Source organism: Agelaius phoeniceus, chromosome 1 (assembly GCF_051311805.1).
Source record: "Agelaius phoeniceus isolate bAgePho1 chromosome 1, bAgePho1.hap1, whole genome shotgun sequence".
In the NCBI taxonomy this organism is placed as follows: domain Eukaryota; kingdom Metazoa; phylum Chordata; class Aves; order Passeriformes; family Icteridae; genus Agelaius; species Agelaius phoeniceus.
Window position 1 is genome coordinate 15483193 of NC_135265.1, and position 144179 is coordinate 15627371.

Here is a 144179-nt window from a genome sequence, read left to right on the forward strand (position 1 = left end):
AGGAAGCTGTTGCATATTTTCCCTCTTCAGAAATAGCCTGAATCATCTCACACCTACATAAGCTGCTTTCCAGGAGGTGACCTGCTTTCCTGAATCCAACCATTTAATCAAACCGGGCTTTATTTCTGTTTTAGTTCTTTATGTAAAGTTACCCCTGGTTCATGAACACTTTCAGCAGCTGTTCACGGCCTTTTATCATTGCACTGCTCAAATTCCTTGGGACTTTTTACCACTTCATGACTGAGGCATTGTGTCTGCTGGGGCAAAGTGAGTGTTCCTAACTTCACCACCACAGCTTTTAGAAAAGGGGCTCTCTAGCAGGAAACTGCTTACATTTCACTAGATCACACATGACTCTGAAAATGAATATTTACTAAGTCAGACTCCATCCATGCAGCATTCCTGGTACCCAGCTGCCTGATACTGGGCAGGCAGGGTCAGCTCAATGGAGTGGCTGATGGCTCACAGACCCAGCACTGAAGTGCCTGGTAAGTGACACAGGAGTCACCTGCCCAACTCCTCCTGCATGAGCCTGATTCCCTCCAGTGTCCCCCTGCACCAGCAGACTGACATCAAATGGTCAGGAAGATGACTGGAAGGTAACAACTCTGTAGCCTGTCAGTTCAGACATCACCCCCAAATCTCTCCTTAGCTGCAATAACAGTGTTAAAGGGCAAGGCTGCCTCCACCAGCCTAATCACAGCCAGGTCTGATGCTACTTGTGCTGAGGACATTACTGCGGACCCCTGTGCCTTGGGGTCCCTCAGGGAGGGCAGGAAGACATCCTGCACAGCTCTAGGCAGGAATCTGAGGAGTCCTGCTGCAATGGCAAGGGCTTAGGCTAGACATCCAGTGCAGAGCCCTGGGTTATTGAGAAAACTTAAACATCTGTGGATTCCAATGATGGCATTCCTCTCTCCTCACTCTGAAGTGGAGCCATGGGCTCTTTTATTTAGTGGTGTAAGGGGAAAACCTTTTGGATACAATTCACCTGACAATATGCCTGCTGCCTTTTGGATGAGGTGACTCCAGCAGAGTTACTTCAGTAACTCTGAAACAAACAGAGTTAGTTCTGCTGACATTTCATGTGTGATCTGAGCAGAGGTGATTGATTTCCCAGACCTTCCCTTAGCTGCTGTGTGGAGCCATGAGATGGTTCCAGGTGCAAGATGCCCTGCAAGTCTGATGGCTGAAAATGGATAAAAGGAAGAGTGGGCAGGCAGAGCACTGCAGTGGGCACAGTGACAAAGCCATTTATAGCTGCTCCCATGCCCTCCCTTAGCTTGCTCATTCCTGTCCATCTCCTCTTGAGATGGAGGCAGAAGCAAAAGCTGAAGAACAGCTGGGTCTTCAGCCTTAGTAAGTATTGCAAAAAGTAAGGAAGGGGGACTTTGAATGATGTAACTTTCTTGGCCCTTAAATTGTCTGTGCTTACCCAGCACCAGAATGAGGAAAAATAGCCCAGAGGCATCCCAGCTGGTGGGCTGGGAACCAGTGCAGGTCCCCTGATGTCAGTGCAGTGCTGTGCCCAAGCTAACAAACCCAAGGCTTATTAGCTCAGGTGCAATGCCAGGCAAATGTGTCAGTACTGCCATCAGACCCACTGCTACGCCCGTGTGACACCACACTGCACCTTGTGTTGTTACCAACTCTCTGCATGTGGGCAGCCCTTGGCTGCTGCCTGGCTTGGGATGTGCAGGGCTCATAACCACTACCTTGCTTCAGGCTAAATGTGCTGGACTCATCTCCCTCCCCAAGAAAAAGTCATAAAAGTGAAGGAAAGTTCAAGCTTGTTTTGGTCATTCATTTGGATCTATGCTTTGGAAATGAGCAAGGAAATTGTCAACAACCATCTGTCAGAAGTAGTTCACCCTTACTCCATTAGTTCCCATGCCTTGGCAAAATGTCCTTTCCTTCTCACTTGATGTTAGAGACTGCCTGACTCCTCCTAGGTATCCAAACATGTCTTACAGGTTGAAATTTTGTGGTCCCAAAATGCTTTCAAGAGACATGATGTATGCAGGTAACTACCACATGCTGTCACTGTGCAGTGGGGCAAGAAGTCTGCTCTTGGTTAGTCCGTTTAGCCCATCCTAACAGTGTTCCCATCGTAAGGTAAAAAACACTTGAGCATTCAGCACATAAAGTGAGTAAAAATAATAGGGTTTTTTTGTGACAGTGGTGGTGTGAGGATGGGAGAGGTGGTCTCTCTGCAAACTGCTGCACTGTGATCTGGCTGAATATTTCAGCAGCTGAAGAAAAGCCCCCCCTCCAACTCTTCTGCATCCAGGCACCCAAATAAGGGGTGTATGTATTCAGCACAAGCACAGCTCTAAACCCAAGCCCCAGACATGAGCAGGTGCTTCTGCCTCTCTTTTCATCATCTGAGCACAGCTGATGTCTCCTGCCAATTTCAAAGGCAAGTGAATACAATGGGGAAGGGCGTGAAGCAGCTGGGGAGATGGCAGGAAGGGGGCATGGGGGGGCTCTGCTTGGCAAGGTGAGTGGTGACTGCTGGGGTTGGTGGGCAGTCCTGCCAGCTCTCTTTGTGCAGCTCTGTGAGAAAAGGGGGGAAGGAAGAGGCGACAATAAGGGAGCAAGTTCAAAGTGAAGCCACTGAGGCCAGCGAGTCATGGCTGATCTGTGCCAGCTGCAAGCTGCTGCTTCTCTAGTCTGTGCCAGCTATTTTGCTGGAGTAGGGAAGAACCACTAGGAGTGTGTGTGTTTGTGGTTGGTGGAGCTGGAGGAGGAGTGATGTGGATCTTCCTTATGGACACATAGCAACCAAAATTTCCCTAGCACCTGGGACTTGGGATGTGCCTCAGTGCACAGCCACAGCCTGGGTCCTCAGGGAGAAGGAAAGAGCAGCTATGTTTTTCACAATTACGCCAGAGCAAGGAATGCCACAAAACCCTGGGTGTGCCAGGAAGTCATTCCTGGAGCTGCCACATGAAATGGGACCTCAGCACTGGCTTGCTTAGACCAGCTACCAGATAATCAGCTGTCAGGAAAAATGCTTGTCCCTAAAACTGCCCCTGCTGAAGTGCTGGTGACAGCCTGGATTCAGGCCTCTTCCCTCTCCTTTGTGCCCTGTGCCGCGGTCCCCAAAGGGCCACTACAGTTCTCATGGCCAAAATACAGTTTTGCCTTTTCATGTACTTCTGGATGGAGCAACGTGGTTCATGCCAACCACAGCTCTCGTCCCCAGGCTGGGATACACCTGCACAGGGAGAAGGTTTGGTCAGGGTAGCTCTGACACCCCGGGGGAATGTCAGAGGGACAAATGCGGCAGCTAAAGGCTTTTGGTGAGGGGCTCGTGCAGCCATTTCGAGTGCAGTGCCAGGGTCACACGGCGGCCAAAGCCGGGCTGTGGCACTGCTCTGCCACCCCGCCAGCTTGGGGGCGAGCCAGGCACGGAGCCCAGGGCACGAAGCCGTGACCTGGTACGGGAGAAGGACCCTTTGGGAAGGCAGGGGCAGCCGGCAGCCCCTGTTTGCGCCGCTCCCGCGAGCCCCTCCGCAGGGCAGAGCTGTGACCGGGGCTGTCACACCAAGCTCGCACCGGGCCGTGTGGCGATGGCCGGGGCTGGTCACACCAAGCTCTGCCGGAGCCGTGTGGCGATGACCGGGGCTGGTCACACCAAGCTCGGCCGGGGCCGTGTGGCGATGGCCGGGGCTGGTCACACCAAGCTCGGCCGGGACCGTGTGGCGATGGCCGGCGCTGCCGGGCCCGCCGGGCCCCGCCGCGCACAGCGAGGGCAGCCCGGGCCCGCGGGTGGCGGCGCGGCGCCCCCTGCTGCCCGCGGGGCCACATGGCGGCGGCGCCCGGGAGGGAAGGAGGAAAGCGGGAGAAGGGGAGAGCCGCGGCCGGGCGGGGCGGCCCGCGGGGCTTAACGCCGGCGCAGAAGTTGCTTCCAGGGCCTACAGGGCGGCATGAGGGGAAAGGGCAGCCGGTAGCGCCCAGCCCGAGCGATCGGCGCTGAGCCGTGCAACACGGACCCCTCGCTGCGGCGAGAGGCGCTCCGTCCGCCCGGGGGGCGGGCGGCTGCCCGCTCCCGTCCCAGCCTTGCACCGGCGCTTGGAAACCCTTGGCCAGATGGGGGGCAACCGGTGCAGTGCCCCGCGGCAACACAACAACCTGCGTCCAGCTGAGGCTCGGCCGGAGAGGGGTGAGCCCCGCCGGGGATGATGCTCTCACGGCATCAGGCACCCGGCAGCCCCGACGGGCAGAGGTGGGAGCGGGGCAGAGCACAGCGCCCTGCCTGCCTCCCGCGTTACCTGTGCGGCACTGGAGGCACCGTGTGCTCGGGGCGGTGCAGCAGCCGCTCCTCCGCCCAGCCAGGCACCTGCTCTCGCAGGATGCCACGGCTGTGACTCATGTGATGATGCAGCATGAACACGGGTCAAGGACAAGCTCCCATTAAATTCAAACAAGGCTGGCAGCCTTCAGCCACTTCGTAATATAAAATGAAACGACTTTTAATCACTCTGTTCTGGCACTTTTCCGTGCCAATCTAAGAAGGCTCAATCATTATCCCATCTACCAAGACAGTTTCCTCATTAGCATACATCCTCTTAGCAGCTTTTCCTGGACTCTGGCTGCTTTCCCACACATGGCTCAGTCCCTTCTTTGGAAAATGGTGCTTTAAAGGTTTTCTAACTCTTCTTGAAGAAGAATGAAAAAGATGAAGGCTTCAGAAAGAACAAACCTGTAAGAGATCCCTCCATGATGGAGTGGGAAGGCCACATGCACATGTGCTTCCAGAAGCTCCACTTCCACACTTGGTGGTGTTTGATGAGGACTATCTCATTCTAGAGACAGAACATGGAAACAAATCTGCTGCTACCAGGCTTTCACAGACCATTGTCTCTTCTGTGTCATCAGAAATGAGGTAGATGTGGTAAGGTCCTCAAAATACAAAACCACATATTCTTCTAGCACTTGCTCCTATGGTGAATGAACACTGACAAGTGAGGTGTGTTGGGACAGGTGGTATCTTGTTTGTCCAACCAGTATGGGCTGTTTATAAACCTCACCTTATGAAGTCTTTGCATATATTTTAAAGACAAACTGTAGATCTACAGTGACATCTGTCCAAAATGGTACCAGGACTGGCAGTGGTTCCAGAGGATCTCATCTTCACAGGTCATTCTTGAAGGGGTCCAGGTTGTCCCTCTATTGCTCAGACTCAGGATTTTCAAAGTTCATTCATGTTGCTGCCCTGTGTAATTTTAGTTGGATCTTCTACACTTCATGTCACTTCCAGCCTTCAGTCCTGCATCTGTTGCTGCAGAGACTGCCTTGGAAGTCTTTGCTCATCCAGCAACCGTGTCTTGGCAGAATGCATAGCTCTGTTGAAAACAAAAAGCATTGCAAAAGTTAAGTCTGTTTTGCTGGAAATTTTAGTAGTAAACCAGTGGCTTCTGGATGAAGTCAAAACTTCAAACTCTTTCTGGTAGTTTTCCTGTTGTGAAATGTTCAACCTTCCTTAGTATTTATTGCACTGGTGTGGTGCAGTATGGTTCTGCTTCTGGTTTGCAGGCAAATTTTGAAATCTTTTCTGAAATAGAGAATCATATTTCCGAGATCATTAATAAACCACTTGGAAAGAACTGGGGTGGTGGTGGTGGGGTGGGGTGTAGGGGGAGATACACCCCCTACAACTATACAGCAACGTACCAGCAATCATATTCCTCAAATGTGAAAGTTAGAATTGTTTAAAAAAACACCCACATATTTAAATTGTAAAACTTCAGTGAAATGAGGGTAACAGTCAGAGTTGGAAAAAGCAAGAGAACTAGCAGAGATTTTACTTGAAAATGACTTACATAAATGACTTGAGTTCAAAACCAGCTTTCAAAGTGGAATGATAAAATATTGCCTGGGCCCTGTAGATAAACCAAGCCAATCAATTACTTTTCTGTCTATAGGTCATGACCACTTTATGAAGTATAGAGTCAGCAAACAGAGGCACTAATAATAAAGTGTTACCATTTCAACAACATTATTATATACAGCATCTGATTTTGGGAGTAGGAAGCAGGTGCCTTTCTTCACAGGCAGTTGCCATGACCAAGGGTAGTGATTGTATTGAGGTTATATGTTTACTGGCTGCTTAAAGACAATTAATAACCACATGTGCAAACAGTTAACAGTTTATAGAGCACATTTCTAAATTAAAGGAATTAAACATCAGTGTTCTGCTATGAAAAACAAGTGGCTCAGCACTTGCCACTGTAAAATGAATGTGCTGGTTAGCACAGCCTGGAACACACAGGCTGCAGAGGGAGATAGGGGAGTGTAAAATTGAAAGTGAGCAGGTATCAGTTAGTAAAATAGCAAATGGGGTCACTACAGATTGCTTCCTCCTGACTTCCCTTGCTCTTTCAGCAGTGCATGCATACACTCTAAGATTTTTCTCTGGTTCAGTAACTTGGCAATTCTGTGGGCAGGTACCTGCAGAGGAGAGAGCAGAACTTTGGGGTGGTTTAGGTAACATTTGCAGCTGTGGTGCAGGCAGCATCTCAAGGCCTCATCCAGCTTGGCTGGCTTGGTAGAGCCAGAAGTGTAGAAATGCACAACTGCAAGGGTTTGCCAGCACAGGGCCTGGACTGTGTGTGCAGCAGATGGAGCAGAGCCAAGGACCTCAGGTGCACAATCACTACCTTTTACCATGAATCTCTACAACTGACTCTGTCTTCTGTTTGAATACATAAAGGAGAGTTTTATTCACATACCCCAGTTCCTTACTGCAATGAGAAAGCAGAAAATTAATTCTGCTTTTACATAAATATCGTATATTTTAGCAACAGAGTGTAAGAAATTTGCCCAGAGTCTGGTCCTTGCTATGAAAATATATTCTGTGCTAGTCAAGAGGCTACACTGAGCAGGAGTGATTTACAAAGCTTTATAAAAGTGGCACTCTGTTGCCAAGAGGGAACTGTCAGTGACACAGGACTGCATGTGAACATGTTATGATAGTGGCCTGTAGAAACAGGATGGGGACATCTTTGCCCCTTGGGTTGTACATCCTTGTGAAGATCACAAGATTTGACATGAAAATGTGAAGATGCAGTCCCTGCTGCTGATCTCCTGTGCCTGCTGCCTGGGCACTTGGGCACACTGCACCAATTCTCCAAGGAATAAAGGACAGGGAGCACCCAAAGGCAAAGTACCAGCTGCAGAAAACATGGTGGTGTGTGGAGTGTATGGTACTCCCTCTTTTCCACCATTCCTCTGAAATATGCTGCACTTTAGGCAGAACACAAACAGAGATGATGATTTACTTAGCTTCAGCTCTAGAGCATGCAGCATTGTGGGCTGGTTGGGTTTGCTTTGTCAGTGGCTTTCCAGCTCTTGGAATAGTCCCCACATGACTGGCTGCCAGCCCACACTGCTCTCAGTGACCCCAGAGCACAGAGCCACGTGGAAGAGGACTGTCCTACCCATGGGAAAGGGCTGCCAGGCGAATGGCTGGTGAAACCCTGCCATATAGCTGTGCATTTCCCACATCTACCCCTGAGTCTCACAAACTGGAAAATCCCACATGAAACATTCTTAATACAGAGCAGGGCTTGGGGCTGCTAAACAGAGTTTAACATGACCTGTGAGTCACAAAACAAGTGGCTGCATCCCTTTTCTGCTGGGATTGGTTGTACTTACCACTCTGTTATTTGGGGCGTGCCTTTGCCCATGGACAGATTTTGTGCTTGTTCACCTCCAAGATCAGAAATCAGTGCCCAGAAAAATATTGCTAGCAAGAGGCCAGTACAACATACACAGAGCTTAATGTGAAAGAAGAAATATTATTAAATATTTTATTATTATAATAGGACCAGTATCATTGAATTAAGATAGAGGAAAACTAACACTGTGACAGCACCATGCCACAGTCACAAGTTTCAAAAAAACTTCCCCACAGAGCCAGTATGAATGAAGAAACTGCACTGACTCTCTAGGCTGTTCTTTGGGCAGTTTTAGCTACGACCTCACTTTGATAGGAGCAGGCATTACAATTAGCTGTTACTCTCAGATTAGCTGTTCTTCCAGGTTCTCCTCTTAGTCCACCAATCAACTTGCATGAAAACAACACAAATCAGCATTAATCTTACAGGGTATATACATATGAGAGCAGAGGAGAGAAAACAAACCTGGCATTCCAAGCACTGCACCCCAAATCCCTTCATCCCCATCAATTCACTAGTCCAATCTCAGGAAGAAAGCTAAAAGTGTTCATCTACCTGGGGCAGCATCTCAGGCTTGTGTGGTCAGTCCCATGCTGCTGCCCTGTGAGAAGGAAAATGTCCTCAGAGCCAGCACTGCCTGGCTGAGCACAGTCCTTCCTTACCCTGTGCCCAAAAGGGAATTCCCTGCAGCATCAGCTGTTGGCAACCAGCATCATACTGGGAGGGAACTGGAGCCTCAGTAGAAGGCAGGCACTTTGGAGAATATTATTGAGCTATTTCTCCTCATCTACTACTTGATCCAAAAGGGAAACATTGACTGGGAGTTAGAAGCAGAGACTGGTCAAACTGTTCTTCCCCATAGTGCAGCCAAGCAGGGTGGATGCTGAGAGGAGCCTCTCCCACCAGCCCAAACCTCTGTCCCAGCAGGGCTGTGCAAACAGTGGGACTCACAGCAGCAACCTGCCACTGCCCCTTTCCACAAAAGCACCACAGGCTTTCAGAGAAGCTCAGAATCAGTTTTCACCAGTTCTGCACGTGGGTCCACAGCTCCTCCTGAGCTAAGTACCTGTTTGGGAAACTGGTGGGACAGTGGTAGGCAGAAGAAAGTTCTCCCAAATGACTGAAGATTAGTTTTGGTTTTTTCTTCTTTTATCTATCTCCCATTTTCTCTCCTCTTCTGGCTGCCACATACAGGTAGCAGATTTTTCAGACATAATGTTTTATTTGCTGTTTTGACATACTAACGTATTCACCTTTCCAGCCCATTTCACTGCTAACAAATCCTTATGTGAGCAGGAATAACTGTGTAATCAGAGAACAATACTTTTAAGAGCCAGGATGGGACAGTTTAAAACCATAGGAAATAAAATCATGACTCAATGGCTGAAAGCTATGGGATTGACAGAAAACACAGAATACCATGTTCAATGTATTACCTTTTTCATGTGCAGACTTCCTACACCAGAAACTTTGCCTAAACATGGAGTTCTTGGGTGTCTATTAGAAACAAGCAGAGAACACCAGGTAACTCAGGCAAGCAACCAAACTAACCCTGTCCCCCTAGCCATACAGGACATGTTTCAGCTCTATTTCCCATGCAGGGCTCTAAAACCACTTCAAGAATATTTTAGTGGCCCTTTGTAATTTCCAACCATAAATGGCATCCCTTATAGTGGAGAGGGAAGGTAGCAGAAACTTAAAGCATAATCTACACACCTGTCTAAGGCCTTACAGTGATTTGCTTTCTGTTGTCAGTTTCACATTTCAGAAAAGCATTTTGATAAGTAACAAGTATATAATGGATAATTAAGTATTTTCTGCAAAACCTTGAAGTTTTCCTAAGCAATGTTATGAGCAAAGCACCCAGGTAGAAAGTTGGGTTCTGTGTCCTGGTTCATGGAACTGGGCCATTAGATACGAAATAGTGTAAAATTTACAGGAACTCTGAGATCTGACAACAGCAAATTGTTTCAGTACCTGCAGCCCCCTTGCTGGCTCTTCTTGTCTTTCAGCTGAGATTCTAAAGGCTTTAGAGGTGGGTGAATGTTGCCCTTCAGCAGCACTTGAAGGACTGACAATGTTTTCAAGAAACAAAAGCAAATGATACTACCCTGCCAGAGGGAAAAACAAGGTCAATCATGCTATGCAAATCAGCTCTCAGTTGGAGAGAAAAATCAAAACAGAGGAACCTGCTACCCTCATGGTACAGACTGAACATGAATAATCAAAACCTAATTCCTGCTTGATTTTATCACCAGGGAGGGTGAAAGAGGAAAATATATGGGTGCAGAAATGCTTAGATGAATACAGCAGTGACTTTAGAAACCTCTCAGTGCTTGAAAAATAAACTTGTCACTGTAAAGCCCTGCATTTTCAAACTAACAGTGTATCACATGCAGCTGAGGACCTCTGAGGAACTGGCATCTAAACAGCTTTTTGCTGGCATGTATGTAAGAAGCATTCTGGCTCTGAATACTGCTCCTAACATTTTCTTGGGTTATTTCATTTCAGTTCTTGACAGAAGCCCATACATGAAAGGAAATACTCCACTGCTGAAAATTCACCTGTAATATCTCACATCAGGTGAATAGTACTTGCATATTTCCACATTTTTAATGAATTTACTTAAAGGCTTGGTAACAACTCACCAGTCTATCTGTCAAAACAAGATTCACTTTAACGGTGAAGCAATTCTTATTGCAGATCTTGCAGAAATCCACACCTCACACATTCAGAAATCCCACTTCAAGTCTCTTGGCCTAGGAGAATGACAAGAGCAGCAACAGGCACCACCCCAAGAAAAGCTAAAACCTGAGATATCACCACGAGCAGCTCTAAATGGTTGCAGGGCAGAAGGAAAGCTATGCAGACAGTAATGAAAATGTGAACCCCACTCGGATACAGAGGAGAACCACACAGCTTATTATAGAAATGCCAATGCCTGAAAAACATTTCAAACCATAAGCAAATATTTACTCAAAGATTCTATTCAATGTCCTAATTAACTGAGTAAAGAATAGACACAACGCTCATTTTCAATTCAAATTTTACTCCCAATTGCACAAAGGTTGAAAAGATTTTTTCAAATTTTGAAAACCAGCATAATAATTTTGGTTTCATATATAAAACAGGGAAACCCAAAGAATACAGAGTTGTGTGACTGACAGGTTCCAACATTCAGCATTAAAGTTTTGCCCAACTTTATCTCATACATTGATTATTTTCTACATTATCTGCTTCTCAAATTATAACTCTGTACAATACCCACAGACATCAAAGGTTAAAATATTTTGAGAAAATACTATGTTATGGGAGGTTCCAATGCTAGTACAGATTACAGTACAAATTAATGACAAGTCAGAGCATCGCTAAGAGTTTATTCAGAAGCTTTTACTTTCGGTTCTTATATCACAAAAGACATGTTTAATGTTTACAACAAGGATTAGAAATTGAGATGTTTTTATTTCTACTATTATAAAAGTAACATAGGAGACCATTCTAAGCCATCTTCAAAATGCAGACCAATCTTTTTTTTTTGTATATAAACTGTACACAAAAAACAAGGCACTATACATTTTTGGATAATAAAGTATAAAGGTTGATTCGCATAGTTTCTCAAGAAATCCATGCTATAAATACAAATGCTTTGTTCAGTTTAGCACCTGAAGCAGCACTGAGAACAATTCATTAACTATTGCAAAGAGAAACTTTTCAGAATGCAAAGGAGATACATATTGGTGGTATAGCTAATTCAGTACAAGCAACTGCCATCCAGCTACTTTTCTGGAGTTTTGACATGGAAGTCTTGAAAGTGAATACATATTGCATTGTTAAATACATACTTGTTCTATGTGTTTATATAAATATAAATTCTTTGTAATCCACAAACTAACAAAATAACACTTTACAAAGAGAACTTCTTTAAAAACAAAAATGGCAAGTATTGGATATAGCCAAAGGACACCTGCAGCAGTAGCTCAAGAAACTACTGTTTAAGTGCATAGGAGAACGGAGCTTAAAAACATTACCTTTAAGAGTCAAAATTGAATTCCATTTTCAAAGAGTTCTCTTGGCCTTTTATTATAATATTACACACCTCCAGATAGGTAGTCACTAATAACTTCAGATTATTTTTATTTGTTCTGTAAATGTAGGGTACAATTCTTCTAAAGGACATAGAAAGTGAGAGTGGACATCCCTTTAGTGCTCACTTCCATAAACCCAGCTCAGAAAAGTCCTTTTGCCTTCTTCAGGTTAACTTGCTTCCAAGATGGCAGTGCATTGTACTCCTCTCTTGTCATCTCTAATGCAACCTGCATTTAAAATGAAAGGATGTACTATTAGCAAAAACAACTGATGAGTAGCACAACCAGCAAATTACCTTCTTGCATGGTTAGGCATAGATGCACAGAGTAACAGTGCACCTATCCTCTCCTTACCTCAAAGTCCTTATCTGAAAGGTAAATTTCAAGCTTCAGTGGATCAACTCCCTCAGGAAGAGGCCTAGCTAAGAGATCTGCTAATGGATACACTGTTTTACACAGCTTGGCCAGCACGTCCTCTACGAGTATTATCTGATTAGAAACCTCAGCGTCCTGAAAGGAGAAAACAGAGAACAGGATCACAATGCTGAAAGCATCAGCTGTGCCCATGGCCATCTGCAGATAGCATGGGATAACCTGCCCTGCCTGAGCACAAAGCTGTATGTACAGGTGTGCCCACAGGCCAACAGAGCTGCACTACAAAAATTTCACAGCTAAAAACAGGTCTGCACTTAGCAGAAGGAAATCCTGTTCTCCCAGAATCTCAGTTTAAGGCTGAAATCTGTCTTTAGTCATGAAGCCAGCATTTTCTACTAAGGATGTCTGTAGAAAACTTACAAAACAGAAAATGTCATTTGTGTTGAGATGCCCTTTGACTGAAAGATTTAAAGCAGCCACGTGTAATTTGGCTGTGACTCTGAATCCCAGGTGAGGAAGTCAGTAACAAAGCCTTTGGAGACAGCTGATCCTTTGAAAAGTGTTTTGTTCCTGTGCACTTCAAATCTGGGGAACAGACCAGAACTGCACATTGCTGCATGACTGAAGCAGCTATTCTGTTAAGCTCAAACTCCAGCACATCTCTTTCTAAGAGATGATTCAGGTAACACTTTCCTTCGGTTTTTAACAAAAAAAAACAAATATGAGAAGTTACATGAAAAATAAAAAAGCAATGCCTCTGATATACACATTCCCAGTCAGAATTTAGCTGTGGTGTTGGTTTTTTCTTTTCCTATGCAGACTCCTGAACTGTGCTTTCTAAGTTTCTCTTCTGGATCTTGGGGCTTGTGGGTGGAAGCAACCAATGTTACTGACAACACAAGGCACAATTACTAGCAATAGGAAACAGATTATGCAATGAAAATATTTACCATTTCTGTGATCTCTGCGATATCTTCCCTGTGCTCCCAACTTGGGAACATGTTAGTGAATGTCAGAGGCTCTAGGCCAGCATGAATTAAATAGGATTTGGGGGGCTTCTTCACATTTTTTCCTAAAGACAGTCAAAATACAAAAAAAAAAGGAGGGAGAAATTACAAGAGGTACAGTATTTTGCAATCTCACACACTATTCAGATTTACCTCCTAAGGGTATATAATTTTTCCTGAAAAGCTGAAGCAGCTTAAGGCAGAAAGAATAAATTTTCCAGAATTTCTTTTTAATTAATATGGGACCTTTTAACATGTTTTTCAGTATTTTTCACCTGTCTTTTACTGTGTCTGACTGCAAAGATTAAAACATATATGCTGAAAATCCCAACAGCTACTTCTAACCAAATGCCTTTTTTATCTTACAAAAGCAGACTTAGAATAGAGTAAGCAGAGTGTGATGCTCTGAAATAAGCCAAATTCAGGTAAATGTAACCTGGTATGCTCAGCAGAAGTGTCCTGCCAAGAACCAACTAAGCTTAAGCTTGGAGGCTTAAGTGAGAATGTTTAAACTGTTAACTTGTGATTCTGAGGTGTAACACAATAAATAAAGCCTTTCCACTGAGAGCAGAGTCAGTAGAGTATCTTGGCAATTTGGGAACAACGCTGTTCCTAGACAAGTGGTTTGCTAAGAAAGAGTGGGGAATGTATCTTCAAATGAACTGGTGTTTATTGATAAGATTGGGGGAGCACCTTTCAGCTCAGCACAGAAGGCATGGACAGGTGTGACACACAGAGCAGGCACAGCAGTCTGTTACCTTTGCAGTACCGCAGCACCGTCTCCATGGCGCATTTCCTGTCTGTAGCCCACCTGATTCGAGCTGATCCAGTGATTTTGTTCTCCACAGGCCACCAGCCTTGCCACAGGTACACTTCATGGTGATTGTCAACAAGGAAGAGTGCTACACAGTCAGAAAATAGCAAATCCATCATTAGCCACTTACTAGTTTTTGTAATCCCCTGAACAACCCCAGTCTTATGTGCTTGCCAGCATCACAACAGGATCATTTCACATCTTACCAATTCCTTTTTTTTAATTATCCAGCTAAACTTCAGCTGGACTTTGATTCTCTGATATAAATAATGTATTTTTACAGCAAGCTTCTGGCATACATACATACACTTGATTATTTTTCAGCATCTTCATCATGGAAAAATTACTGTTGCTGCTTAGTACTGTATAAGCATCACATGCACACATTTTCCTGTCATATATCAAGTTAGAAGTGCTTACGATTACTAAGACACTGCCCATTGCAGGATACAGTCATCTGTTTTCTTGTTACCTAAGTATTTTAAAGCACATACCTGGCTGTGGGGCAGTGTAAAGATCCTCTTGCAAGAATGGCATGGAATTGATGACAGCAGGGTCTCTTGAAGGGTAAACATACTCAGTGGCTGAGAATTCTCCTGATGAACTACTGAGGCTGAACAGGCGGGGTGTGAAATTAAACTTTCCAGGATCTTTAAAGAACAAAAATTAAGAAGAGTCACAACAAAAAATGTTAAGACTTAATTGTAAAAACTAACAATTCACTTTAAAAATGACTGTAAATTTCCTGGGTTTTGAATAATCAGGAAAGACAACCAGATGTCTTGAGGGACTAGCAACAGCTGTAAAGAAGTCGAGCTGAGGGGCTGGCTGCCATCAGTCTGAATCTGATCCTGGTTAGTTACTATCAGCCATTTCATAACCCGCTGTTCTGCAGCTTAAGTGAAGCAAGCCCATTGCAGAGTTAGCTGACAAATTTTCCACTTGGCAAATCAATTCCCCTGCTACCTTTGTTGGCAGTTTCAAAGCAAAGGCTGGACAGGAATGTGAGGAGAACTGCCTCTTAAATCCCTTCAGAAGAGAAGCAAAATATATTTGTAACAGTGTTAACTATTGCTCTGTGCTGCCTGAATACAGAGGGGCAGCAGAAGCGGGGGAGAACAAAATGAAACATTTGGTTTTTCCAGTACTTTCCTTCTAGAACAGTATTACTTAACTCAGTAAGATTTTTGGAAGCTTTTTTCTGAAGAACTCAACTACTAAAAAATTCTTCAAAAACATTACATTATATCTGACAACACTGCAGACTAGTAGAGTAAAATGTGAGTGCCAAATCCAGGAAGGCAGCTCTACCTTGCAACATGCAGTCATAGGCCTTCCGATCTCTCCTCCCCAAGGCGTCCCAGAATCCCAAGGGCTCTGATCCTTCATCACATTCATGAATCGTCACCTTGCTGCTGCTGTGCAGCCCTGCCTCCAGTGGACACCTGTAAAACACAAAGAGAGAGTGGACTCATATTGCTCCTGCCCCAAACACAGCTAACACACAAACCTGCTGGCCACTCACATTAGTGGACCCCAAAAGTACCTTACAGGCTTGTTGCACACTTCAGGCCAACACAAGCACTTTGAAAAAATATCCAAAAACCAGACAGGGAATTTCAACAGCTATTCTTGTAGCATTTGGATCCCATTCCCAGAGTGAAGGAGATGCTCACAGGAGTTCTCAGTAGGGATTGTCACTGCCTGCTTTTGTAGTGGCTGCTGTCCTCCTTGCATGCTTTCCCAAGTTAATTTCCCCTTCCTTACTCACAAGTCTGGATTCTAATCCTCCTATTGAATGTGCTTTGATTTGCTTTTCAGTTGTTTAGCATCTCACTCCAAATGGAAAACGACTTTGTTTTAACTGTAATTAGTACAGTAGGAAGAATGTAGGTGCCCAATCCCTGGAAGGGTACAAGGCCAGGTTGCATGGGGCTTTGAGCAATCTGATCTAGTGGACGGTATCTCTGCCCATGGCAGGGAGATTGGAGTTAGATGATCTTTAAGGTCCCTTCCAACCATTCTATGAGTTTATTAATAAATGCATTTGACCTCCAGTGAAAGCAATTACAGGATATGAGTTTTCTCCACTCTACCAAACCAACCAGCCTTCACTCCTCCTCCTGACGAAGCATGCACATGCTGCATTTGTACTTAGAGGACAGCTTTATTTATTTCAAATTTTCTTTGAGTAAGACTGCTTCAAGTAAATCAGTAGTCGATATAATCATCTCCAAAATATAGATCAGACACTCACTGTTCTTTTATTTTATTGGCTGCTGTTCTTCCTACATCCTTGGTGTGAGCCTGTGCTTTGCAGCCATGCCACAGGTAGATGAGAGCTTTGTTGATATTGAGGACAATCATGGATGTCCTGGAACGCAGGCTGCTGCAGTGACATGCTACTTCAAGTAAGTTGCCTTCATTGGGAACTTCTCCTCGCACGCAATAAAGCCTCCAATCACCTGGAGCAGACAGGAACAGAGCAGCACTATTATAAAATCACATGGGACTGAAAATTACAAACCTCTGCTCTGGACCAGTTGTTCTCATACTGGATGAATTTCACCTACTGCATGCCTACATTGTGATAGAATGAACTAGCTAAGCACCGGGTTTGGCTAACGTTACTTCAGAAACCCTGTGCAGAAGAGATGCCTTCTAAAACCTTGCTACAAGAGCACAAATATTGAGAGCTGAAGAGCTTAACAGAGCAGAAGAGTCAAGTTCTGCTGTTTCATATGGTGAAGAAGGGAAACAAACACAGTATTCCTCCTATTCAGCTCCTTTTCCCCTCTGCACCTTAGGAACATAAGGTCACAGTCAAGTGAAAACTGGAGCATCTCCAAGCTACACTTCCATTGAAATTCTCCTACCTCAACTACTGCATTCAAGGAATATGTTACAAAAAGCAATGACTGGGTAATAAAAGCTTAGAGCTTTCTTTGGAGCAGAAGAACTGCTCATAAAAACACTCTTCTTCCCCAGACTGTGTAGGACATACTTCAAAGCAAATGGGCACTTGGCTTAAGTAAAATCAAACTAAGAAAATTCTATGTCCATCAATACAATCAAGTCAACATGCTCTAGGGTGCCAAAATCCATTCTCTGCTCAAAGAAGAAAAAGGCTACCTTGAAACAAAGCATTGCAAAGCTGTCTCAAGAGTTTCATGGCATTAATTTTTCTTTTCTACAGAGTAGGGTAGTTGAGGCTGAATACAAAGCTCTCCACAACAGCTAAAAAAGGATTTTGGGGAAGAAACGCTTAACTAACAATAATTTACTTTGTGCATTTTCTTCTTCCTCTTCCCTTCTTCCAGCATGCACAATCATCCCTCCTTGGAAACACTGCAAGAAGCACGGTGGCTCTTTCCCTTGAAGGACTTGTACCTGGAAATTGAAAGCACCACTCTTCATTAAAAAAATAAAAGAAGTATACAGACTCAGGAAAACTGGTCTCTATGGATTATTAAAAATTATATAGTTATGGCCACCCACAAAGATGGCTTTCCTTCTACTTTACAACTGCTGACTGTTGTTTAAATTACCATATATCAGCATGCAATGGGTTCCATATGTGGCCTGCATATTACAAGAAACTCTAGCTGGAATCCAACAATTGAGTTTCAGAGGATAATGGAATACCAAATGAACTTTAATTTAAATTGGTTTAAACTACGCATTTTTTGAATTTTATGAATATTTACAGAACCTGTCCACTTTGACTGATGTTCACTGAAACCATTATGGAGATAACACAGGAATTGAAGTAGGTTCAAAATTTGCTAAAAAACTGGTTTCTATGATAACATGCATGTTCTTTGCTCACTAAACATTGCATAAGGAGTATGAAACTGATATAGCCAATTCCTTAATCAGCTATGTTGCAGAGATTCTCACACTCTTGATCAAGGGCCCTTATATTTCTCCTCTATGAACTCCTGTCTTTCTGGTCATTTCTATGCTGCTGTTAAAAATCTAATTAAAGCAGGACCAAGGCACAGAAAGTAAACCATCCATCTTGTATGCTGGTAACATTGAAGCCACAGGAAAGCCCAAGTCTGCCTAAAGACAAAGCAAATTAGCCTGTCCTCTCAGCTTCACCTTCATTTCCTAAAATCTCTGCAAACAATTCAATTAATATGTAATTACAGAGTAAGCAAATTCAAAATTTCCAATGTATTTTTTTGCCTTGGCCTGCAAAAAGTGCTTCTCCTTAGCACTAGGAAGACAGTCCTGCTATCTGAACATGCACTTGAAAGGATGGCATGAATCTGTGCAATTGTGCTTCACCTATTCCTGCAGAGAAGGGAGAAAAGACCTTCTCCTTCAGCCTTTTTCAGAAATATCCTTAGAAGCAGCATTTGGGAATGACAGTCCATAAAGGAGCTTACGTGTCTCTGGCAATTGGAATAATGTCAAAAGTAATTCTGAGGTCTGTATTTGTAATGGCAAGAACACGTTTACAGAAAGGGAGGAGGCAAAGAAGATAATTCCTGTTTACTGTTCATGGCTATCCAGACAGGCAGATCTTACCAGGTCTGCCATCTAGGAAGCTCACCTGTGCTCCTCTCTCTTCATCAAGTTCCACTGTCATGAGAGCTGATGTTCCTTTCTCACTCACTGTGGAGTGCCTTCCTTGCCAAAAGAAATACACACATTTCTCTTTTCCAACAGCCCGTACTTGTTGCTCTCCTTTTTGTCTGCTTCCAACTGTGAAACAGAGAGCACATGCTGAAGAAAATATTCTGGCTATAGGTTTAAACAGCACATGGTTTCATCTCATTTGCCAGCTCAGCACTATCCCATCCAGAACAGGAAAGAAAAAAATGTGCAATTGGAGGAACATTAAGTCTCCAAGCCAGAGTGTCCCCATGCAGAGCTGGCATTGTCTCCTCAGGTGGATGTAAGCCCACAGGCAGAGATGCCTGTGTTGGCTGGAGAAAGAGATGTAGAAAGACCTGTTACTATCTGGAGAAAAATAACTGACAGCATTTGAGCCAATTTGCATGTGAAATGGCCTGTCCAGTAATGTTAGCAGAAGAGTGCATTATGGCTGATTTTCCACATTACACACTGTTCTTTGGCAGCAGGAGAGGAGCTGCTTTTTTTTTCTCCTTAAGAGTCGGCATTTACTTGTTATGATAAGCAAATGATGTTTACAGCAAGTGAAATTCACAACACAACCACTTACAGAATATTGCAGTCTTTCCAGTGAATAGAGAATAAACAGTTAGAATGAAATCAAAGATTTTAAAAAACCCAAGAGTTTTAAAACAGATTTGAAAAAAAAATGTTAAAACATCTGCCTTGATTCCAGCAGTGCTGAGCAGCATCCAAGTGAAACACTTAAGAGAAAGCATCCTGTTTTTTTCAAGTTGAGAATACTCAAAACACTACTTACTTTAAAATTTATGGGTTTCATTCTTATCTGTACATTCAGCCCATAAAAGTACTGCCTCCTACATAAAAATTTATTCTGTTTTGGAGTGATGGAATATGTTTTCATCCATTTGGATTAGAAGTCTGTTTACAGTTCAGTACTAGTGTTACCCACTTCTCCCAAGACTTACAAGCTTTTGTATTTTTCTTGGATTTACCAGTATCTGATCTCAATGATCCTGACTAAGACCTACCTACATTTTTTTGGCTAAAAGCCTGAAGCTGTATAACTGTTATGTGCTTTCAACTGACTTTAATAAACTCTATTTGGAACAATCAGTTTTAGACTATTTGTTTTTAACTTACCACAAAGACCACCTATTCTTAGTTTAGTGGGAGAGTTCCAGTGGGCTCATTGAACTGACTGGTTCTCAGGCTTTGCCTGCTGCTCTCAGGCTCTTTGTCAGAACACTGCTGAGCCTCAAATCCAGATCAAAGCATTTCCAGCAACAGCAGAAGGGATAGCAAGGGCAATGAGCTGGCAAGGGCTTTTCCTGTCATTGTTATTGATCTCCAAAACCAGCAAAGGTTTTTCTTGTTGCTAAGCCTATCTCTTTTGTGAGACATTCAGACCACTGCCATTAGTCCAGCTGCCTAACTATTTTGGTGTTAAGCTGTGGGCTTAATGAACTGTCCTGTGAACATGTACACCACCAATGGTGGGTAAAAGCAGAGATGGAAGCATTACATCTGGTGTACCAAAAATAACTACAACTTCTTTATTATCTACTGTTTTCTTTTAAATAAAATACAAAACTTTACATTTTATCTGCCTAGAAAGGTGAAATTAGCATCCCTAACCTTTCAAACTGTCTCACATCCATGGAAATCTAGGTCTGGATGTCACCACCAACAGCAGAGTTTTAGCTGCATTTCTGCATGTTTCAGCAGGATGAAATGGAATTGTTCACTAACCTGTAGTGCTCACCATGTACTTCCACTTCACCACGTATGTGTCTCCCTCATGGAACTGCCCTATGCTTTGCTTAGGCAGTCTACTATAATCGAATTCCAGGATATGCCAGACATCCACAGAGGCAGTGATAATTTCAAACTGCCTCCCATCTTCTCCTTCTACCAGTCCATAACCCCGGCCAATATTCATTCCATCCAAGACTGTGCCTACAGTTGTTTGAGGCACAGCTACCATTAGCATGACATCATATGGTTTAGAGTCAGATCTGGATTCTTCCTGTCAGAAAACACAGAGAAGGGATTTCTTTGAACACAGCATTTTTTTCTCCTTGCCCCACAGTTCCAGTCAAACATTTTGACTTCTGCGTATTTCAGTACTTTAGTATCTTGTCATCATTTGAAGCCCTGTCAGAGCCACCTCAGCAGTATTCATTGAGCTGCCTGGCTCATATATTAATAATAATAATAACAATAAATATATTATTATATATAATATATAAACAACACATAAGATATAGTTATATTGTAATCTATAAATAACAATAATATAAAACAACTCTGTGGGTTCACTGTAGGAGGTGATGTTCTGACCCCTAGGTCAAAGCCCACAAGACAAAAAATGTGCTCTTGATCCTTGAGCACAAACTTCCCTGACTGCCATCCCAACTAAGTCATCTAGTTTGAAATACCTAGCATGCTTATTATATGCACCTTCTGGTGAAGGGATTCACTAGAATTCTTCTCATTGAGTTTCTTCAGTTCTGTCCAATCAAGAAATTTTTCTTTGAACAGTATCGTCTCGTTATGTTCTGTGAGTCTGCCAAACACAGCCCAGTCTGGGCGTCCTTGTCCCTTTCTGTGCAAGGGAAGAAAAGATATAGAATCAAATTAAACACTTTGAAAAGAGGGCAAGAAAACTATGTATCTGTAATGAGATTAATTTGAGTTACAATACCTGGGGATGAGGGGATTGCATTCTCCGGGGTCCAGAGGATTGATATCACAATTGGAGTAGTCAAAGGTGCCATTCCACAAGTGTTTTGCCAGCTGGAATGCCACTTTTCTTTGTGCTAAAGTAACTTCTTTTCCATGCCATACATATACTTCACTGCCAAAATCAAACACCAGCACCTAAAATCAAAACCAAACAACAAAAAAATCAACCTACTATTAGGTTAGGTGGTACCCTGATCCTACAGTTTCCTTGTGCTGAACAGAAACTCCTCCAAATATGAGTTTCTGCAGTGACAGTAACAAGGCGCCCTGCAATGCAAGTAAGGACAGGCCAGTGGTCTGCATTGTGATGTCCAGTTTTTGAGGATGACTGGAAGCAAGCAGGGGGAATGCTTTGAGGTGCATTAGGTGGCTGAAGTCACTAGCAGATTAGAGAGCTCTTACTGCTAAAAATCTGGTTCTTTTGTATGACTGATAGCTGTCCAGTTTCAGCAGCTTTCTCTGACATTTAGACCTATGCCTTGTCCTACAGCCAGGGAAGGCTAACAGAACTTACAATATAGGCAAAAAGGCAGTGACTTCAATACTTTTAAGAAAATGCATCATGTCCTTATTTTAGAAACTTGCTCTCATTCTGACTTAGATGGGTGAAATGGTTGTTGGAAGAGGAAAAGTCAGCTAGGGATAGAAATAAAAGCAGGTTTTATTTTGTTTTGTTTTTCCAAAGTGCTACTTGTTTTGTGCTTCATGACTCTGGGGTAAGCCACTGTTGACAAAAAAGATTTACACTTCCTAAAATGGTATTTTACTTTGAAGATAATATGAACTAATTTCTTGAGATCTTGCAGCACACTCTGGACAGCAAAGTGTGCAGAAGCCCTTCAGAAACACAGAGGACCCAGCTTTCAGTGATCCTCTCCATGAGCATTTGCAGTCACTACAAGTCATTACCAGTTGCATGTTCCTGCACTTACCACAGGAGCAGTTAGTGGCACAATACCTCTTTTGGTTGTAGCAGGGTACATTTTGGCACCTTTCCCCAGTAGTCATCCTCAGGAATGAGTTTATCCTCTACGAGGCGGTAAATGCAATTTGTTTCTATTATTGCGGCTTCGTACATTTCATCTTCTTCAGGACTTCCAGCAGCTTAAGGGAAAGATTGTCAAAAATAACAAAAAAAAAATTAACTCCAACTATCTTTACTAAAGAGAACCAACTCTACTATTTTATTGTGGTAGAGCATCAGATACTGTAACTATAACAATGCTTACACTGGTAATTTGTCTGTCCACCAAGGAGTTTCCAGAAGTCTTTGGCTGCGTGGGTATGGGTATTTATTCCTTCTTCTATAGTCTGTATATAAGAAGCTCTACAGCCAAGTTCCCTCTTTGTCTGAATTAAAGTTGCAAGTTCTGAAGCCTAAGAGATTAACAGTTATCTGAACAGGATTGCTTAAGTCTTTGGAATACTTGTGCAATATTCTTGCTCAGTGAGAAGGCAAATGAGATATAATACAGCAAATAGCAGAAGAAATTGTTATTATTTATTGCACTAAATAAACAGACACTAGAAAAAAATTTTACATAAATGCATTCATTCTTTCATTTGCCTTAAAGCAATACTGATCTCAGTGGACATGGGAATGAAAAGGACATCCTGCAATTCAGACTAATTTTTTTTTTTTAGTTTAGTCTGTATCCTGAGGATATCCTTTTTTCTCTTGCAGCTTCACAAACTACACACTAGTTCACAAATGCCAGCTTTCATTCAGTGCATGACCTAAAACACATTTTCAGGAATCCTGCATATCTCCCTGTCACAGACTATCAATTACATGCCACTTTTTGAGAGAATTGGCACTAAGGCTCAATTTTATCAGAGACATATACTGCAAATGTTCTAAAAATAAATAATAAATAAAACCTCACAACAGTACTGACCTTTGCTTTTTCTATGACATTTGCAAACTCTCCTACCCACAAGAAACATAAATGTGGAGTTAACAACAGGAAACAGTCTCCGCTGTTCAGTGATGAGGCTCTTGGTTCAACTAATCTTGTTTGAACATGTCTTCTTCCTAAAGAGAAAACAAAGCTAATTATATTCCTTCAACTACTACTATAAAATGCCACAATCTAATTTGTTTTGAATGAAACACAAACAATCCCAGCATGTTTAGCAAAATATGTGGAAACAGACTGTCTAAGAATAATTAAAAGACTACTACTGTGGAAAAAAAGTTTACTCACAGGAAACAAAATAAATGTTGTCTCCTATCAACTAATATTTCTATTATTTCCTGTTCTTGCTTTAACAACTCTGTGTCCTTCTGGAAAGAAATGAATTAAGTAAATGGCAGACAGCAGCAAAATTCCAGAACCTTTTACATTTGCTTAAGTGAAGTCATAGCACAATTTCTGTAGGCAGTTAGGCAGTAAAAAGTGTTAAGAATTTAGGATTTTAAGAATTTTTCTTTCCAAAACCTAGCTATTTGCAGAATCAGATATGCTACTATGCACTGTAAGGGGAAGTGGAGCAAGAACACTGTCACGTCATTTCCAAATTATATTGAGCACTGGAAGAATAGGACAGTTAAAAATTTCCACAGGGGATAGCCAGAATTTATATTGAAATATTCTGAAATATTCTGTTTTTTCTTTGGGAAACACACACCAGTGGGCCAATGCAAACCTATTTATAAGATTTAACTTTTTTTACACAATTACCACTTATTTTTTTCTGGTTTTGGGATCCTGAAGATTTAGAACAAGCTAAGCATCTAAATGTGGTAGTGACTCCCACATGTTACATTCAGCCTATTACTTATGGAAAGTAAAAGCAGTTCCAGCATACCTTTAATTTGCAGGAGCATTAGCTTCTTGTATGGCACAGCACTGTTGTTAGAGTTTTGCTCTGTTAGATTAACACTCCGCAGGCTAATGTTGCTGAAGTTCTCTTTGCTTGCCAGGCCAGCAAGTGCTACTTCTGAGAAATTTGAATTTGTAGACACTTGTACATAAAAAGAAATTGGAGGAAAGACAGACAGATGAAAAATTAAAAAAAATATAATAAAAAATTGGTTGTTGCATTAAGAAAATAATTTCTGCCCATTATTTCCAGTTTTTCTTCTTCTCCATAGCAACAGGAAAGGCAGATTAACCACTACCCCAAAAGATTTGTAGGTTTAGGATTATCTTAATTTCTAGATATGCAAGAGTACACTGTCAGTGTTGGAATTATGCTATTTGGCATGAATACCAGCTTTGCTAGGAACCATCCTACTCAATGTTTTGTGAAGTACTGTGCAGATCTTCAATGCCTTTTAAGTAATTAATAATAAAAGACAGCACAGAGACAAGGTTAATTAACTGTATTTCCCTTAAAATTTGGCTGAGACAGTGTGTTGCAACATCCATTTACATTTCAAAGTCTTAGCCATGTTTTACTGTAAACTTACAGTCCAGATTCTTGGCTACTTTTGTTTATTGCTCAACCAAAGACAAGACACTTTGAATTTATAACTCAGGGAAATCCTTCTCATGAGATAGCAACAAAGTATTACATATATAGTTAGTGTTTTCATCAATACAATCAATAGTTAAAGATGATCTTTCTTTACTCAAGTGCAGTAAGGAAAACTTGCACCCCAATATGTAAGAGTGGTTGGACAAATCTTTGAATAAATTTTACAATGATGTCTTTGCTGTCTGTCTGGTTGTCAGGAAAAAGCAAATTCACAAGTAAAACACCTTGTAAGCCCTGCCACGAAGCACTGATCCTTTATGGAAATTAATCAGAAGGAGTCAAGAAGACTAATTTCACTTTCTGAGAGAAAATTAGGACCCAAAATTGAGGCCAGTGCCTCTGAACAGAAATTCATTTACTCTTGCCAGCTCTCACCCCAGCATGATGAGGTTGGATCTGCTTTCCTTCATCTCCTGTCCTCACCCTGCACACCCTGCAGCCATTGTGGCTCTCTCTCTCTGCACAAGGTGATTGTGCTAAAAATAAATAATTAAATCTGTGTACAGGAGGTGGCTATAGGTAGCTTTCCCTGAGGGAATCACACATGCCCTTCTCTCCAGGTCTCCTATGCAGTCTACATTTCACCTTATACCTCAATCAATTTATTGCCACTCAGAGAATACATTCCATTCCTTCAGTTCCGTTTTTTGCATTGAGATTTTTTTTCTTTTTTAATTACAAAGGCAAGATGGTGTCTTGTACAAATCATCCTGCTAGCTTACTTTTTTCTACTTTCATTCGCTTTGACTCCATAAAGGCAACATTCAGTCTTTGTTCAGTATATTCATGAAGGATATCTTGTCTTGCTGCAAGCATTTTCAGGGGGTTTCTTGAGGACTGGACTCTGCGTGTGGGCCTAACTGCACGTTTGTGCTCTGCTACAGAAGATGTCAACCTGAAAAACAAGTAGTGTTTATAATCATCAGGTAATTTTTCTAGTGAGAATCATCCAATGACAAGAAATCAGGATCAGTTCCTCAATTCAGGCAGGAGCATGATTTCAGAAGAAATGAACGTGCCCAACAAGGATGACTTAGAGCTGAACATTTTGAACACTGCCCTTGTGTCAGCATTCAAAACAATGGGGGAAAAGTCATTCTTACTTTGGTGCATAAGGATCAAAGATGGCATCGAAGTCCTCATCAAAGTCCAAAGGCACTGAGGAGGAAGGGAAATCCACATGGCGATAAAATTTGGAAAATGTTTCATCATCATCCAGCTTCATCACCTCTTTCACAGATCTTCCTGTAACTGTCAGCACTGTCTCTTGCATCCCAGCAACTGTAAGAAAAAACCACCTCACCCAGTAAATAACCATACTAGAGTTTCTAAGTCTAGAAAAGGTAAACATGGCTTGTTTGTTGTGACCGTGGTCACAGGGGTTCTTGGATGAGGGAAGAGATGAGAATGTTGACTCTATGTTCAGAAGGTTTGATTTATTATTTTATTATATATATATATCTATACTAGAAAGAAAAAGAAGGGAAAAGTTTCTTCTGAAGCTAGCTAAGCTAAGAATAGAAAAGAAGAGAATGATGACATAGGCAGCTCTCTTGGACTCTGTCTGAAACAGCTCGGTCCTTGATTGGCCATTAATTATAAACATCCAAGATGGGCCAGTCACAGGTGGAGCTGTTGCATTCCACAGCAGCAGATAACCATTGTTTACATTCTGTCTCTGAGGCCTCTTAGTTTCTCAGAAGGAAAAATCCTAAAGAAAGGATTTTTAGTGAAAAGATGTCTGTGACATTTGGTAGTTGCCTGGGTAATTTTTTTTTCAGTGTGGTGGTGGTATTTTGATTTTTTTGGGGGTTTTTGTGTGTTAGGTTCTTTAATTGATGGTAGAAAAGTGTGTTGATAAAGAATATTAAAACAGCAAACTGTAACTCATATGCAATAACTATTATACAAAATGGTAGGGAAATAAGGCTAAATGAAAACTTGGACATTATAAATGAGTTGCTATAGTATGATGATGTAAGCATTTTAGGGTTTTGTATATTCCATCTTGCCTCCAACTGTGTAATTCCTGCCTTTGAAAAGATCTAGAATCACAAGGGGAAAAGTCACTACTTCAGACTAGTGAGTGTGGCACAGTCATTATTCTATGCTAGTGCCTCCTGTACTGAAATGTGAATACATTTGTTTATGGTATCTGTTACACTACAAATTACATAAAGATGTAATAAAGATTTTTGTCTTACAAATGGAGGGCAGATGTATGAGATGGAAACACCAGACAACTGTAGAGAGCTTCATAAACAGCCAACAGGCTGTGCAGGGAAGCTGATGAGCTGCTACAGAGAGTCAATTTTCAAAAAAGCAGGAAAGTGAATGAATTGTGCTTGGGAGCAGCTAAGTATCCTATTTTGATTTTAATAGGACTCAACTACATTTAAAGATGTTTCACTGTATATGGCAATATGGTTCAGACTGGCTGTGTGCTCTTAGGAAATTCTGCCCTACAGGAGGATGTGTACATCCCTCTTTCCAGAGAATTAAGAAAGTTATTTAGGCATCTGTGATTTATTCTACTGCGCACTTGTAATACAATTGTGAAAGGCTTTTCTTAAAATTTAGCAAAGACTGAATCACAAAAATAAAATTTTCAGTAACTGCAGTCTGAGCAAAGAAATATTCAGTTTCTGCTACCAGATATTTTAACTAAGGGGCACTTTAATCAATTTACTAAAGTCAGAGAGTGGATATACTGCCACCCTTCGTAACTCTACCAACCTTTGTTATTCAGCCTTCCCAAGAATGACTCCAACTTGTCAAGCTTCATATCTGATTCCAACTGCATGTCAGGCCTGGCTTCAATTTCTAAGCAAACCAGAAAGTAAAACCTGTTAATTGACAGGAAGTAAATAAGCCTGAACATATTTCAGCCATTTTTATTCCTTACCTTCCAAGGGCTTTGTAACTGGAGTGGTAGACTTCTGCCGGAAAGGGGATGCTGCTGGTGTTAGTGCACTTGGAGAAGCCAGGCCTGCACAGGGACACAGAACAGAGGAAATGCAGCCATGAGTCAGCCTGTGCTTCCAACAGTGATGACAGAGAGGCTATTTGGGGAAACCAGATGAGCCTGGCTGCTTCCTACAGGCCAGCACACTTCCCCAGCCATTGTATTAGAGATGGCAGAGGGCCCTGCCTGCTCCTTTAATCAACAGTAGCATCAGAAACCACCCCATTCACAAGAACAAAGCTTCATTTCCGAGTGTCTCTTAGCAAGCTAACACAAGATATAGGCTGTCTCTGGAATATATTAATTTTGCTCCTTTTCAAGGTAGCAGCAGTTTATTTGGTCTACATTTTGGGCTCCAGCTGTACCACAAGCTACATTTTAAAAATATGGAAGTTTTCTGAAAAAAAGGATAAGTTTAGCAGGGAAGTCACCATGATCTTGCTAGGCACCTTCACCTCTACCACCCTCTTACTCCCTTTTTTAAATTTAAGCACATCTCTATTAATACATGATTCATCTGACTTGTGAATGCTGTCCCTGGATTTCACAGTAATTCTTGGGCCCTGTTGGGTTTTTAAGTATACATGAAAATTGAATTAGAAATGGAAGTTAGAATCTCCACCATATCAAGCACTACCCTCTCCTTTTGTTGTACTCTCCTCCATCCTTTTCAGTAACTATCATAAAGCAATTCATTCTGGACCCAGTGGGTAAAATAAGGATGGATTTTTTAGTTTTAGTTTTCATGTGAATCTACACTGCTCTAGTAAGAGAACTGCACTCTATAGGAGTTGTGGGTTTTATTAGGTAGAAAAGCATATTGTGGCAAACAATTGTACCTATTAACTTTTGCTGCCTAGACTTTCAGTAAATGGAGAAACAGACATTTACACTGTTCTCTATTATCTATTTTCCACTTAGCCATAGTTTACTAATTACTGAGCCATGTAAGCTTAAGCCTTTAGTTATTTTGATCAGATTAAACCAATATTGTGCTGGGAGAACATATACTAAACTTGTTTCCTCTATCTTTATGGCAAGTCGTAGTGCAATATAATTGTCATAATTCTTAAATTCAAGTTAAATTACTAGGTTATATTACTAGGTAGCTTTTCCAAAAGCAATTTTTTTTCTCTGTTACCTAAGAGACTCAAAATTCCAGCAGGTTTTAAGTCAGTGGGTTAAGCCTTCCTCAAGACACACTCAAGAGGACATAGCTCTTAAGCAGCTCTACCAGTACATAATCCACAAGACCACACTGAGAACTGCTTAGGAAAGGATCACCTTCCAATTAGGACTGGATAATTTTCAGCCATAAGAAGCAATTAAAATACAGCATCTGTGCACATGCATATAACAAAGATGCTATTTTGCATTGCTTTCTCATAATCTCTTAAATTAAAAACTCATAATGATAATTTATTCTTTGAGGATATAAATCAGTACACATCTAACTAAAATCCCACTTGGGCTACTTTTATTGATTTCATTATCATTGCATTACCTTGCTTCTTCAAAAGAATCATCATAGCACCTAAAGAGATCCTTGCAAGATAATTTTTTTTTTCTTATTAAGAAGAGCAAGTGCTCTTCTTTCCCTTCTTTTCTTTTCCAAAGACCAATCTATTTGCAAAAAAACCCAAAAAAAAAACCAAAACCCAAAACTCAAAGAGCAGGTCTGTGGACAACTAAACAGATTTTTTTAGTGACCCTCCAAAAAGGTTTACTCTTTAAATAGTGACCAACTGTCATTTCTAGCAGCAAAACTATGTAAAATGTAAGCAGCAGCTAAAATATGTTACTAACAGAGGTAATTCCTGATACTGTTTGACTGTTTTTCTGCCAACAGATTGTGGCTTGGATTGCAAGCATTTACTCCTGTTGCAGTATTGCCCTTGCCCTACAGTGAACTTTATTCATGGTTGTAATTTAATTGAAGGTTCATTGTTGTTGTGTTTAATAACCAAGTCCTTGTAACAACCCAAAACCTAGTAGTCATTAAGCACAAAAGATCATTTTAGGTGCCTTCTTCCCAAAGCTATCATCTTCCCAGGCATGCTGTGTGAACAGCTGCATTCCTACCATGTACAGCCTTCAGAGACTCCTGTCCACTTCAGAAGAATGATTAGATCTGGAAACAGTGACTGAATTCAAGAGATCCCAAAAAAGTCAACATTGCTCCCTTGTCATTTCTACTCTGTGGTTTTATGCAGAACCAGGGAATCTTCAGCCAAACATAACACTTCAAGCTGTTGTCCAAGACAGCATCCATAAAGACAATACTTGTTTGCTAAATATTCCCAGTGATCCTAGGAGTGGGGGAAATGCCAGCAACAGAAACAACTCGATTTCACAACTATTCTCAAGACAGTGCAGCTGGGTTTTCAAAGGAAGTAAAAAACAATAATCTAACTATGTCCTGTGGGTTGTATTAGAAGGAAAACCAAAACATATATCCCTGTTCAAGTGGTAGATTTCCACCAGCCAGACAGAACCCAGTGATAAGTGGATGGCAGTGCAACAGTGCAGAATAAAATGGATCAATACCACGCCCATAATGAACTAAAGTGAACAGCCTCATGACACAATTACTCAGTTGAAGATAAACAGTCTTCCTCTTGCTAAATACAGATGCTGTTTCTGCATTGCTTTAGTCTGACTTTATTTTGACTAGACAGATAAGAGGTGTCTTATTTATATTGGGATCATTTCATCACTGACCTTTTTTTACCATTCGGCCAGCCACAGTGAACTGTGTGGAGTCATTGGCTGCTCCTTTCCCCTTGGACTTCCAGGCTTCTTCTCGAGCTGTAATCAGGTGTTTCCTCTCCTCAATGGTCATCTGACTCTCCTGGTTATCTGCCATTCTTTGCTTTTTGGGAGAAAGAAAGAAAAAAAGAAAGAGGGGTTAAAAAAAGCCTGCTGGAGACATAGCTAAAGACTGGTGGAACATTTCAGCTGCCAGATGCAGGGGAAGGGAGCAGGGAACAAGCTACTGCAGTGAAGTCACACGCACTTAGTGACCCTGCAGTGCTTCATTGTCTTGCTGCCCCATTACACTGTGAGCACAAGGTTTTGCTCTGTGCTCTTTGACCTCCTGAGACTACCAGCCAGGTCAGATGGCACTCCTCTACCCAAAGCCAAATATTCACTCTATGTAAGAAATAATTTTCCAGGCCTTGTTCTTTTGAACCATGACTTGCTACACAGGTGACATCACTACTGACTGTGAGCAGATGTTTCCAGGTGTGCAAATCTGCAGGTGGCACAGGGAAAAACAGAGAAGTGGTGTAACTTCAGTGGGTGATTCCTAATCAGTCTTTACAGTAACTCAGCTCCCCAGGCAGGATTAGCAGTGTCTCCAGAGGCTGCTCGTTTTAGTTCTTAAGTCAGCTTGCTCTACTAAATATTTTTCCAAGGACTGGTCATCTCTACCACTCCCTCTTTTTTTTTTTTTTTTTCTCTAGGTCACCCTTAGCTTTCCTTTCCTGCTTTGGAGGTTGGCAGCCGACAGCTGGAGTGATTAGAAGCAGAAGGTGCCCTATCTCAGTGCTCTTCTCACACAGACAGATTGATGATGGTACTTCAGGTAGGGAAGAAACTGAATTTACATACTCTGCTGTAGCTAGGTCAGGCCAAAGGACTGTTACTTTAATATAGTTATCTTTAAAAACTATCAACATTTCAGGGATTACATTGCATAGAAGTCAAACATAGAAGTATTTTTAGTGCATGGGACTGTCAACTCTAGAATTACTTCCAAGTTGATACTATTCATCATTTTTCTTCACAACCTAGCTGCTAGAATTGAAAAAAACAAATTAAAATCTCAAGCTTTAATACCACTCTAGATCAGAGAACCACAGAAAGAAAATGCGAAAGTATGTACCAGCTTGTGAACATAAACATTCTTCTCCTTTCAAGATGCAAAGAAGATATTGTTATTTTTTATTTTCTTAAAAATCAATCAGACTAAATAAATAAGTCATTTTATATAAAAACTATTGTGACTGCAGGGGACACTCTAATATAGAGACTTTGTAGCTTTCAGCATTTACCAGGATCAGCAGACATCAGCCAGAAGAAAAAAGACAAGCCAAGAAAAATTTGTACAAGGACTAGGGCCATGAGAGCCCCCTACTACTTCCCTCTAGTTCCATCTATTTCTGCAGCCTTCTGCAGTAACACTTCCTCTCCATTTATCAGGAAAAAGAGCTGGACAGCCAGACAACAGGACTGCAAGCCATGATAATCAAGATTAAATACTCTGATTTTTCCCTAGAACTCCAAAATATTCAATAGAAATAACAACATATAAGTCTATTCAGTATCATTTCCTCATCTGTCAAAGCCTTTGAATGCTTTAAAGAAAAACACTGAAGAAGTTTCTTTCAGTTCTTCCAGTCTCTACCCATTGTCAGCACAGCCACCTCTGGGATGAAAAGTTGGTAGAAAATACCACAACAACATATTAAGGGAGACCTGGGCAGGAAATTAATAAATACCTAATGAAGCCACAAGTAAAATTTGATACACAAAACAAAGATTACAAACTATATAAATTTGATACACAAAACAAATATATTACAAACTTAGTAAGGATGCTGACTTCCATTACAATGTGAGGGAAGTGAGGGAGGGGCAGAAAGAAATAAAGTAATGTGGATTTGGGTTTGGGTTTTTAACCTTAGAGGAATCTTAATTTTGGATTTTGTCTCCAGCAAACACCTGGATCTTCAGAGTCTACAGAGCTACTGAAAATTCTGAAGATGCAGACCTAGAAAGTATGTGTGTTAATCACTACACACATGAATTGCCAGAAAGATTGTCAGTCATTCTGGAGCTGTTTCAAAGGATAAAAGAAAACAGCTGTCAGACAGGAGAAACAGACTTTTTTTCTTTCTTTCTTTTTCTTTTTTTTTTTTTTTTAATGGAAGAATTCAAGCTGTTCCATTGGGCAAAACATCTTTAGAGTTCCTAACCAAAAAAAAAATAATATCAGACTGGGTACATATGTTACACAATTTGGAGAAATTCCATACTAGATCTCTTCCTAATGCATGAAGACTCCTACCTTAATCTATCAATGAACAAATGAACTTAAAAATATAAACTAAATAGACACCCAGAAATTCTCAATCAACTTAATTTGCCTTAAATGTTTGGCTGAAAACCAGAAGTATATGCCATAATTAAATGAATAATAATTTTATATAGCTAGAAAGCTAATATGAGCTTTGCAATATGCAACTGTCAAAGGAAATTTCAGAAAAACTCCACCTGCTAGTTGGGACAAGTTTAGAAAGCTTTCAGAATTGCCACATGGAGCATTTGTAGAGGAATTCACTGGTCAAAACTCATTCTAATTGGGAGAACATATGTTAAGAAAGCTAAAACTCAAGAAGCTTCTAAGTCCAAATTTTATTTCTAAGTTTAAAAACCCAAATTATGATATGAAAGAAGAACCTCAAATTTGCAACTGTAAAAAAGTAAAATCAAAAATTAGTATATCAAGAATAAATAAAAATAACATATAAAAACTTAGGAATAAAATAGCTCCAATGCAATTTTTTTTCATTAAAAAAGTGGTTACTTTCATGAAATATTCTAATTTATTGTGTAAAATAGATGGATGTGTTCATTGATACCTTAGACAAAAAAACTGGAAAAGGAGATGCCCCAAAACACAAGAACAAATTAAAAAAAAAAAAAAGCCTTTGAAAATGGGAAAATAATTAGGATAAAAGCTCAGATATGGACAGTATTTAGAAGTAAAACTAAAGCATGTAGATTAGGTCACACAAGCTCTTGGTTCTTCCAGACACTCATGGAAAGGCTGCTGCAGAGACAATCAATGAAGAATCAAATCACCAGCATGTAATTAATGCCATTCCACATGGCATTATGGAAAACAGGTTTAATCAAAAGGGTAGGTTTGATGAGCTCAAGTGTGATTAAATGTATTAACACTGTTACCTCTGATTTCTTTAATATATTTGAGTTAATCACAGATGACATTCTGGGCCAGGTTTTTCTGAGCAATATAAAAATACCAGAGCAGCTTACAGGCTGTAAACTGGTTACCTGACCAAACAGGGAAGAGCCATGCAGTGATCTGATTCATCCCAAATTTGATCAAAATGTTTTCATGAACATGGAAAACAAAGGATGCAGTCTCAAGCCCTGAGAAGACCCTCATGATGACACCAACATAGAGAAGAATGATGAAGATAAAGAAGAGATAATCACATAGATGGTTGAAAAAAAAAAGGATATTAGAAAAGTCTGGTAAACCAGGTTTTTAAGAGAAATGTTAATTAAAAAAAAAAAAAAAAAAACAAACAAAAAACCCAACCCTGCCAATTAGGAAGACAGAAAAAGAAGAGAGACAGAAACTCTCATGGAAGTTTTTGTAACTCTTGCTGTGTTAAATGCAAGAATTTTTAACAACTTTCTCATGGAAAGTTTGGAACAGATAATCTGTACTGGAATAGCTCATCCATTTCCAGACTCCATGCTTCTACCCTGGGTGCTGACAATTTTGAAAGGTTTGAAATATTTTTTTGTAATTAACATTATATTATATCAGATAAGTATGTATTTTCTCTGAAGAAAGGGTTAAGAGTTACATTTAACACAGCAAGAATAACAACATATGAAGAATTACTTATTATTGCCAAGAATTTTCTGTAGGCTGACAGTTTAGAATTAAGACTGAATGTTTTTCTAAAAGATCCTGTTTTTAGTCTGGGAAGGATTTACAGACTCAATGCAAGAACAGTTAGAAACAGGGATTACTTTCTCCCACAGCTTGGCTAGGCTAGATGATGATATTGGTCTTTTCTAGCACATTTCTTGAGGGTATGGCAGGCACTCCCTGTTTATGCTAAGGAAGGGGCCACATCTAGGCAATGCTACAATTTTGCAGTCCAAGCAAGGTCCCCTTTAGGTCACAAGAACTGAGAAAGAGTGGTCTGTTAGCATGCTGGTGTGCTGTTCAGTTTTGTTGTTTTTGTTGGTTGTTTTTTAATATAAGAAATAAGATAATTCATGTTTTTCTATGTAGAAGATCAAGGCTGTCCCTACCTGGGGGAGTCCAAACCAAGAATGACCACAAAAAACCATCTGTTTTTCAAAAGGGGGTTCTATTAAAATAAATACTATAAAATACATAAAAGAAGGATTAGAAAAGTATCTATTTGTTTTTTAATACAAGTAACTTCTCTAGTGTAAGCTCCAAAGACAAAAAAGCATAAGGAGATTCCAACAGTTGTACAAGTATGGCAAAAAGTGTTGTTTTGCTCTGCAACTTTGTAAGGGCCTTCATGTAAGACAACATGGAGGGAAAACTCCAGTGCAAATTTATGCCTTTCTGTTCAGAGCTCCTGTGAGGAAAACAGAACACACTCAACCCATGTTTGGTGCAAATAACAAAGTGATTAACTGTGCCAGAAAAAAAACCCCAAACAAATCTGCATGTACCTTGACACTGTGCTAGAATGAAGCAGCTTGCTGAGAGAGAAGGATGTAGCTCACCAGAGTCAATGGAAAGATGAACACTATTTTTGCTGTTTTCCTTTTAAGGCAGGTGGAATGAACAGCTCCTTAAAAGGCCTCCTGTCATTACTGGAGGGTTATTATTAAGTTAGAATATATTGTTCACTTCTAGATACATAAAGCTGGTGAACTCTGTCACAACCAAAGTAAATAAGCTATATTAAATCCACAGCTTATAGGAAAGAGGTAGCACTAACAAATTTCAAAATAATCTAAAATTTAATGTCTAATTAAAAAAACTCACAGTAAAAGATCATATTCAAAACCAGCTATGAAAGTGAATGTGGAAATGGTAAATATCAGTCGCCTAAGTGTTTGTAATATATCCAGTAGCCTCTTCTGTATTCATCATCTCAGCCCAGCAGTAACTTCTCTTTAATTCACTGCCATAACCCATGCTGGTCAGAAAGCTCCCTGCATGCAGCACAGACTGTGGGAATGAAGAACCCAATGGATTCCTTGTAGCACAGGAACCACAAGCACGAGCTGGGAGCAAGGGAGAAGGAAGTCTAATATAGCAGAATATGATTTACATAGATCTATTGAGACCTTCCAGTGACCTCTCCTTTTTTTCTTGTGGTTTTTTGCAGCTTGTTTCTTTGCCCATTTCTGCTTTGCATTTTTTACCTCTGATCACATGAACCAGGTATATTTGCTCAGATCAAGGTCTAGTACTCTACTGCTCAAAGAGAACTTTGTTATGTTGCTCTGGGTGTAGGAAGTTTACATTTTCATTATCTATTAATTCTTCAAATTGTCTGTTATGGAATTGCAGAGATACAGACATGGTGTTGAAGAACACTTCACAAGGAAGCTTCTTTAATATTTACTGGAGCAGCAGCAGAACTCTGTTCCCAGGCAAACACAAATTAGGAATGTGCATCATCAATCCAAGCGTAATTTTCTGTCTCACTCCTCCCTCCAAAATGAAACATAAATTTTATATAGCATTTCACCTTCCATCTCCAAGGGTGACGGTCATCAGAAATCAGAGAGCTTGATTCTTTCAAACTAGTACTACAGACCTTAAAGGAAGAAAGAGAGAGAAGCAGGAAGATGGGATAGTCAGAGAATAGAAGCAGGATGTGCCAAGACAAAAATCCTTTACACAGGGACTAGGGAAAAGCACTATGGGAAAGTCACCTCTCAACAAAACAGTTTTTTTACAGTCAGTAAGTTAGATGGTGTTATGTCTCACATTGGACATGCACATTACTTACAGGGAGATCAGGGTACACAGCAAAATTCTACAATAAATGCTGTGTAGTTCCATACTACTCCTTTTATACAAGTTTTTTAGCAACTTACAAGTTTTCAGTATTATAATGAATGCAATAATGTTTTCTTCCTTTACTTTCTCACCAATACAGTCTTAAAACAGATACAGAACTTTCAGAAAAGCAACCATAACAGAAATAGTAGCACAATGTATATTGGAGAAGAGTACACAGGATAGTGGCATAACATTATGTTCCTTTAAAGCTACATTTACTGAGCTGGTTAATCAGTTAAGAGGATTATTAATTTTGTATGTTAAAAAACACTGGTAAAATGTCCTTACTTGAAATTCTTGAGCATTTGAATTGTGCAGACTTTTGCTCACCTGATTAATAGGTAGAAAAGGATGAAATTTATGGAGAGCAGGTATAACAGGAGAGTAAGTAGAAGCATATACAGGTTCCTATGACAAGGACAGAAGCAGAGCAAAGGAATTAGAAAAGAACTGGACTACCAGAAATGGAAATGGGGGAGAAGTAACTCCTCTTTCCCTTATTTCTTACTAAGTTTTTGATCTAGAAATGTTTTCACTGTTGGAAAGCAGAGATCAAAAATGCTGTCATAATGCAACAGCATGCTTACCAAAGCCATTTCATGCAGGAATTATCCAAGTTAGTAACAATATCACTACAACCCAACACAGAACAAAACAGCACAGCTGGAAGACACACTTTTTGAATGCTGATAATTTTTATATGTCTCTGTTTTCATGCACCATTAAATTGATGAACCATGTCAACCACAATGTGAATAATTCTGCTGCAAGTTTAATCAGACCCCGCTAAACAGCAAATCATCTATTCTCTGGATGAAAGGAAAGAATTCTTGCTGAAACTGGGAGACTCAAAAGCCATCTGGAAGGATTTGCTAAGCCCAGGGTACTCAGTGAAGGTGAGTTCACCATTCCAAACACAGCCTACAAATAAACCCTGCCCCAGAACTGGGCTTACCCAAAGCTGATTAGACATGGCTTTATCAGCTTTAATTCTTCTCCCTTTCTGTAGGTTAAAGCAAATGGGGAACATGGCACAGTGGATGGATAAATGCAGCTTATTAGAGTGGCTCAAAATGCAGCCTAATAATGAGTTTCAGCTTTGATGAGAATGTGATACAAGCACTTGGTGGATGCCATATATGAACTGGATAAAACTCTTACCACAGCAAAAACCTAATATTTTAGTGTCTAAAAGTCACTTTTCAAGGGCTTACCCTCTCTAAGATTTTTACACACTTCATCTCTGAGTAATTTTGAAATGACTGCTCAGCCCTAGCCTTTAACACCAGTGCTGAGCTGCAATTTAAACATAATGTAAGAATTAAGTGTTTCAAATGTCAGTCACTGCTTAAATGCAACTGCAATGCAGCTGGTAATCAAATTAATCAGGGACTCAGTTAAAAATGGTTCACTATAAACCAGAAATTGTTATTCCAGTAAATCTTCCTATTTTGATATTATGGAAAGATTTTGAAATTAATTAATTTTTCTACTCATGAAGAAATCCAACAAACTGCAAGTGTTCCATCCAGCCTAAGATGATGAAAACAAAGATACTAAATCCAAAATATTTTTCCTAAATAAAAGAGATTTTTTTCCAGTAAGACATTCATCCAGCAAGACAGTTGTTTCCCTGATGTTAGAGCTATTCTTTGAATTGTCCAAATATGTTTTACCATATATGTAAATAATTTAAGAAGTCTCACAGCTTCCAAAAATTTTTCCTCCTGTGTGCAGCAATCATCAAAACAGATGCTGGACCTCCAAGTAAATCTCAGCTTCCCCCCTCATCTGTATCTGCTTGTGTCAATTCCTTAGTCTCTCTTTTTCTTTCCTGTTTAAGGTTGCTCTGTCAGCTTTTCCATGAATTTTATGGTGTTTTTCTACAGTTTAGTCTACACACAAATGACTGTAACACATTTGGATAAATATTTCACCATGTAGACACCACAAAGAAGCATTCTGACTAGAAGTGATCGAACAGCACTATTTAATGTAGCTATTTTGTTAAGAGTATGAATCTTTCCACTTTTGTTTGTATGAAATCTAAATGTACTCTAATAACTTCTAATTTCTGCAGCTATGCTTCAATAATCAAATCTCCAGAATAATTTAGGTAACCTTTTAAAAGAGAGACACACAAAAAAAACCCTAAAAAGGTGCCTGACTACATTAATAGGAGCACCATACTGCAACTGAAAACATCAGGCATTGTTTTGAAGCAGCAGGGCATGACAGAAGTTTACACACCCTTGCTGGTTATACCATGGTGTTGATGACTGACATCTTGTTGATGACTGCCATGTGTGGAAATTGTCTAACTAGCTCAAAGTTCAATTATCACTACAATTCCTGCATTTTTACTGTAATCCAGCAACAGAAAACACTTAAGATTCTCAAGTACAGCAGAGTCTCAAAATTCTACAAATAGACTTCAATAGCGCAGTGCTTCATGGTCCTCAAAGGATAACAGCCACCACACTGATTGCTTATCAAAACCAGTACTTCTAGATTTAAGGGCAGCTGACATGGTGTCTTGTAAGTAGAGTACCCTCAGTAAGAGTTTACGTATTTTTCATGTATCACATGAGAATCAGCATCCCAAACATCACTATAGTTCATGGAATTGTGTATCTTACACACCCAAGTTTTCATCCATAGGCAGACATGAAAATCCTTTGATTTAGGCTCTAAATAGCCAAGAGCTAACATGAACTATCAGAGTGGGTGACCCAGTGTCACAGAAACTTCCCCTGCTAGCACTGTCACTTCAAAGCTTGTATCCCTCCAGCACTTCATGCTCCCTTACTTGCTTTAAAAGCCTGACTGTGCTTGCTGCACATGGTAACACAGCAGGGAGGGTATGGGTGCTGAGAGGTGAGGAGAGAGAACAAAGGGTTTGTCTCTGCCTAAATCTTGGCAGCTGTTTAAAGCTTTTTCTCAACCCCACTGTCTTTAGCTGGAGTACATTTGTTATCTGATCTCAACAGTTGTAATTTTGGAGACTAGCCTGTTAAAAATGTGACCACAATTTTGCTTTCCTCCCTGGAATTATTTTTGCTTTAGGACGTCTTTCAAACTAGCAGCTGGATTTTTGAACAAGTCCACAGGGCAAAACCAAAACAAACCCCATAAACCAAACTTCCAAAATCAGCTTTATTCTTTTCTGTCCAGTTAACATGACTGATGACTTACATGTTCAGGCACAGATTTATCCTCAATAATGATAAACTGTGTCCTTACTTGTAATGCACTGATGGAACAGGAGACTTTTTGTTACTGTTTGCTTATACTATTTAGTAGAAGTAAACAACTAAATAATTGGATCCAAAGATTACCATCCCCACTAGCAAATTTTGAAACACAAATTTTATTTTCACCTGTCCTCTGTGAAGTACTCCAACAGAAATTAAAGGCTTTTGAGACAGCCTATTTCATCTGACTGAGAAGGGAAACAAGTCTCCATTGGTCCTGTACTTTGAGCCAGGGGACAGTCCATTTTGAAGCAAATCTCCCAGTCATCCTCACTTTCTGCACTTTGGCTCACACTGCAGACTGCACAGACTTTTGCATGAAACCAAGCCCTGAAGTGCACTCCAAGATCCCCTTGTAGCACTACTGCTGCTAAAGACAGTCAGGACACACGTCCAACCTAAATTTAGTCTGAAACAAAATTTCACTGAACAAAAACAAGCAAGTATGGCACAGGTAGCACATCCTCAGAGGTAATTATTATTACCTCTGTATTGAGGTAATTTTATATATATATATATAGATATAAGATCTGCTCTTGCTAGGCAACCTAATTTACTCATGTATAGACATAATCAGAGTGTGCTAACAATATGGATCTCCCTTTCCTCCACACCTTTCTACCCATCTCCCCCTCCATTCACTACCTGTTGTAAGACAGATAAAATCTTGGTCCTGCCACTTCTGGCTATTCACAAAGATCATGCAAGATAACCAAAAGCCAAATGGCTCATGAATCTCTAGTACCTGCATTACCTCAGTAGCTCTAGGATCCAAAATTACCAGTTAAAAACCCAGTGTATGCACTGAGATAACACAGTGTTAAGAATGTGACATTTTTACAAACTCACTCATACATAAGAAAACATCAGAACTAAGTATTAAGGCAATTTCAATGTGGGGGCGTGGAAGGGGAGAGGGAAGAGGGGCAGGAGAAAGGGCTTAAATCATTATACCTGTATATGCTGCAGAAGCCTTACAGACCCACTTACTAGTTCATTATCTTCTGATGTGAAGACACTGTAAGCACTATTACACATCCCAGGACAGTGGAGACCTCCTCATCAAATAATCCCTCACACTGGGAGAATTGGTTTTTAAACAAGCCTGACAACAAGAGGAGCAGCAGGAGCTAGCAGCTAATATTAGGCATGCCTGTCTACTTGGATGCATCTTCAAAAAGCAGAAGCATTTCAAGCAAGATGTTTTTCCCAAATAGGGACAGAGTTACCTTCTTCAACAGCTGCTCAACCTCTTGCATCTGCGCACTGCGATCAGCGACGGCCACTTTTGCATACTCCTGCTTTTTGCTGAGCCTGCTCTTCCAATCTTCTTCACCACTCTTCTTCAGCAATGCCAACCTACAAGGAAAAGCATGCCAACAGGCAGCTTTAAACACTGTCCTTCCCATTATCCTCAAAAGATAACCTCATTGTTTCACTAATGCTGCAGTCAAGATAATCTGAAATTAGGTTTTCTAGTATTAACTAAGTTATTTACATTTTATACACATATACAAAGCTCACAAACAAACACCAAGCCTTATACTGTACATGTTGAATGGCAATCATCTGTCAAAACACAGACATCCAGACCTGACACAGAAACTCCAGTTAATTTATATCATCAGTGGAAATTGCCAATACAGTCCAGGGAGACCAAGGTACAACACAGATCCTCCTAAAGTAGGTGTATGAAAAGGTCAGATTAATAACTGCTATTTTCCCTCCACTCTGTCACTAAGGCACAGCAAGTGAGTAGCTTGGCTATGGATACTTATCCTGTAGATGTCCAAAGTTAAGAATACGTATCCTACCTTTGGTCTTCATTGTACTCATTAAAAAATACTCTTAAAATTATTTTCTTTAAACCCCAAGAAGAAAGAGGTCTGTTCAGCAGGCACACACCAATTAGGTCTCATCAGGTACATCAAAGGACAACTCTGCAGTTCCTGCTTTCACTCCAACTCCAGGGGCTGAGGTTACTTGTCAGACTCCCTGGGACCACTTTGTATTCCCTTGCTTAGCCCAGGCATTGCTGTGACACAAATCAGCAGCACCAATGCACTAATAACCTGGTGCTAACTACCCTGCAGCTGTGAAATCTATCAGCAACATTCAACTTGTTTAAAGGAGGTCTTATATTTAAAATGTGGATTACCATTGATCTCAGTAAGTGGGATCTTTTCACAGTGCTGTTTCCTAACCTTGAGCAAAATTCTGAATATAGTACAAAGTGCTGACTGGCTGCAGTGGGGACAACATGTAGATTAGTTTTGCTAGAATTCTATTTGTCCATACAAACCCTGAGGTTACTACTTTTGGGGACAGGGGAAGTCAGTAAGGAATATGAGGTCTATACAGGCATGATGATCTTCAGTTTACCTTCCTCGGAAATCAACATTTATATGAGTCTTCTACCCTTCAGAAATCATTCTTAGTAATCCATAAAATGTGTATCTGCAGCACTTTTGCAAACAGTTGCATTGATCTACTAAATATTTTTTTAGTTTAATTAAGTCTTATGACATACTGCTCTCAAATCTACAGCATTTCAGTAAGAATTATACAAAAGCCTTAACCCTATTAATGTTTGAACAGGTTGAGTAGTTAAAACCTATTCTGACCACAAAGTATGAAAATTCTTTTTCAGAGATGTGATTACTGTTATCCTCACAGCAAATGTCTTCTGGAAACTCTGAGGAGAAGGAAAGGGTAGAACCAAAGAGGTCTAGAAGCCAGAAGTCAAGTTTCAGGCAGCTGCCTCCTGCAAAAATCCAGGGGGTTCAGCCATGCTACTGACCTATTTGGGGATGATCAATTGGGCCTAAGACAGTCACTTGAGAAAAACTAAGAATGCAGAAAACAGTAAATCTACAGAAAACAATGGCAGTAAGAATGTTAGTATTCAAGAAAGCAGTTATTTCCTCTCTTCCTGCCCAGGCAGGCAGTGCTGGCAGGCTTCACAGTGTCTGGTTGCTTCATACCTCACAGCACAGGATGAGTAGGGGTGAGAAGGACTCACAATAAGGAGCTGAGGTCATGGTCATGGTTTGCAGAAAGGACACAAGATTTCACTGCCCAGAACTAATCTTCTGGAGTGCATCCATGCATGTGTAAAACTGTGGAGGAGACCAAGATGGGACTGAATTGCCACCATGCAATGAGTTATCTTCAGTAGCTATGTTCTCTCAAGTCAGTTTTGCTTAGAAATGATCTGTGATAATTGAAGCTGGAAGGCATATTGGTCAGCTTTGGTCTAAGCTGGGTTTGTTTTTAAAAATGTTTTTAAAAATCTACTCAGCATAGCAGGCAGGGGAAAAAAAGTGGGTTTTTTTGTTTCTTGGTTTTTGGGCTTTTTTAAGCTAACATTATCACAGGGTATTTACTCTAGACCTTTGACCCAAGCAGCCTGCTTGATCAGGGAGAGAAAAAATCTGTAATTCTAAGAATACTTCTGTGTCTTCGGAGACTTTGTTTTCTTCTCTGCCATGAGGATGGTTTCATAGCAGCCCTCCATGCTTCACTGTATATGTAATGAAAGAACTGACTCCTACAAGTGAGAACACACATTTGCCTGTTTTGAGCAATGAAATCACCACTTAGAAGAAACATGTATGCTCTGTATGCCAATAAAACCTTCACTGCTGTGTAAAACCTAAAGCCACGCATTTCTTTTGAACAATGGAAGTGGCAGTAAAGTCAGAGTGCCCTGACTCAGCAACAGCTGAATGGAGGACACCCTTTTGGATGAATAAAGATGCAAGAACTACTGAATTGGCTCCTAAAAGTAAGCCCACAAGCTCAGCAGTACAGAAAAGCTGATTCTTTGGAAAGTCTTAGAAAATAAAGCAAATATTAGGTCTAACCCTTAGATTTGTTTAAGGCCTGCTGCTTACTAGTTTCATTGAATACCTCTAGTTTTCCAGTTTTTATAAATAATGAATAATCATTAATTAGTCACTTTCACAGTGTAGACACACTACTTTTTCCTCCAAAAGTTCCTTTTCCAATATGAAGCAAATAAGTTCTACTCTTTTTTTGAAAGAAAAAGCTTTTAGTGTGTCTGCCCATCTTTGACAGCTTGCTCTGCATCCTTCTTTCACCTGCTACTGAGATAGACTGTGTGACATCAAGACAGAATGATCCTCATCCCAGAGGTGTCAGGGTGGCCTGAAGGCAAAAGCTTTCAGAGCTGAAGGCAAAATGCTGTATAGTGAATACTGAAGGAAAACAGAAATGAGATCTGAACAATGGTTTTGCCTAAACAAAGAGAGTTGCATGAAAGGCCTTGGCAAAAATCCTGGCAAAAAATGTCCAAAATGACACATCTTTCTTCTGTGGCAATATTTTAGTATCTTAGTTGCTAGTTGTCTCCTTGAGCTAGAATAAACTGGACATAGGCTTGGTTTTCACATCTTCTCCCTTGGCTGAACTTGACCAGCTCTTTTTGGATAAATCATAAATCCTGGAGAGCAATATGAGATATATAACTACAGAAAGGAAGTTGACTGTTAAAAGAGTGCATAAATTCAGTATAGTGGGAACCAGACTATGTAAGAAAGTATTGCTCAGGCTTCCATACATCAAAAAAGGTTGAAAACTAAGTTTAGGCTAGATTTTTCCTGAGAAAGTGAGAATGTTGGTAAGAGGTTCACCAGAAATTAATCAGATGTGGCTTTCTAAAATGGTGATCATGGCATGCAGCTGACTTCTACAGTGGAGCTGACAGGATGGCCTTTGGTCTCAATAAATGCACAGAGACAGGAGAAGAGAGTATAGGTGTCTTTCCTCCTTAAAAAATAATGATTTTCATTCTTCTATATAATATAGGCAATTCTGAAAATGCCAGCCATACATTCACTCTAGGAGGATAGTATTAGTTTAGTGAAGCAAGTCTTTGTGGAAAATCACTTTCATCCAGACCAGCATTCATGCAGCCTGCCCAAATACTATTTCATGTGTGGAAAAGTTGTTCTTCCATAAGGTGAAAGAATGTCTGACACAGCCAGAAAAATACACTGGATGGGAAGATGAAGTTAGTGAATGTAAAAGGAAAAAGAAATCCAAGTGTAATAGTCAATCTTTAGCAGAAATGTTCTTTGATGTTTATGAATACTTGGCATGAACTGCAGCCAAGCAAAAGAAACTTAGTGGTTGTAGTCTTTTAATTCTGGGACAAGAAGTAGACTACTGTGGTATTTTGGAAGGCTGAAACATTTTGATAGGAGCTCAGTCATTTACAGATGTTTGTGGAATCAGGGTATACAAAATCCTGACAAGACAGCAGGTATTTCCTTTTGGCAGCTCTGGGACCGAGTACACAGTCTTGGAGTCCTAACAAAAGTGGTTCCTGATTGTGTGACTGACAGGCTTCAGTTCCTCAAGAGATCAACTCAGCTGAGGCATTGAAGTTAGGACTGGAACAGCTACTAAAACTTGGATCTTCCCTCCAACCTCTTTCTCTCCACCAGGATCAGGGATGGTAGATCATTTACCACCTATAAACCAGAAGTTATTCATCTTAAACCTCATCTGCCAAGACAATTGACATATTTACATGAGGGGATAGGGAAGGGGGATGAAAGTTGCTTTAAACAAAACAACAGTAAACTGAAAATGTAAGTACAGCCTTCAGAAAGGGCACTAAGAGTGCACAGCTGCTATAGCTGCCTCTGCACCCCCTTGTGTAAAGGGGTTGACAGGGAGTGGGGATGCTTGTAAATGAAAATGACTCACATACCTCCTAGAAACACATGAATTTGAGAAACAAACTTTGGAATTACATTTAAAAGAAAAAAAAAAGGTTCAGAATGCCTAATATCACACTCCCCTCATTAAGTTGAGGGAATACTTTTACACAGTGAACGTTTAATCAGGCAGTTATTTTCATTAACTGGTTCTGCTTTCATGCAGAAAAACTGAGGCTAAGATAGGCTAAATAGTCATAATTCACTCACTGGGCTGCTACCAATTTGTGACTGAGTTTATACTCTTAAAGTTTTAACTAAGTTAGGAAAACTTTTACAAGTACTACAGCAGCTATTGGCACTTCAATCCTGAACTCCCACTCTCTGCACAAGTGCTGGACTTCACATTTTGTTTCAGATCAGAATGAACTTGGGTTGGAAAAAGTATTTCTAGTACTCCTATAAACCTGTCCAACTTACTATCCTTTTAAAATCCCTACAGTAAGTTCCTAGAAGTCAAAATGGCTACCAGGTACTTCTGGAGTAGTGGGGCAATATCAGAGTCTATCTGTGATTCCCTCTAATCACCTTATTTAAGGGACTCCTGCAGACCAAGAAGAAATGGTTATTAAAATAAACCAGGATCACATTATACCTGTTGTATAACTGAAAGCAGAACCTGGAGAAGTATATTGAGTATATAAGTGTAATTAGAACATGTATATTTTACAACTTTAATTTTCTGAAATACTCATTGATTATTCAGGTGGCTCTTTCAAAATCAGGTTATTATGTTCTCTTGAATGGTAATTCTCATTCACCATCATCTGCTTTATAAGCATGTCAGGCAGATTAGCTGCATGTTTCTGCTGTTAGTAATAATAAAGCCTAGTAATCACTACTTAGCTTTTTTAGAAACAGTTTTAAAGCTTTCTATACCATCATCAATATAATAACTATATTTATAGGGATCATTAAAAAAGAAAGAGAAATTTAAGTACCTTTCCTTAATTGACATAGTTTTGCTGGCATTATCGAGGACATCCTCAGCTGTTTGTGCTTTGCTCTCTCCCATGGAAAACATCTCACAGGAATTCTTATAAAATTTGCCTTCCAATTGTTCAGAGAGCTCCTGCAGTCTACAGGATGCTGCAGCTGCTGTTTGTGAAACTGTCCTCATGGCTGATGTGCTGGTGAGTTCAGAAGAAGCTTCAGCGTGGTCTGCCCATTCAAAAGAGAAGAGCTGAATTAGTTCTATTTTTAAAGACACTTTACATTACTAACACTGAAGAAGCAAATCTGTATTTTAAACATTCACATCACATACTATTCTAACAGGGAGAAACTTCTGGCTGAGCCAGAGCACAAAGATTAATTGTGCAGCATTACTTGCTGCCATTTGTGACTGATGCTCACAAGAAGCCACAGAACATCCTGTGCAATACACAATTCTGAACTTCACATGGGTGAGGCACAAACTGCTGCTCCCCTCATCACACCAACAGGAAAAGGAACAGATGAAAGTGACAGGGAACAAAGAGCAGGGGAAGAGAAGAAGACAAAATTGAAACAAGAAAATTAACTATTTGGTAAAGCAGTTTAATGCTTGAGTAGCATACTAGGACATTTAATAGCTTAATAGAGGTATTATTTTCTAGGAGGGTGTTGGGGGCTCATTTGGGTCTGTTTTTTCAAGCAGCAATTAAACCACAGGAAAAAACTGCCTTAAAGAAAGATAAATGCACTATTACAGTTATCCTTAAAGAAATATAAGTGATCTTCATTTTTCTTTTTGAAACGTTACAAGCACAACACCCCTCTGATATCTGGCTGCTCCTATTATATCCCAGCCTCCATCTCCCCTGCAGTCATCAAAGGCTAATTGGACAGAATGGATACTGCTTTAGAGGAATACAGGCAGAACTGTACCTTCCTCTCTATGCCTGTGTGAAGACCATTAAATTCAAAATACATTAACTTCACAGGATGAACACAAAAATGCTTTTAGTGCTACAGGATAGTGTGATGCTGTCAACTATCACAATAAAACAGAAAAGGAACACAACATCCTTCTAAATTCAGCAGAATAGAAGGACTTATGAAATGACCAAATTCACAGTTTATTTCCTAAGTACTTTATTTAAAGATAGGGAAGTTTATTTTTTAAGTTTAAATTATGTTGTGCACATAAAAATGTAATTGCTCTGAGAATTTCCTGGTTTGTATTTCATCACCACATCAAAGAGAAAATAATACTAGTTTTGCAAAATTAATTATCTTAAAATTATCCACTCCTAGTTATGTATGCATTATGTAGGTAATTCATAACTCTATATGCACAGTAAGGCAAAAATTAAGGGCAGATAATTGACTCAAAGCAGCAAGTTTAGTTTGTTCTGAATTTTGGAGGGCAGGAGAAAGTGCAAAACCAGAAAGAATAAATCTTAGCTTCAGCATATAATACCACTTCTTTCAAAGTAAATAAATCTGAATAAAACTGAGCCATCTTTAAAGATTGAAAAAAGGAAAAAAAACCAAAAACAAACCCCTCTATTTATAAAACTTAACACTTCACAGATATTTCTGTACTTCTAAGCAGTGTTAGAAAAAGGAAACATAACCAGCCTTGATAAAGCTTGAAACACCATTTGCTGAATGAGACCACACCAACAGCAAGTAATTACCACACCTCTTTGCCAAGTCTTGCTTTTCATAACACTTTCCAAATCTACCTTTTCTTCAAAGGACTGGCCTTTTGTGTCTTCCCATTTACCTTGAATGCCAGTATCGATTTCCTTCTGTTCCAAAGGCTGAAAAAGTGCTTGTGAACCAAACAGTTCCAAGCTGCCCTTCCTCAGGAAGCTGTATGTTGTCTCTTTATGGTGGTCTCCTGTTTTTTCAGGAACAGGATGTGCGGTCTCATCCTCAAAGGAGCTGTACTTTTTAATTTCATTAGCTTCATGCGCTAGAAACCTCTTTCTTTCTTCTTCATGTTTCTTTGATGCTTTTCTGCTTTCTAGTGCTTCCATGGAGGGCTGCCACTGCTCTGACTTGTGTGTGTGCTTTCCTGATGAGTCCAAGTTTTCTGCTGCAGGGTGGAACCTGGTGGCAGCGCTCCCTCTGCCATCGGTGCCTGGCTTCCCAGGCAGGTCCCCAAACAAGGGAGCCAGGGCAGAGGCCATGGCTGAAATTGATGTTGCAACTGCAGATGACAGCGGAGCAATCTTTCCACTTTCACTCTGGACCTATGAAGGGGAAAAAAAAAACAAACAAAAAATCCAAAAAAGCCAAATAGGACTTACAAGCTCTGAAATTATCAATTCTAAAAAGCAGCCTTATCACATCAGTTCATCCAAAGTATGTTTTCATGTAAATATTGTACTCTATCAGTACAGACTAGAACAGGTAAGGAAAGCAACAATGCCCCTGTAATTTGTCTGCAGATGGGTTATTCCACTCAAGGTAAAAACAACTTCATGTGAGCAGCAACATCTTTAGTAACAAGGGGTGTGTGTGGAACATGCAACCTGACATTGTGTCGGGGCTCAGGACGTGCAGCAGTGCAGGAAAGAATTAGCTCAGGTTCCAGATGCCAGCTAACATGCCATGTGCCCAGGCTAATCACCTCTGCATCTCAGCAGGACTCATTAGCTTTGGCACAGCTCTGCTCTTACACAGCTCTGAAGCTCCCAGCTCTGGTGACCACTGAGTGCCAGGGAGGGACTGTTCCGTGCTGTCCTAACCCAGGGCAAACATTCCTGATGCTCCCTCCACATAAATCACCTTCATGCAGGACTTTTTCAAATATAAACATTGGCTGTCATGAGCAAAGTATTTGAGCCTAAGAAGCACATTAAAAACACTTCCAAACTTATTCTGCCAGCCCCCATGGTGGAACAATTATCTTTTCTACTCTTCTAACATAATAATTTTGTAAAATTTTCCTAGATGCAGTTAAGATGCATTTTTTTTCCCCAACATGCAGAGCTTTATCTTCTCCAAAGGAGAAGCTATGAAAGCTATGAAAGAGAGTTACAAACATGCCTCATACACATCTGGAGGGTTTTTTTTTGTTTTTTTCTTAAACTGCAGAGTTAGTGAACAGTGTGCAAAAGGACAGACAAGATCACACCAGTAAGAGAAATCAGCTCAGAATCTAAAAAGTGCATGCAGATTCCATAAAACACAGACAACAGTCATTCACTAAGAAAACTGGGAAGCAGAGCAAAGACTATGTTAGCTCAAAGATTCCAAAACAAGATTAAGAAAATAGTTACCAGTTTATTTTTTTTCCATTGCATCTATCAGAATTAGAAATTTAGAGGAGATCAGAAAATTGAATTCAGTATTAGTTACAAGACATTTACATTTTCAAATATGCACTTTGGGAATATAACCTCTAGTTATCTATTTTGAGAGCTCTCTTTTGCTTCTTCCTAGAAAAACCATACTGGCATCTCAAAACCCCCCAACACTCCAATGAACAGTTCACTGTAGAAAGTCTTTTTGAAAATACATTCCCATTGAGCTTGCTTTAGAGTCAACTCTGATTTCATTTGCTAGGTTCAGAAAGATGACACAACATGTTTCCTCTGATTTTCCTTGCTTGAAAAGCATGTTTGCTCTGTAAGGCTGACAAAGTGATGTGACTGTCACTTCTTCCCCATCTGCTTCAGCCCTGTTCCATTTACCACCGTCCTGGCCCCAAACAAGTTGGTGACACAACCATAAAAGAGGACATGCTGTGACAGTAATTGGCATGTGGAGAGTGAATGGAAAAAGGACTATGTAAGGTATGGAAACCTTGCTTAAATAAATCTGTAAAGCATTTATTACTACTTCATGTGCAAGTGAAGTAGGCATAAAGTACAATTATAATCTGTACAGCCTTGCACCAATATGTTTAGAGAAATCCTGCTTTCTCACTATCCTGTTATTATAAAATATAGAAAATGTATAATCATGAATGAAGCATATAGAAAGAAAAGGGTAGGAACTTTCTAACACTCAGATTTATCCAAATACATAGAAATATGACAAGCACAGGAGTTGTGCTTGACTGTTAAAGTGATTTCTTTCAGAGCTGTAGTGCAAAGGGACTGCTGTTTCTGCTATTGTGAAGAGATCTAAGAGATCATTTCTGGGCCACCTTATGCTGAGGCTTTACTAAAAAGGCATTCCTTTGCAGTTCCAATTAGATGAAGTATTCCAGAACAGGAAGCCAAATTTCACTGCACATTAAATAATTTCTCTTTGACTTCCTGAATTTCAAAAGTATTCTGCTTTTAGGGAAAAAAAATACAGATAAAAATCAATGCCTCCTCTCAGAGGAAAATGACAGACTATGTCCTTACTAATAACAGAAATATATTGTGCTTTCAGGAAAGAGCCTGAAAACTGCACATGACAAAGCTCCAAAATGCTCTGAAATTACAACTAAAGCAAAATGATGTGTGTCTCAGTTTTTTACACCTTTGATCAAGAATTTACTTTTAGACAACATGTAATACTCTAGTGGAAGTGACACACACTGTGAAAGGTACAACTTGCACTGGGCAGGAAGTCGATATAGTCTCAAATTACCTTAAAAAAGAAGAAAACCATACCAAAAAATTTGAACACTTCAGGGAATGTTCAATGTCAGAAGGCAGCTTCCTGACAAACTTTTTCCTCTGGGTGTAGTTCAGAGCAAAGGAAAGGCCAGCCTTTATGGTATCTTACACTGAAGCTGTTTTCTCCAATAAAAAGAAATGCAAAGGAGCTGTGATGGCACTTACCTGCTCAACCTCTCCCAGGGTGACTGGCTGAGTCTGGTAACGAGCATTCATCCTCCTGTGCCTCAGATCTCCCCGATTCCTTGTGGAGATGGCCCTGGATACTGGCTGAGACAGTTTGTTAAACAAAGCCATCTTTTCTGCCAAGCTTAAGGTGGAAGAATCTGGTTCCTCAGACTGATCTTGCCCCATCGCCTCTTTGGCTGCTCTTATCTCCTCTTTAGCTAAAATTTTTTGGTGTGCTGATGCCTGCAAGCTGAAGAAGCAGAACTGGAAATTAGTTTTGAAGAAGCCCTTGTGCAGCTTTAAAATCTCAACCTGATAGAAGCAGAAGATCTGCACGTGAAGCACAATAGCCAATGTAATGTAGCAGCCTAAGTGGGTATGCAGTGGTTCAACATTGGCATGATGAATTCTAATTCAACAGCTGAAGATTTTAAAAAAAGTTACATTTTCATTAATGAATTCATTTGATGAGGACACAACATTTTTTACGAGGGAACTCAAGATCGAAGAGAGATTTTCCAGACAATCTCTTTATACAGAGCACAGAGATATGGAGAGACATTTAAGATGCCTTTAAGGTCCTACAGTACAATTTATATAAAGTTCAATTTTATTGAAAGCAATTTGTGGACCATATATGATAAAAACATTTAAAAGACAGACTTAAACTCCAAGTTTGTGCTGCTTTTAAGTTAGAATAAATTGCAATGACTCTTCTAATCTGAAGTGCAACAGATTTCAGACTGTCTTTTGTTTTGAATTATCTGGGATAAATCAACAAGAAAAATTGGTTTTGAAACAGAGTCCTTTGATTTTGAAAATTGACCAATGCTGAAGGCAGACATATTGATTCATAAAAGCTGTAACTGCATTTGTCTCTACAATAATGTATTTTATTCATGTTTACTATAAAATATTTTATTGTTCAACTTCTTTCACATTTATGGAATTAGTAGTATTCTCTAACTATTTTTTTTCTGTCATGGTCTCTGCTAAAATTCTCTCATTCAGAACAGTATTCTGCAACTTTACCTATAGGTGGTGCAATTTCTTATATTTCCTTTAATTTTGCAAGCTAAAAAAATACATGTAGAGACAGACAAAGGACATGTACTGCCTGTGAAATCAAGCACTCAGCTGTGCTATTTTCATCTTAGGATGATATTACCATACAAAAAATTACAAAAGCAAAGAGGGTTCTGCTATGTTTGCTCACATGCAAATTAATTTCTTTCAGAAGAAGAATAAGCTTCTACAACAGGTTAAGTGTGGTTAGAAGGGTCCTGAAAACAGACGCTTGACAAAAAAAAGCTGCATTGCTTTATCATGCAAACATAAATGGAGTTGACGAATGTTTTAAATATTCTTGAAACAAGTATTCACTTGACACATTGAAAAGGCATTCAAGACTTTAAAGATGCATCTGCTATTGAGGAATCTTGTGCTCCATGTAACATGCATGTTTACCCCCCCAGTACCTGGTAGGTTGTACAGTGCTCTTAACTACAGTGGGACTAGGTACTCTTGTCACTACTGTGTGGGTATTCACAGAACGTGAAGCAGGGGCAGTTTCACTTTAAAGAATTGCCAAGGAGGGAAAATTCACAGGGAGAGAGAAGAAAAAGCATTAAGAAAAGCAATACATTAAGTGTTAACTACAGAAAAGACCAAACCAAAACAAAACAGAAAAAAACCAAACAGCAATCATTTTTAATTAACTGAGTTATCTGCTGTGACATTTGCAAAGTAATTACAAGTATCTTGAAAGAACTAAAGACCTAGAGGAGCAAACAGGCTGTCTCTTGAAGTTATTCTTAACCCATGAAGTAAGTTAACCTAATCTGACCATTAGGTGAACATCCATTCAATTCACCATTGTTTAATTTCCCCCCCAAAATGATTTTCCCCTTTTCAGGAAAATGTCATCATATACGAGTATAGTGCAAGAAAAGCATTTCCAAAAAGTACCTCTGAGATTTCAGGGTGTAAAAAGTTTTCCCCAATACATATACATTCCATAAGAAATTGTGCAGATTTCCCTCAGCACAAACTATCTTATTCATTTGGGTTATGAAACAATGCTATGATTAATCTCGTTTACCTAATCCACAGGTTCCTAAACTTCCTGCCAAATTACAGTTCATACAAGTTATGCTTTACTAGTCCCTCTACATTTAAAAAGGAATTTCAGTATAGTTTCCCCTGTGGCTCTCAAGGCCCTTAGCAATATATCCATATAAATGTTTTCCTGGCTACAAAGTTATAAGCACCACAGATATGGAGCTTATTCCCAGGTTTGAAAGCAGGAGCTGGGGTAGAGCCAACAGCAGACTTACGTGGCTGCAATGACCACCTCCTCACTGGTGATGGGCTGGGTGTGAGACCTGTCCTGCAAGCGCCGCAGCCTCCGCTCCACTGCCGAGCTTCTGCTAGGTGGTTTGGGAATATTTTTCATTTCAAATGATTTTTCCATTTCCTAACAGGACGTATGTCATAATTAAAACCATGGAAGAAAAGTTCTGAAACAATACTTTATCCTTAGGTTTCTTGCATGCACAGCAGTGAAGTTCCCAAATGCCCATCTCTGAATTAGAAGCAAGATGCAACCGCACAGTATGCACCATGGAGTTAAAACTAACTACACACTTCTCCCTAAATGACACTCTTAAAGCAGGCAACAGGTCTGTGTAGGTAGGGAATGAAGTAAAAAACAAAAGTTATGTATCTTGAACTTGGTTAACTGCATTATACTTCATTCTAATGCACTTTGGGTTCCTTCAGCATCTTCTATTTGAAATGTTTAATTCAATGCAATACTCACTCTAAAAAGGAGTCTCTTTGCAGCTACACTTAATTTAGCTCGGTCATCCAATTTTTCTTCATCTACACAAAGAGAAAAAAAAGGAGGCTGAACATAATCAATCAATCTCATATTAAGAGCAATATTTTTAATATGAATAATTACAAACCAGCAAATAAGCTGGCTGTTTCTCACATTTAACAAAAAACTTATTGTGAACACAGCTGTGTAAACTTCACCTGTTTTTACACGTATTGCATCAAATGAGCAATACAGTCTGACATGTAGTCTAACACGATTTGCAAAAAAAAGACTTGTCTTCAGGACAGTTCAAGTCCTTTCAAACTATCTAAACAACATTTGATGAATAACCAAACTTATTGCATCAGCCTATGAAAACACATGGACAAAGAAAATAAAGACTGCCTTAAGGGTGAGTGAAGAGAACTGAACATCTATCTTCTACTAGCTGCCCATTCTGATCACCCCCTTGTGTCCACATTTCTCAGAGGCTAAATTGGTATCCTCAGGAGCTGAAATCAGCATCCTCCAGATCCAAGAGCCAGCATCTCAGAGCTGCAAGGAATATCAGCTTTCAAATAGCATAAGGCATTAAATCTAAATATAGCTACTCATGAGATTACCTACTTAATTTGTGCCAGACTTGCCAAGGGTGACAAGAGGGAAAGAGAGCAAGATGGCAGACTGAATTCTGTAATTTAATAACCTGCATTTTGCAACTTCCTTAGCCAAAAAACAAGTAAGCAACATCAGTTTCACAATATACTACAGGCTTTCTTTAAATTATAAGTCCTAGACCAGTAATTAAAACTGACCAATGATTAATTTTTTTTCCCAACTAGCTTATTTATTGTCCAAATTAGGATAAAATCCAACCCCAACTATATAGAAAAGTTTCAAGCCATTCTCTGCTTGACTTCCATTTGAAGTTTGGTATCCACAGACAGACTTTTGGACTGAAAATGAGATTGAAATGTAGTCTGTCATAGGTAAAGATATTTTCAAGTGGATTTTGTTTTTATTATCAAACAGTTCTTTAGTTAAAACAAAATAAAACACATCAAAGCCCATTTCTTCCTTGGAAAACAGTACAGCAACATACCGTCAGCAGTTGGTATTTCTGCATACAAAATTGACCTAGTGAAAAATTATCAAACAGAAAAAAGTTAGCTGGAAACAAGACATCAAAAATGAAATTCAAATTCAATCTGAAGTAGCAGGAGAATTTATCTGTTTTTCAAGTTTCAGCAGTGTCCACTTGGGAACATCCTTTAATAAAGCATAAATGCAAGCAATTGCAGCCAAACTTAAATATAGTCAAGGAAAATTATTTCTAGTTCACCTTGCAGAAAATAAATGTCTGTGATTTGCTACCAGCTTTTTAACATAAAAAGGTACCTTTGGTGGTTTACAAAGAGAGTAAATGATACAGCAGATAGATGGAAAGGAAACCCTTTATGTGAAACCAAAAGCATTTAACATTCGAACCAAACACCTACTTTATGATGATTCACTGTTCACTATTTCAAATGAGAGGAATTTGCAACAAAATTGGTTTTGTTGGGGGGAGGGGTTTAGATTTCATCTTGTAAGAAGCTACAATAAATTGTTTTTTAAAGACAAACAATAACCTTGAAAATGTTTATTCTAATACATGGACAAATCTTGTCCCAGCCTTGTTAATATCCACTTGCTCCAGAATGCTACACAGAGCTACGTACGTGCCTACCTATCTGTCTCCTTTCGTTCTGCTGATGTTATAGGTTGAGTTTTAAATCTCTCAGAAGTCTTTCTATTTTCACCAGGAGTAAAATAGCGCCTCGCCTTTCGTGGCCCACGGTCCCCATTGGCAGACACAGTACTACCTGCTGCCGACATCTCAAACCGAGACTCACTTTCAAATCGCACGACAGAGAGCGCATAGGAAAGAAAAGAGGAGAGAGAAGTAAAACATAGATGTAAGCATCTCAAAACTCCCCAGAGACCACTCTGCATGCTCCTCCGGGTCCATGCAGACGAACACATTCCAGCTACCCCATATCACAACTCGCACTAGCAAGCAGAAGCACAAAAGCAGGGTTCAAACCATCTCAGCCTCCAGTACACTCTGGTGAGAGCTAAGCTGTGTGCTTTAAGTGCCGAACAACAACTGCTGTTGAGTGGGTGTAATTTTGCCAAGGACGTGCAAGTTTCACACGAAAATACGAGTGAAATGTCACCTACAGTTCCGTTTTCTTGTTGGCATTAGCAGACTCCAGAAAGACATTACGGAGCTGGGCAACAGAGACTTTTGTGTCAACCATGCCAATCTCACCATTTGGTGGATTTGCTTCCATGCTCTCCTTACTTTTAAAAGGTTCTAGCTTAGTAGTCACAGTATAGTCAGACATGGAGCGAGTCAGGACCTTATGCTTTGTTGACACTTTCCAAACAGGAGCCTTTGCCTTGTCAGGCTGCAGCACAGATCCGCTCTGTATGTACATAACAGCTTCACTCCTTTCTACGTTCTCAGGGGTCTTATACTGCTGCTCTGGGGCCTGCCTCTTATTGCATTCCAACTCCCTCTGAACTTCTGAGTTAACTTTCGGCTTGCTTGCAAAGGAGGAGCTCCCTACAGGGGTCTCCAACTCTCCTCCGCCAAAGAGGCCTTCGTGGTTCTTCCCTTGCTTGCGAATCTCAGATGGCAGAATGGGCCTTCTGCCTTTGGAAGCCTGTTCCTCCTCCAAGGAATCTTCTCCAGCAGGTTTTGCTCCGTAACCGGGTGCTTCCTTCTTTTCGCTCTCCGAGGCAGTGGCAGCTGAGGGCTTTGTGTCTGAGGGGAGGAGGCTGCCAGCAGGGCTGTTTGCTGGTTCTTCTGCTGCCATCAGCTGAGCTGTGTGAGCAATGCCAGCAGGCTGGATATAGCCATGGATTGGCTGGCGGACGGAACTGACGGGCTGATTTTGAACCCTATCAAAGGCAGACGTTTCTGTCTGAAGAGGCATGTAGTGGGCTGGCACTGGATGGGATTTTCTCTGAGATACTGTGTCTGTGACAAGTTCAGGGCTTCCACGAGCACTTTCCTCTTTCACCAATTTCTCTCTAACTTTTACTCTTTAAGAAAGAAAAAGGATTAAAGCTGTGAACAGCAATACCCAATCTGGAAAGGAACACAGACACCTACTGTGGGTACAGACAGCAACATTGTAGTAAAATAAAAAACAATGCATTAAAATAAAGCAATCTTATGATGCAACCCCTTCCTTCCCCCAAGTCTTAGCAGTAATACTGCCCAAAAACAGTCAAGTGATTCAGGGGCCATGGCCATGCATGACTCCTGAGAAGGTAACTGTGCAAGCTCTGGGAACATACAGCATGTTCTCATGAGATCACAAGTGCATTTGCCAAACAGCACATACCCATAGTCTCAAACAAACAAGATGATCAAAACTGCTTTTTATATTATCAGTGTTGGGTTCAGCCTGAAATTGCAAATTCTACTGGCAGTTGTGTATGCAGTCAGATGTCTGAAGATGTCTAAACACTGGGAAGCTTGCATCACACCAAGACGTTGTTGCATTGGGGAAAGGGGTGAAAAAAACATGTTATCTCCACCTAGCCCTTCAGATATTTTGCCAGAGACTGGTTTACTTGTGTTTTTGTGTATCATTTAAGACATCTGAAAAATCACATGTAGTGTAACCTGTTTCAGTAAGTGAATAAAAACATTGAAAGGGCAAGTCCTAAACCCAAAAGCAAAACTATGGCATGGCTGTTGCTTTTCAGAGAGCTTGCAGGGAAAAAGGCATTTAAAAACTGAAACAGACATTCTGTTTTAAAATGTTTCATTACATTCTAACATGCAAAACTTGCAACAAAAACACTTGTTCCCAAAAGTTACCTTGCTTCAGTGAGTTTTCTAGAAACACCTCTGGACTTGTGCAACATCCATGCAAGCCAGAGTTTTATTTAACCTTTCTAAATGGAATACAGCAGCACAGTGGAAGGCAAGCACGTGCAGCCAGGGGCAGCCTTTGCTCTGGGGCTACTGCTGCAGGTAAAGCTCTCCAGCACTTTCACAGCCTCACCAAGGCTCAGACACCTCACAGGGTGAGTGTCTGCAGATAAAACACGCAGTACTAAAAATGAAAGCCCTGTACTTCCTCCCCTCCCAATTGGGTATGAAAAAAATAATTTTAGTTTTCAGGAAAGAGAGAGAGTCAAGCTAGGAAACTACTGTTTGAAAGTAAGTAATCCAGCTCAAAGTATGTGCAATTCCAGGCTTGCTACCAACAGACTTTTTGGAGTTTACATCATTAAGAAAAAAGAAAAAAGTAAGACTTAGGGGGGAAAAAAGGCAAATTATCTAAGAGAATAATTCAGGATATCCAAAGTTATTTGAAACACCACTCTTTCTAACATTTTGGTGCTTCTTACCTCTCAAGATTGATGCACTTGTCAGGGAAAGTTACTTAAGCACATAAAGTGTATTAAATCTGAAGAAATATGCTTTGAACTACATGTACCAAGCATTCTCCAGAGCATCCACACCAATGTTAGTACTGGGTTATAGGTATTACTTTAACCAGGAACATAAAAACAGTCTTCCTGCAATGCTTTTCATGGTGGGCTTACTGTACATGTTACCAAACCAGGAGAAAGCAGCTGCCTGTAGCTTTGGTCATGATTTTGTTTTACTTTTCCATGTAATTTTTTTCTTACTTCTCTTGTACCATCTCCTTTGGAATTTAAGGATTTACTTGTAGGGAATGCTAAGATGGAAGGGTGTACAGTAAAAAATATGCTGGTTTGCAGAGCACAAAATGAAATAAGAAGTTATAAAATCTAGTGGAAACCAGAATGATAGTAGCTGTGGAAGAAGCTTGGGGAATTTTTACTTTTCACCAAAATACCAATTGGTTCTAAGTTAGAATAAAAGCAGATGCTTCAGAAAAGTTTCACAGGCTTTTTATTCACAAAAACCTCACTTTCTTACTTGCTGCTGTTAAAGGAAAATTAAGGGCAAGTGTTAAATGTAGATAGTAAAAGGAAAGAAGGGAGGGTTTGCAGTCTGATTGTTAGCCACACAGCTATGCTTTATGATACCTGGAGGGCCAGCTGATAAGTGAAGGTGTGTCCCCTTCCGAATCTTTCTGAAGAAACCATTCAGGTTTTGCTTTCCCTGCACTACTACAGAAAACAGAACTTCAGGTAATTTCTGAGATCTCAATACATGCTCCCATTATTTCTCCCCATCTCCCTTCCCCACTGCTTCTTAATTTTGATTATTCAGTTGCAGAGGACAGTTCTAGAAAACAAAAGCAATGCACACTAGTCCAATTCAAAGGTAATAAACTGGGAAAGAAATTATTATATAATCCCACAAACATATACAAAGTATGCTAAGTGGTAAAGATTCTGCAGAGGTAACTTTACCAAGTCCACATTGCCCAAAAATTGAGAAGTAAAAGCAACTACACAACCTTATATTTGCATTTGCCATTGTGGATCAGTTTGTGTAAGGACATTTGTAAAAGCTGTTAAAACCATTCCTTTAATTTGTGATTTAAAGTGGTAAAGACTGCTGCAACCAAAACAAAGGAGCAATAGGAATTTAATGAAGTGAAAATTTCATAATGCTACATCATATTTCCTAAGAAATTCTCAGGAGTATCTGAAATCCCTCTGTCCTCTTGTAACCCTGTATCACAGAGCTTCAGAAATGCCCACCTGGTTAGCACAAGTCAAAGTCACTGTGCTACTGGGTGACTTGGCAAAGGAAAAACAAAGAAAAAAGTGACCCCTAATTTAATCTTGCCTTGACTTTACTCTGTTCACATTTTACAGTTGAAAGCATAAAAAGAAAGAAGAGCTTTTTAAAGCTCTGCAGCAGTGCAAGAAAGGCTGTTTGCAGGCTTCCTACATAAAGTTTCTCAAAAACTTTCCTAATGTTCACCTTCGCCTACAATCCCCCAGCAACAGTAGAACACATCAAGTACTTTTAACCTTGCAAGCACAGCCTGTCCTGCCACATTAATATTTACAAACTCACTCCCCAGAGGTGACAAGCATCCAGGATGCTTTCCACTACTTATGAAAGAACTTTTCCATTGGAGAAGAGCCATTTGGGATAACACCCCCAAATTAAGCTCCAGGTCATATACTTCAATTTTTCTTAACTACTCTTTTATGAAAAATAGTTGGAAAAGGTTAAATCAACAACTGTTCTGGAGATAACAGTGTATTTGATGCAAGTAAGTTTAAATTTGAGAACTCACCTACAGTTGTCATTGAATCCAAATCTATCTTAGAACAGCAAACACCAACTGTTGAAACACCTTCTGTTTTCCAATGTTTTTGAATCCCTAACAGAATTGACCAAAGAGGAGGGAAAACCTTTTCACAGAAGCTGACTAGAAGCAGCTAGCTGGAATTGTTTTGAAGCACAGGAACTTCCTTCTCTTTTAATGTGTACTTTGGCACAATTTTATAGTGGGCACAGCCCAAGCAGTAATTATTTGTACTTGATCATTCATCCTTTGAAGAGTGCAATCAGAAGAACGCAAGCCATATTTTGAATTTAATCAGCCATTTCAGGAGCCAAATGCAGACAATGTCAAATGATACCTTCTCATGATGGGTAACTGGATTAATTATTAAATCTTAGTACTGAAGGCACAAAAGCTTTCATATATATTCCAAAGTGAGCTGCATTTATTTTCCAATTTGAACTCAGGAAATTTAAATTTAACGAAACTGATTTTATAGCCTGTATATAATGTGGAACTGACTTCAGAACAGCAGTCACCTGAACAACTGGAGTGAGCCTTTTTTTCTCTTGTGCAAATAGCTTTATAGGGACCACCACAAAGTAACTTTAAATGGACTGCATGGACACAATGACTTTTTTACCACTCAGAATCAGGGACAAGAGTTTCAGAGAGGTTATTCTCACATCTCTGAATATCATACCAGGGAGCACACACTGGGACTGAAAGTGTCAGGGATATTAAAGAATGGGCTCTTGGCAACATGGCCTTTAAAATACCAGCTACTGCCTACATGTGTATCCAAACAAGAGACCAAATCCCACATTTAAGCTCTTGGCTGCTTTAAGTACTACACCACATCTTGGTGGGTGCAAATGGTTTCCTTCAAAAGATAGACAGCAATTAGGGGAAATTTGTTTTATTCAAATACTACCCAAGCTTCATCCAGAAAAAAATCTGAAATTAGAGATAATGCAGTCAGCAATTTGTATTATATTATTACTCACAGAATAGTTTGAGTTGGATGGGACCTTTAAAAGTCATTTAGTCCAATCTCTCTGCAATGAGTGGGGACACTTCAACTAGACCAGGCTGCTCAGAGTCCCATTCAACATCACCCTGAATGCTTCCAGGGATGGGGCATCTACCTTCTCTCTGGACAACCTGTGCCAGTGTTTTACCATCCTTCTTGTAAAAAATGTCTTCCTTATATCTAGCATCAATCTACCCCTCTTTTAGTGCAAAACCATTGCTCCTTCTCCTATCAGAAAAGAGGAATGTCCATGTTAAAAAGTCTGTCCCAATCTTATAATCATCTCCTGCAGCACTGAAAGGCTGAAACCAGATCTCCCTGGAGCCTTTTCTTCTCCAAGCTAAACAACCTCAACTCCCTCAGCCTTTCCTCATAGGAAACGTACCCCATTGCTCTGATTATTTTTGTGGCTCTCTTCTGGACTTGGTCCAACACTCCATGTCTTTCCTGTGCTGAGGATTACAGATACAGTAATCCAGGTGAGATCTCAAGAGAGTGATGTGGGGGGGCAGAATCACCTCTCTCAACCTGCAGACCATGATCCTTTTGATGTGGCCCAGGACCCATGCAGCTTTCTGGGCTGCAGGTGCACATTGCCAGCTCGTGTGCAGCCCCTCACACACCAGTTCCCTGAAGTTCTTGGCAGAGCTGCTCTCAATCCCTTCAACCCCCAGCCCGTACTGGTACTACTGGGGCTTGCCCCAGCCCAGGTGCAGGACTTTGCACTTGGCCTTACCAAAGCCCTCAGGAGTCTCTGATGAGCCCACTTCTCAAGCTTGTCCATGTCCCTCTGGGTGATTATCCCATCCTTCAGGAGTGTCAACCACACCACTTATCTTGGTGTCATCTGCAAAATTGCTGAGGGTGCACTCAACCCCCTTATATCATTGAGGAAGACATTAAATAACCCTGGTCCCCACTGAGACCCTTAAGGGACACCACTTGTCACTGATGTCCATCAGGACTCTGAGTTGTTGAACACTACTCCCTGGATGCAGCTGTCCAACCAATTCCTCATCTACTGAACAATCCACAGCTCTTCAATTTAGAGAGAAGCATGCTGGTGGGGACTGTGTGCTCTTGCAGGAGCACAGACAGAGACATCTGTAGCCTTTCCCTCGTCCCCTAATGTAGTCACACAACCATAGAAGGCCACAAGATGGGTCAGGCAGGACTTGCCTTGAAGAAGCTGTGCTGGCTGTCTCGAATCACCTCCCTGTCCTCCATGTACCTTAGCATAGTTTCTGAGAGGATCTGTTCCATGATCTTCCCAGGCTCAGAGGTGAGGCTGACAGGGCAGCAGTTTCCAGTATCCTCCTTTCTACCCTTTTTAAAGATGCGTGCAATGTTTCCCTTTTTCCAGTCACTTGGGACTTCACCTGACTGCTCAGATATCATGGAGATATATCAGCCAATTCCCTCAAGACTCCAGGATAATTTAATTGGGTCCTGTAGCCTTATTACTGTTCAGTTTCCTCAGGCAGTCAGGAACATGATTTTGTTCTTATAGTGGAAGAGACTTTGCTTCCCCAGTCACTACCCTGCTGTCCACCCACTCATGAGGTGTGGAAAGAGAAGTTGCTATTGAAGGCTGAGGCAAACAACTAGTTGAGCCTTCTCCTCATCATTGTTACCAGTTTTGCTTTCACCTTCCATATCCAGCTAACATACCTGTAGAAGTCCTTGCTATGCTTTGCATCCCTTGCCAAATTCAGTTCCAGCTTCACCTTGCCCCTCCTAACCTCATCTCTACACAACTGGGCAGTGCCCCTGTACTCTTCCCAAAACACCTGTCTCTGCCCACTACTGTGCATTCACTTCTTTAATCCATGTTGGTGTCTTTCCTTTTTTTTCCTGATTTCTCACAACTGGGAATGGAAAAGCTCTTGTGCTCTATGGAAAGCATAAATGGTTGAGCTAATACCAGCTACCTCAGTTTCTTAAAAATAGTCAACACTGTTCAGCATTATGCACATATGTATAAAATTAAGTTCTCATTGACATAATTTTTAGTTGCAACATTTTAAGTTAAGGTTTTCAAGTTATTATTTTCTATCTATCCACATACCAAGAAATTAAAGACTCACACTTAGAGAAAATCATACTTTAAAATAATTCTTAGTCATGCATTATTTTCAGTCAGCATAAGAATTTGACAGTATTTCTATACCATACTGAGAAATTGTAATGTAAAATCAGTGGAAACTAATTTTTTTTCCTTCTGGAAGAATCTGGTTACCCTATACCAGAGTAAATTTGTCAAGTCTAAAGCAATTCAGCACAGAATTTTAACTCTCCCCTCTGCCCCTTCATGCACATATAATGCCTGATATTATCTGAAAAATTGACTACCACAGTTCAAAAGTGTTTTTACACTTTCACATCAGGAAAACAAATCAACTATTATTTCAACTGACCCAAGACAACTCTTCAGCTTTTAAGTTTGCAAACTGTTTTATTTTGGCAGAAGTCATCATAAAGATAGTCAAATCTTCACTGAGAAGCAGCTTGCCTCTACTTGGAAGCTCCCAGCCAACAATTACAAGGTATAGAAGAAAGAAAGTTAAAGACTTGCTCTAACAGGTTATTAAAAAACCAAAAAACAAAACCCAAGGGGATTTAGAACCATAACTCCTTCAATTTCTAGTTTATGTCCTCTCCACAAAGGGCCTAATTTTAGCAAAAATTCTATAAATATAAAGTGAAACCAAGGACACAGCTAATTAGAAAAATACATAGCCACTTCCTTGTATCAGACACACACTGTGATACAATAAACCCAACTAATCCAGCCTGAGACATCCAAAGCAAATAAATACATTCTTCAAGGGTAATAAATACATTCTCATTAATACTGTAGACACTGATGCAGAAGCTGATTAAGATAAAGGAATCTACAGAAAAAAAAACCAAAACAGAAATCATACCTACCTTTGTCTGCTGTTACTGTGCAAGGGCTGGTCATTCTGCAAGTGGGTGGGTGAGGCTGCCCGCTTGGGTGAGGAGAGGGACTCTCGGGGGCCTTGCTTTGGTGGCATTGGCACTTCGTTATAGCAGGAAGAGTCTCGTCCAGAAAGGGAAAGGGGGACAGAGCTATCCAAGGTTGCTGAAGGCTCAGAAGCCTGTCTAATGGCACTGTCATCTGCTTTTCTAACACCCTTTTCATTTGAGAGGTCATCTTTATCTTCACGGCTGGAGTACTCTTTGGAATCAGAAATCACACTCTTTGATGACTTTGTCTCAGTCCTGGAAAAATAGAGGTTGCCATAGTCCTTGTTTTCATCATCTTGCCTTTCACTTTTCACTCCCTTTCTTTCCGCGCTGTCAGGATCTTTCCTTGCCCGTGTATATCTGGATGAGTAGTCAGAATCCAAATCAGACTCAAGGGCTAATCCATACTTTTCTGCCAGCTGGCGTCGCCTCTCTGCCTTGTACCTAGCTATTCTCTCTGCTTTTGACTCTAGTTCCTGGATATCCATGTTTGCTGTACTGTACAAGGGCTCTGTATTACCTCCCGTGGTTTCTGATCGGTATCTGGATGATCTGGGGTGTTTCTCTACTGAAGAATCTGAAGTTTCCTCCTCCTCATTTGATCTTCCTGTCAAAAGTGCAACATATATGAGCAAGTCATTCCCAAAACTCCAGGTACCCCACCCACCAAACTGATTGAACTAAAAGCTTTCCATTTTCTTACAAATCAAAGTGACTGCACAGACACATTATATTTTTACACTTTTGTCTCCAAAAAGAGACATGAACAATTAAGAAATGTGTATTAGGAATAATTCTTTAATAAATAATAGTTCTCAATTCAAACAGTTATTTTAAAGCAATAAGAACAATCAACATTTTTCAAGTAAGACAACTGGAGATTTGAAAGGCAAATTAAAAACCCCAACCAACCTGACAGAGCTCTTCTGTAGAAGAGCTTCTAGGCTGATAGTGTAGCATACATGGAGTAATTCAGCATTGCAATATGGCCTGCCATGTGCTACTTACCTAGGTGGGGGCTGTATGGGTCAGTTGCTCGCATATATCTTGGTGTATCTTCCTCTAGCAAACGGTGTGTGACTGATCCTGGGCAGTTTTGTAGGAGCATAGGCTGTGTATCATTCTCAATTCCCTCTAAGCGCCTAGCTATTCTTTCTTTTCTGAAAAATATGTGAAAAATGTGAAAACAGGCATCTTGAAGATTCGAGGGCAGAGTTTCTACGAGGAGGTAACAAAACAAGCTGTGTGTTTTGTTTTATGGGCCAAACACTTTTTTTCCTTTACCTTTTCATTTCCAAAAAATCTTGGTTGTTTGGTTCAAAGAGTTTTCTTAATTCTGAAACTGAGACAACAAAACATTATGTAGCTTATAAAACAGTAAGTTTCAGAAACTTGCTAAAATGCTTTAGAATAAGAAGGAACAGTCAAAAAAAGTTCAGTGGTTTGAAATATCTTCTGTGAGGAAATGAGCATTTTCCTCTTGTTTTCCTAGTTTATTAAGGTTGTGCTGTCAAAAGTGCATTAAGCACATAGGTGTGACCATCAAGTACTCCTCCCCTCCACATACTTCCAGGCTAATCCCAAATCTGCCATGCCCATCCCTGCAGGTTTCAAGATCTACTGGACAAGTTGTATTTTGATTAGCTAAAGTCAAACTTATGTGTCCTAGTAACCCATTTCAAAACCAGGTATTATGGAAAGTCTGCTTACCCTGCCTATTCAAAGGTCAGGGACTGACCATATTTAAAGAGAAACAGTAAGGACCTCTTCCTTACTTTCCTCCACACCCTTATATTGATCAAATCCCAAGAATCCCAGTGACTCATTGCTGAAGTGAAAATTACCATGCACCATCATGGTACTCTTGCAGGGTTAATCACTTGCTACTTTGCTAACTTTCCCTTGTAGTTTTGACTGCACATACTTTCCTTCTCTTCCCCTGAACCCTTTGCTGGTGTTAAGTGCCAGCAGACAGCTGCCACAGTCCACAAAAGTGTAGTGAACCAAGGGGAGGCACGGTAGATGAGGTAATCCCTATATATACCCACATCTGTGCATGTGCAGACCACACTGCAGCAGTGAGTGCTACACAGATAAGTGCAGTGTGGCTTCTTACCACCAGGAAGAGAAACTGCCCAGGCTGTCCGGGGAAGCAGGGCACTGGGGTGGGGTGTGCCTAACACACAGCATGCACATCCACACATTGTGGCCTTGGCAAACGTGGTGCTGAAAGCTGTGTGCACTTATTCTTGAGCCAATGCACATCTGGGGCTCTAACCCTGTTGACCCAGGGATCAAAAGTTAAAGCAAGTGAAAGTCTATGCCTGCTAAATTGGCAGAGATTGCCATCAGAAACACCTGATGAGTCATGAGTGTCTAGATGACATTGTTCCACTGCAGAGGTAAAGCTATCAGCTTAATTTTCTTGCTACCAGATCTCATTGCTCTAGATACTTAGAAGATAAATATTACTGAAACACCGCCCTTTTAAAGGTCAGATGCACCTTTTCTGCCTTCCTGCTACTGCAAGAACTTAACATGCATGGCTTGGTCAGGGTTCCAGCTGAGCTGACTCATCCAGGAAGTTTGCTGTACTAAACACCAGTGCTCACACCTCACAGATACTGTTGACATTGACTGTCACATCAACCTTACATGCTGAAAAGCCTGAAAGTAGGACTACAGATAAAATGTGCAGGATCAGCAAGAATTAACACATTCTGTTCCTGAACCAACACTAAAGTAAAGATGAGCCCTTATGTTGTGTTTTCACAGACTTTTCAATGCATGAGCAGTTTCCACTGTTGCCCTGTCTACTCAAGTTGTGCTGGCAACAGAATCAGCCATTTGAAACCAGCCTTCATTTCAGATCCACACCAAAGGAAATGACTTCTCATAAAGACTTTGCTCTCACCTCCCCAAATCTACTGTTTCATTATGTTCCACTAGTTATTAGAGTTTTTCTGTTCCATCTTTTCTGTTCCATCTGTTGGCTATATACACACAACATTGTCAAAGCAAAACCTGTAATTGTCTGTCTTCAGACAAGTCAAAGGCCACCAGAGCTCAGAGTTACTCAAATCACATTCCATCCAAATCCTGATCCTTTTTTTCCCCTAGTCACCAATTTGTGCAGTCACCAAAACCATCATCAGAGAACAGGTCTTTTACAAGCTTTACTGAATCTCTAAAGCACAGCTTCATTTATTAGTGAAAGTCTTCTCTCCCCCCACCCCCAGAAAAGGAAACTTGACTATAAGTTGTCCACATACAAGAAATGTGGAACATCCAAAGAACTCCTAAAGCATTAACTCAACACTCTCTTGCTACATGCTAGCTGAAGTTCCAGAGATTCTACTACCACTTTGCAGTCCTAAAAAGAGCACTGGTCTCATGAAAAATGTCTCCAAACACCTCCCCAAACAACATGGGACAAAAATAGCATGGGACTACTCCATGCTGCCTTACACTTTTTCCAAGGCTGAGATTACAGAAGTAATTTCAGCTAGGTTGGACATAACATCTGCAGAATTTTTTCTGGGGAAAGCAGTTCCAGCAATATTCTTGTTTTGGTAAGGAGGGAAAAAGAAGCACAAAAAAAAGCAAAACCAAAAGAAGACAAAATGAAGAAAATCTTCTAGTCTAGTGGTTTCTTTTTGATGAATAAAATATTTTACTTCAAAACATAAAAACCAGTTGGAAACATTTCACTCCCAAGGACACTGGTTGGCCCTTGCAAATTTAGGTGACCAGGTTTCTCCTTTTTAGTTTACAATTTGAGTATGTTGGTGCCAACTCCCATCTCATCTGTTCATGGGATGTTTTCCCATGTGAGCATCACAAGCAACACCATGGGAGCGCTAAAGAACAGCAACACTTCTACCTAAAAAGTAGCACAAAAATCTGATTCAGCACACAAGAAAAGACTAAGAAGCTTGAAATAATTAATTTCACAGTAAAAGCTTCTTATCTAGATTACTTCATGGCAATACACTTTGTAAGCACCATTGGTTAGTTAAGGGCAAGAAGAAGAACAGCCACAGCTCAGAAACAGCTCTGAACTTGAGGCTTTATTTTAGGATGTTGAGCAGGATGCTGTGGTAGGACACCCTTTGAGGTAAACTGTCAAGAGGCATCTTAACTTTGGCAACTGTAATCCTTCAAAACAAAATTTACTTTGGAATATGTTTATTTAGGAAAAACAGTATTGTCCCATATGTTGACCCAGAATGAAAAACAAAAAGCACATTTGGAGGGCATCTTATATTTTAAAAACTCCTTAAATTAAGGTGGAATATTTCTTATAGTAATATATATTCACAGAAATCTTTCAGAAACCTGCTACAGAATATGAACATGTTTATGCTGAAAGCCCTTTTTGACAGCTGCAGAGGGGACATATGAATAAAGCTGCAGCCATGTGACAGCAGTCTTCTTTTTACAATAGAAGCTGTAAAAACTCAATTAAGCCTTCCAAAAGTTCATAGTAGAGGGGGAACATGTACACTTGTGAAGCCTGGGTAGACATGGATCAAAAGGTAACCTGTCAGAGGATTAATTTCTCAGAGATAGTAAATAACCATTGCAACACAGGTACCACACATTTTCATTTTGAGGAAAATTTAACAGAATAGCAAAGCCTACCAGCCTCACTCCTACTTCCTCCTCTCCACAACAGGAAAGGTGATGGTCTTAAAACTAGACTGGAAAAGCATTTATCTTCTGTTTATGCCAGCAAAGGTGTATTGACATGTTCAATGCCCAACTGCAGGCCTCAGTTCAGTCTGTATCAGTTAAAAAGTAAACATATCCTTTCCATTTCTCAGCATATGCAAACCTGGATCACAATTAGGCTCTAGAAAATAACCTGGATTTTCAAAAAGCCCTGGCCTTTAAGTAGTCCCCTCAGAATGCAACCGAAAGCTCCCAACGCTGTTTCTTAAGTCTGGTACACACCAAATAGGATGCCTTCATTATGAGAATATTTTTTTGAAAAATAGAAACATCTTGGAAAAGAAATTAGTTCACTGTGAAGCAACTTACAGATAAGGTTTCTCAAGTGAAGGCTCAGTTAAGTTGCTGGCCATATGACTGTAAGGCTAAGTGTAAGGAATAATGAGGGACTATGGATTATTATTGTCTGGTGCTGTCAGAAGTCTGTATTGCATAAATGCACCTCACTCTATTCCATCCAACATTTTGCCAACAATGTTTCTATCTGAATATCTGTAATGATCATATTTAAAAGCAAGAATGTCACTTATATAGCACTTAAATATTATGCTGGAAGAATGCTCCTTTCCAGAGGAACTCTGCAGCAAATGACATTAAAAGAGCAAGCCAGTTCCTTTATGTTGGAATTAGTGCATTTAGCCTTGTCTGAAAAGAGTAAATACCACCAGAACATACACACACATAATTTTAATCCAAGTTCTGATGTCCATAACATCTTTGAATGTAAGGAACATCTTTGTGCCAGTTGCACATAGTTCTTCAGTTAAATATCACCCTTTGGCGGTCAATTCAAGAGAATTAATTCTTGCCTCTGCCTCAACTGTATCAAATGATAAAGATGGAACTGCTGTTTTCTTCAGAAATTACTCAGACTAAGATAGAAGTTTGGAAAATACAAAATATCCCCCAGACTAAACTCCATATGTACTGCAGGCCTTCTAGCATGCAAGACAGAAATTCAAGTGCAGTCAATTGGTCGTGCAAGCACAGTGAGTGCACCGACCACCAAAGGGGCCTGGAAAGAGCTGTGACTCTTAACAACTCAAGTTAATACTTTTGAACTCAGGATTAATCTATCTGTAAAAATAAACTCTGTGAGGTTTTGGATTGCAACTACTAACCTACTGAAACAGGTAAACAAAGCTGAACTTTATGCAGCAGGGATGCAGGAAGGTCTCGTAAAAGAGCATTGTGGTTCATCCCCTGTTTCACCCTTCATGCACACTTCACAGGGAAAACTCATTTACAAAACATCTGTGCCAAAGTGATTTTAACTGTGCCTTGTACTTGCATAGATGAAACTTCACATGCTGTTAAATTACCACTTGTGTTCACAGTATGTCTCCCTTACCTACCTTTGGGAAGTACTGCTAAGAGATTAGCATCAATATCCTTTGTGCTGTTCACAAGTTCTTCTTTATCTTCAAGGGAGAACTCCTTCTGAAAACTGAAAGCAACATCTGGTTTACAGAACTGTGGGTGTCTCTGCTGCAAATCAAATAAACCCAAGACATAACCAATTTACTGCTAGATAGTCTAACAGAGATACCAAAGAAAATATTTTCCCTAAGAATGAGCTAAGACATAACCCAAAGAAACTCAGAAAGCCAAACCTAACATAATTTGAAACTTGTTTGGAACTGACTGTGACACATTTTTGCATTAGATTACTGACTGACTTCAAAATGCTCTACTAAGCAAGTACATTTAATATAATCTATATTGAATGGTTCTTCATAAGTATTAAAACATGCCACCAAAGGCAGTACTGCATGTACACTCCACCTAGAAACCTTCTGCACGACTGCTCTGTTGTTGTTACTGCACTGTTCTCTGGATCTTACACAGTTTATAATCTGCTAATAGGAGTACCAGATCATTTAAATTTATACCACACCTTTTCAAAACAGGAAAACTGCCCATTTAGATGAAACAAAATATTTCTTTAAATATCTTAAATATGCAAATTTTATCTGTAAAATGTAGTGTCATAATGGTCTAAAGTAGGTCCCAACTGTCTCCAGAGACTTTTTTAGAGGAAGTGTTCCTCCTTGTAAGCAAGATTTTTTTTTCTCCAATCAATAAAAATAGAGAACAAATTATTGTATTCAGCCATTGTGACTATGCCAGCTGGGCATAAGAAATCTTATAATGGTCTTAAAGCCTTTAGTAAACTGTGTAGACAGGTGTAACAGATATAAATCCTCACAGTGATCCCAGGTTCTTCATTTTGTCACAGCAGTGGTGTGCTGTATGATTTAATGTCATTCTGATAAGAAAAGCTGCACAATCTTACTGTTGGAAAATCCTTCCTGAGGACAGATTTTAAATGGCTGCTTTTTTTTTTCAAGGTTATGAATTCTGTTCTCACTATTTCCAAAGAATAATTTTAATTGAAAAGAATTTTAACATATATTGACTAATATGTTTCATAATTATTCCTGTTTATAAATATATTGTTTATAAATAACATCTCTTTTTAAGATATTGAGGGGAGAATAAAACCCTTGAAATGACAATGAAGAAACTGGGCTGTGTCACAACCAGGCACCATGCCACCTGCTGCAAATTGTCTCCAACAACTGCACTTAGAGAAATTATTCCAGGTACTGCCAAGAAAAGCAATGTTAGCCACTACAGAAAATAGCAAATAGAAGATGGAGAGCTGCAATAAGCTGTCCATTAGAGAGAACTGTGTGTCCTTACACAGCAAACACATGGTAATTGAACTAAACAAAAATCAAAACACAATGAAAAAATAGCAGCCACAAGCAGATGGATCCATGTGTCATCTGAGACTGGGCAGAGACTCAGACAGTTAACTGGATGTTTTTCTACGCCTGACCCCACACTGCCAACACTTGTAATTCTTACTAGTCTCACAATATATGCTTTCCTTACAGACACACTCCAGGAAAACGCTTGGAGAGATAGCCAGTTCCCATTTGAAAGCAGACTTTAGCTGAGGATGAGTTTGAAAAATGCAAATAATATTGGCCTAAGGCTATAAACCAACCCCAAATTTATTCAGCCAAATAAACTTAATTACTTAGACAAAAGTGCTGAAGGATCCAGCTCATTTGAATGAGCTTCAAAGTCATTCAGACTTGAATACCTGGGCTTTATTTAGCAGTATCTCCACTTGCTTTCATAATGCCTATGACAATGCAGCACCTTAAGCTTCCCTAAACAAGGGGCTTTGTACAGAAAAGCATTCACTGAACAGCAAAATCCTTGTTTAAATGAACTGTGTGTGAACACCCACCACTATGCCTAATTCCCACGTGAATTTTCAAGGGTAAAATCATGGAATCAGGATTGGCACTAGCCTGATTGTTCCATAAACAACCATATTATTGGATTGTTTGTAAACTACTTACATTCCCCCTGCTCCTCCCCTCCAGGGAGCTCTAGCAACTTTGAAGGCAGAGCTCTTTTAAACCCTGTTTAAATGTCTGTCACTGGGTTTCCATCCATTTGTTCTTGTACCAGTGTTGTCCGGTACCTTGCTTATTTTTCTTAATAGAGATTATCTCCATGTACTCAGATTTCTCAGGACACGCTCTCCGTCTCATTGATTATCTGTTACAATGTCCTCTACTTATTCCAGCCTTAAGTAATCTTTTTTTGTATATGGTGACCAGAATTGGGTAGTCTTGATTTCAGACTTGGGTCTCAGCAGTATCTTATGAAAATATGATTTTTTTAATAGTGAAAGCATTATTATATACCTAGATGAATGCTGGGATCTACAACACATTTGCTTTTTTACATACACACTCTATTGGTTCCTCAATCCTGCATGAGAAACTAATATTCAAAGGCTTTGCTTTCATCAGTTGCAAGTGACAGAAAAATTTATCAGCCCCCAATGCACAACTGTGCACTTAGTATTATTACATTACATCCTTTTTCTATTACTCCTCAAGGTCATCCAGTTCTTCCTGTATGGGAGCTCCCTCCTCCTTTATACAGAGGGTGGCTTGCAGCCTTTGCTCACTGGCAGATTTCATTAAAATTCCTTAAATAACCACAAACTTCCTAAGCTTAACCCTCGCTGCACTAGACAGCATCACAGGTTATCTGCTTTGTGAAAGTCCCAGTTTCCCTTATTCCCTCATTTTCCACTTCCTTCTGGACAGACTGTCAACCATTAATGTCTATTTTTTAAAGATTAACAATTATCAACATTTTTAACAAAATCATACACTATTTTGTCCACAATTTAGGAGTTTTATCTCTTCAGACACTTTCTTTTTTTTTGCTCTCTCTTGCTAAGCTGCAGGTGGAACTGCTTGTTTTAAATGTTTGCACATGAGAAAACCCAAATGTTTTAATCCAATGCATAATTACATTGCTTTCCCATGCACAGAGGATTCAGAGACAGCACTACTCTGAAGATGACAGAGTCAAGCCAAACAATTGAGTATTTATAGACACATACATCAAATTAGTTCTAAAAATGAAAGTAGGCATATTTAGGACATGTCACAGTGTTCAATAAGAACATTCATTAGGAATCTAAATTGAGTTGGAATGATGTTAAGGCAATTCCAAATAGAAAAAAAAAAATTAGAGGAGGCTACTCATCACCATTTATAAGTGTTTTAAAAAACAAACTCATAAGTAATTCCTTAAAAAGATTTCCCTTTTTACTCAAAGAGATCTTTCCAGACCTCTCCCTGCTTTATTATTTTCTCTGCTGGAGGAGCAGTCACAGCATCAATTCAGCTTAAGCAGAGTCAGACAGTCAGACTTGGATTGGCAAATCTATTGTACCTTCAAACTCATCCAAAACCCTCTTCTAGAAATACCACAAGTACATCTAGTCATGATGTAAATTTAGGTGCAGATTCTAAGCAGCAGCACTATGAATTTTTGCACTTAATAGCTAGGCTATGCACATTTATTATTAAAATAATTAGGGAATACATGGGTTTCTCTAAATAAAATGGAATTAACCAGACATTTGAAAGAATTCTATCTTGAAGGCCCTGATAAATCTGGATATTGAAAGAGGAACTTATTGTCCTTTCCTTGCTTGAAATACAGCTTTTGCTCATGATTGCATTCAGGAAATGCAATCAACATGAGGTTCCACCAGTTTGTTTCACACAGGATTTGTGTGTGGCTTGGCCTCAGGTCCCCAACAAACTCATTATACTCTCCATTGTTCAGGAATTCAGATGATTCCTGTTAAAACACAGGCAACAATATTTCACAATCTCAATAGTTTTTCTTTAAAAACAATGTGTAATGCAGGATTAGTAGAGTGCTTGACAGTCTCAGTAGTTGTACTGTTCTGGCACCTTCCAAAGTAAGTGTGAGCTGCATGCTGTACATCAGGGATTCCAGGCTGAAACCCTCATCTGCTGCTGCAGCAGCAGCATATGGTTTCTAAATAGCTGTCCCACTAACCTAGTTACATCCTCAAAAGCAACCAGAACTTTGATCCAAATGCCACTGGTAACACTGACCTGCCATCCCAATTAAAGCTATGGCATATATTGAGATTTTATGATTGAAGTACAAAACCCACTTGTACACCTGCCAGCCAGGTGCTGCTGCTCACTTTTCTTCTCTTTCTCTACTTCCAGGAGAACTTCCTTCCCTGGACTCTGACGTAAAAGGTCCATTTTACAGTCATGTCCTTCTCTCCTGCTTTCATAGCACAGTGTGTCCGGCACACCATTCCCTCCATCCCTCTGCAGGACCTTAGAAACAACATGGCAGGGAACCAGATGTGCTCCAGGTGTGTGCACTGACTGAAAAGAAGCTCACAAAGATGTGCCTGTGCACCTGTGGCAGGTGGGTTCCTGTGCAGCTGAGCCAATCAAACAGCTGGTTCCTGGGACAAGGGTCCATTCCCAACTCCTGACCTCCTCTCTGTGCCATTGTGGATGAGTCCAGAAACCACAAATGTGGACACCTAAGGCAGCTTGGATGGGAAGAGAGAGGGAATGTGACCTGCCTTCTTGCTTAACTGTTAATTGTATCCCCTTACTCAGCCTTGTGCAGGTGCCCTAAGAACACAGAGCACAGCCACAGCCCTGCATGGAAGCAACACCACCAGTCCACTCATCTGTGAGTGGATTTCTTCTCTCTCCCCCAGACTGCTCCCTGCAGGATGTATAATTAATTCACCCACTTCAGCCACCTGATTTACAGGCAGGTAAGTGTTCCAGGCTGGTTCACACTGGATGTCTGTACTCTGTCCATGCCATGCAAGGAAAAACAGGCATGCCATTAAAATGGGCATTGCAATGGCAGGAAGCTCAGTGCACAGTGGGACTTTCCCTTTAGCAATGTCAGCTAGAAAATTTAACATTACTTTAGAGGCAGTTGGTGCTTTCAATGCTTGATCAAAGCATCTGCTCTGTACAAAAGTTTGGTCCTGCGAGAGGACCATTAATCACTTTTCCTGACAAAGGATAAATGTAGATGCAAGCAATGAAAGTTACTGCAACCAGCCATCTTCACTGGGCTAGAAAAACTCAACCTTACCTTAATGCTCTCTTCCTTAGGAGTAGTCGTGAAGGCTTAAATCTGATTGAGTTTCCTTTGGCAAAATCTGTGAAATAGGAAAAAAAAATCACATCAATTTGAAGATTCTGCAATAAATGGGGAACTTCTGGTACACTGGGTTTCCAAGCATAACCTTTTTCCCCTGCAAAAGACTCTGCAGAGGCCTTCTCTCCAAGCAAAGGAGCACCAGCTGGCATGCCCAAGATGGTGAAAAACCAAAGCTTTGCAAAAATGAGTTCAGACAGTAGACACATCAAAAGCATCAACACTTCATGGAGCTGCCATGTTCTATTCCTAATAGTTGTGGTGTAGCAATACAGCCTGAGGTGGTCATTTAAACTCACTGTTTCCCAGCTTATAATGTGGGCAATGGACATGTTTATGAAGCACTCTGCACACCAGAAATGCTGCAAGCAGCAAGAGCCTTTTTGGCTGCAGCCTGGCAATACTATAAAAGCTGCATATTCACCGAAGAAGCCAAGAGACATCCAGCTGAGCATCTGTTGCAACAGTATTACACCATCCATGACAGAAATGTTTCTGAAGATTGTCTACTGTTTGGAAGCTCCTTTTTTTTTTTTTCTGAATAGCCTTACAACATGCATTTCACAGAAGAACTCACGTTTACACTGAGAGCAAAATTGCAGTCTTATGTTAAAGAGGCATGTAATACAAAGCCTCTGGGTTCCCAAAACTGTGTGAACCATAACAAGCAATGGACAATCTCCCCACCCTCTCCTAGATTAAACTTTTTAATTTCTGCACTCAAGTGCATCACCAGAGGGTCTAAATGATGACCAGTGGCAAGAGGGAACAGTGCTCCAAGCACCCTCTCCCTCCATTCAGGGAGGATGCAACCAAGACACCCCAGAGCTCTGCCAGCCAGGGAGCAGGTCCTGGTCTGGGACTGCTGTGCAAAACCACATGGAGCTACTGACAACTTACTCCCAATGAAAAATTGCCTTCCATCCCCATCTGTATTAAATCTACTACCCAAGACCCTACATTAATAAACAGTTGGTCACTGACACAGCAATCATTTTATTTTTCAAAACCAGACCCAGACTTTAGAACACAGTCCAGACTTTACAACAATTCAGTTGCAGCTACACTCCTATTACTCTACCTCAGAGCTGAGATTTAACTATTTCAAGGAAGACCTAACTGTAAAAACAAATTTTTTTGCTTATGCACAGTATTTTAAATCTGGGTAGAATGTCTCTTATTGTTGCAGAAAGGGTTTAATGAAACTTATTATAGCTGACAATATGGGTCTTAGTTTAGAGAAGGTACATTTTGTCTGAGCATTTCAAAACTTCTTATCCTCTTCCATTCCCTTCTGCCATCTCTACAGGTATAAAAATTGAAAAAAAACTTTAAAAAAGTAACAGAAGAAAATATGATTTTAACAACTTGATAAAGAAGTTAAAAATGTGCAAAAAGGCATTTTCTAGGCATCTGCTACAAGTCAGTGCAGATTTCAAGCAGCTATGATAATAGCAGTCTTCAACTTTAATAGGCAACTTTTCCTGTTTTTGTTAACATTCATTTTCTCTTTCCATTAAGTGGAGAATAAAGCACATAGATTACACAAAAACATCTTGTAAGATCAAAACAGAATATTGTAAGAAAAACAGTGTGAATGGTATATAAATTATTATATTTTACACTACAGAATTAAAAAGAATACTCTGAGCCATATGGATCCTCTAAAAAGGCGAGATTTACATTACTTTGAGAGGACTGTGCACTAACTTCCAAAGCCCAGCTCAGCATCAGCTTAGCTAATCAGAACCAGGCATATCTTAAATTTATGGCTGTTCTAACAGGATGCAAACCATCCTAGAATTATTGGCACTGGAACAGCTGTCCACCATGAAAACCACAAGCAGACCACAGAGAAATTCTGCCTAGCCCAGCCAAAACTGGGGAGGGAATATGAGAAGGGAAGAAAGGAGCCTGCATTGCTTCCCTGGGAGCAGAGAGGGAGAAGGGCTGCTAGGAGGGGCACATCAGCCAGTTTGGCTCTTGCACCCCTTAAACACATTCAGCAACATTCATACACACCACATCTTTAATGCCTCAAAATCATCTTAAAACTCTGCTGTGCTTCACAGGGGTGAGTCCCAATCTTCCCCCATATCCCAAACACAGAAAAACTTAGCAGACAATAAAATTCCATTACAGAGTTTTGATATTTTATGTATTTCCTCCTGTTCAAATTAAACACCATGTGGGGGGGATTAAAGTCCAATAAAACTTACTTACCACAATATGGAAGTCTTAAATACAAACACAGGAGGAAAAGTAAACAACTCTGAATCAAAAGACAATAAATATGCCCACAAAAGAAACATCAGTTTAGCAGAGTCTTAGTCAATGGTTAATTTAAAGATAAAAAAACCCACCCTCACGGTACTCTATAGACAGAAAAAAAACATTTACAACAGCATTTTGTTCTGCTTTTTACTGAAGAATTCTAAACATGGTTATAATCATATTATAGCAATTTAAAATATTTTTATTCAAAAATAAGAGTATCTTTACTGAAGTGTAAATCAGACTTGCTCACAAGTTTAACCATTTGTTCAGTCGAGTTCCCTCTCTCTTAGGCACAAACTACCCGATAAAACCACTATCTATAATTTAATATGTAGGAAATTTAAAATGAACAAGCTAAAAAGAAAAAGTAGCTATAACCTTCCAGCATTACTCAGTATATTTAAAGGCCCTAAGTCGGTGGCATGCTAAGCTAATTAAAAGATCCATCTAATCGGATCTTTCAAAAGTGTCCTTTAGGAAATAACAAAATAGCCTGGGTGACTAACTGCATACTGATTGCTAAAGTACCTAATGCAGCTGCAGGAGAGCCAGTCAAACAACATTTACACATGCAGACATACATATGAGAGATTAAACACACACAAACTGCATTTTCTCTTATCTGCTTGGAAGTCTTACCTTGCTCCTCAGAGTATTTAACATTTCCCAAATAGCTGGAGATCCAAGGATTTCTGAACATGGTTGCACAAACAAAGGATTCGGCAAAGAGAAACTACAATAGCAGCTAATTCTGAAGCAGGCACAGCCCTTAGGCCTGTCTTAGCAATATCGTGTAGAGATTTTTCATAGCACAGGACTGGAGCTGTCAGGCTCTGCGTCCCAGGGAGTACAGTAAATGCATAGCAATAGGCTGCAAGCCGGAGCAGCTCAAGCCAGTAATCAGATTACGAACAGAAATTAGGCACATGAATGCTAAAACAGATTGGGCAGTGGTGATTGGGAGATTTATAATATTACCACTTCAAAGATCCAGCCAAATTGCACATTATATTCCTGCAAAACGAATGCAGAACCCCTGAATTCTCATATTAAGAAACCAACCAAACAAAAAAACCCCCAACAACAACAGAAAAAATGTCGAGAAGAGGAATAATTCCTTCATATCTCTAATCAGGATAAACTGCAGTGCTTATTTAAGAGAAACAGCACCCAGGCTGCCAAAAAATGGACTCTGATAATCACAGCATTATGCTTAAATGTTTTGCCTAACTATTAGTTGGAACATTTAAAATAGTCAAGATTTATGGATAACATATGAGCAAAATTACTGGTGGGGGTAGGGATTTAAGAACAGACACCACAGCTCCAAATATTTTAATTCGAGACAGAAGGTGAAAAATTGCACTAAAGTACTGTCTAGCTACCTTTTTTTTTTATTAAACAGATTTGATGGATTTTGGATTGAAGAGCTGGAATCCTTTTAGCTAATTTTGAGAGTCTGGAAATATTTGTTTGCAATGGTGCAATAACCCTGGCTTAGTTGCTCACACTGAACTACCTGATGGTCTAACACAGACACAAAGAAGCATTAAATGTGTGATTGAAACAGGTCCATGCACTTAACCCCATCCTAACAGATAGAGAAGTCTATCAGCTTCCCTCCAACAGACTTCTTCTCTTCCAAAAGATTTTAGCTACTATCAGTATCAGGCTAAGAGAGATGGGGTGGTCCAGCATGGAAGAGGCTCCAGAGAGACCTTAGTGCACCTTCCAGTACTTAAAGGTGGCCACAAGAGAGCAGGAAAGGGACTTTACAAGGACCTGTAGATAGGACAAGGTGTAATGGCTTTAAGCTGAAGAGGGGTAAGTTTGGATATGAGGAAGAAATTCTTTATTGTGGGGGTGGTGAGGCCCCTGGAACAGGTTGTCCAGAGAAGCTGTGAATTGCCCCATCCCTGGAAGTGCTGAAGGCCATGCTGGATGGGGCTTTGAGCAACCTGATCTGGTGAAAAGTGTCCCTGGCAGGGGGGCTGGAATGAGATGATCTTAAAGGTCCCTTCCATTCCAAACCATTCTATGATTCTATGTGTAGAAAACTCTCCACAGGATTGGGGTTGTCAGGACCATGAAAAGGCAGATTAGAAACACAAGTTTTTGACTATTGAAGTTCTTGACTATTCTTACCTGTTTTTTTGATGCCTGGTACAACAGAACCCTGATCTATGCTGGGAAAGGTACAGACAAGATATGAACAATGATGCTGTGAAAGACTGCAAAGCCACAAGTGAAAAACACACTCTATCAAAAACCTATTAATGGCTGTTGGCTCATCATGAAGTTGTATTTAGCCTATCTAGGTCATCAAAACACTGCTCTTTATGCTAACAAGTTACTGCAATGGATAGAAGAACATGCATTCCATCTTGTCTAATGCACCTGATATTTGTATTAATATATTTATTTTTAAAAACATAAATCATGTTGGAGTCAACCTAATCAAAGCACCCTTTCTTAGCTGATCTTTCAACAGTCCAGAGCTCCCTGGAACAACAGTCACCCAACACAAGGAATAAGGCCTTGAAGCCTCTGACTCATGAAGTAACCTTCTCTGTTCAGAAATATTTGATGGTACATCCCATGTTTCTTTTCTTTTCCTGTAACCTTGCCACCTCTCATGTTTAATTCTAACCACTCCCAGCACTACCAACAGAATACAAACCAACACTGCTGTGCACTCCTGACCAGCTGTGAAGTCCTCCATGTACTTGAGTCTAATATATACAAAAAATGTAATCTGTTGGCACTAGTCCAAACTTGCAATTAACATGAAAATCTGGTGCTTTATGGCCTAGCATAAGTGCAGGTGTGCTTAAAACACAAAAATAAGGTGAGGCAGAACTTACTAAGGAGCTGCTGGTAATACTTCATGGGGAAATTCTGGACCAGGATATGCGTTGGTATAGCAACAAGACACACCCTGCCCCCCAAAAAATAACCTTATTTCTCAACCTTGCCTGTCTGAAGACTGTTTACCTGATCTTGTGAATAGAGGAATTATTACATGGAGCATTTTTAACCACCTGTAACTCATCTGGTCCACAGTAAGGGAAATTTCTGATAAAGCTCAGGTAAACACCACTTGTTTGATAAATATTGTGTCTGCAATCTTTAGCAAGGTTGAAGGAGAAGTTAAACTTGACAGCTGAGCTGATGCAATAGCTCAAGGCTGCCAATAAAGACAGCCCAAGCCATCGTTCCTCCTGCTGCAGCACCTCTGCTAGCTCCTGCTCCCCTAGTGACCCAGCCTGACAGCTACAGTGGTGATAAATATTCCCCTTCATTTTTGCTGGGCGTGCTTTTCAGGAGGTGCCAGAACAAAGAAAAAGGCACAAGATCTTATGATCAGTAAAAGGGATCAACTCTTCTGGCTAACAAAGGAGGTGAGCTCAGCTCAAATGTCACCCCCCTGTTTGGCAATGTCCCCTACAACAAAAGGAGGGGTACAGTTGTTTTTGTGGAGGGCAGGGTCAGGCTCCCCCATTGCTCTGCTATACATCATCCTCAACATTTTGTCCTGGTGAATGAGGTGCAGAAGGGAAAGCACAGAGAGCTGCAGAAAGACAGGAAAACTCTGGAATGCCTTTCACAATTGTGTAGTTTTTTAAACAGGCTCTTGCTTGTGCTGTTCAGATCTGCCTGCAGCACACAGTAAGAAGCCAGTCTCTCCAAGTGGTCTGGCTACCACCTGGGAAGAAATATCTGTGATAGGCTTTGGTGCAAATAGCACTCCTTTCCTACTGTATACAGCTGGCAGGTCAAGAATCCAGGGAATTCATGGGTCCAAAGAAAGGTATTATAGGGGAAAGTAAAATGTTCAATGGAAAAAAGAATCTCTGTCAAGCTCTTCACAAAAGTACCTAGAGTTTGGCTTCAAGATCTCTTCATGTTTGGTTGGAAGGTGATCATCAGCCATTGCTCCATGCACAGGACCTATGATTTAACTTTCCTGGCACTGCTGTTGATACTGAAACTGTGCTGCTGTGCAGAATCTGCAATCCCAGAGTTCATTCAGTGTTGATTGAAGATGAGGGGTATGTGTCAACACTGCTTCCAATATTAAAACTCTTGAGATGTTGGAGTCTTTGGGTATTACAACAATGCTATGCACTTCACACAGATCATTTGGAATATTGAACTGTAGGTAAGTGACCACTTCTGTCCCTCTTTCCCACCAAAAAGGGATCACCTGTCACAAGAGGAGTCTCTGTGCTGGCCCTTAACCAGCTTTGGAAGTGGAGAAAAACAGGGTGCAAAACCAGTAAGTCAGTAGAGTCAACCAAGAGTATCAAGAAGTCTTGGATTTAGCATTTTGCTGCTTGTTTGAAAACATCAGGTTTAAGAGCAAATCTTTCCCAGAGGAAAAGAAGTTAATCTCCAAATACTCAATGAAGAAAGGGGGAAGAGCAGTTTGTCCTTCAAAAATGACCCAGTCTCCAGGACCTACAAGTGTGCTCAGCCAAACTGTGTTATCAAGGCTGTGCTACAAATCGGTAGTAATGTTCTTGTCCCCCTCTGCCATCATTAATTCTTCAGCATTAGCAGCTTCCAACATAAGCAAACACAGAGAGAACAACAGTCCAGCCTTCAGAAAGGGGGGCAGCCCAGCGGGAAGCTAAGTTTGCAGTCATCTGGGCTTAGAGCTCGAGGTTAAGCATGTATACATTTCAAATCTGAGACTGCTCATGAAAGACCAGCTGGCAGTTAAATATTGTTCTGAAGCTTCCCACAGGAAGAGAAGGAAAATATCTTCCTTTTGTCTGGCAAAACTAATAGCTCTAATCAAAGCTGGAGTTTAAACGACTTGAAAAACACTTCTCAACTTCCAGGCCTGCCAGCCCCAAAGCACTGAGGAGTTATGAACCAGGTCCCACCAGATCAGGCCTTTTTTCCTCTCGAATTTTGATCACTTATGAATTTATATTTAGAAGTGTTTAGAAGTGATAAAGAGAGGTAGATACTTTGTTGTGACTTGCAGTTATCATAAAAGCAAAAATCAAAGAAGCCCATGACAGTTGTTTGAAGAGAAGCTAAAAATAATATAAAATTTTAAAGAAATCAACAACGCAGAGGAAAGAAAACCCACAGTGACTGCATGAAACTTTCTGCAAATATGCTAGTTAGGGAAACAGGAATCTGAGCCACACAGAAAACTGAGATGTATAAACGATGATCTTGTATAAATGTAATGATGAAGTCATGTTTTCATCCACTCTTCAAGGGTAGAGATCTAAAGGAGCTCATGAATTTTATTCAACTGCTCTTCTGGCCAAGGTGAGCATCCTTGGATTAGCTAGTCAAAATGAGCTGTGCCAAGATCTGAGATGCTGTGGATGATTGCAGGAATGAAGGTCAGAACACTGGGCTAAATCAGACCACTCTTTTCCATCAGTCCACCTGGCCTCCCCTCCCAGGCTCCAGGCTTCTTGCCCACCCCACGCCACCCTGTTGATTTTTGGTATTCAGGCATATCTTTCCAAAGGAATATGGCAAGGCACTCCCTTTTCTTATTTCCCCTTCCTCCCAGCCTCAGCAATCTCAGCCAAGTTGTTCAAGAAGTCAGCCCAAAGCTGAAGGACAGGTCAAAAATCTCCCAGAAGATAATTTCAGTAGTACAATCACTTAAAAGCTCAAGTCATGTCCCAGCAGCCCACCTTGCAATCACAGTACATATTCTGGGTTGGCAATGCCAGTCAGGTTTGTCTTCTCCATGCAAACCCCATGTATGTGGGGAAGTAGTATCTTCTCATTTCTTAAATTGAGGCCATTTTTATTAACTTTAAAAATAGGATAAAGTTTCCTGACATGGTGTCATCACTCCAGCAGAAAGCAAATATAATCCTCTCCAAATAATCATCCTGGCAAAATTATTTATGTTTGGCCAGTGATTGTGTTTTGGACAAGTCTTCAGTTTAACTTCAGCACTGCATTCCTTATGTAGTGTACTTCAAAACAGGTCATATGCAAAGAGATGAAAAAAACTGATCAGAAAGATCACCTTTATAAAGGGGACTGAGGTTTGTAGTACAAAATGTGTTAAAAGAACATGAATGGTCTTTTTGTACTGGCTATTTAGTAATGTGCTCTGGGAAAAGGAAGAACAACAGGTATTTTTGTACCTGCACTAGAAATTCCCATCTCCAGGTTACTATTTCAGATTTCACTCCACTCATTAATATTGGCAATTAATTACCCCTAAAAGGAGATTTTGGTATCTTTCAGTTTTGGAGCACATTTCAGAATAAGGAACATCCCTACCTCTCATATCACTGTTCACAAAACTGCATGACAAGACTGTAGCATAATTAAAAGCTGTCCAAGGTTTTCCTCTTCAGGAGTAGGATCAGACTAGAGGAGCTCCTTCAAGGAAGTCCAAAGGCCAGATGCCCTTTTCTCATGTGGTAATCAGATATATCAGTGGGGCACATTATCTGAATTCAGTCACACCTATCTGTCTCTGGGCCCAAAGCAGAAGATGTCAGGTGTGAACACAACCATTTCTGCACTGAACAAATGGCTGGAAAGGAGGATAAGGCAGGAACTCCTCTCCCAGCAATACAGACAAACTCAATTTTAACAGCTCAAGGACTTTGAGGAGACATGGCATTTTACCCAGCAAAAGAGCACTGGAGAGCATTGCACAGCACAGCTGTCTGTGGAGCAGCTGCAGCTCAGACTCTGAAGGCACAGGGTTAGTCACAGCTTGTGGACATTCTTCAGTGGAATCATGAAGCCTCAGCTTCTTCTTTGCTGTTGCAGTGAACAAGAGCTTTGCTGCTGAGATGGCCCCAGGCTTAAACTGCTGCTGGGAGACTGTTAAACTTGTGTCCCTCAAAAACAAGCAGCCAAGGTTTCTAGGACAGGTTTCCCCATCTTCTGACACTTCCAGTGTCTGCAACCAGTAAGAGGTTGTCTCCTTGCCTGGAGCAGCAAGTGGGCCCATGCAGTTAGGTGCCACAAAAAGCCCTGCCACACTACTGAGTTTTCTCCTGGCTGCACTTGAACACCTCTGCACGTGTGTAAAAGCACTATAAGGGAGCAGAGAGAGGCATGCATACCCTAAGTTATAACAAAGTTCTTTGGCTCTTTGTGATAGTCATCTAAGGAAAACACCAATTATGTTTACCACTGTGATGTGACATTTCACAGGCCACATCCTATCCCTGCATACTTACCCTGAAATATAATTTTTCAAGCCTCAGGCAGACAGCATCCTATCCTTGCAGACAAGAAATACATGACCCCAGCTCCCATCCTGTTTATGGCATGTTGCAATGCTTTCTCAGAAAATTAAATATTTATTAAAAGAAATAAAGAAAAATGTATGCTTTATTCAAGAGCTGATGGTCAAGGTAGGACAGCTCAACTGCCAGTACTGTCACTGCACTATGAAAAAGGCACATGTACCAGACTTAATTTGCAACCAGCATGGCTAAGCAAAAATTAAAGAGGAAAAATAGCTAACCCAGTGATGCTGCAGTTCTGGAGGCTGTTCTCTAGAGAGCAGGTTTCAATTCATGGCAGCTATGGCGTTTTTCTCTTTATTGCCCTCATTCACTCCCAAGGCCCCTGCAAAAATCACCAACATTCCTGGTGCTCAGGGGGGTACCAAGAAGTTAATCACAAGTCAGATCTGAAGAGCCTTCCCAGAGCTGCCTGGGAAAGTTTGCACAGCATCTGCTTGTCTAAATCTATGGAGATTGCACTAAAGGAAAAACGAAAATACTTTTTTAAAGGCTTCTTCCATGTGAAAGTCAGATTTTATGAGGTGGGTATGAAGCAGCCTAGCTTAGTCCTGGTCTGTACACAGACCGTGGGTGCCAATATACCCTTTCTTCTGGGGGCAAGATAATTGTTTTAGCCAGTAAAAATCAGTTTTCCAATAAAGGGCATAAAACTGCATAATAAGAGAGGAGAAACAAGTCCCAAAGTCATTAAAAAAATAAATAAATAGTTCCTCTTAGTCCAGTACTCCTCTGAAAGCAGGCAGTGCCAGGAATGAAGACACCCTTCCCAGCAAAGGCCGACAAGGTGTTTCAGTATATGGAATGACAGCATGAACTGCCTTACTAAGGTTATAAAAACGTGCTAGGAACAGAACTACAGCCACTACCATTTGCACAAAAGGATTTCACTTTTGAAAGCCGCCTCTGGCACTGCTGTTGCCGCTTGCAGGCAGGGAGCAGCGGCAGTGGCAGGCTCAGGCACAGCACTCGCTGCCAGCGCCGCGCTTCTGGGCCGCATCTCCCGGGGTCTGCGCCGGATCCGTTCTGGGCTGCGCGGCTCACCCAGCCTGCTCCGTCCCCAGACGGGCTCTGCGGCTTGCCTAATAAGGCCAGGCGTGAGTTGACTGGCTGCCTTAGAGGTCACCCAGTGTTTACCTTGCGAGCCAGCGGCAGCTGGAGCCTCGCAGGCCTCCTCTGCTCCATCCCCGCGCTGGCAGGGCCGCGGCAGCCGGGGCACATCGGCACTGCCGCTGCAGCTGAGGGGGGCACGCTGTGGATTCACCACACAGCATCGAACCGCACGGAGTGCAGGCACAGTTTCCACCACAGCACGCTGCAGGACCACTAGACTGAAAAAATAATCAGGTTTCTCACTGCATGAATTGCTCGAAAGTAGGGCAGCGGTGTAGGTATGAAGAGCCACCTTCACAGCTCCAAGGCAGCAGACAGGTACTTGTCAAACACCAGAACCAAGGGAACTAGATGAAAGCAAGGCAGAGATACTCATTTGAGCACTGCTATTTAATTATGTATTACTCTTGATCAGTTATGGTGAGACTCACTGCAATTCAGACAGATGGCTTCAAAAGTAATAATTTACCCTCCACAAAAATAGCTATCAAGCCAAATAAAAAAATCTCTTCTTCTGCTGCTTCCCTTGTGATTCAGTCTCTTTTCTCCTTTACACCACTTCTAAGGCAACATCAAGATGCCACATTTGGGCACTGTCCCACCCTCTTTCCCAGCACAGTGTGGGAAAGCCAGGAGACAGCTCTGTGGTTAGGGCTGGCAGGCAGAGGAGAGCAGCACAGGTCACCTCCTACCACGGCACTGCCACGAGACCCCTGCGAGGGGACACACACAGGGGCTTCTCCCTTCAGGTCAGTACAGACAATGCATTTCCATCCTTCATCAAAACCACCTTGTAAGGTTCAAATACCTATGCAGTACTATCAGATAGAATGATGTATTTATCATGTGATTCAGCTAGAAAATTGACTTGAGCACAGGGAGTTAAACCAAGCTATGATTATCACCCTACTGAAGTAACCAAACTATCACAGTTATGTCCTGCTCCTCCTATGAACCTGAGGTTCACACTATTATAATTAAAAGAGATAAAATATATGGCCCATTCACTCTTAAAAGAGTAAATTAAAAAAAAACAGCTGATAGTTTGTAAGCTTAGCCATTATCATTTTGGGCTGAGGCTGTGCCCAGGTGCACACACAGATCTTGGCTCAGAATTGCTGACTTTTGCCTCAGTCTGTTCTCACCCAAAATATGCTTCAGTTATACAAAGAAATGGGGCACACACATTCAAAAAGGGGCCAGTCAGACATGATTACACAAAGGTAAGTCCTAAAATAAGCCAACTCACTTTGTGTCCAATTTGCTTAGATCAGCAGCACAATATGCTCTTATGAATATCAATAATGAATGCTGGAGGGAACTAAACAACACACAAGGAATGAGAAGAACTGCTGTGTGAGCATTAGACCTGTTAAGAGTTTTAGGAAGAAGTCAAGATAGCTCTGAACTATGAAAATCAGTCACATTTCACAGACTTTCAGGCTGGGATGAGAGAAAAGCTAGAGGAAACTGCTTTGCTAGAGGAAATGGGTTCACCTATTCATTTCAAGTCTCTCTGAATAGACACTGACAAATGCAAAGTACCAGGGGAGCACTACTTCTGCTCTTGGTTAAAAAGGAGAATCTCAATAAACTTCGGCACATCTGGAAGGGAACACTCTGACACCCTCACAGGTGATTGCTTATTTGTCACCAGTTAATTTAGGTTGTGTAACTGCACGTGAGCAAAGGCCTTCCAATGCTTTTATGCTTTCACTGTTTTAATTTTAAATTGGAGATAATGTTACACGTGATTTTTCTCCATTTTAACACTCCCATTTTTCATCTTCGCTCACAGACAATATGATTTCCAAGGCAGGCTTCAGGAAGGAATTCTGGAAATGCAGCATTAGCTCCTCCCTTGTGCTAGAGATGGGGGAAAAGGTAGAATTAACATTTTTTAAAATCTGTATTCTGAATATTTTAAATGCAAAAGGTGGTAGGGAAGTGGTAGGGAAGTCACCCACATGAAGAAACCTGGCTTTTTCACTGCTCAGCACAATGCACAGTTACTGCAGCCAGTTAAACCTGACTGGTTCAGAGCTGGAGAGTAAAATTCTCATTGAACTTTTCAAGAACAGGCTAGAAAAAGCAATTTCAGCAAAATCTGTACATGCATAGCAAAGGTGATGCTGAAAGAGCAGAATAACGGCTCACATAAGACCTCTGCTTAAATCAAGGCTGAAGAATACTTTCCACACTCAGTCCCCCAAAAAGGCCACCTCCTCCAGTGACCTTACAAGAATCAGCTGCCACCCCAGCCCTCGGTCACAGGAGAGGAAACACATCCACCATGTAATCACCAGCTATGTGCTGCAGGCACACTTCACTGAGAAGACAGATGGGGTTTCAGTGAGGTAATGGGGCAGTGTTCTTCCCCTGCTCTACAGATGGTCACTTCAAGCTCCAAAGTAAAACATGACGACTTTGTTGAAATGACAAGTGAGCAGAGAGAACAGCCTACAAATGAAAGAACAAGGGCAGTTCCTTGGGGAGCCAAGAGGTTTGTTACAGTCCAGGTTCTCATGAGGAGACAGGGAACAGCCCCCAGGGCTGGTGCAATATTGATGCCTGTGTGATGGCTGAAGAGAAGTGCTCAGTCCCACCCCAGCTTTTACTGACACGTGGAGGAGCTCAGCTGCATTTGCTCCAAATTTCCTCTTCCCAAGACTAGAGCCACCATTCCCAGCTCTACTCCTTTTAGTCTCCCAGCTCTCATCTTTGTCAATCCCTCACTTCTTATTTTATTTCTCCTGCCTTCTGTATACTTCCACCTTCTTCCTGTAACCCATTCTATGGGTAATTCCCCTGCATTTCATTCTTCAGTGTTTCCAAATGTACTTCCACTTCTCCCCTGGCTCTTCTGCTCTCACTGCAGATTCTCCCATTAGAGACCCAGTCTCCTCAGTGGCCCTCTTAACCCACTTCATTTCATCTTCTGCATAAACCCAGCCATCTTTTTGAGAAGGGTTTTGTTTTCCTTCTCCAGGAGATTTCAGTAAAGGTCTGTCCAACCTAGCACACTTTATTAGGAGAGAACTGATCACAGGAAGCTAAGGAGCTGTTTTAGTGAGAGCTGAACCAACTGCACTGCACAAAGCTTAACTTCAGCAGCACACTGTGGAGCAGCCAGTAACCAGAAGGTCACAGTGTAAACATGCTGATACTCTTGGACATTTTTTTCTTGCAGGTAGATTCCCTTCATCAGTCAACTTGTTTGTCCCATGAATAGCATCAAAGGAATGCTGCACTGTTTCAAGAGAGGCACTAAGCATGTGTAATGGAAAGAGACATCCCTTAAAAAAGAGAAAAGACAGGCAGCTTGAACAAATTAAGAGCTGGAAAGAAAGGACTCCCTTGATGTCTTAATGGCCATTGGTTGTTACAGTAATACACCAACAACCAGTTACAGAAAGGGTGCTGGACTAGAGCCTTGTGAGACAAAGAAAAAATACCTTGCCTTGCAAGGTATTTGTCTAAAAGTGAGGCAAAATCCCTGCTGAGCAACAGTGTATAATCATCAAAATCACAGACAAGCAGAGTACAATGTCTCCTAGCACAGTGGGACACAGCCCTGTGCCAGGGGATGCTAAAGAATGCCCAGTCCCTAGGACCTCAGCAGGGGCTGCAAACCCCAGCAGGGAAATGGGGTCTCTTCTGCAATAAGACTTCTCTCTGTCACACCACACTGTCTCCAAACCCAGGACCTTGCAGCTCTCAGGGGAAATGAGACATTGCAAGCTTTGGGGAATTTTGGGTACAGGGACCCTAGAAAGCTCCATTGTTAAATGCCCCATCATCCTCACATGCACCATAAAGGGCCCAGAGTTCGTGATTCAAGCAAGGAAAGGCAGCTGTTCATGAGCCTCAGTACCTTCACAGAGCTTGTACTGGACAGACACACATGAAATTCATGCACTGAGTTTATTGTCAGCACAGAGTTCTGCCCACAGAGTCTACAGAAAGGCATTCTTATGGCATGAAGACAGTCCTTCCTACACCAGGGAGCCTCTGGGAGCCATTTGGGAACTTCACTTCAGCCCAGCAGCACTACTGGCATATTCAATATGAAGTTCTATATCTACATTCCATACAAAGGATGTTGAAGTCCAAGCAAGATGCTCGTTTTCCTCACTGCCTTTCTATACCTGGCCTGACTTGTAAGTGCTAATGGAAAAACTGAATAAAATACAGCAGTAGAAGAGTTAAGTAATCCAGCAGCTTCTGTAAATGATTTAACAATTTGTAGTGCAGTTGAGCATACACATAGACTGCTTTGACTTAAAAAAAATCATGTTCATAAATAGTCAAGTAAACAATAAAAAAAAAGGCTCAGTGAAGGCTACATTTTAGGACATGCAGACTATCTTGTAAAGATACTGTTTGCCAGTGGCTGTAAGTCAAACAGCAGCAGTATTTCAGACTGCCATGGAAAGTATGCCTGCATTAAAACCCAGCACAAGAAACTTTAAATCCCTGACAGCATGTGGCCATGCATGAGATCACTGTGAAAAGCTGCAACATTTTCTTGAGCTCTTTATTTTTGTTTCCTGAGAAGCCATAATCAGCAGTTTATACCCAAAGTCTAGATGTAAAGTCAGCACAGGCTGGACTAAGTCCAGGAGTTGCATTAGTTCACAATATACAGGAAAAGAACAAAATCCTATCCAAGGAGACCCAGAGCACTAGAATGCTATTTAATGAAGGCTGAACAAAACTAGAGCACTGCTCTAGTGAGGGCACTATATAGGGATTTCACTGGGATACCATAATTTCATTTTTATAGTCAAATTCTCACTTTCTGCCCTCAAGGGTATGTGTGCATATGTGTGAAAGTATCCTATTAAACAATTTGGCTATATGTAAGTTCTCAACTGGTTCCTTTTTTGGGAGCTTTTTTTTGGCTAAGTAGTAATATCATTATTACTTGCAAGTCATTATGAAGAACAGTGTGTGAGCATCCAGTTTCTAGTATTTCAAGGGTCTGTGGGTGCATAAAACACACCTGCATAGAAACTATGTTTTATAGGAAGAAATGTTTTGTTGGGCTTTTTTAGATTTCTTTTTTTCATCTATTGACTATTAGAACATTTTATGTGAGAATAAACATGCAACTTACCTATCCTGCCATTTTGTCTTGTAATCAGAATGCAAAGAACAGCAGAAGTCAGGTAACTTGGTAAATAATCTCAAAAAATTACTCCCGAAAACAGAAGGGCCGGGAGGAGAAAAAGGAGTAAGCTGAGGGATGCCAAGGTGAATGAGCTCTAGGAATGCCAGAAATCTACATTTAGTGTGGACTGCTCTCATGTTTTGTTTCAAAAGTTGTTTCTCTCTGGAAGTCATACTGTTAGTTATGTTTCTTTTTCGAATCAGTGAAGCAAACAACTGAATGTGTTCCAGGACCACTACTTTGTGGAAAATTCCTTAATGGTAACATCCAACAGCAAACATTGTTAAATATTGTAACAAATTTATCCCTCGCTACAAAAATGTAAAACTAACATGGTATTTCTATTTTCTTATCTACAGGGCTTAAGTGCTTCTGTTCATTGATTTTTTTTTCCTCTTTAATATCCTCTATAATGGGAAAAACAAACAAACGTGGGCTCTGTACAGAATTTTTCAGTTTTTAAAATTGGAGACTGCAGCAGTCTCCAATTGGAGACTTTTGCTTCCTTTCAGTTATCCTCATAAAGAGATAGGAGTTGGAAAAATATCTCAGAACAGATTTGGGCTCCAATTGAGTTGGAAGAACCTACAGCTAACCCATTTCTATTGACTGAAATTGCTTTAATTAACTTTTTTCCCCTTCCCATTTTTAATCCCATCAAGTGTTATGCCAGCTAAATCTCTCTCTTTCCAAGCACAAGTATTATTAATTTATCAGGATGGAGTCCTATAAATACTCATATTTCAACTTCATAGAGCATTCTGGCTACTTCTGCCATAAATAAAAGCTACTTACACAACATGCAGCCAATATCTGTTAGAACTGAGCCATCACACTCCATTAAGCTGCAGTCAGTGTACAGCTTTTCTGTAACTTGTTCCACACCACATATCAGTCTAATACTGCTACTCCTTTTTGGTCCAGTATTAAAACAATATATTCATTTTAGCTTCTAATAGTTCCTTCCCTATGTACTTGCTACAGAGAGGCCATACTCAGTACCACCAACCCTGGAGTCTAAGGGTGATCTGCTGTCCAGTGTGGGTGTTCAGGACATTTCCTGAGACTCATAAAACAGGTTACTAAAGCACTGGCAATGCTGCTCAAGTGGTAGTGGCTAATTACAGCTGGTAAATTCTTGACAAATTTGAGAGCAAACCACAAAAACCTTAGCTCCAATGCTAGCCATGTGATCAAAGAGTTCTGTGACTCCAGTACCCCATGGAAGGGATATTTTAACATACTTTGATCTTTTAAAGTTTCCATAAAACTACCTTCAAGTAAGCCAAGGCTATGCCATATCCTACAACATCAAGGATCATGGAAGATGCTGCAGTCTCTCCCACTTGCTGTGTAACTGCTCCCAATACCTGACAACATTTTTCAAATTGTTGGTTCAGCAGGTTGGAGGAAGCTGCCTTCTGGCAGAGAAAGACAAATGCTATTACAGCTATACCCTTTCCTGGCAAGTAATTTATCTGGATTAGATTAAGCTTTTCTGACCTCCTCCACCTACCCAGGGCTTGGGTTAAATTCCAGGGTTACCTATCCAGCCCTGCTGTACAAATGGGACCCAGCTGAGTAAACAGCTCTGCCCTCCTAACACACAGCAGTGGGACCCAGAAAAATGAACAGCCTGGTTCCTGGGACTCCTGACACCACTACAACACCATCAATCGTTTTGACCATCATAACTGATACTGAAAGTCAGTCTGGCATGATAAAGGCAGATACTGTAACTTTAAAATACACACAGAGGTTAATTTAGAGAGCATTTGTACAGACAGCCCATTAAACATAACTAAGAAGTCAGATGAGCAAGAGAGAAGATTGTGACTTCTACTTTAACATATTTAATCTGTCATTGCTTTAAATATAATATTTATCAATTTAGGATGCAGCACTACAGAAAAATATTGAAAAGCTTTTTTAAAAGTAGTTCTCCTCTGCTCTCCACAGTGTACAGTCCAATACATACTGACAGTGAGTGCATCATCAGATCTGTACTGAAACCACATTAATAACATAACCTAGTTCAAATCTTAGAAACAGCACATTGCCAACTCTGATAGCAGCACAAATAAAGCATCTGATATTCTACAAAGCCTTGAAACCTATTTTTTAAACATTTCAACTCTGAATTTGGCTTCTGCTTGAGTAAAAGAAAAGGTTTTTAAAAAGCCCACTAGCATTCAGGACTTTTTGTTAGAATAGATTAGATCAGATTTTAGAAGCAAATACTTTGTGCTTAAAAACCCCAATAAACAATAGAGGTTTAGTTGTTGGGTTTTTTTCTTTAAGCTCTTACCTCTACAAATATGAACTTGGTGTTAAGTAACTTCTTAAGTCAGCAGTGTAGGCTAAGGATGGCAACCAATTGACAAAGAACCCCTGAAACTAGTTTTGTCTTATAAAGTTCCTTTAGGTAAAACCAACTATTTGTCTACAAATGACTGATGTGGCAATCATGATTCTCAAAAATCCCACAAAACCAAAACCTTACAAAGAGAGGTCAAAGAACTAAAATTTCTTATCCCCAAGATACTAAGAACAGTCCTGAGCTCATCAGGTACTGGTTTTATAGCCTCCCCCTGTTTAACAGGCTGTGAAGTCCTTATCTCTTTCTACAGTATAACAATCATCTTCCCACCCTCCCTCCTCCCCTGAAGGAATATCATACCAGCCAGCTCCTCTTTGGCAGTTCAATGCATGTCTGATTAAACAGGGCAGTTTTTCATAACTTCTGTTTAACCTTGAAATCTGCTGCTTCTATTTCAGACCTGATGAAGTGCTCGTGTGCCTGCAAGCTTGGCTCATTTTTTCCCCCTATACCAGCTGGTCTAATAAATTACCTCTTCCTAACAACCTCATGTTGGCTATGTCCTTAGATCATACACAGCTAAACACTATTATGCCACTCCAAACTTGTGTTAAACCATGATAAAAAGTACTGCTGGCTTAAGAAATAATAAAAAAACCAAAATCACTCAAACTACTGCCTTGCATTACAGGTAGCCATTCACCTTGCCCACTCCTCACACAGATGAGGAAAGGATCACTTTTAAATTGTTGCCAGGAACATGAGCATTTTCTGTTTAAGCTGCTCTAAATATATAACAAAATATATAGACTGGACATTTTAGTAAGCTCGAGGTGACTCCAGGTCTGATGGTTCCCTGTCTGCCAGAGAGAATGAGTTTAAAACATGCAGTTTGCATGATTTGAATTTTAAAGCAACTTTTTTACCGAATTTGAGAAAGGGAAGGGGGTGAGGAAGGAGCATTTTGTTGCAGAAAAATCACCTCTTTTCAATCCATGGGTAAAAAGTCCTTTCTTTAAGGTCGGGCAGTTGGAGGCTTAACTCTTGTTTCAGACATGCCTTTATTTGGAAACAATGCAGGAGCAGGCAAGGCAGGGCTTTTGCAGAGATGCTGCCTGGCCACAGGCAGGCTAACAACAACTTGGCAAAGTGACAGGCAGCTCTGCACAATCAATACAGCCATGTGCTCCTTGAACAAAAAAAACAAAACAAGCTTGGAGTTTACAGTTTGAAAAAGCAAGCAAACAAAAAACCCCCTTTGTAATTGCTTATTAATCATTAAAGGAGAGAGGCCCTGCCAGAGCTCCATAGAAATCCCACAAGGATGAGGCTCACCCAGCTGCACTCTAGGGACACTGGAGCACAGGGCTGCCTCCAGGAGTGCAGGGTACCTGCTCTGCAGCACAAGCAGCAGCTCCACAGCAGCTCCACAGCCCTGCAAGGCACAGCCAGAGCTGGCCAGGAAGTGCTGACAAAGGACTCGATGTAAAATTCCAACTGTAAAACATCATCAATGTACCAAAATGCAGGAATTCAGGGCAGCTCCACACTGGTGTTGGCACTTGGCTGCTCCCAGCAATACCTGCAAGATGGCTCCTTGAGATCACATCCCCCTTCTTCCCACACACAGAGAAGAGACTATTTTTACACAGCTGCTGACCACTTAGACAAAAATAAATGGAAGGAAAACTTGAGGCCAGTCATCTTCTTGATACTCCTCTCTCCCAGGGATCTCAGGAACATTAGAGGCAGAGGAGACCAAGGGAGAAAAGAAGACCCCAAGAATTTGAAGAAATAACCTGGCCTCAAGTGAAAGATCACAATCTGCATTTTCTTTCTCAACCCTGCTTTCTCTCACACCAAGAAAAAATTCAGCTAGAAAAGCTGACATATATTCAGAAATTTTTCTTTTTTCTTTTGGAAAAAGAGACTCCATCAAGCTCCATTCAGGTTTTCTTCACTACCTTCTTCCTCCCTAGTGTTGCCAAGGTCAGATACAGGAGGTAACGTACATTACCTTTTCATACAAAAGGGTATGAAAGCAAAACAGAAAGAGGAGGTATCTATTTAAAGGTACTTTCATCCTCTTCAGAAAAAAACCTTTTTATTCCAGAAGTTAAAGTTCACACTCTGCACAATGTTTAGCTTGTGGTTTTCCCTACACTCCTGAAGCATTGGCTCAGTGCTGTTGAACTGAGGAAAAAATATCCACTTCACTGCTGATCCCAGCACTGGGCCTGGGTGGACCACCACCACCACCACCACCACCACTCAGCCAGCCTCTCACTTCCAGCCTCTCTAGACCACAGAGACATCTGGCTTCTATGACAGGAACCACTCAGATCCATCCTCTGATGGATGGTCATGAGAAAGAAGGGGAAATACTTATTGAAATATTATTTTGCTAAGGAAAAGCCCAGCTTTCCAGCTAACATGGTTTTTCTTTGAAGTGAACAGATTTGTGATAAGGGTTTGGCATCTGTTCAGTTCTTCCTCTGTGACAAGTAACTTTCCTGTCTCCTGCATGGATGCACTCAGCACAGCTTTGGCTGCCAGCATGTGACATCCAAAAGCCTTTCATGCACAACAGTCTTGAACTTTGTTTTCCATCATGAAATACATCTTGCAGATGTTTGTTTTCTTTCCACCTGATCTCATGTGTAGAGGCCACATTGTTAAAGCATCCTTAGTAAGCAGGAAGAAGGTGAGCAGGACCCAGTTTCTGTGGCACAAATCCCTCTTGAAGGAAAGGGACTCAAGACTGAGCAGTGTGGAAGACCTCATGCTTACTTAATCATGCAAACTGCAGGATCAGGCAAGTGATAAATATGCTTTCCTCTCAGAGCACTCTGAGGGCTCTGTCAAAAAGGCAGCCTGTGTTTCACATCCAAAAGCAGACACTGCCTCTTTAGTCACCCTACAACAAGGGCTGCTGAAAGCTGAGGTTAAGAAATGATTTACCTTCTCTCAAGATTGCATCACATCTCACTAGACATTACCAATTTCCTGTTGCACTCCCAGAACTGATGAGAGTTCTTAGAACTATTATTTCTGATAAAATGCATTTCAAAATGCAAGACTTTATTCATATTCGTGGTCACAAAGCATCTCTATTAGACTTACTGACTGCTGAGTAGAAGAAAGATTTCAATTTCAAAGCAAGTTGGAATGATTTTCTAAATTAGCCTACACTTTCAGAATCAATTTAACCTGTTTTGAGGTTCACAGTTGCTTTCAGGCCTTTTGCTTGGATTTAAGGACTGCTTCATCAATGTTTACAGTGTTTTTTTCAGGTGTTTCTGCACCAAACCAAATTAACGAGTTTGGTTTAGATTTTAATTTTATACAACATCTAAAAAAAAAAATAATTCCAAGAATTATTTTCTTCCTCTTCCTTCTATGGCTTGTGCTATTAAAAGTGTCCTGTGGTATAAATTTTGAGTTGAGAAACACAGTAATGTGTTCTTCCTTTTCACCCTTTCTATTTAAGAATGGAAATATTATTAGAAATGGAATGGTAACATTAATTTCAGTAAGATCTCACAATTTAGAGCTTTAACCTCCTGATTCCAGGGTAGCTATAATTATGTTCAGTAGTTTTGCCCATTGCACTACGACAAAGCCCAAATAAATGGAAAAGCCACAGAATATTCTGAGTTGCAAACAATGCACAAGGATCATTGAGTCCAACTCTGAATGGCCCACATGGGGTATGAATCCACAACCATGGCTATTATCTCTAACCAAGTGAGATAAGAAATATGAGGGATTGGCATTTTTCCTAGAGTTTTAATCAATGCTGTCAAAAAATGCAGTAGCAACTGATTGCTGCCTTGAGTAAGTAAAGGTAGTGAAGTATTAGTATTCCCTGTAATAAGGCTCATGAACACTAAAGATTGCATATAAGAATTGGCAATTTTCAAGAGAGCCACCACAGCAGAGCAGCCCAACCCTGCAGGGCAATTTATGACAAGTGAATGAGCCAGAAACTAAAATCAATTCAGTGACAAAAGTAAGTTCAAAAGACAAACAGCAACTCAACCACTAGAAACTGATTTATTTCCACAGTAGCTGGATGTAAATACTTTCTCTTCGCTGCACTGCTAGACTTTCAGTTCAAGGAATATTTTAAGAGATTGAGAACTTACATCCAACACTGTGGCTCCCTCTGATTGTTGTATTGTGTTAAAACTATTGTGAGAGTATGTTCAGCCTAGTTAGCCAAGAACTTTACCACCTCTGTAATTAACTCTGGAATCTGACATCATCATCCCCTCAGGGTTCTCTTAAAATTTTAATAGCCTGGTTTATCAATATTCATTTGCCAGCATTACACTTCCAGGGATTTATGAAAACCCAATGGCATGTCAGTGCTCAAAGAGGTTCTATTCCTTCTGCTTCTTCCTTAGCACATTTATTACAAGTCAGAAAGTGCATCAGGGCTGCAGTTGATCCAACCATCTGGGTCAATTCATAGACATGAAGTGGCACAGCAGACACCTAGTGCTGCTGCTCAGGGTCCCATAAACCCCTCCAGTGGACATGATGCTTCTTCACAGGCCTCATCAGTTCTAGGCTATGAAAACTGTTTCTCCCTTATCTCCTCCTGTTTCTCTCCTCCTACATGCCACTGCAATTACAAGCCAAGCCCACAACAGCCAGCCCTTCAAAGGCTGCTCCTATGTAAGAGAACAGTTGTCCAAACCACAGAGTTTATCAGATGTGTACAGGGAATTACTCCCCATAGTCAGCTTGTTTCAGCAAGTGCTACAGCACAGATGGGATTGGCACACTGCAACAGCTAAATAAAGTTTGTGACACTTTGGTCCATTACCAAGAGGCATAAGCATTTCTTTTGTATCACAGGCTGTAATTTGTTTGACAGTTTTTTGTGTTTTCCAAACTGTGACAGTGCTGAAGTTTTAGGCCACTGGCCTGGACATTACTGTATGTCACAGACATGGGAACCAACCATCCCCAGATGTGAAGCATCTCCAGTTCTAAGAGGAGAGCTCAATAAAAGTTCACAATGAAGGTAGATCAAAAGCTCTTATGAATCTAAATAGCACAACAAATATTTAGAGCATAGCTTGTAAGGAATGTGAGATTCAAGGCTACATTTAATGCATTGAGCCAGGTGTTTATTAAGCCCTAGGCTTCCTCCCAATAGTTATGCAAATTGTAAAGCATAACTAGAAAGCCAAATAGTGTCATTTCTCCTACATATTCCTTAGCTATATTTCTCCTTTGTCAGCAAAGAGGCAGCTCAGCAAAGCTCAGAACTACTTTTGTCATTTCCTGACAAAACAAATTTAGTTAGAACTTTCTGAAGTTATTGTCAAGCCTTACCTTACAACAATTTATGCAATTATGTGATTTTCCCCTCAGCATTACTGCTTCAGAAAAAACAAGGTAAGAGGTTTGATCTGTCATAAATGAACATTCCAAGCTTCTGATTTCTGCTTCTGCTCGAAATATTTACAGAAAAATGAAAAGCTCTAAATTTGGAAGAGTAACTTCCAACAGCACCATTTGGCAAATGCAATATTTAAAGGCACCTCCAAAGAGAACCTCTAGACTATTCAGCAGGAAAAAAAGAGAAGAGAAATATGAATAAAGAATAACAAGTAATAAAAAGAATATAACCTCTGAAGGGAAAGGAAGGAGAAATTAGAGATCAGCAACTGAAACAGTGAAAAAAAAAGGTCAGAAGTCCTGAAGGATGTAATCATGATCCTATTTTAAAAAGGGAAAGGCTAAAATTGTGACTGATACAATGGCCTATGGGGCAATCCAGAAAGCCTGAAGTACCATAAATAAAATGGCTTTGTAGAACATCATCACTTGATGCTTCCTGTAGCTCCCAGGTCACAGCTCTGGCCAGAGGCTGGTGTTTGGGAAGGCTACTGAGAATTCCCACCAGAGCCTGGGGGAAAGCTCTGCACTGCAGGCAGCCCTGGACACTGGGCAGGCACAGCAAGCACACATCACTGTGGCTGGATTACACCATTTCTGCTTGGCTTCTGGAGAGAAACCAGCTTATTTGGACTTGTTTTTCAGCTTCCTAGCCTTCTTTGGGGAGAGAATAATTTATGCTATGTCTTCAGAACACAAAGACCAATTGACCAAGTCACAAGATGCCTGCTTGCCCTAACCAGGAGAGATTCTTTGTGGTGCAGGGGGAAGGGCAACCTTTCACTTTTATGGGATCTCCCTTAGAAGCAGAATGGGGTTTTTTTAAATATTATGATTATTTTAAAAAGCAACAGAAGTTTAAAATCATTTACTTCAAGAATCTGACCCAAAAGCTTGATTGTTGCTTTGCTAAGAGCTCCAAAAGTAGGTGAAAAAAATCCAAACTGAGTCCGGCCTGCAAAACTCTTACAGCACCATCAAGCCCCTTTATTTATTTATTTTCAGTAGTTTGCCAGTTAAATCTCAAGCCTGCAATCAAATCAGGTTTGGGTAGCTGTCAACCCTTAAAGCTGAACAGCTACAACACTTTGCAGGTGGTTTTAAGAAAGACTTTTGGCTATAAAGAAAAACATGATGGGCTGGATAAAGCTGAATGCCCAATTTTTTTGGCACTCAATACTCTTGTAGGATAGACAGCCATGTTGGCCAGCTTCAGGGTCCTGAATTGTGTACATATTTCCAAACATTTTGAGCCTGTCTGCCTTGCTGGACCACCCACAGGGAGTACAGCTTGATGGCCATGGGAACAGTACCACCAACTACATTGCTTTTTACTGAACTCTACTGAATACACTTAACCTCCAGTGAGCTGACAAAGTTACTCCTGTGTGGAGGAAGATCCACACATGTCTGCACAGCAGGAGATGCAGTGAGGCATCTTGTTGCAGGCAGAAGGGCACATCTCAGCTCCATAGGCTTTCATGGCTCGGTTTTGCCCACCAGGTTAGCAACATGCAAGGGACACACTTGTGCTTTGCTCCCCAGGTAACAGTGAAAGTGCTTGACACAAAAATCCGTGCTTGTGGAAGCAACATAGACACCAGAAAACATCATGGTAATTCAACTAATTGTTACATGTCACAAGAGAGAAGCAATTCAGAATTGTTAATCAGCCTAAAGCTCATTTGAACTCAAACCATTCTTTAGATTCTGCAGTTGAGCAGCAGGTTGTGTTTCACAGACTGAGTCAAAGATATGAATAAGGAGTAAACACCCCCAGGACCTGATGAGGCATTGCCAGAGTCCAGGTCATGTAAGTGAAGCCATGTTGAGAACCAGTAATTTACACCTCCTGGGGTGTAATCCCATGGTGCAATATTTAGATTAAATCTCAGGCCATTATCCCAGCATATCAACCCTGTCTGCTCCCAGCAGAGGTGCCTGAAGATCCTGTTTAAACTAGCTCATTTATCCAATCAAGACAGGAGAAACAAAAACATGAGAGAGCTCCTCTTGTGTCTCCTGGGGATGGTGCTGGGCAGGGCCAGGAGTTGGACTCGATGATCCTTGTAGGACCCTCCTAAGTCATCTTATTCTGATTCTTTAAGTGCTTCCCTTGAAGACACCTCTACCTTTCCATCTCGGTGCCTGGTCCCTAATCCTTGATCTCTCTCAACTCCTGCTTCTCTCCTCTCTGCCTTGCTGAAGTCTTGCTCAGGGAGCAAGTGGCCTGCTGTGGAAGGCCACCATGACACCAGGAAGTACAAGAGAGTGAGCCAAACAATTATTGATTTATCTGAAGCATTTGCTGAGAGGATTATGTGTGGAGTCACTTCTTTCCTGACCATTGACTTCCATGGAGCTGTGCTGTCATGACATTTCATTGTCTGCATTCAGTCCCTCACAGGCACTTGAAGTCACTTATAAAATTCTACTCAATTACTGGGCCCTAGGTTTCAATCAAAAATATTTGAACATTTAATATTTCACTACAAATGTGCTACTTCTGTGCTGGCTTCAATTAAGCTTTAAAGTACTTGTGATATCAAATATAATTCTTTCATAGTTGCAATTCAAAATTATGCCCCAATTTTACTTATATCTATTTTTACCTAAGTCCAAACAAGCCAGCACAGGCAGTATATGAGCTTTGGTCATTCAAGAAAAGAGTTTTCATATATCTCAAATCAAAGGTGCAGAACTAAGTAATTTCAAGTAGAAGACTGTTCAAACTTATGTCCTCATGACACTCTTCCAGAAGCACTACACAGAGGCAAGTAGATTGTGGGCAGTTTTAATATTGGGCTAGAAGACACAGCAGTAGACTTGGTCCAAGAATCAATACAGTGTCTTAAAATAAAGCAGAAGTTCTCCAACATTTGCTTAAGTCTCTCTAAATCAAGCAAACAGGCTGTCATGAGCACAGTATGACAGACCTCACACCACAAACATTTAAATCCCACCTGATGAGGTGAAAGCAAAGCACTGAGGAACCTCACAGAGCTCACAGGCTTTTATCTCATCTCTTGCCATCTAACCCAAGCCAACACAGTGCTCCCTCCTCACCTGTCCTACACCCTCACTCCCACACTGAGCACCTCTTTCCAAAGCCTGATCTTCCTCTGCTGCTAATTCAGCACCCACATTGACTCAGCCATGGTGAGCAGGTCTGAGCAACCCAGAGGACCTGAGAGAAGTGGAAAAAACTTCTGACAGAGCAGTTCCCTGATCTGTGTGGCCATGTATTCAACTGATACTACTGGAGAGAGTGGTTCCAGAGCAAACTGGGAATGGAAAGGCAAGTGGGAAGGATTCCTAAATTGGTATTTTAAAGCAAGATTGCCATTTCCACTATTCCTATCTGCCAATCCAAATCATCAGCTGCCTAAAGTAGTCAGAAGAACAAAATTGGTAACCCTGGCCTTAAACAAAAATTGAGGAGATCTCATTTTGAAACTTACCCACCTGAAGCCTCAATCCACTTCAAGACAGCCCTAAGCACCAGTCTACAAGCAAATAAATAGCAAGGCCACTCCTGGCCTCTCTGGTTTAAAGCAGGGCAGCTACAAAGAACACAAAGTCTCATGGATGATTTTATGCTTTCTTTCCTGCAATTAGTAATTGCTATGAATCCTAACTAACAGGTCTGGAACACATTACTTACTCAGAGAACAAAATGTTGGACAGAACTGTTGATGCTATGTTTTCTCCTTTGACTTAACACTTACAAATCCTTATAGCCAGCAAATATACACAGTCCAAATAGCCAGAAACACAATTAACACCAGAAAATCTAGGCCTCTATGACTCAGTCTGAGTAAGTGCCAGGATGGATCATTTTCCTTTGCCCACCTAAACATAGCTCTTACATATAAAGGGTTGTGACTTCATCTAATGGTTGAACAGCAAAGGCTGCCAGCCTCTGATCGGAAGAGAAATGCCAAACATTTGCATATACAGGAGCTTTTTTTTAACTTCACAGCTCTTTCAGTTCCTTTCAGAGTTCTCTGATCTGAACATTTATCTCTTATCTGGCACACTATCTTGTAAATGAGCATGCAATCATCAAACCTGTGCTTTTGAGCTTTGATATACTTCAAGACAACCATTGCTTGGCTACTTTTTAAAACAACTTAACCTAGCCAGGTTTTCTACATCTTAAACATGCCATCCCCACCACTGCAAGATCTCCATCTGGACAGGTCACTCTTCAGATTGACACAACAATCAGGAGCCCTGATGAAGGCTTGGTATAGATTCCTGCACTCCAACCCTGCTGGCACCAGCTCTGCCTGGCCTCCACTGCTGCTCAGGGCAGCAACATGTTTGTGTCTGTTTGCCCTTTACAGATGTGTACACGCACCTATCTACCTGCCTGATCCCACCCCTCCAAAATCCCTGGCAGATATCAAGGGTAGATTCACATGTTATTTCATAAAATTCATTTTGTCAGCATATGTGGTCAGTTCAGTTGGTCCTTATTGATCCAAATAGGCCAGAAGACCCTTATCCTTTCTAGAAATGTCAACAAGAAGGGAAAGAAAAAATAAAAGTTGTCCACACATCAAATACAAACAATTTTTGCCAACAGATGTTTCTTCCACAAGTGTTTGGGTACAAAACGACTGTAGTCAGTTGAAACACAATTCTAGATGATTGCTACGTAAGCAGAATTGACCACAAGAAAACTTCTAATGGTTTTGTTCATTCTCAGAACAGTTGGTTGACTGAAAATGCAATGTTGATTTTTTTGCAGAGGTACAGTTTCCAATAATTCCAATATAAACTCACAATGCATTTTGACAATGTCAAATCTGTCACAATTACATTTGCAGCATACCTTTATATATCTGTGTACTGATAAGCAGAGTATTTTAGTATGCAGAGCTCTATAACCAAAACATATCCTGTGCTATTTTTCAAAGTTTGGTTTAAGGGATGGAATTTAAAGAAATATGGGAAACTTCACGCTGAGAATTTGGTTTTTAAATCTGAAATGCAGCCTTTAAAGACCTGAGTTAATTTTACAGGGATGAAATGAAGTTTCCCATTCTAAAACTCAACCTTCATCTATAAATGTGAAGTTTCCTTACTTGCCAAGCCAATCCTTACAATCCAATCAGAATGAAAGGATGGGGGCTGAGCTGTGTTTTCAGTGTACACCTGTGTACAACTCACACAGCAACTCAGGGAGCTAGCACATCTCTTTTGTTTGAAACAGGTTAGTGAAAACTAACTCTAGGGCATGCAGTAAGCTTCATTTGCTTCAGCTTCAAGTTGCTTAGAATTACCAACACTAAAGCCTTGAGCCTGCTTTTCAGATGAATTATATGCTCTGGATGTTTGACTACAATAAGAAATATATCATTCAAGGTTAGCTTTACTCACCACAAAAAAAAAAATAGCTGCTTCTCTTCACAATGAAGAGGTAAAAAGTGAAGTCCAGTGCTGCTGGAGCAACAACTGTGCTGGTTGTTCAGCTCCAGTTGCCTGTGCTAGAACATCTGGCAGGGCTTTTTTATTGGAACTGAAGGCAGGCAGGTGTTATAATTATTGACACCAAAGCCAAGTGAGCCCAGGTCTCAACTCCCAGACCTAACTTGTGGCTGCAGGGTGAGCCTTACCCAACCCTAGGCACTGCTGGAATGCCAACAGCTGCCTGAAATGCTGCTTTCAGTAGGATTTCCCCTCAATTTCAGGGCCAGTTGCCACTTAATGGAAAATGACATAGACATACTGTCCATTTTTCACTGTAATATAAACAGATGGGGCAATTATTTTCTAAGAGTTAAAGAGTTATTCTAGCTGTCTCAGAGGCTTAACAGGGCTTCTTGTCAGAAAGGGCAAGATTGAAAAAGTCACATGTGAAGCACATATGACTTGCATATTCTCTAGATCATTTGGTGCAATTGTTTTGAAACAGTGATCCACAGTCCTTCATCCTTCCACAGAGAGCTGATGGGAGACAGTGCTACCTTTGTTTCATTTTAGGGAATAGACAGTAATTTTGTCTAAATCTAAGGCTGATATAACAGAGCAAGAATGAAATCCTGCACATCTTTGCTGCCTGCCAAGAGTTTTACAGGTATAAGCCCCAGGAGCACATTTGGCAGTCATTAACTCCACAGAAATATCATCTACTTCTCACAGCACTTTGGCACACAATCTCTGGACTAACACCTGAATGCAGTCCCTTTGTAACAGACACTGGTAACAGCATGGCATTTTTTGGTGTCAAACAGCTCAGTTCTGTCAGGAAATTGCACACTTCCTTCATAATGGTCTGATGGAGGCTCAAGTTGCTTTAGAAATGTATATGGCCCTAAATATTATGACACATGAAGCTTGATGTCCAAGTTCCTTGTGATGATTTTTTTTTGTGTACACAAAGAGAGACATGGAAAGCCAAATAATTTTAATGTGGGTCTTTGAAAACTAACTTCACTTTTTTTTTTTAAACTCTGAAACCTGGCATCATTAGAGCAAAGAGAGACCCTTCCATCAACTAAATCCAAATAAATCATCAAAGAGTTAATGCATAATTGCTGTACCCTCTGTACTGAAAGACTCCCTTCAACACACCCCCACATGAATCAGTGACATCAGAAGCATTTTTACCACCAGTTACCCAATGCATTCTTATCTGCTTAAGGCAGACTCCAAGTAGGACATGTTTTGCTCATTAAAAATCACGACCTTCCAATGTGTCCATTAACTCTCATGTGTCCAGTTGGGACTAGAGCAAAAGCAGGGAATTAACAAGGTGAGACCATGGTGCACACTAATTCCTTTGCAAGCTCACTGTTCCCCTGCAGTACCCAAATGGAGGCTTCTCCATGCAGAAACAGAAGACAGAAGCTTTTGCTTTCAGCAAGAAAAACACTCTGCAGATTGCAAGGCCTCTGCATAGTCAATAATCTCAGCCATCCTGCTCCTGCAGACTATTCCACAGCTTTTGCCTCCTGAAAATTACAGTGAAATTTCCATTCAATACAGCCAACACATTGGGAAGCAAACATGAACTCAAACAATGGCAATTTAAACTAAATAAGCTTGTGCAATTTTCTCCTCTGTTCATTATATTAAAGGTTTCACAGACACCTGACCTTGTGAACACGTTCTAAGAAAATAAAAATTACAATATTACATTTAAAAACCCCAAAACCACAAACCACAAATTCCACGCATTCTTAGTCACCTTTTGCATAAACAAATGTACTAAACTACATACAGCTTTCAAACCACTTCATCAACATAGAGACAAGAGAAACCTCAGCTCATACTGTGTTGTATTGTGTAAGACAGACACTTTCCAAACAGAAAACTGGCAAAAGATTCCAGTGACCTGCCTGAATGCCTTGGTCACAAATGGCCCACCTCCACCACCTCTGAGCCTACCTGGACTCACTGAGAAGGAGCAATGTGCACTACCCTTTTCATTTTCCTCTACTAGACACTTCTGGGGAGTTCCAAGTACAGTTACAGTGCAATCTTTCTTCTCTGCATAAAAAGGTAAACATGGCATAGTTAGAGACAGATTAAAACTGCTTTATGCCCCCCCTACCTTCATCCCATAAAAAGTATCAAATACAAAGAATTTAGTGAAGAAATGTTAAGTGCACAGCTATAGTCCTGCTGAATAAAGCTCAGAGAAAATCTGAAATCCTCCTTCCTACTGGAAATTTTTGCCAGAAATGTCATTTAGCAATGCAATCAAGACAAAACAACATAGGAGAGGCAGAATTAACCTTTAAATTGAGATAGGGAAGAAAATTTACCTGTTCTAACAAGTTTAAACCTTTGCTGCACAAAGAGAAGCTGATATTGTTACTTTCCATCAATCAAACTCTTTCCTTCATTTCACCCTTAGTGCACTCAAGTCTTAAATTCAAGTTAAGAGCTACTGCACACTCTGTGGTGTCTAACTTCCATATCTGAAGTCTCTGTGGTCTGTTTTAAGACTTTAAGGCATTGACACCTTCTAGCAGGTTTACAGGAACACAATGGGCATTTTAAAATGGTGGAGCAATTTACAGCAACTTGCTTTTTAAAATATAATTAGGAAAGGAAAAGAAAATCAGATCATACAAAAAAGGATGCTTATCAAAAATACTCATTTTAGTGGAAGCAATGTAAAAACACTTAAAACTCAGTACCAGACTGAAGCACACATCTGTTATACAATACAAAAATTAAGATGTCTGAAGGAGTATTTTTATCAGGCAGTTTCTTCCTAACTCTCACTGCTTTTGCAGGTAGAAGGAGTCAATCTCCAATAAAATATGCAGACACAGGTGATTATTTAAATATATATCTAACAAAGTTTGTGGGAGAAAGAGTCACTATATGGGGGAGTTTATTCCAATACAATATTCCTATCACTAAACTCAAAGTGCTTTTAAAATAGTAATGCTCCAGACATGTTCTGTCTTCTGGTATTCTCCAGGCTAAAACAAAGGTTTATATATTCAGAATAAAAATTCTAGATCCATTTGAGAGAAATACAGATTTATAATCCTAATAAAATGGAAGGTGGCCTTAAATTGCTAGTTCCTGAAAGGCAAATTGAGAAGCAGAAATTTTTTTTTTTTTTTTTTTTTTTGGTCAAGGACATTATTCTTGTGTTTCTGGTGATTAAAATACAACACCTGGAATATCCCTGAAGCAAGGAAACTCACCTTTCAACCCCCCTGTCTTTTATGCTCCCCCCATTTAAGCAGGCTGGAATAAACCCACTCACATTTCAACCTGACAATGCTGCAAGTTTTCTGAAACAAATGAACTGTGAGCAAAGATATTCCTGCTGGGGAAGAAGGTAAAACAGTGCCAGTAACTTCTACCTCTTCTACCTGCAGTGTCCTGGTAATGATTAAAATTAAGAGAATGGAAAGTTGGAGCAAGTCTTCCTCAGAATGCTCCGAGTCTCAAAATAGAGCACAGGCATCCAATGCAACAGTACTCCCATGTATTTATAGAACTTCTTAAACACAAGAGAAAAATACCACTGAAAGTTTTGTTATTATAGAAGTGTTCTTATAGCCATTTGCAGTACTATGGCTAAGGTTAACATAATAAAACCTAAAAAAAAAAGAGAAACACATCACACAAACCAACCAGCAACAGGACTTTCCATTCATAGCAGAATGAACTCATCTTCTAAGCAAAACCACGAGAATAAAAAGACAAAATGCCTTAAGGAAGGCTGAAGGACTGGCATGCACAGGCTGGAATAAACCCACTTGCATTTGAACCTGACAGTGCTGTGAATATTCACAAACAACTGGCTGGAGCAACAGGGTGCAAGCTGCCCGAGTGAGGTGCTACTTACTTCAGAATCCTGTAAAAAATCCACTTGTCTGTCTTTACACAAAGAGGACAGAAAGAAGGTACAGATGCAGCAAAAGGGGTCAAAGTCTTCTCAAAATAGTTACTGATAACGCCTGTAGGTCTCTCTGGCCAAGTACTTCATTATTCTTGTTTTAAAGAAGTTTCTCGCGTCAGCTAAGATTCTTTTCCCAAGAACCTAACACTCACCCACTTAGAAAACAGAAAAGTGACTTCACAAAAGTTACCAAATATCAACATGCATGGCTGGCAAGTACATGTGCAGTCAAGATGATTCAGATAAGTCAGATAAATTTAGAACAGCGCTTTCCTAAAAGCATGCGTTCACCAAATGCAGTAAATATGCAGGAGCTATATCCAAGTGCTGATTCCAAACATCAGAGCAAAAAATTTATTAGTGAAAATCTCCTTTTAAGAGTTCGCTGCCATCTGAAGTCCTCAACAGTGTTATTCCTTGATCTGCCTTTAGTATTTCCATCCATCACTGGATTTATCCACATAAAAAGCTATAGGCTCTCCAACCTCTGAGGACTAAGCCAAATGCAGTGTGGCAACTTCACATAGGACCAGCCTTTTATGGTTGGAACAGTAGAGCTTTGATACAGCTAATCTACCATAAATAGCTCTTGAAACTCAGAAGGATCAAATCAGCTGTTGCAACAGTCCCAGCCTGTAGCTGCTTCAAATCCAATTATACTGTCAACCCTGTCTTGCAGCTCTCCCTTTTATTCCCCCCGTCCAAAACATTTTCAGTCCTCCTCCTGGCAGAAATTAGAAGCTGCTAAGGCAAACACAGCAGAATCAAACCCTGAATTAAACAGATTCTGAAACAGATACACAAGTATTCTTACAACTACCTTAAGGAAGAAAGTTCTGTTCTCTTAAAAAACAGCTTAAGTATTTGATGCTCATAAAAAATAAGTTATCAGCCCTGACTTATAAAGCAAACTCATAATTCGAAATAAGCAAACAGTTCCAAGAGCAGCAAGCACAGCTTTAAAAGGTGGATGAAACTAAGCAGATAAACTTCATGGAGCACTATCCATGTCCCAGATTAAGGCATAAGGCACTGAATTGCTTGCATATTTTTTCTGTAACCTAAATACACTTGAGAAGTACTAGGATACCCTGTTATAAATCCTTGAATTACAATGTTTCCTTTCAGGTAGTTAGAACCATTTCCCCACAAAGAAGTTGAGAACTATAATTTAAGAATTCTCGCAGCATTAAAAGCTTCCAAAATATATATTTACTAACCATATAAGTTGGTATAACTGAAAATTACCACCAGGACTAGAAGAGCATAGTAATTACTGAGAAACCAGTGCAGTGACATTGTTCTGAGAAAAAAAAGCAGGTTTGGATCCAACAAAACATAGGTGAGCAGTATTATGTTCATGGTTCACCTCACAGTGCAAAGAAACAGTGCACAATGCAAGCATGTAGGTATATGCAAATAAAAGGTATTTTTTCAAACATCTATTATTAACATCCCACCAGTCTTTCCAAAACATTACATCCCAAAACATTACATCCCAAAACATCAATTACTCCACTGCAGTGCAGGAACTCTGGTACTTCAAAGGGCAAGAAGTGTCTTGTGGGCAAAGTCTGTATCTCTACCTCCCACAAGCACGTAAATTCTGAACATTGCCAGGGCATCCTCCCAAAATACTGGGCAGGACATCTACATCTAGGCATCCACCCTTCTTATTCAAGCAAGGGTAGAAGAGGATTGCCAATTCCTGCTTTGCAAACTGCTTTAAGGGCCTCTAAAAACTGCTCTAATGGAAGGGCTAAAATAAAAATCATCAGCTTGCACTTAATGGAAAATTGTCAGCCATACACCATCTTATTCATCTTCACACTTGTGTTAAATTTTATCATCTCTGTTAAAGGGCCTGTGTTTTAACTGATTTGCAAAGCATGTAACATACCTTGAACACAAAAAGAATCACTAGTTGCCTACAAAGACAATAACAAAACAACTTCAATTAAGTGTGGGTGGGTGAAATGCACTGGTTTGCTGTCTCCTTTAAATTGTGCATGAATAACCCAGCTGGGTCACCTTCTGGAAGTCTCAGTAAAGTCAAAGAGCTATACAAAGGCACAGCCATTTTTCTCTTTAGGACCTAGAAAATGCCCAACTGAATCAATTCAGATACATGAGCATTTCATTAGCATGGAGTAAACTCAGCATGTTACAAGAAGATAAAACAGACCAGCAAGATCAGCCTAAGTTTATAATTTTGAATAGAGCTTGTAGAATATTACAGTAGTCACATTATACTTCTGCATTGTGGTGAAAAAAAAGTAGCTGAACCAACTGCTGACAAAAGTTCAACAGAGCTCTTAAAAATGCAGCAGGCATGCTTGCAGCTGGTATGGAGAAAGAGCAGCCGAGAGCATGCTGCCACAGCACAATCACTGCTGCTTTATGCCCTATCCATAGCCATTAAAATCCAAGGTCTTTTATTACTGTGGAATTTGAAGGATGCAAGTTATGACATGGAAACACACCCCCCTCTCTAGAAGCAAGACAGGGATTGCTTGTTTCTTTTATAGAAACCACTCTACATTCATTCTCCATATCACACAAGAAACTATGAAGATTTAGTGTTTGTACCTAATTTAAAAAAATAAATAAAAATCCTGCATGTGCTTTTTCATAGAAAATAGGCTTCCTTCACTACAAGCACATAAAACAGAGCTGCCTACCACAGAAATACAGCAGTTTCTGCCTCTTCCTCCCCAATACAAAATTTCTGTAAACACAGAGCAGAGGAAGCCACAGACAATACATTAGTTAATCACTGTCCCTTTACAACAAGCCTAACATCTAGAATGTATCTTCCAGACACTATCAGCTCTATCATCAAAGAGAGGGAGACATCAAGCACTTCTCAGGCCACAGGTTCTGTCCCAATGAAGACAGAAGTAAAAATTAACAGACACACTTTTGATTCTGAGGTCAGGCTTTGCAGGAGAGGATATGTGCTTCAGTGAGTAAGAGCCAAGAAATAACACCAAGAAATAACAGACACTGAAGTGCACACAGTGTGCAAAGTCTGGGTTCAGCATTCCCTTATTTAACAATTCAGCTTCCCAGTTTACAGATAGCTTCTTTTCAGCTGGTGGGGGGGGGAGCAGGGGAGGGGAAGGAGAGACTTCCCAGGAAAAAAACCCCAGACAAATTTAATAAAAAGCGACTTACCAGCATCCATTGTTAGAATCATGACCCCACTTGTGTGTCCCAGGAAGCAGGAAGCCTTACCCATCCAGTGTATGAGAATGACTCAGAAGGACAGCATGGCTTTGTTTCAGCTTATATCTTCTGGCTCATTCACCCCTCCTCCCTTTAGTGGGATAAAAGTGTTGCCTGTGCCTGGCCATCCCCATTGGCTCAGCTAGGGGAACCTACCCATTTAGCACATTCAAGTTTCTGTGAGAGCCTAAAATGACTCACAGAGGAGTTTTTATTTATCTTAAAAAAAAAAACACCAAACACCAACAATGTTAAAAAAACAAAACCAAACCCAACACAAACACTTTCTTTCTGGGAGAATAAATCCTTTATTCTTTCACTATCAGACACAAATTACAGTGATGTTATTGCCATGGGGAGGAACAATTCCCTGCACTCTGAATTGAGGAGAAGGTGGCAACTTAGGGAGGACAGTCCCACAGTCTTCAGTAATCCCCAGTTCTGTTGCATTGTCTGTCCATGGGAATAAAGCCACACATTTTGTGTCAAAGCTTATGCCCCCTAACCCAGCTTATCTTCAATGCAAACTGTATATAATCCCAAAATTGAATACCTCCTGGTTTGCCAGGGAGGATTTGCTCTTCCATTTTATTTTTAAGTAGGTAGAACAGTTAAAGATTATTATCTTACTGAAGACACACACCCAGACTCTACAGGTTTAACTCTGCAGTGAGGAAAATTAGGTGATATTTTCTTAATCTCCAGGATTCTCTAGGTGTAATAATAGGTACAATCTAGGCTCTGCCTGAAGAATTTGGAAAGCTGTTACAATCTGTTTGTGAGCATCCTCTCTAGTGAGATAATAGTGTTTAAATAAGAAAAATCTATCTGATCAAGAGATATCATAGCCCATTGTTAACTCTGATCAAACCACAGCACAGCTTAAAAAGTGCATTTGGGTGAGCAGCTGGAGGGGGAAAGGAATTTGTTTCTTTCTATACTGCAAAATCCTTAAGAACTTGCAGTCAGACCCCGAGAGGGAAGTGCTGTGTCTTGGCACCATAAACTGTCAGCAGATTTGATATTTGTCCTCAGGGGTTCAGCAAGCACAGAGAGGGGAACACGGGTGCTCCTTGCCTCTGGTAAGAGCCACCTTTTCTAAATAAAGCATGGACACATTGGGCTCCTGTCTCACCACATTACTCACCACCAGATAACCTAAGATTCATAACTCTGCGATACAACCACAAGTGTATTTTGGAAGTGTTGCTTGTGGTTGTTGAAATAAACAGAGTACTCTGTCTCTCCTGCCTCCTTCTGTTTTTAGAAAAGGTATCAGTTGCAAGTCACAAACACCAAGGTTTGTAGACGCTACTGATGAAGTCAGAATCCACAATTCAAAGAAATCAGCAAAAGCAGCACAATTGAATCATCCCTCCTCAGATTTCCTGACCCTCTCTCGCTTTGCAGTGTGGCTTCACAGCAACACACCTGAGTCATTACACTTTCAGGGGGAAACTCATTCCTAAAGCTGACAATTTCTGCAATAAAAGCTTTGGGAAGATGTATGAGTAATCCAAATCCCAGAAACAAATAAGAAATCTTTCAGTGAATGGAAATCAGGGACAAATGACCCAGATGGACAGGCTGCTCCTCAAAAGCCGTACTACAGAAAGAAGTGAACTGAACTGAATGGCTTCATCCAAAGTTTACAATTCTCAAATAGTCAGGACACTGTCTTGTCCATAAAAAATAGCTAAGGACATTTGGCAACAGCCATGCAGAGGCCATGTGCAGAGATACATGTTAACTTGTGGGACTGATATCAGGCAGAGCTTCTTTTTTACCAATAATTATTAGTCTGAAGAAAAATGCAGCAGTAAGGCACTTTTGCACTCTTCCTATTCCACTCTTTTTCACCTGACATCTTCATTAAAAATTTCCAATTATCTGAATAAAATTCATGACAACAAAAATCAGTTTTGAGGATGCTTTCAAGAAATGCAATCCCAAAGACTGGGAGGAACTTATGGAGAAAATAGTGTAACACTTATCCTTACCAACAAGGTAGAAGGGGAAGAGCTTTAAGGACAATTAAAGATAACTGCCAAAGAATACCAGGCACTACAGATCTTATGCCAAACAAATACATTTTAAGAGAAGCATTATCATATGCTGTGTAAGAACAAACCACTTTTGACAGGATGACATTTCCTGTAAGCTCAGCTTTTGCAAGAAGTCCAGCACCATTGTCCTGGAACAGTAAAATGCAGAAGTTCAAGTAAACTGTTCCCAAAACAGCCAAAAAAAAATCCCCAACTGCTGAGTCAGCAATGGATTGTGAGGTACTGCATGCACTATTTTTAAAAATGGTGCAAGCATTAATAATTCAGCTTACAAAGCATTTGGAAAATGAAAACCATGAAAACTGAAACTATAATAGAGAGGAACAATCTTACTGATATCCTAGAAAAAAGGGAAATACATCTATTTGCCTTTATTTTCAGAAGGGAGAGGATGAAGTTTCCAGTCAGGGCAGCAAGAACATTAACCTGAAAGGGACTGCTGCACGACACAGGATTTACAAGAGCTGGGCATCTCCAATGTTCCAGTTCTATTCTAGAAGGCAGAAATAAACCCACTCACTGTTTTTCAAACTATATTAGCCAGCAAAGGTTGGCTGTAATTTATGTAATTAAAAATACACCAGTATTAGAAGGAACACTGTATGTTTTTTCACATATAAGCAAGGCTGCTAAAGTCTCCAGCAAGACAGCACATGAACTTGCACATGAAGCCTTGGCTTTGTTGACATTGTGGAAGCTATGAAATACAGACAGCACATGATAAATGGTAGCAAAGTTAGCATACTATAAATTAAAACAACAAATACCTGTCCATAAACTGTTTCTATGGTAATGTTATGAAAAGAGGGTATAAGTGATTCATGTGACTGTGCACACTTCCCTAAAGCCTCTAACGTCAACTGGCCAGTCCTATATGCAGCTCCAGCAATGAAGCAGAAAGCTGGTCATGACCTCCAGAAATCACCAATTTTTTCCCATAATTTTTCAGTCAGATAATCTGAAGTCCATGTAATTGCTTAATGAAAATATATTATAAGGCAGTAACAGGTGCAGTAAATACTGCACAGAATTCCAAGATGCTGTGGAAAAAACATGAACACATTCATCTGAAGACTATATCCAAACAGCCCATGGCTTAGTTATCTGACATGGTCCAGCTATGTCACATCAAGGGTGTCAATTGCATACTGTTAACAAACTCTAGTTCTGTAAATTCTCTACTAAAATAAACCTTTTTTTGTTGCTGTTTTTTTAAAAAATACAGCAGAATAGTCATTCACACGTCTAATAGCATCATCTTCTGAAGCTTACAACCATTTTATGATGGTATATACTAATATATTAGTATGTTAGTATAATATAATAATATAATATACCATACTAATATACTAATATACCATCAATATTGACTTGAATCTTTGTTGAAAGAAGTCCATATTACCCTTAAAAACTAAATTCCCATGACTGTTCACATAATTTGAAGTACCTGCATTAGTCTTGCAAGAGCACCCTACTTCTGCTCACTTTCATTAAATTATTCTCTGCATAGAAAGCATGCAGCTAATAACTGTGATCTGCTTGCTCTAACATTTTTGGAGGAAGCTTTATTAATATGCTTTAATCCTGAATTGTCAAGATTCAGTTCATGTTTTCCATGATCATGCTCCAAGCTCAAATCTTCAGCAATCAAGGTTAGGTTTTGCTTTTCTGCTGCAAGGCCTTACAACTTTTCAGGCTTTCTAGCACATGCAAGAGTAATCACTGTTCCCAGTCCCTCACTTGCCTTCTTTTTAAGTAAGATGTTAAAACCAGCAGAAGATGATTTCATTCAAGCGTCCACTCTTTCCACAGTGTTTTCCCAGACTTCAGAAGCTATGACAAGTTGCAAGGAAAACAGCTCTTGCATAATTCTGGAGCAACAGCTGAAATGGTGCCTTCCATACCCCTGAGAGAAAACTTAGGCTACATATGGCAAAAGAACTAACAGCATGACAGCTCTTGCCTGGCAGTATAACCAGAATTAGACATCAATTCTCTTTATGGAATGTTAAAAGATAGATCATCTATATACTAATTTTGCTGATTCAAAACCACTGAGACATTCCTGATCACATCCAAGAAATCACATCTCTCCAGTAACCAAAATTACACAATTCTCCAAAAGCAAGATTAATCCCACACTTTGCAGAAATTTTGCAAGCTCTGCCATAGTGGGACCAACAGAACTTGCTATGCACTTCCACACACAAAAAGGTCCCTTTTGTTCTGGGTTTGTGTTCACATAGGGAAATGCTTTTCCATAGCTAAGAGCTGGAAAAAATCCTGAACCAAATATAAACTGCAAATATTTAATCAAAAGTCTGCAACATGAGGAGTGGGAAACATGAAAGTACAGATGTGTAATTAATTAAAATACTACATTTGAAGGATTGTACATGATCTAGAAAGGTTGAAGCTACTCTGCTATACAATATTTGGAAGAAGGAATAATAGAAAGGCTGGAACAGGAGGTCCATCTTAGCTGCCTGCTGCCTCCCAGTGAATTCTCAGAAGTTTCAGAAACTCTTATTGCTACTTCCTCATTCAATAACATTCATCTCCTAGGTTTTTAAATACCAATCAACTTTTCTGAAGGTCCTATGGGCTACTCTGGAATCTTAACTATAATATCACTGCATTTCATACGTATGCACTTGAAGGCACACCCAGATTCTTCCTGAAATGTTTGATACTAACACCTCCAAAAAAAAAAAAAAAAGGAAAAAAGAAAAACCAACCAAACAACAACCCACAACCCACAGTTCTTGGTTCAAATCTGTAAGTATTTTTCAGCAAAGGTTTACCTTAAATCCCAGCCATCCAGGCCTGACCCTGTAGGTACAAGTGCATCACCTTGTCCAGGTGTCTCACAGTCCAAGGCAGTCCTCCTACAAGAAACAAACACAACAAAGCATGGGTAAGAACCACAATGCACCCCAGGCTATGGCAAACCTTTCAGAAGCAGCAGGCAGATGCACAAAGGGGATGAACTGATTGACTGCAAGGGCTGAGGCAGCTTGGAGCTGCTACCTTGTCCATTCACACAGACAAGAACTGAACTTCCCCTTAGCCCTTATTATTATATATTAGGCCTTTATTATTATATGTTCACAGGTAGCCTTTATTATTATATATTCAGTCTTTCTATAAGGTCCAGCAGCACTGGAGATAGTAACAAAACCAGAAGCATCCACCAAAATACTATTACCCTCAAAATCCTATATTTTAAACATCACTGGATGCAACTGAAATAGGCAATGCTCTTTGTAGAACAACAGCAATCAGGAGACAGACCCAAGACTTCTCCTAGTGCAGAGCACTTGACCTATCAAGCAGTTCTGCAAACAACACTGCCACAAGGCCTGATTTCTGATCCCCACACCTTGAACCACAACTGGTTTTATTTTATTCTTTGGCAAATACAAAACACCTCTGGCTGTGCCTGTAATATTATTTGCTGGGTGATTCAGCCCATGTGGATACTCATGTTAATTAAGGGTTCAAGTTAGATTGTTTCAAACTAGCTGAATTATCCCAGCACCACACTGTCCTTAAAGATGCCAATCCCTTGAACATATAAGAACTTAAAATATCCACCTGCTCTGGGCTTCTTACTCTATTCTGTACCATCTGCAGTTGCTTCTTTCCACAGAGAGTGAAGAGTTCTCCAGTGCAGACCTGAACCACCTGAAGCAGTCTGTGCTGTTGCACTAATTATTGTCTCCCTCCTCTTTCAGCAGCTAAGTAAAATAATATTTTCACTCTTGCTCAGCTCAGGCTCAGCTCACCTGCATATGTTTAGGTGCCAAATATACTGTTTTCACTTTCACAAGTGCTATTCAACTTTTTTTTTTTTTTTTTAATCTATTAGGAGGTACAAAATGAAGTCATGCTATCCTATGTGACTGGAGCAACAGCTTTCAAGAGCAGTCAGGTCACTGCTCTGCTTCCTGCAGCTGCTGAACATGTCAGACTCTAATAACAGCATCTAGAGAAGAGGTCAAAACAAAAATAATTCATTGAAAAGACAGATAAGACAGAAATTTTGCCTGAGTTGGGAAAAAATTCTGATTTTGGAAGACAAGCAGACCCCCCCAAACACAGACTACCTTAGAATGCATAGGGACAGGTAAGGCAGCAAATCAGTCTTGTCCCTAATGTTATGTAACTGCTCATAACAAGTGAACTAAGGTAGTTTTTAAGATCTATCCACATTTATCTCTGTATTTCAGGGAGGAAACTCACTTAAAATTCCAAGAATATGGTAAACCACATGCTATTGTTTTTGCATTTCCAGCCTCCAATTCCTTCAAATGAGCACTCCTGCACTTTAGAAGGGTAAATGAGTGGGCACTTCAGTGTGGTAGGAAAGGTGAAGAAAATGATGGTAAACAATGGATAGCTGGAAGAAAGATAAACTAAAGTTTTTCCACCATCACATAATTCTTGGTTCCAAATTCCTTCTTGCTTCTTAACCATAGGGTTTCCTGATTACTTCTGCTATTCCTTCTGCTGCTTCCTCTTTAAGTATCAGTATTTAAAAAAAAAAGAAAAAAAGAAAAAAAAAAGAAACATAAAATAAAGGATTTGAAATCCAGCTATCATTTTGGTCAACTATTTCAGAGACTTCCTGGAAGCAACTGTGAGGTGGGAAGAGGGAACATTTATAATGCACAGCACACATTAAACCTGGTGCACACTGCCACTGCCTCACTACTATGTTTTATTAATTCCTCCCTTTTTTTTTGGAAAATTCCTCCCTTTTTTGGCAAATGCTACGTTTGTATATTGGAACAAGAGAGAAGACCAGGGTGCTGCAGTTTTGAAGGCCTGCAGCTTTGAAGTCCTTTTAAAGGAACCTTGAATAACTGGTGGGAGTGGAAATACCTTGACAGAGTGGTTTGGGGTTTTTTATATATTCATATATTTGCCTATGCCACTATGTGCTACAGATCTTTGATAGTGCCAGGAGTCTTATGAGAAGTTTTGGCAGGACCACAATACAAACAGAAGACCTAACAAATACAGAGCACCTATCAGGAAACATTTGAGATTGAAATCAAAATGTGAGGACTGGCAATTGAATTCTAATCTTTTCAAGACTGACCTTGGCTGCAACTTTTTGTGCTCTCTCTGCAGTTCATCTGAGAGATTCCTGGCAAGCCACTTGAGCTGTACATCTGATAACCCCTGCAGTTTGAGAGTTTAGAACAAAAGCAGGAAAAGACACTCCAAATACTAATTCTTGCCATTTTCACAGACTCTTTATTACACAACAGACAGATTCCAGAGTTAGTCAGTACATCATGAAGGAAAGAGACATGAAAATATCATCTGGATACTTCCTATCATCAACTAGAAAGAGGGGCTAGTGGGTAATCATCTCTGTTTAGCCACAGAGATCCATCATTTTTTGATCCAAGAGAATAATCAAACTTACATTTCTTCTAGACAAATTTTCTTCTAGGTACAGAGAGCATCAACACTTGGACTGATTTAACACCTGACAGCTGAACCAAGAATGTCACCATGTGCAACAGACAGATAGCTGCTCTGCAAGAATCTGCAGTGATCCATCAGGTTCTTCACTGGGTTGGCTACAGGACACCTACACCAGCTTCTTTTCTTCAAGATCAGCCTCCTAGCTCCTGAGCTCCTACATGCAGAACAGACTCTGCATGAGTCTGTGAGTTTCAGTTCCACTGAAACAAATTAAGGCATTGCATGCCTCCAAGCAGAAAAGGATAGGAAAAGGAAAGCAATTTTTAGGATGCTTTACTTCTTGCTTGGTGACATATATCATATCAGTTTTTCAAAGTCACCACCTTTTCAGGCTCTTGCCCAACCAAATGAAGCCTAACACCACAGAGATGTTTTGATAAAGCCACATTTTGCAAAACCTTGGTACATTTTCATTTCTCACAGGAAGGAAAAATGCAGCCTGGAAAAGCTTAGGAAAGAGGTAGAAGAGTGCAATATCTTTCCTTTGAAGCCAAGAATCCTCACAGAGAGTTCAATTAAAGCAGAGTCCAGCAGCTCCCTCAGGTGTTATCCTTCTTCACGCTCCAGAGGCATGTAACACTACATACTGGGCAGCAGCCAGGTGCAAAGGAGATTTTCAGACTGCTGGTTTTGCTTTTAATATGTCTCCTTCCACTCCCACCTCACCAAAAAGAAAGGCCACAAAGATGTTCATCAGTCCAAGTCCCTTGAACACTCAGAATATCACTTAAAACCAGCAAAATTCAGCTCTGTGCCTGCACTTACACTCTACACTGGTGCAAGCCTGTAAACTCTTAACATCCCATGTTATTTTATTTTTCTAATGCATTTTGGAAGAACTCTACACAAGAGCAACAGGACACAGACACTTCTGTCTGTAGTCAGTTCTCACAGAAAACATCCAAGAGCTCAAATCCACCCTAGTGGGGTATTTCCACCACCTTACTTCAATTGTCATTTGTGATGCAGCCTGCCCCAGGCAGCAGGGCTCTCCTTCAGTGCATTTCCCTCCCATTTCACATCACACAGCACTGCTGCAGTTCTGCTCTGCTGCCCCTGCCCAATGCTGTCTGCAGGAACAAACTGCTTTTGCACATTCCAGATGTTTAAAGAAATTACTTATCCGGAGAACTGAAGAAGAGCTGCTGAGGAAAGAATCTCTGCAAGCACCACGACAGAATCACACTTGACTGTGCTTCCCTCAACCCCCAAAAGTGAAGCCACCCACCTGGAAGTGACCGGCTCAGTGTTCAGGAGGCTGACACCTACTCTAACAATAATAGATGCATGTGCAATTCTCCTGCCGTGCCCTTCAGAGGTACAGTGCACAAAGTAAGGATGATTCCTGTAAATACCCTGGCATACAGAATTATGAACCAAAAAGTCATGGCATTGCAGTGAAAGATGAATGTTTGAGGTGCACACTGGAGCCCCTGACTGTGCACATTCCTGCTGACACCACATCAAAGTACTCTTACTGCTATTTGCCTTATATTTGCTAGGCAAGGAAAGTTAAAAGTAGGAAGCTCAAAAAAGTCCTTTAGCCAAGAAAGTCACAAGACACTTCAATGTGAAGTTTTTTCCATAGTAACAGGCTACAGTTTCTCTTAGAATCTGGTTTCAAAGTTGATGAAATAGGATTCTGCAAGAAACTCTATACCACAGCACAGAAGCTCCCATCATACACTGACCTCTAGTGTAATAAAGACTCAAAACATCAGAAGTCTCTTTGAAGACTTAGAAAAATTATCATTTTTTTTCCCAGCACTCAGAAGAATATTTTCATGCAATAAAACAGATTGAAGTCAGAAGGGCCTCCCTGGAATACTCTCAATTGTTTAAGAAAACTGGAGCATGGGTTAAAGAAGCTACAGAACTTAAATTGTTCAACGGATGTGAAGATCCTGCTGTGTTTACATAAAGTAATTTACATCAAAGCTGCATTTAACTTCTTTGAACCCAGCTGAATTTAACACCTACGCATTCTGAATGTGCAGAATTGTTTCCTAACTACATTTTTACAAAGCTAAATTAAAAAACATTTAAAGTTGAAACACTCAGCTTGGGCAAGTCCTCTATCAGCCAGATCACAATTAGACCACCCCAGATTCTGCACAACTCTCCAAGTGCCTCTGGACAGGGTGGCTGACTCAGATGTGCTTCCTGTAGCCAGCACTGAATTCATGGAGGCTGCTGGAAATGCAACATAGGAATCTGCATGAGTCCTCACTCCCTGAAGACACAGGGCTCACAGAGCTATGTGGACATGGCCCTAAGCCCAGGCAGTCTGGGGTGAGAGAGGAGATGCTTGGTTTGGGTTAGCAGTTTTTAAGAAGGTAAAAACACAACCTACCAACACAAACAAAAAAATTAAGTTAGTTTCAAAAACTGTTTCAAACAAAAATGTTTTCCCCACAATTTTTAAGATTAAAGAATCAGCATTTTTTTATGAGCTAAATAGTTTTATGACATGAACTACTTAATTAGAGCATAGCCAATGCTAAGAGAGCAGAACAATTGAAATGGACACCCAAACTATTCAGGCATGTATGCCACTTCTCCCACTCCCTATGCACCTGCCTCTGGACAACAAATCCCAGAGATGCTTCCTTTATTTCAGACCATTTCTCAAACCTCCTCAAAAAACAAGGAATCATGCAGAGGCTGTTTGTGATAGTGAAGTGATATTTTCAACATGAGCAAGCTTTCCCAAGTCTGGCATATGCATCTCTGTTGGAACAAGAGCTCTCACCTGCACTCCAGAGAAGGAGCTCTAATAAACCATCTTTTGAACAAGATTTTAAAAGCCTCAGAAATATTAAATTCAGAAAGAGTTAAGCACAGCATGAAAGCAGCCATCATAATGTATGAATGAAGTATTCAGAAGTCATCTCAGAGGCAAATGTTTGAAGCTAAATTCAGATCAACCAGAGGAGGTCCTTTACATTTGCAGTCCCAGACTTGATCTGTGAAGATAAACTAGGAAGTGAGGACCAAATTGTTAATATTGGTTTCTAGCTGTGAGTATCAGAACTCAATAAACCCTTATCTGTAGTAAAAATACCTAAAATATAGCTTTAAATGACTCAAAAACCCCACTACTTAATGATGTGTTCAAACCTACAGTTTCAGACCACTTCTGAGATACCTGCAAGTCACTAGGAAGACAACAATTAATATCTGCCACTTGTCTTCTGCACAGCAGTGAGCTTTCTGCCACACCAACACTTGAGTTCTTCCTCAGCTTCAGCTGTCACCTGGGTCCTGACTTGGATTTTTGGATATACTCTATCCTGCACTCTAAAACTGGCAGCCCCTCTGTCAGAGCAAGGTGACAGCACCAAAGTACAGAGGCTTTAATGAAGCACAGCACCCTTCCTGCAATTTGGTAATCACTCTAGGAGAACAAGGACTTCCTTCTAGCTTCTGGCCCACAATGCTCCAGGTCAAATCTCACCCACAAGAATTGCTTTTGTTCTCTTTATCACATTTATTTTATAAGCAAGAACTCTCACTGCAGCTCTATCATGGAGACAAACAGAAGCATTTAGGATTCACAGGGATATTGGTCACCAAATTAGATCACTTCAGGCAGAGTTATGGATAAGATTCATGTTTTAATATGAGAGCTCCTGCTTTGAGCACACTTTATTTGGCCACACTTGGCCACACTTTGTTTGCAATACAAGGAAGCCAACTCAGCCACCTACTTACCTCACATGCAGCCCAAACATCCCTCAAACAAGAAACTACATTGAGAAGTCCCTTTAGTTCATTAGAAATCCCTTTAGAGTTTAGCCTTATGCTCAACTCTAATTTCTATCCAGAAAACCACCAGCTAGGAAAGCACAATTCCCCTCTCCCAGCTCCAAGGAAGGGAGAGCTGAGGCACAGAGCACACCAGAGCCCTGAATTGGTGACTGGAGAACTGTGTGAGTGAGCTCCAACAGCTTCACAACAGATCCTTCCCATTGTATTTGACAGAATGTGTCCTTCCAACTATTTTTTCTCTAAATTCTTGTGTTTAATTCAATGCATGTGGTGAGGGGAATGACTTTCAAAACAGCGATGTGCAGCAGTACACAGATGTTCCACATTTGTCATGTCACATGAACCTTGTGGCTAACACCCAACCTTTAAAAGTCTAAAAAGCCTCCTACATAAAAATCCATATGATGCATTTGTTCCTAGAAGAACACCAGACAACAGATTAGATTGCTGGGGATAGGGTTTCTCCAGTACTATCCTTCTGAAAAAACAAAACAAAACCAAACCAAAAAACCCACCTGCAACAAGCTTTCTTTGATCCCAAGAAGTTAAAAAAACCTCAAATAAATAAAACAAAAAACCATAACCAGACATAGAAATTAAGACAAGTGGTAGGTTGACAAGATTTGTCACAGCTAGAAGAAAGCCCTTCAAATTGAATTAACTGTAGTGTATTGTGCAAAGAAAATGCACACATGTTACACACAAACACATCCAGAATATTTTTTGGCTAGTCCTCTTTCTAAAGAAACTTTAAAAAGACAGAAGTGACACAGACAGATTTATAACCAGCACAGAGCTCCAAAATCTTCACTCAGAAAAGTTTCTTCATTTCTTTCCTCCCAAATGAATTCTAAGGAAAATAGAGCATAGAAATCCATGCCAGAATACATGACCTAAGCCCGCATACCCCTACTTTCAGCATTGCTTTCATAATGTACATAGCTCAAAATGCTGTACATTCAGCAATTTGTGTGCATCCAGCAATTTGTGTGCACAGAATTGGTGAAATGCTCCATTCTAAATTCTAAATAAAGTATTAGGCCACTGATAAAGTATCAGCTGCAGATTGTGTGAGTTATCAGGAAAATGTGACCAACTGATTTTGTTACCAAAATGGCAATATAATACCATGCAATGATTTGTTTCAGGCTCTAACTCTTGAGCTATCTTTACTAAAGGGCAGTAGTCCTTATACAGAAATGTGCTGTAGTTGACAGATCACTACCTGTACAAAAATCACATTTCTAAGGGAAAGCTAGCTCAAGTTAATTATGAATTCCTTGTGGAATGCACCCAGCTTACACCTGAAAATCTACAGTTATGACTAGCTCAGATGTTTGGATTTTGGCATATGCTAGAAAGCAACTATTAATTCATACATCAGTATTTGCAAACAAACAATAAATTCAAGTAGAATAAATCCAAAGCCACTTCCTGCCAGTTCCTGCATTTGACAGACCCGTGGTCAGCACCCTGTATAACACAGAGAGGTTTCAATTTCCTGCTGACAGAAGCTTGTGTGACCTTGGCAAAGTCACCAGGGTTGGTCTGTGGCTCATGGCAATCTCAGCCAGCTGCTGCTGCCTGCCAGATTCCCACTCCTCTCCTTCCCTGCTCCACAACATTTGACCCTGCACTGACTCATTTCAGACCAGCAACCATAAAAATAATTCAACTGCTCTCATAGGTATCAAACACAGATGAGTCAGTGCGGGGTCAGGAGAGCAGAGCAGGGCAAGGGGGAGCTGGCACATGGGGCTGAGAACGTGGCAGGCAGCCCCAGAACCCAGCTCCCAGTCCATCATTCAAGATAAAGGGAGCTGTTCAATTTCACAGGGGTCTGATGAGCATAAACAAAAGGTTAAAAAAGCACTGAGATTCATATTAACTCACTGGAGCAATTTTTTAGATTATTTGTCTAAGGAATGGATTTTTTTTTCTACAGAACACCCATTTTAGTGTAAGTCTTTGGCTCCCATCACTCAAATTTCTAAGTTCTGTAGGGACTTTGAGTCAGAGACTTAGTGAAGTAAAATAAAGCTTACAGAGGGATCCATGCTGATGCAGAGACTCCAGGACAGGTCTGTTTTGCAGGAAGCTCCAGTAAAAGGGATGTAAAAGGGAAAAGGCACAGAAGGGGCCTTCCCATACAAGATCACCATTTCCTGCTGTTTCTTTATGTGATGCCTTCTGTATCTGGGTATGGAGCATTACACAGATTTATCTGAACAAGTACAAATTCCTGTATCAGAAGTATAAATTCCTGTATCAGAAGTGTGCATAGTGCTTTATCTCAACTGGACAAACACCTAGCACAAACAAACAAACAAACAAAAAGAAGATAAGAGAGTCTTGAGGATGTTCCCTAGATAAGGTGTCCCCAAAAGATGGAACTTGTTTCTCCCCTCTCAGAAATGGAGGAGGTATAATCCACTTTTAAAGCACCCCAGAAGGAAGCTACAATTTCCTGTGATCTCCAGAGTGCTGGCTGTTTCTCTGTGGCTCTTTGGGGCTGGCTGTCTCAAAGACCAGGCAGGACAAGCCATTAGGATGAAGTCCATCAACTCCATGGCAGAGCACCTCAGCTATCTCTCTCCTCCAACACCCATGTTCTGGGGAGCATTTTTTTCTAGTTGTATTCTTCCTAGTGCTTCTGTTGGCACAGCTGGCTTAGGGGAAGAATTAAATGGGATAAATGGGATCAGAACAGAAATGTGTTAATAGTACCAAAGAAGAACAAAAAAAGTCATAGCAAAGCTCACTTTATTACCACAATAAGAATACAGCAGAGAAAAAGTATTTAGCAATATATGTTATCTAGCAGAACAAGTAGCAAAAAGCTCACTGAACATTTAAAGGCTATTTTGAATGGATTACTAAAGTGACCTGATGGAAACACAGCTATATGGGTAAAGAAATTCAGCACATATCTAATAATAAGTTTATTTCTTAAGGCATACTTTGTACAACTTTGCCATGTATCACCTCACACATACTTTAAACAATCAAGCATTAACATTTACCCCTCTGCAAAACCTTAAGTAGCCTCTGAAGCCTTTAGTCTCCTTGTTTATTTTATGAAATCACATCACAAATAATCCAATCTTATTCATGAGCAAAGCTCTGGAATTTTTCTCACTTAGTAGTCTACATAATTATAGTAAAGATTATCTTGGCCTGGGGGTTTGCATAGTTTCTTGCTAACTGTGCTGTTAAAAAGTTTACATTGCTTAATAGTTTATTTATGGACTTGGGTTCTTTTGGTTTAAGATAACTGTCTCAAATTCTAACCAAAGCCTTAGATCAGAGCAGTTCTGTGGTGCACTTCATTGTAGCCAAGAGCAGTCTGGTTAGTCAGTAATAGAGCTGTGAACACTGTATGTAGAATACAATAGCTGGGATTCACTGGAAGCAATGACATTACCATTCAATTTGCCAGTTTTGCATAAACCTGTTCAGAAGATACCTGTGCTGTTGGCAGGGGAGTGAATAAACAGTGGGGACAAAAAGCAAGCATGATGTGCAGATCTTGTAAAGGAAAGTTATGTATGTTTATTGAAGCACTTATGGTAAGGTTTTACATTTTCAGAGTGAAATAGTCTGTGCTGACAAATTCAGTTTTGAAAACAGAACCATAAGTACCATAAGTCAGAACACCAGGAAGGCTGGAGGAGCCACAGCTTGATTTGCATATTTAGCTGTTAGCAGCAGGAAGCTTCCAGCAGAACAAGTGACAGAGGAACATCTTTGCCTCATGTAACTCCTGGGAAAGCTGATTCTCTCAGCATGTTTGCTGTGATCCCCACCTGGAGCCTTATCACTGCTGGCAAGCTCAGCCAGCACTCCTCTCTCTCCTCCACCACACAGCTGGGAAGGCATCCCAGCAAGCACAGCCCTCCCTGAGAAACTGCAGAGCAGGGACACCAGCACAGGGACACCAGCACACCCTGCCCTACAGGGATGCAATCTTGCTTTCCCCCAGCCCCATGGAAATTCCTAACCTGGCTGTCTAGGGCAGGTGTTCAGTCAGCCAGCAGCAGGCAAATGCTTTCTCTGAAACATACATAACAGATACATTTTATTTATTTTTTTTTAATTGAGTTTTAGGCAACCATGTTTCACTTTAAATGAAGAGTGAGGTGTTTTTTAAGGCTAGCAATGAGCCACTGAAGGGCTAAACACAGTGTTAAAAGGCTGTCAGACAGGTAAGTTGCTGTTCTAATGCAAAAATTAACTATTTGCATCACCGTTGAAATCAATCTAAATTTAAATGAATTTCCCTACTTAGAAGTGAAAAAAGAGCAGGAAAAAAAAATTCCTAAAAAAACTAACCCTCACAGCACAGTACAAACAAACAGATTAAAATTTCAGGGTTTACAGCACATCTAGCAATCAACTCATGTCTTCAGTATCCTCCTTGCAGTTTAGAGAGTATGTGCTGTGAAACACCCACTCCATGTGTCAGCCAGCTGGCAGCCCCAAGTGGGCTGTGTTTGTGTTATCTCAGGACTTCCAAGCTGCACTTGCACAGCTCTGCTCAGCCAGGCCTTGGTCAGAAGCTGGGGCTGTGCTATTTGCACTCCCTCTGAGAGAGCAACCTCTGACAGGGGCCAGTGTGCAAGCACCAGCATGGGAACCTCCTGACAGAAACAGTGCCCAGAAACACAGACTAGAGCTGGAGCTTCAGTCCTGAGTTCAGAGGGCAAATTGCATTGCTTGAGCCCTCACAGGCACACTCACTCCTTAATCTGCAGCTTGAATTCCTTCTACATATCAATTAGATTCACCAGAATTAAAGCCAAGCACTAGCTGCATGAACTAGCTCATCCCACAAATCCAGTTTTTAACAAGTGCTGCAATTCCTACATGTTCTAGGCAGTATGAGAGTGGTATCCCAGTGATAAACAGACCAGGTTTCACCCAGATCCCTGCACACACCTGACTGTACACTGAAATAACTTCAGCAAAGTTGACTAAGATACAGCTGGCAAAGAGAAGATTCCTTTTATACCTGTAAAGCAGATGCCATTCATTCAAGTCACAGTCATCCACCCTAACACATCCTGAATGTCTAATGAGACTTGCAGTCAGTTGCCTGCCCAGTTGTTTATCTGAGCAAGCAGACTGCAAGCAACAATTGCAACTTTCAAAATTTTCCTATAAACCCCCTAAAAATGGAGCACAACTGTAATTAAATAAATGCCAATTTTAGCCAAAATGAAATATGATCTTAGGTATAAAGGTTTCATTATTTAATAGCTCCTTAACAACTAAAATGTGACATCAGAGATGGTTCCATTACAATGCCTCTCTTAGCTCCTTTGGCAGGGGCATCAATTATGTAGGACATCTGAAAGGGCTGCAAAACCAAATTAAAATGTTCTCAGTCTTGTTGAGTAGCAATACTCATGAAAGCAATATTTTATTATCATGTAAACCAATGTCTCCTGCTAACCTAATAGCACTATGGAACAGATTTCCACACACAAACTTATTAGATTGTCTTCCAAGTCCTCAAAATGAATTTTTGAAACATTTCTTCAGACTCAGAGACATTTGCATGTTCTGACTTCATAACAAGAGCAGTTTTTTCCTTTAGAACAAACATTCCATTATGCAGATTACAGTTCTTAACCACCTCTTCAAAAAAAAAAAAACAAACCCATACATTCAATAATTCATTATTACAAGGTAAATTTGATTTGGTTTTCTTAGACTACCTCCTTTCTCTGACTCATTTTTCTGCCATCTCCTCATCTGTTGTCTCCTTATTGTAATTTAAGTCTATGGCATTCCTAGTACATAAGCTTCAGCATTAATACCAAGCACTGAGGTCTAGAGAGGCATTCCTTCAAGCCAGTCTGTTCTCCTTCTCCAAAACAAATCAATTTCACATCAATTTTGACACTTTACTGTCTCCCTGAAATACATGAGAAATACTGAAAATCAGATGCATCAATTACATTTTAGAATGTTTACAAACATGATCTGGAGCACATTTTAAGTAAGGAACTGCTCAGTTTCCACTTAAATTAGTTACTCCAAAGCCATTAGCAGCATGAAGTATTCATTGCTTTAAAGATGCTGAACTTTTACATGCCAGGAAGTGGAGTGATCACAACTGCTTTTTGCAGGACCACAGAGGAACAGAGTTGCTGCATTCAAGGACAGAGACAAGAGCTGACAGCAGAGTCACCTCTGAAACTCCATCACAAAAACCACTTCCAGTTTTGAACCTGCCAGCATTAATCCAGAGACAGGTGTCCATTTCTGCAGTTCAAGAATTAAGGGGAAAAAAATATTTTTAAAAGACAGTTCTACATATAATAATTGTACAGTTTTGAACATCAAGTGCTTCAGATTAGTCTGCTCTCAAAAACAAATTAGTCTGCTTTCAAAACTCTCAAAAAGAGTTTTGCTGAAGGCTTTTTTAACCCTCATTGGGTCTTTACCTACACAAACAAGATTTGGTGAAACAATATAATTCACATAACTCATGCCCTCCTTCCAAACACACACTACTTCCCCACTCTGGCAAAATGAATGAGTGGTGCAAAAAAAGAGGCATATTACAATGTGCATGCCTCTCTTTTTTTGGCCAGAAAATAAAGATACTGCCAATATGGCTAAAGGAGAAGATTTGATGAGATCAGGCAAAGGTTGAAGTGCTAAATGAGAATGTAAACTGTGCAGACTCATAATAAAAAAGTAGTCCCTTAAAATATACCTGCCTTCCAGCAGCCCTTTCCCTAAAGCTGGTGAGAGGTCACATAATTAGGAATCCTGTTTTCCTCTTCTTTTTTGCACAGACATCTCTCCTGGTCAGGTTATTATGCATCATCCTAAAATGCACAAGCACATCATCCAACAGAAAATAAGTTACCTCAGCTATTGGGACAATTTGGATCAACTGGATGTGGCTGGTGTCTGGCAGTGAAGTCTCTGGAGCAAGTTAAGGAGGAACACCCATCAGAGAAACTTCCCAAATACCCAAGAATCAACCAATGATAGAAAGGAGAGCATAAAATCCAAAACGGAAACAGCTGAGTTTCCTACCAAAGGCAACAGTCACTGCTAACCACAGTCTCTAGGAGGATTCAGAAATGGAAGGAACATTAAACATTTGGTTTCACCAGACAAGTGAGAAAGACATGACTCATAATGCATGATCTTTAACCAGTAGGCCCTGCACTTGTCCATTCTGATCACCTCTTCACTATGTGTTCAAGACAGGACATCCCCCCATGTTTAGATTTACCTCCTGGACTTAAGCATCTTGTGAAAACATGACTGAAAACAACACCCTTATTAATGGAACTAATTTCACTACAAATAAATTCAATCAGTATTCCTAAAGTTTAAAAAAAATATATTTTTTAAGCAAAATAACAAAATGAGGGACATGTTGGATTCACGTCACCCACTGCACTTCTGTTCACCAATGTGAATTTTCAAAAATGCTCTGTTAGTGACCACACTGAAAAACAGAGGAACTCTTACAGAACTGCAATGGTCTTGTGACCTGCAACACCTCAAAGCATCTCAAGCTTCCTTGACAACTGAGATTTCTTCACTGAGCAATTATGGAACAAGACAGAAGACTTGCCTATACATGAGAGAGAGAGCTGTATTTCCAAGGTCTTGCAAATGGGTAGTGCCACACAAGAAAGAAACAGAAATTGAGCAAAGGCAGTAGGGAAGATGAAGCAAGATTCTGAAGACACATGAAACATAACAGTGAATCTTGTTCAGCAGGTGCACAGACAAATAAATCCTTGTTCTAAACAACAGCACTGAATACAGAAGATATTAGGAGTATTAAAAAAAACCAAAACCCAAACCAAAAACCAAACATAAAAGACAATACTCAGGTTGCCATGAACAACCAAATAAAGTCAGCTGTTGTGCTCAAAGATCAAAGTATATTAATTAAATAGAATGAATCAAATTGATGGTGCAATTAACCCTGGAGAAAATATAAAGTAGGATTTTTGAGCATGATCTGAACAGTCCCAACTAAGTTCCAGAAGCCCATTTCAGGATAAGGCTCCTCCATGTCACATCAATCACGTTACACATGTTGGTGCTGTGGGACATCAAAAAAAGCACTTGAACAACAGAGTGCTGCAAGCAGTGCTCAGCTAACAAACCCTGCTCTCAGCTGAGCAGCGAGAGCACCTTTGTTAACAATTAACACAGCAACATCTCTGAACAACATGGACTTTGCTATGGAGATATATTAACTTTGAATCTAAATCTCAGATCCAAATTGTGCAGTATTTCGGATGATAAGCTCACCAGAAAACAATGTAAAAACAAAAATAAAAAAATCTAATGAGAATCTTTTCAGGACACTCCTCAGCCTGTGAAGAGGTTTGTTTGTACAAGTGAAGTTCAAAGCACTCAAGCAGTTGCACTCTGCTCACTGCCAGATGGCTCTGATTTTTTTTTTTAATTTCATCTACCTGTAATGCAGAACACCCTGTCACATCTGGAGCTTAACACAGTCATAAGTCTTCCCTTCACACACTGCATGTGCATCTCCTGCCAGAAGGAAAATTTTGAGAAATCAAATTGTTTTGGTTTGGTGGTTTGTTGTTTGGGGTTTTTTTCCTTTACCTCAAATAGTTCAATTCAACCATCTATAATGAGAAAAAGGTTTCTTATGGTGTAAAAGAAGATAGTGCCTTCTTCTGTTTTTGTCAAAAATGTATATATGAATTAGCCTGGAGGATATACTGATAGTACAGCACAGCTCCTCTAAAACACTGGAGCAATTCAACACCTGCAGCAGGCAACAGAGCCAGCTCAGGTGTCCCTTCCAAAGGAAGCCCAGCAATAATCTAGAGATCTTGGTCTGGGAGATGCTGTCCTCAGTCACAAGGCTCCTGTACTGTGAGGAAGGTGTGCAGGGCCAGTGGCTGGCAGTGAGTTTGCCAAGCTGCACCTGGGATGCCATGCAGGCAGCAGCAATGGTTCTGATAACCTCAGCTGGCACTGCCTGGGAAGCCAGGACACCTGGGACTGACCATCCACCAAGCTGCTCTGTTAAATCTGATTATTTTGCTTCAAGCCAGTGTTTATAAATGACCAGCTTGTACCCTGTATTAAAGTGGTTTTGAGATATTAAAAAATCCTGGAGTTTATGCAAGTTGTCATAACTCTTTTGTGGCCAAATATGCATTGGTGGCACTACTGAGCATTTACAGAAAGGGCTAGGAATCAGCTCATTGCTGGAAATGTTTTCAACCAGACACTTGTATTCTGCTAACTGAAATAAGAAATTAATCTTCCTTGTGCCAATGTAAATTCCCAGTTGCAAAACTAGGTGAAAAAGCAGGTCTTCACAGGTGATCACAAGCCAAAGCCATCAGGTTCAATAGCATGTATTACTATGCAGGAAACCTTTAAGTACTCAGCCCGAGTTTAAGAAAGCTTCCCAAAACTTCCTGTGTTGTTTGCATTGAGCCATGTATAGTTAGTTCAATTCTCCTTACTATTTATTCCCCACTCTCTTTCATTTTCTCCACCAGTACAAAGAGACATGCTGTCACCATGACCATTCTAACTCCAAAATGCCATAACTCAGTGTAATTTTAAAAGATGCCGGATGGTCTCATAGCATTTTTACAATCTGACAAACAGCAAAGCATTTACAATTTTAGGTTAGTAAGAGTCATACACAGTTACAAACCAACAGAGCCAAGCAACTGCAATCATTTCAGGCCTTTCCCAGCTGCAATTTTCCCTGGGAAGTGTAAAGCTTCCTTTAAACAAACAACATGTTAAAACAGTGTGGTATAGGAGCTACAAAGGCAAAGAAAAAAAAAACCAATTCCAACATTTTAAGCTTCAAATAAACACTATTTCGGGGTTCTATTTGAAAGCTTTTAGTTTGTCAAATCAGAACTGAGAGGTGCCATCAGAAAACTCATGTTCATCTACAGACCCATGCTAGGCAAACTGAACTGTGCAGAGAACGTATTTTTTGTCCAGTCTGACACTGTCCCCACTGCAGCAGCTCCCACATACCTTGGAGGTCTGAGACCTTCCTTGGTTCACTAACAGCAGACACTGATCTACTGATCCAGCAACCAAACCCTGAGATAAAGCAGCTTACAGAGCTGAAGGAGTGGACTAGAACCACCCCAGAATAATCAGCACATGCATACAGCTGGGAGCAGGAAGGAAAGAGGGAAATGGGAGGAGAGCTGTTAGAGTAGTAAAATTTCAGCCCCAAAAATGGCATTATTGAAAGGCCACAAACATAAAGGGGCTGTTTTGAAAATTGTGACACAGGTTTAAGAGCTCATTAAAACTGTCCCTAGAACAAAGTTTTCAGAGTAGGGTTACAGTGGGAGAAGGGGAATCATTTCTCTAGATTAAAAGAGTCTGCTCTTCTACAGAACAGTTCTGAGGCTCCACAGAGTTGCCTCATTATCCTGTGCACAGAATACTTGATAACACTGTAATAATACTGTACAAAGTATTTACAATAAAAGCCTGCAAAGTGAACAGCTGTTGGGACATAAACCAGAGTTGAGAGAGAGATAACACTGAGGCTACTGGAAAGGAAAATTCCCGAATCCCAAGGAAGTCCATGTGCAAGCCATGACTCCCAGAAGCAAGGGAGGAAGCTGAGGGCAGGACACCAGGAGGATGCTGCTAGGGCAGGGTCCCAGAAACCTCAGTGTGAGCACAAGGCAGTGTGAACACTGTTTGTGAGAAACAGGGATAGCATGAGGCAGTGTTAACACTGTTTGTGGGCATTTATTTTGTGCACATCCTTGTGTACAGAAAGTTACACCTGACCAGAAAGAAAAGTTAATTTGGCCTATTTTAGCAAATTATTGAAACTCTGCCAAAGCATTGTGCAGATGACACAAGACATAGCTACTGGCAAGTTGCTGCTCTCAGAAATTACAGGCTTCCAACGGGTTGTTTAACTTCTGTGTTATTTTTAGGTTGCAGAAAGAGCAAGGGCTACATAGGTAGAGCATAAAGGCAAGAATTGTTCAGGCTTGGGGAAATCAGACTCTAGACACATCATGACAGATGTCCTGCCTTAAATAGCAGCAGTAGCGTTCCAGTACTTGAGAACCCGGCTAACACTCCAAAATAGTAGAAACTATAAAACATTGATGAAGATATGATAAAGCTGTTTCAAACAAGTAGCTTGCACTGCAAAAAAAAAAACAAAAAAACCCAACAAACACTTTTATCACTGCTAGCTTATGTGATTTGCTATATCCCCACCCATTATCTTTTCTTCTGCCATTAAAAAAAATAAAAAGAATGTGCCAGTGTAATTTGAGTTCTACTCTTGATAGTGTATTTGAAAGGTACAAAAACTAAGTAAAACTTAGTTAAGAAAGGGGTTTATGTGCAGTTTGATTATAGCTTGCATACCAAATCCAGAATAGGTATTTGAAAAAAAAAAATATAAATATGAAAAGACTGAAAAAGACTAGCATAAAGAAAAAGAGGGATGCTCAGTGAAGTCACAGAAGTCATTTTTCCATTCACCTGAAACTGAAGCTCCCAGCCTGTAGCACACACCACATCCTAGAGGTGTTCAAGTCAGGCTGATCTTGCACACAAGCGTTCCAAGGAGTGCACACAAGCACAGGGTGTGTCTGTGGGTGTGCACTGAGGGACTGCTCCAGGAGCTGCCCCACCACCAAAGGCAATTTCAACTGCACCAGAAACCCCAACAAAGCAACTCATCAAACACATTGCTGTATTTAATACAGGGATCATGTTCACTTGCTGCAACTGTCAGACTTCAGGGGGTAAAAATAATTGAGCAATAAAGATGGTCTTGGGCTTGTAGGCATTTGAGAAGTATCCAAGCCCCAGCAGCATGCACAGGGACTGCAAGTGACTGGAAACATCTGAGCAAGGGATCTTCTGTTTATCAAAAGAGAAGCATTTCTTAGAGCAGCTCTCCAGAGGCCACACAAAAAAACCCCCAAAAACCTAGAACATTCTGCACATTTAAGGCACAAAACTAATGACTGTTTTACAAGAGTTACAAGTTTTCCGCAGTAAGAATTTGTGGTTTCCTGTGCAAGGAAGAATGCCAATTCATACCAACATGTTCATGGAAAAAGTTTTTTCAGGGCTTCCTTAAGAAACAAACCTCTGTAACACCAAGATTGCTTGCTTTGTTTCAGAGGTGATTGGCATGATTATAAGTTCTCATATTGGTCTTTGCATAAGAAACATTCAATGAAGTAATATCTGTTTTATTGGAAGGGCACTTTCTTCATTTGTATGTTACTCTAGGAGTCTCACAAGTCATCATAACTTTTGAAGGCAGTAATAAAGGTGCCCCATTTCTTTATTGCATTTGGAAAGATCTTTCAGCTGAAGTTCAGCACAAAACCAGTCTCATTCCCAGTTTCCTTACTTCACACACATATATGGGCCTTTTGGGCTTTTGCTTTTGATGTCAGCAGCTCCTTGCTGGTAAACACCTCTTGGGAGTCCAGAAAAAGCATGTTCAACCAAATATTGCTTTCAAGATTTTTTTAAAGGCTACTAGGTCCTCTAACAGTAGGTCAGATGAGACAAAATCACTGGTAACTTCTTTTTCACAGCTCTTTATCTCTAACTGTAAGGCAGCTTAAGTTCCCAAACCGAAAAATTTATATCTCACCTAGAATGTTTAATCTGCCTTCTCCCTGGCCACACAAATCCCTTCAAGTTATCTGTGGCTGTACTATCCCAGCAGGGTACACCACACAGTGCACTTCAGACATGAAGTTTATTACAGACGTAAAAGCTGAGCATTCCCCTCTTAAACCACAAATTTTAAGAACCTGAAATGCATCCCTAGCAGTAGTTAGCTATGCTATAGTTTGCTTTTATTAATGTAAGCCCTCGAAAATTGTTTAACTGGGCTCAGTGCAGCTTAAACTCAAAGTTAATTTTACTCAACACAATTTATTTTCAAGCTAAAAGAATTAAGCTTGCATTCCAATCCAGGAATCCATATAAACAACTTACTTCCATACACCAGGCTTTTGCTTGCAGTAGGAAGCCACAATTACTTTGTTGCCAACCCACAAAAACAGTACAAAAATAGACATTTGCATGCAAGTTGTCAAGTCAGGCATGCAACAAATATTATGGAGAGAAGACAAACAAGTGTATTTCAGGAAAAACAAATTCTTTGCCTGTCAACCATTGGCATTCAGCAGGAAGGAAGAGGACGGGCCCAGGGGGAGCATCCAGAAGAGGTTTGGTGCAATCCCATGGGCAGGGTGTTTATAAGTTCTGGAGAGTCTTTACTCTCTGAGCTTTGCAAGGGTCAAGTTTTGAACAAACTCCTTTGAAGTAATATTTGTCACAGCATATACTTCAAACCACAAATGACAGAAGACTCTGACTAAAGTAGTTTCAGCCTAAAGCCAAGAGCATGACCTAAACAGGAATACCTCAGCTGAGCTTTGTGGAGTGAGGTGGGAGAAGAAGCAGCAGAACTGGGACTTTTCAGCAGTTTACAGCTAAATGCTGATTACAGATGAGAGCACAGCCTCACAGGCAGCACACAGATGAGGCAAAGCATCCACAACTCGAGTAGCTGTAACAGGCAACCCTAACAACAGAGCCCAAATAAGCCAGATCCTTACTGACACACATTACCTAAGGAAATACATTGTTTTCTTTTCGTAATTCTGCTCATTATTGCAACTCTTGCCTAAGCAGCCTTCTTTCAAAGCCTTGAATCTTTTCAGTGATAGAGACAATTTTGTGTGGTCTCTAGGGAGCTGATAAGCTACAATAGGGCAGAGACTTGAGCCACACAACCTGTGAGATAACAGGCACCCAAACTCATCAGTGGGCAGGACAACCCACACTAAGAGCTGCAATGACCACCCTGGAGAGAAATAACTTTAAGTGCCAAAGTTAAAGATCATAACTCTCAAAGCTTGCAGCTTAGTGAAGAAGCTCTATTAGAGCCACTGCTCTATTTCTGTCTTTAAATTGACATATACTATAATTTTTAGTCCCAGAGAGCAGTGGAAGAATCAGTGGAGTGAGGCAGGTACAACAGCACTTAGCACAGGAAATCATTAACAACAGCAAAAGGAAAACAAAGGTGGAAGGGATTAATTCAAGCTACATTTTCAGAACAGCAATTTTTCTGAGCTAGAAATGCTGCTCTCCTGTGCCATCAACAAGGTCTCCTCCTTCAGAAAGCCTTAGAGTTTTCAGCTTTCCTGGATTTAAAAGGTATTACATAGACAGACATGTCTTTTAATTGGCTAGGAAGCCAATTTAAGTTTAGAGGAAACTTTAAAATAAATATTTTCCCCTGTAGAGGATGGAGCAAATTTAAGCCAAGTTAAAAAACACTGGCAGAACCTTTCATTTAAAGAAAGAAAGAAAAACACCTAACAAAAAGTTTCCTCAAATGCTTTATGCCTTCCCAAAACATTCACCAACTTCATTAAAAACAGTCTCAGGAGGTGGGTGAGACTGTAATCCCTTCCTTTTCCCCCTCTATTATTTTAAACATGCTTAGCCAATTTAAGCCCATTTAAAAACTTTTCCCTTCACTTCCCACCATGTTCTGAAAGAAATATTTATTTCTCCTAAAGCCTTCAATAATTGAACACTAATCACTAACCAAATACTGTCTTCCTCCTCTGTTCAACTGAGGACAAACCAACACTTCCTTACTTTCTTATTTCTCAAAATCCACTTGTCCCAATCTCCTCTATGTCCATTCTCTAAACTCATTCCAAAGGGGTTTATGAATTAATCTGCAGCACTTAAAAAAATTAAAATGTTAAGATGCTCTCCCTAACTTCCTGTGTGACAGAAGCTCCTTCTCCATTCCCTACCCCTCTCTCCCTCCCCTCAGTATCACACTCGGTTTCTTCCTTTATTTTTAAAGTGGTTTTTTTCAATCTGCTGTTCTGAAACAGAAACCCTGTTACCTGTTTTCTAAAGAACTGTTCATACATGCAATTATTAAATCCAGAACTCATGTTCATTTCTACATTTTCTGTGTTAGCTAGACATTTTAATCTAGTACTTATCCCTTTGCTCAGCTAACATAACTATTTATCGAGTATGATCACTTCAAACTATAAACATGTATTTCTACTATGATTTCAGACAAATAATCATTTAGTGCTCCAACACTGACTTTGAAAAATTAACTTTCCAGAAGACAAGTGAAGCATCTAGCCAAATAGTGTTCCAACTTCTTTTAAGACACTTCCATTAGAATGGAAAAGTTCGAACCCTGAGCTATTTGGAGATACGAAAAACAGATCCTGAAACATGCCACCTTAAATCAAGAGACTTTTTTTATGGTTTTGCTTTTGTTTTTTACAGGTCAAGGCTCTATTATGAAGCCAGAGTCATCCTAGAATAATTTAGGCAGTGTTGATGTTTAACATGAACATGAAAGCTACAACCAGCAAGGATAGAGCAGGCCTGGTGAAAGGGTGGGGGAAAAAAGAGGTAGAAAAAAGAAATGTATTTACAGACACCTGGAAATTTCCTCTCTGAATAATAGGGTATTCAGGCCAGTTACAATGGGTAACTTGGACCCTGGGGCAGAGGCAGTCTTGCAATCTTTTCTGCAATCAGGAGCAAGAATGCACAAGTCATTCCCTTCCAGGCTCCTTCGCCATGAAACAAATAGCAAAACCATGAAAAAGCAAATTTATATTTTTCAAATACAAACTGCATTAAGAATTATTTCAGGTGAATACCTGATTTATCCTCTTGTATGGGAGTAAGGAACACTAATCAATGGCACCAGCCTCTGAAAACTTTGCTTTATCACTATTTTTAGCAGTCTCTTGCAGCAACCAAGGATACACTCCTCCTCACCCCAAGTTTCAAAGTGACAGAACAGGTTAAGGGGTTAGAATAGTAACTTTAGTCATGAACAGAATTATCTCCCTTTTCCAAAGGAGCTAGAATTTACTCTGACTTTCAACTTCTGTATCTCCAGGCAGATAGCTGTGGATTCAAAGCTGCAGTAAAGAGGAGTTCAGTCACACAAAACATTTTCCAGACATTTGCTATCACTTTCATGGCAGGGAGAGCAGGCTGGAAAAGGCAGGTCTCAGCCTGTGGCTCCTCACCTGGACTCAGCACTCACTGAGTTCAGATACAAGATACTGCAGAGCCCCTGCTCCTTCCTTGACAGCCCGTCTGAGCAGTGCTGCCACTGAAACAAAAGTTCCCAGATCCAGTAAACAAAAGGGCTGGCTGACAAGAGAGCACAGGATGCCTTGTCAAACTGGACATTGTTCAGAGAAGTGGTTAAACAAATGAGCTGTTGACATGGCTTTAGGGCACACCTTTTTGTAACCCAGTTCTTTCGGATTAGTTACTGCTACAGTCTGTGACTCTATTTGTAAACACAACTGGGTTTCGTATTTGTTTCAAATCTACAAACCAAAGATTTTTATGCAATCTGTTCATCCAGTGACAAAGAAAACTTCTAACTTCGATGTGGTAAGAACAGCCTGCTTTTGTTTTGAGTCCATTTGAAGCAGGAGAGGGGCTCCAGCATCTAACATTGAACAAGTCAATTTTATCTCCACTAATACTTAACACCAGAGAGACAAATGCAGCTACAGTTGCCTGTATTAAGCAGCTGGCAAGCTCAGAGATGGAAAAGTTGCAGAACAGCTGGGGAATGCGAGACCCTTTTGAACAGGCTGCTATATGATCCAAAATAATGGTACATGTTTACACACAACACAATGGCAGCAACAGCCAAATGCAGGTCTGGCGAATGGACTACAGCTGCTCCTTCCCTCAGACAGGCACAGCAAGCAGATAAAAAGGAGTTCATATTCACAAAATATGGCTTTCATCTTAAAAGGCAGCAGTCTGAGCTCCAAAATAGACAGCTGACCCTCCAACTGGACCAAACTGTACAAGATTCTGTATTAGAAGTTACCCTCTAAAACAAGTCTGGATTAGGGTCACAGAGCTTTCCAAGTTGCTGCTACTTTACCACCAACAGTTTGCAACAATGTGTTACTCTAACAGGTTGCCATTTAACTTACAAAAAGCTTCTCTCATGACAGTATCCTCCAGCTAGAGTTAGGAAGACAGCCATTTACAAACTCTTAACCTAGACTACACAGAAGTCAGCCTTCCACTTCAGAGGAAGACGCTGAGTATGCTAGAAAGGAGGGCTTGAATAAACATGAGTTTTACATCTATTTATATCCTTTTTTACTCTGGTGTTGCACATTGGTGTAAAAGTGAATTGGCATCTGAAGACAGCACATCCCACAGCCCACCTAGACAGAGGGGTGGCTCTTGTTTCCTGCCTACTTATGCAATAACTGATAGCATTTTGCAAGGAGCACTCACTTGTTTCACAATGCCATCTGAAGATGAAATTATTTTGTACGTGACCTCCTACAAAAATTGCATCACCTAATTTCAAGTGATCTTCCCAGCTTTCAAGTCTCAGAAGCAGAGTATCAGTGGTACCATCTGTCTTGCTCAAGACAAATCATGATTAATTACTGCTAAGGAACTGGCTTAATTAATATAATTAATTAATAAATATAATTAATATAATTAATTTACATTGTAACCATATCAGTCCTCATTAGATCAGCCACCAAAACAGAGCTAGTAATGGAATGCTTCAACTCATTGCAACTTGATTAAAAGTAGTGTAACTCAAAAGAAGTATTTTTTGACTGAGAGAAAGAGACAGCACTGAAAGATCTCCACTTCTACTTCTTCTGCACATGGCCATTGAAGTTACAACCCCAGTTAGGAGCTACTCAGAATAGGATGGTTAAAACTGGAGAAAGACAGCTGTGATGGCAACAATAACAGATGCAGAAACAATTTTTAACTTCCTCTGCTTTTACAAAGAAAAATGCCACTAACAGCCATCATAGAAAGCAGGATTTTGAAATATGGGTCGTAAGACTACCTCATAGCTAATGGGACTCTGCTAATGGCAAACATATCTCTCAGCACACTTAAGCAACAACAGGCCACATCTGTACACTTCAATTTCAGACTTCAGATAAAGAAGCCTTTCTAGTGAAATTAATCTGTGAATTAAGCCACATTTGTAAGGAAATTCCCCATATCAATAAAGAAGGAAAATAAGTTGAGCCTTGAATCATACTCACAGAAAAGATGGTTCCTGTACCAAAACAGTACTATGCCAGGTACCCCTCCTGCAGTCAAAGAAGTGACAGGCACACTACCTTCAAATCCTACCATCTGTAAAGGTAAGAGCACAGATTTGCTATTCCTGCTGCACTGACAGTGCATGGATACAAGTGCCATGCTGTGGCACTGGAGCAATGGTTTGTATCCCCAAGGGACCTCAGTGATCTCCAGAGCCCCATTTGCACCAGGGGCTTTTTCTCCAGGGTTTGGAACCTCTTCTGCAACCCAGATGTAACCAGTTTTGAGCACATCCCACCACTCTAGTGTCTCTAGAATCTTGTTCTCAAAATAAAAAATTAAGAGTGGAGGCTTAAAACGTTGCAGGATGTTGGGATGAGTTATGACATCAGCAAAGCTGGGCACAGTTCAGCAAACAGATGATGTTAACTATTACAGGTAATGCACTGACAGCCCACCTGAGCAAGGGATATGGGATTGATCTAGACCATCCATAAGATCACTGAACCTCTCACAAACTCCTCTCTGTACTTTTCACACTGGATGACTCTTTCAACCAAGCTCACAATAATAACCAAAAAAGCAACAAACCCAAATTTTAAAACCCACAAAAGAACCAAAGAACTCTAGTTTCTTATCAACTAGTCTCCACTGGATGAATTACTGCTTTAAAGGAGAAGATTTTTATCTTAAAACTCCAATACTGTACTTAACAGGTGCAGACAAAATAAGTGTACTTAGAAATCATTCTTTGATTCCACTCTCTTCCTTTGTAGCCAAATCATATACTGTAACTTCTTTTCAATTAAAAGAATGAGAATTTTTGTGTGCATGAATGAGTATGAGTTTCTGTATTTCTGAGAATCTTTTTTTAACATGCATTTCACCCATGGATATAAACTTGGGTATTTCACAAGACAAATAATTACCACTGGTATTGGCCAGAGAGGAACTAAGAAAACAAATATTCTAATAGCTTATTCCTGGTTTTACTACAACTGCCCACAGAGGTTGTTTTAGAAATTGTTGGGAGGTACATCTACACCAAAGTGTACTTGCCATAACAAAGATTTCCCTCCATGCAGATCTCCTGACAGCCATGTCCCAACAGGCTCCAGATCGTTCATGCACATACCACGTATTGTTCAAAGCAGACTTGCTTTAAGCAAGATTAAATACCTGTTCAGTTTGAACTGTCCCAGTGCCAGGATAAACTACACTAAACTAGTTCAGATGATTATCCCGCTGGGCACCAATGGCCTTTGAAACTCCCAGAACCCCAGAATCTGCTGCTTCTGGGAATTATGCCAGGAGCTGTGGGATAGCTCTCCACAGAGGACATTACAAATTAAATATTTTAGAAGTGTGCCTGTGTTTACATGGAGCAAGGCTGCAGTTCAGCATGTGAGTCAGCATGGTTTGCATCCACTCAGAACTGAGCAGTGGAGTTGGGAACTATAAATTTTCTAGCGAAACAAAGGGTGTGAAATGATTCCCCCAGGGGAATACAGTCAGGCCACACCTATCGAGAGCTAACACTCACCTGAAGACAGGAATTTTGTTCAGAGCTTTATTGTGAAAAAACCCATGACTTTCCTCTGGTGACTGCAGAAGTTTCTACACAGGACAGACACTTTGGTCCTGCCTGTATCAGAGAGGTTTGTAACGATACCATGGCCAGATAAACTCACAGGCATGCACACCTATGCTAGGATACAACTCTTTAGGCATTAAAATTAACTACTTTAAAGTGAAAGCTGAAGCATATTTCCTGTCAGGATAGCAAATCAAAATTTTAACTGCCAGTAACATGTAACAAAGCCTCCACACAGTAACATATAACAAAGCCTCCACACAGATAAACAAAGCAGAACTGAAACTGAGCGAACTACTCTATAGCATCTCACCATGCCATTACCTACAGCCAGATGCATTTAAGGACGGGGCAAAAACCCTTTTATGCAGCCTCAGGGGGCAGAGGAGAACAGGGCAACATCTCAAGCCTCTCAGTGTCCCACCAGGAAAGAACATCTCTTGGCAGGAACAGCTGTCAAGCCTGTTCTTGAGGAGCGGGGCACATCACCACTATTCCTTCCCAGTCCTCAGAACAAGCACTTCTATCTCATGAAGGCTCCAAAAGGACCATAAAGCAACCAGGACTGATTCTCTGAAAACTCAGGCTGGACCTCTGCCACTGCTGGTCACACAGAGCCAGCAGACAGCCCATCCTCAGCTCAAGCTGCACTTCCAGGTGTGAGGCAGCAACACCTCAGTGCAGTAACACTGCACACAGTTCTGTTGTCATAAACCTCATTTGCCACGTGCATCAGTCAAGAGTGGTTTCAGCTTTCCGGTGGCTGTTTTCATTTTGAACAGATGAGATTAAGATATTACAGGCTGAGAACATTCTTCAGAATGATACAGTCTGGTTTACTCTTCCAGAAACACATTTGCCCATTATAAAAATAACCAGACTTGTTCAGAACATATTCCTTATCAGAGGGACTGCTTGCACAGCTAGAAGAAGTAGGCACCAACCAGGACAAGAGTAATGTCTTTCAGTACGTGAGATGCTATCTGAGCTACGATCAGTCTATGATGACACTTATAACCGTCAAAGACACAATATCAAAACTAAATGAGTAATGTTCACTTCCTATTTTCATTCCCAGGCTTCATGCTGCTGCCCCCTGCCAAGTAATAAACTTGAGCACACTCACTCTTTGAAAGACTGCTTAAGTCTCTCTTAAAAGAGTCATAATCCACAATCATGATCCATCAGACTGCAAGAAGTGTTATTAGTAG

At 40.4% G+C, this 144179-nt stretch overlaps 1 protein-coding gene across 7 annotated transcripts; it reads right to left on the bottom strand.

Moving 5' to 3' along the window:
• Nucleotides 1–10714: 10714 nt before the first annotated feature.
• SVIL (supervillin) lies at nt 10715–111913 on the bottom strand. 7 transcript variants are annotated; one of them, XM_077173452.1, is made up of 40 exons: nt 111835–111913; nt 75650–75716; nt 70501–70592; nt 65696–65753; nt 65420–65571; nt 64352–65018; nt 59225–59308; nt 56363–57232; nt 55869–56033; nt 55242–55276; nt 54140–54201; nt 53655–53794; nt 52797–52892; nt 51316–51568; nt 48312–48783; nt 46540–46759; nt 41081–41210; nt 36928–37005; nt 36281–36349; nt 30489–30639; nt 27708–27791; nt 27539–27625; nt 25906–26083; nt 25525–25697; nt 24131–24286; nt 23218–23354; nt 22549–22696; nt 22278–22423; nt 21279–21454; nt 21035–21179; nt 20324–20600; nt 18528–18679; nt 17251–17356; nt 16224–16431; nt 15278–15411; nt 14461–14616; nt 13911–14054; nt 13096–13217; nt 12125–12280; nt 10715–11998 (listed from the first exon to the last, which is right to left on the bottom strand). In XM_077173452.1, the coding sequence occupies exons 1-40, from the start codon at nt 111896–111898 to the stop codon at nt 11912–11914; spliced, it is 6897 nt and encodes a 2298-aa protein (XP_077029567.1). In that variant the 5' UTR covers nt 111899–111913; the 3' UTR covers nt 10715–11911. The 7 variants fall into 7 exon arrangements, with proteins under 7 accessions (XP_077029567.1, XP_077029573.1, XP_077029575.1 ...); XM_077173458.1 differs by lacking the exon at nt 59225–59308 and having other exon boundaries at nt 111835–111886; XM_077173460.1 differs by lacking the exons at nt 56363–57232; nt 59225–59308 and having other exon boundaries at nt 111835–111879.
• Nucleotides 111914–144179: the final 32266 nt, after the last annotated feature.

Excerpts from the sequence above, each read along its gene's own strand:
- SVIL (XM_077173452.1), bottom strand. The coding sequence starts at position 111,898 with ATGGGTAAGGCTTCCTGCTTCCTGGGACACACAAGTGGGGTCATGATT. Across the intron at positions 37,006-41,080 it reads TTGAGCAGCTGTTGAAGAAG|GAACCTGTATATGCTTCTAC; the intron begins GTAACTCTGTCC and ends TCCTTGTCATAG. Across the intron at positions 26,084-27,538 it reads GGGAAGGCTGAATAACAAAG|TTGCTGGGATGCAAGAGACA; the intron begins GTTGGTAGAGTT and ends TTTTTCTTACAG.